Genomic DNA, 144,179 nt, shown 5'->3' on the forward strand with positions numbered 1-144,179 from the left:
CCCGTATGGCAATGTAAGTGTGTACAACTTTTAGGTCGTTTAAGGTCCGTATGGCAATGTGTGTACGTCTTTTGTGTCGTTTAACGCCCGTACGATAATGTAAGTTTGTACAACTTTTGGGTTGTTTAATGCCCTTATGGCAAAGTAAGTTTGTACGACTTTTGTGTCGTTTAAGGCCCATATGACAATGTTAGTTTGTACAGCCTTTGGGTCGTTTGAGGCCCTTATGGCAATGTAAGTTTGTACGACTTTTGGGTCGTTTAAGGCCCGTATGACAATGTATGTGTGTAGAGCTTTTGGGTCGTTTAAGACCCTGATGGCAATGTAAGTTTGTACGACTTTTGGGTCGTTTAAGGCTTGCATAAGAATGTGTGCTCAACTTTTTGGGGCTTTAAGACCTGCATGACACTGTTAGTGTGTACAAATTGCGATGTTTAAAACCGGCGTGGTAATGTAACTGAATACAACTCACCGTAATGTAAATTTGTGTTGTCTTAACAATAAAAATCAAGAGCTGAGTTAATGTTAGATAATATTATATAAAACTGGAATTCATCTATTTATAATGTCATGAACAAATATTTCGTTGAGATCTTAATCTGCCTTTTAAATCAATGAAAATGAGTTCCAATATAAATAAAATATTGTCAAATATCAAATTCTAGTGTATTTACTTGACCCTGTTTGCATAGTGTCTGCATTGTAATCATTTTACAAAATCTTTAAAGTTGACTTTTTAAATAAGGTTGAACTATACACAGGAAACATTTTACACAATCATTTAAGCAATCTGGTTCTCAAGAATAATTAACAAAATTATGTAGAGACGAGGAATTTTAATGACTCTTGCGAAACAAATTGTGGTTCCTGCTTGTGAATCTCTTGTTATTTGTTTTTCTTCCTTTAATAGCTATTGTTTATTTTGCCTCCCTGTCAACCATTATGATCATGTACATGCAAGGGAGCAGCCCAGCTGCAGATTAATTTTTCTTAGTAAGGCGAACATATATGCAATTTTATGCAAACATAAAATTATTTATGGCCGTTGTTCAATTTATTTCTGTACGTCCGTGGCACGGGATTTAGGCAATATCTCGGGAATTAGCCATACGGGCACTTTATCCCAGGAATGCATCTTTACTACACAGCAATCATGCGAAAACCGCTAAATAACAGCCTAAATGAAACGAACTTATCACTTAATGAAACTTGTTCTGTTGTTTACGTTCGATCATTCAAGATCTGTTCAGTGATCCCATTTGCGAATATATAACAGTAAACACTTAACTTCATTTCCGTCAACTTAAATGTATCTCATGTATTTCCAAGATTCACCGCAGTGCTGCTCACATGAACATGTTACCTTGGTGATAATGTTCATAAACTTGCCGACCACAATCATGAACCGCGTTCAACCGCTGAGTATTTCTCTCCAAACCTCTACAAGAAATCGCTATTCTACTTAAGTGGTTAGTATGATGTCGCCCTAGTCCAAATAATTGTACGTTGACGGATTTTTTTAGATTTTTGATAAGGCAATTGGAAGAATCCCGTATAACACAACTATTATTTTAGACTAGATGTCGCCCAAAACACAAAGGTCACTTTGGATTGGGATGGGCCACAAGTCGTTGGCAAAACAATGACCTTAAACATCAGGGTAGGTTTTCAGTGATCAGTAACGACTGGATTTGTATATTTAAGATAACATTTATGTAAGTGTTAGATATAATGTTATGAAATGAAATATGCCCTCAGCATAGGTAGTATTTAGATTCAATTCATGGAACCGTGAAAGCCCATGGTCACATAAATGGAACCGTGAAAGCCCATGGTCACATTAATGGAACCGTGAAAGCCCATGGTCACATTAATGGAACCATGAAAGCCCATGGTCAGTCATTGAACCATGCAAGCCCATGGTCACATTAATGGAACCTTGAAAGCCTATGGTCACATTAATGGAACCGTGAAAACCCATGGTCACATTAATGGAACCGTGAAAGCCCATGGTCACATGAATGGAACCGTGAAAACCCCTGGTCACATTAATGGAACCGTGAAAGCCCATGGAAACATTAATGGAACCGTGAAAGCCCATGGTCACATTAATGGAACCGTGAAAACCTATGGTCACATTAATGGAACCTTGAAAGCCATGGTCACATTAATAGAACCGTGAAAACCCCTGGTCACATTAATGGAACCGTGAAAGACCATGGCCACATTAATGGAACCGTGAAAGACCATTGTCACATTAATGGAACCGTGCAAGCCCATGGCCACATTAATAGAACCGTGAAAACCCATGGTCACATTAATGGAACCGTGAAAGCCCATGGTCACATTAATGGAACCATGAAAGCCCATGGTCACATTAATGGAACCGTGAAAACCCCTGGTCACATTAATGGAACCATGAAAGCCCATGGTCACATTAATAGAACCGTGAAAGACCATGGTCACATTAATGGAACCGTGCAAGCCCATGGTCACATTAATGGAACCGTGAAAGACCATGGTCACATTAATGGAACCGTGAAAGCCCATGGTCACATTAATGGAACCATGAAAGCCAATGGTCACATTAATGGAACTGTGAAAACCCATGGTCACATTAATGGAACCATGAAAGCCCATGGTCACATTAATAGAACTGTGAAAACCCATGGTCACATTAATGGAACCGTGCAAGCCCATGGTCACATTAATGGAACCGTGAAAGACCATGGTCACATTAATGGAACTGTGCAAGCCCATGACCACAGTCATTGAACCGTACAAGCCCATTGTCACAGTCATTGAACCGTACAAGCCCATTGTCACAGTCATTGAACCATACAAGCCCATTGTCACAGTCATTGAACTGTATAAGCCCATTGTCACAGTCATTGAACCGTACAAGCCCATGATCAGTCATTGAACCGTACAAGCCCATTGTCACAGTCATTGAACTGTATAAGCCCATTGTCACAGTCACTGAACTGTGTTAGCCCATGATCAGTCATTGAACTGTATAAGCCCATTGTCACAGTCATTGAACTGTATTAGCCCATGATCAGTCATTGAACTGTATAAGCCCATTGTCAAAGTCATTGAACTGTATAAGCCCATTGTCACAGTCATTGAACTGTATAAGCCCATTGTCACAGTCATTGAACTGTATAAGCCCATTGTCACAGTCATTGAACTGTACAAGCCCATGATCAGTCATTGAACCGTACAAGCCCACTGTCACAGTCATTGAACCGTACAAGCCCATTGTCAGTCATTGAACCGTACAAGCCCATGATCAGTCATTGAACCGTACAAGCCCATTGTCACAGTCATTGAACCGTACAAGCCCATTGTCACAGTCATTGAACCGTACAACCCCATTGTCACAGTCATTGAACTGTATAAGTACATGGTGGCACTCATTGCACCATGCAAGCTCATATTCACAGTAATTAAACCGTGCACACCCACAGTCAGTGTCAACCAAATAGGTTTCATAACTCTTGCTTTATTTAATTGAGGATTAATTAATGTCCTTTGCCAAGTGCAACAGCATTTGAGAGTTTTCCCTTTGGAGTAAATTTCAACAAGTCTTATTGTATTGATTAATTCATGCATACTCAAGGAACAGAATGTAACTGAAGTCTATCAATAATAACATATTACATTATTGACATCATTCACTATATTTGTCCAATATTTTTATCACCCATCCGATTAGCTACATCGTTCCTAGATCCATTTAAGACCAATCGTGCCCCTAGTGCAAAAGTTAAATATCTGCATATAGGAATAGAAGCAGATATTGAGTTATTGTATTTTAGTGATACAATATTGAACACAATCACTGACCCCAATTTCTCAAACAGGCTGAAATCAATTAAAACAGGATCAAGCTTAGCTCACTATTTGTTTTGGTATAATTTGTGTAATATTCCCATTTTAAAAAGGTTGAGACTTTTAAAGGAAACAGGTTTTGACGACAATCATTATAGACTACTTTTTGTTCTGTAAAATCAAGTTATGTTGCTTAATGAAATAGGATGCCGTAATCAGTTATGCTTAAAGATACATTCTTACTATACCAAAAAGGATGAATAAATGTTGAAAGTAGTGGTTCTTATGAAGGACAGAGTTAAATTTGAAAAAAGTGCAGAAAACACGGTATTTCTACCTTAGTAGACACAGTAAATATTTTAGCATTCACCAGTCATTTAATATATTTGCGTTTTCAGCTATTAAATACACGGTTACAAACTTTTTATCAGTGGTTAATATTTTCAATAAATGCATTATTTAGTAGGTAATTAAAGGTTCATTGCTCAAAATCCATGTTTGTTATACATGTCTGTGTATTGATTTTGAATAAAAGTGTCACTTTATTGAAATAGGATGCTAAAATGTGTTATGCTCAAGATTTTTCGACAAATTTGGTACTGATCCTTTATCAGTGCAATTTCATTTTTACTCTAAAGAGAATATAAACATCTTCTTAAATGGATACACATGTACCTCGTTAAGTTTATTTTCATGTTCGTATGCATATGGTTCTGAATACTTTTGTACTGCAAATTGTCCAAAAAATCGTATTATAAACTAAGTGTAAGTGTATGTTGCTTTGTAAATATTACTTTGTGTACAAATTTCTTCGCAATACCAAGCGGAAATGGATCTTTGAAGTATATGTGACGAAAGCAAAAATTAGAAGTCATACTTCATAATCAGTTCCTGTTAAAAGTTGCAAGTTAGGGTTAGGAATTTACAGGTCTTTTTTCGTGTAAACCATGCCAGTTTTATTATTGGTTTGCAAGAGCTCTGCATTGCTAGTCCGTCAATTAAAGGGCATAACTCCATACACATAGAAGCCAAAGTTATGCAACTCTCTTCACATGGTTTAAGTCATGGTCGTCAACTATCGCTAGGAAGTATGTAGTTGTTTACACAATTGTTTCCGTGAGAGCATTTGTTTCTACTAAATTAACCATTAATTAAGGAATGAATTGCAGGATTGATGTCAGTATCAGTTTATGAACGCAATTTGGCTTGTTAAAGTTTGTCGAGTCCCAACTCCTTGGGTACTTTAACCAGCCCTATTGCATTCATATTCCTGATAATCACATCAATAACGCAATTCATTACTTATATTTACACCAATAGTTCATTATTTCATTTAACAAGAGGCCCAAAAGGGCCTATGCTCTACTGGCATGGCTTTTGTGGTCATATCAATCCAGAGCATGTATGTATGGGTAAAAGGCAACAGACATATAGTTTATGTTTTGTGTTTGGGTTACCTGAAAACGTAGCACGTTCAACTCTGGCTATAATAATTATTGAGTTAAACCTCTTGTTTGACATAAAATAACAAGAGGCCCAAAAGGGCCTATGCTCTACTTTCACGGCTTTTGTGGTCATATCAATCTACAGCATGTATGTATGGGTAAAAGGCAACAGACATATAGTTTATGTTTTGTGTTTGGGTTACCTGAAAACGTAGCACGTTCAACATCTGAGCCCAGAAAGTATTGTAAGCAGATTAGTTGCATGAACTATTTTAATATGTGCCAAGTAAAAGTCATCTGACAAAAAAATGCTTTCAAAACTGTACTCATAGTAAAAATTTCTGTAGTTTTAAAAGTTAAAAAAGTTGGTCAAAAGGTCAAAGTCAAGGGCATCCTAGGACAACATTGATCAATTTGAACAAACATTCACAATCAATTGTGCTGAGATGGATGCACGAACACACAAAAGATTTTCAAACCTTTCCAGATTTATGTTTACCAAACCTGTGAACCCTGGGTGTGGCCAGTAATGACACCAGGTGCATAACTTAAACATTCACAACCAATTTTGTTAAGATGAATGCGCAAACTACAGAATTTAAAGCTAAAAAATGGCCTTTGGGCTTTCAACAAGAACAAGGCAGAGTAATTCACAAAATCAACTGCAGAAGCAAAAAGCAAATTGTCTTTCAAAATCCTAGACTTGCAAATTGTCTCCCTTAACTCTAGACTTGAATTTACATGTACATGTAAACTTGGCTAAAAATAGGATTCGCTCATGCAGACCTGGCTAAAAATAGAAAGGAACCGAGCTCTAATGGATATCTAGATACTGTACAAGTTTCATCAAGATACAATCAAAACTGAAGACTGTATCGTGTTCACAAGCAATTGTTTACAGACGCACGACCGCCCAATAGCATTTTTTTTTATACTATCAAGGGCCATAATCTAGGCATGCATGGGCGGATCTGGCTGGTTTTCGAAAGGAACCGAGCTCTAATGGATATCTAGATACTGTACAAGTTTCATCGAGATATAATCAAAACTGAAGACTGTATCGTGTTAACAATTGTATACACAATAGCATTTTTTTATACTATCAAGGGCCATAATCTAGGCATTTATGGGCGGATCTGGCTGGTTTTCAAAAGGAACCGAGCTCTAATGGATATCCAGATACTGTATCGTGTTCACAAGCAATTGTTTACAGACGCACGACCGCACGGACGCACGGATGCACATACTACGTACATATTACCATCGCATAAGCTCTTCTGGCCTTTGGCCAGTCGAGCTAAAAATTGTTAAAAAATAGTTCATTTCATTAAAAAACATACATATTGTTATGCGATGACTCATGATCCGAACATACCGAAGATGTTGCGTTCATCGGATGATAATCGCTTTTGACTTTTGACGGAAGGTAGTTCATTAAAGAAATGGAAGTTGAGGTGTAAATATTCAGCGATGAATTTATTGGTATCTCATCTATCATTTATCAGAAACACAATCTGCATCCTCCAAAGCATTTATCGAGAGCTGATGGAATCACTGCTTGGATACGTTTTTTGGCCATTTATTATTGAATTTTACTTAAAATAGCATCGACCTTTCATGACAAGTAGATAATTCAAGATATTAAAAAATTCACACAAGAAATTATCAACTGAAAACAAGTATCGTAAAATATGATGTTTTTATTTTACAATTATCATTCTTCATGTTAAAAACATTAGTGTATTTCTCACGAAATTGAATGAATGATGATGAAAAACTTGTTCAGCACATGCAGTAATGGTATGAATTGATGTTGTATATAGAAATTCCAATAGAAACTGCATTATAAAATAGCACAACAGTACATTACAGCATTAGACAATATCAATGTACAATGGCACTGTCATAATAATAAGAACAAGACTATTCATACCACATTCCAAGTCTACAGGCATTAATAAAAATAAACTGAAAATGTTTTAACCTATTTTTGGAACTATTATCATTTAATGATTTGATTTTATTACGGCCTTGTCATAAATGTCCTGTCTTGACTCTTTTTAAATGAAATGTCGTTCAATTTTAAAGAAATAGCCAAAAACACACTCCACAATTTATAATTATTATTCTCTTTTTTTGTAAATCTCATTATAACAGGTACATTCAAGATTAACTACCCAATAACAATAGATACACAAATCATTATTAAACAGACTATGATTCCACAAACATACAACAAGGAACAACAGTATTATTTGTTCTCAAGATTAACTGCTTAGATGCTGTCGGTTAAGGTTACTTTCTATACATAATATGGAATAACTTTTCTTAGTTTTTATTGTATGAATTAACTTAAATACAGCAAGAAACCCTTCCTTTTTAAATCAAACCTTTTTACACACTCATTCAAGTTAATAAAGAAGTACAGATCTGCTTGCTCTGATTTACAGAGACATTTTTGTTTTATAAACAAAGCCTTTGAATACCAAGTAAGTTCCTGACCACACAGATTTAATAAAGAAAAAGAGTCTGAGCGCCTGTAGAAAAACTCTTGATGACTTGAATCCAAATGTACACCCAGGAGCGTTACACTCAATCACCCCCCTCAGCTTCGGCAGACTTTGTGCGGGAGCTTTTCTTGGGTGGCGTGCTTGATCGGCTGCTCCTGGAGCTTCGGCTGTCAGACCTGGAGCGGTTCCTGGAGCGGGACCTGGAACGGGACCTGGATCGGCTGCGGGACCGAGTTCTGCTACGGAATAAGAATTGCTCAATTGTTGTATTTATTGCATTACAAATTTTGATAAAAATTACACTGCATTTTAAGTTTAAGTCTATGCATACAATATTTTGAAAACGATTCCTGGTATGTTCTTTTAGGAGAACTGTGTCTCATTACATTTGCAGTACTTTTGTTGTAACACAAAGAATGGCGTCAACCTTAAATGTGATGCAGTGTTCAAACTATATATATGTAATATCTTTTGGTCAAAATTAGCACAAGCCACAAACCCTGCACTGGTACAATGCTTTCTGGGCTAACTCAAGTTCTAGATTTTATATAGCAGGGCTTGTTAAGAATGTTAATGCCAAGCACTGGTGTCAGAATTCAGGCTTGTTCACCTAAGTTCTAATTTCAATGACTGTAGATCACCAGTAAAAGGAAATTCTCCACAAAAATCACTGCACTCTCCAACATCTATTCAATCAAGCTTTCATATTATAATGAACTTTTAATTCTATAAGAAAAATATCGATTATATATCACAATCACTACTTAAACCATGCCATACCTTCGTCTGCTTCCACCGCCACTGCCACCTCCACGCCCTCCTCGTCCTTCCTCTACCAGTTTGATCTTCTTTCCGTTGATGTCTGTATTGTCCATCTTGTCGATCGCACGCATCATGTCCGACTCGGATGAAAACTCAACCACTCTGAAACAGAGACAAATTGATGATACGTTGCAATATTATGAAGATTTGAAGGTCCTCCTCTAAAATAAACATAATCTGAATCTTGAACGACAGCTATTGAACCACCATTTGTTTAAACGAGCAAACACCCATATTTGTCTATTTTTCATAGTCAAACATAACTCAAAACAAGAGCTGTCACAGTATGTGGCGAATACCCCCGAATGTGACATTGACCTACGAACAAGGTCAGTACATGAAAAGTTGATCTTGCCTTTATGTGCCAAATACATATGGCAAGTTATTTTAAATTTCCTCTGAACATAAAAAATACCACCCATACTTGACAACCTACACTGTTATGTCCTTATATGCAGCACTCCATTGTGAATAAACACTAAGTGTGACCTTGACCTTTGAGGTAGGGACACGGGTCTTGCACGCGACACGTCGTCTTGGTATGTGGAACACATGTGGCAAGTTATTTTAAAATCTGTCCATACAAGGGAAAGTTACAGCACGGACACGACAACCTATACTCTATGTCCTTATATGCAGCACTCCATTGTGAATAAACACTATGTGTGACCTTGACCTTTGAGGTAGGGACACGGGTCTTGCACGCGACACGTCGTCTTGGTATGTGGAACACATGTGGCAAGTTATTTTAAAATCTGTCCATACAAGAGAAAGTTACAGCCCGGACACGACAACCTATACTCTATGTCCTTATATGCAGCACTCCATTGTGAATAAACACTAAGTGTGACCTTGACCTTTGAGGTAGGGACATTGATTGTTATTAGAAGTAACGCACCAGTCAATTGTAACCACGCCCACCACCCAGGTCCGGGGGATAGCGGGGACTTTGACTTTCGGTCAAGTCAACCCCGGGTAAAATCCCCGCCCTGCGGAGACGAACTGATGGTAAAATTCCGGACAAATGCCCCCGCACCTCAGGGACCGTAGGTAAGGAACTTTCCGCGCTATTTTAGGCGCAAAGACAAAACCACCGCATTCACCCGGCACTGCGGGGCCACCTGGAAGATAAAAGCACGGGGCCCATTTCCTCGGTATACCCCCGGACCTGGGGGGGGGGGGCGGGGCCTGGTTACAATTGACTGCTGGTTTCACAGCCATTGTGAATGCAAATTTGGTAAGCCCTATTATTAACTTTTCAAATAATGTTCTAAATGAGGCAATCATATCATTGTATACAAAATATTTTGTCTGACTTTACTTGACCCTGTTTGCATAGTGTCTGCATTGTAATCATTTTACAAAATCTTTAAAGTTGACTTTTTAAATAAGGTTGAACTATACACAGGAAACATTTTACACAATCATTTAAGCAGTCTGGTTCTCAAGAATAATTAACAAAATTATGTAGAGACGAGGAATTTTAATTACTCTTGCGAAACAAATTGTGGTTCCTGCTTGTGAATCTCTTGTTATTTGTTTTTCTTCCTTTAATAGCTATTGTTTATTTTGCCTCCCTGTCAACCATTATGATCATGTACATGCAAGGGAGCAGCCCAGCTGCAGATTAATTTTTCTTAGTAAGGCGAACATATATGCAATTTTATGCAAACATAAAATTATTTATGGCCGTTGTTCAATTTATTTCTGTACGTCCGTGGCACGGGATTTAGGCAATATCTCGGGAATTAGCCATACGGGCACTTTATCCCAGGAATGCATCTTTACTACACAGCAACCATGCGAAAACCGCTAAATAACAGCCTAAATGAAACGAACTTATCACTTAATGAAACTTGTTCTGTTGTTTACGTTCGATCATTCAAGATCTGTTCAGTGATCCCATTTGCGAATATATAAGAATAAACACTTAACTTTATTTCCGTCAACTTAAATGTATCTCATGTATTTCCAAGATTCACCGCAGTGCTGCTCACATGAACATGTTACCTTGGTGATAATGTTCATAAACCTGCCGACCACAATCATGAACCGCGTTCAACCGCTGAGTATTTCTCTCCAAACCTCTCCAAGAAATCGCTATTCTACTTAAGTGGTTAGTATGATGTCGCCCTAGTCCAAATAATTGTACGTTGACAGATTTTTTTTAGATTTTTGATAAGGCAATTGGAAGAATCCCGTATAACACGACTATTATTTTAGACTAGATGTCGCCCAAAACACAAAGGTCACTTTGGATTGGGACGAGCCACAAGTCGTTGGTAAAACAATGACCTTAAACATCAGGGTAGGTTTTCAGTGATCAGTAACGACTGGATTTGTATATTTAAGATAACATTTATGTAAGTGTTAGATATAATGTTATGAAATGAAATATGCCCTCAGCATAGGTAGTATTTAGATTCAAGTCATGGAACCGTGAAAGCCCATGGTCACATTAATGGAACCGTGAAACCCCATGGTCACATTAATGGAACCGTGAAACCCCATGGTCACATTAATGGAACCATGAAAGCCCATGGTCAGTCATTGAACCATGCAAGCCCATGGTCACATTAATGGAACCGTGAAAGCCTATGGTCACATTAATGGAACCGTGAAAACCCATGGTCACATTAATGGAACCGTGAAAGCCCATGGTCACATTAATGGAACCGTGAAAGCCCATGGTCACATTAATAGAACCGTGAAAACCCATGGTCACATTAATGGAACCGTGAAAGCCCATGGTCACATTAATGGAACCGTGAAAGCCCATGGTCACATTAATGGAACCGTGAAAACCTATGGTCACATTAATGGAACCTTGAAAGCCCATGGTCACATTAATAGAACCGTGAAAACCCCTGGTCACATTAATGGAACCGTGAAAGACCATGGTCACAGTCATTGAACTGTATAAGCCCATTGTCACAGTCATTGAACTGTATAAGCCCATTGTCACAGTCAGTGAACCGTACAAGCTCACTGTCACAGTCATTGAACCGTACAAGCCCATTGTCACAGTCATTGAACCGTACAAGCCCATTGTCACAGTCATTGAAATGTATAAGCCCATTGTCACAGTCATTGAACCGTACAAGCCCATGATAAGTCATTGAACCGTACAAGCCCATTGTCACAGTCATTGAACTGTATAAGCCCATTGTCACAGTCACTGAACTGTATTAGCCCATGATCAGTCATTGAACTGTATAAGCCCATTGTCAAAGTCATTGAACTGTATAAGCCCATTGTCACAGTCATTGAACTGTATAAGCCCATTGTCACAGTCATTGAACTGTATAAGCCCATTGTCACAGTCATTGAACTGTACAAGCCCATGATCAGTCATTGAACCGTACAAGCCCACTGTCACAGTCATTGAACCGTACAAGCCCATGATCAGTCATTGAACCGTACAAGCCCATTGTCACAGTCATTGAACCGTACAAGCCCATTGTCACAGTCATTGAACCGTACAACCCCATTGTCACAGTCATTGAACTGTATAAGCCCATTGTCACAGTCATTGAACTGTATAAGTACATGGTGGCACTCATTGCACCATGCAAGCTCATATTCACAGTAATTAAACCGTGCACACCCACAGTCAGTGTCAACCAAATAGGTTTCATAACTCTTGCTTTATTTAATTGAGGATTAATTAATGTCCTTTGCCAAGTGCAACAGCATTTGAGAGTTTTCCCTTTGGAGTAAATTTTAACAAGTCTTATTGTATTGATTAATTCATGCATACTCAAGGAACAGAATGTAACTGAAGTCTATCAATAATAACATATTACATTATTGACATCATTCACTATATTTGTCCAATATTTTTATCACCCATCCGATTAGCTACATCGTTCCTAGATCCATTTAAGACCAATTGTGCCCCTAGTGCAAAAGTTAAATATCTGCATATAGGAATAGAAGCAGATATTGAGTTATTGTATTTTAGTGATACAATATTGAACACAATCACTGACCCCAATTTCTCAAACAGGCTGAAATCAATTAAAACAGGATCAAGCTTAGCTCACTATTTGTTTTGGTATAATTTGTGTAATATTCCCATTTTAACAAGAGCACCGCGAAACGGAGCATTATACGCCCGAAGAAGATTCGGCTTGAGGTCCTTTTAATGTAGTGATGATTTGTATAAAGTTATTTGAAAATCGCTTTATTAGTTACCAAGTTATGGCCCGGACACGGAATTGCTAACGGACGAGTAACAAAGATGTGGCCCGGACACAGAATTGCTAACGCCCCCCATTGGTGATTCTAGTCTTTGAGTTATGGCCTGGACATGGAATTGCTAACGTCCCCCCCCCATGGTGATTCTAGACTTTGAGGTATGGACCTGGAAATTCCATGTGACACATCCTTTTAATGTAGTGATGATTTGTATAAAGTTATTTGAAAATCACTTTATTAGTAACAAAGATGTGGCCCGGAAACAGAATTGCTAACGCCCCCCATGGTGATTCTAGTGTTTGAGGTATGGACCTGGAAATTGCGCGCGACACATCCTTTTAATGTTATGATGCTTTGTATAAAGTTATTTGAAAATGACTTTATTAGTGACCCGGACACGGATTTGCTAACACAACCCCATGGTGATTCTAGTCTTTGAGGTATGGACCTGGAAATTGCGCGCGACACATCCTTTTAATGTAGTGATGATTTGTATAAAGTTATTTGAAAATCGCTTTATTAGTTACCAAGTTATGGCCCGGAAACAGAATTGCTAACGCCCCCCATGGTGATTCTAGTCTTTGAGGTATGGACCTGGAAATTGCGCGCGACACATCCTTTTAATGTAATGATGATTTGTATAAAGATATTTGAAAATGACTTTATTAGTGACAAAGTTGTAACGCCCCCCCCATGGTGATTCTAGTCTTTGAGGTATGGACCTGGAAATTGCGCGCGACACATCCTTTTAATGTAATGATGCTTTGTATAAAGTTATTTGAAAATGACTTTATTACTGACAAAGTTGTGGCCCGGACACGGAATTGCTAACGCACCCCCATGGTGATTCTAGTCTTTGAGGTATGGACCTGGAAATTGCGCGCGACACATCCTTTTAATGTAGTGATGATTTGTATAAAGTTATTTGAAAATCGCTTTATTAGTTACCAAGTTATGGCCCGGACACGGAATTGCTAACGGACGGACAGACGATGGAGGCCATAACATAATATGACCCTTAGGGCGTATAAAAAGGTTGAGACTTTTAAAGGAAACAGGTTTTGACGACAATCATTATAGACTACTTTTTGTTCTGTAAAATCAAGTTATGTTGCTTAATGAAATAGGATGCCTTAATCAGTTATGCTTAAAGATACAGTCTTACTATACCAAAAAGGATGAATAAATGTTGAAAGTAGTGATTCTTATGAAGGACAGAGTTAAATTTGAAAAAAAAAAGTGCAAAAAACACGGTATTTCTACCTTAGTAGACACAGTAAATATTTTAGCATTCACCAGTCATTTAATATGTTTGCGTTTTCAGCTATTAAATACACGGTTACAAACTTTTTATCAGTGATTAATATTTTCAATAAATGCATTATTTAGTAGGTAATTAAAGGTTCATTGCTCAAAATCCATGTTTGTTATACATGTCTGTGTATTGATTTTGAATAAAAGTGTCACTTTATTAAAATAGGATGCTAAAATGTGTTATGCTCAAGATTTTTCGACAAATTTGGTACTGATCCTTTATCAGTGCAATTTCATTTTTACTCTAAAGAGAATATAAACATCTTCTTAAATGGATACACATGTACGTCGTTAAGTTTATTTTCATGTTCGTATGCATATGGTTCTGAATACTTTTGTACAGCAAATTGTCCAAAAAATCGTATTATAAACTAAGTGTAAGTGTATGTTGCTTTGTAAATATTACTTTAATTGTGTACAAATTTCTTCGCAATACCAAGCGGAAATGGATCTTGAAGTATATGTGACGAGGGCAAAAATTAGACGTCATACTTCATAATCAGTTCCTGTTAAAAGTTGCAAGTTAGGGTTAGGAATTTACAGGTCTTTTTTCGTGTTAACCATGCCAGTTTTATTATTGGTTTGCAAGAGCTCTGCATTACTAGTCCGTCAATTAAAGGGCAGAACTCCATACACATAGAAGCCAAAGTTATGCAACTCTCTTCACATGGTTTGCGATGGTTTAAGTCATGGTCGTCAACTATCGCTAGGAAGTATGTAGTTGTTTACACAATTGTTTCTGTGAGAGCATTTGTTTCTACTAAATTTACCATTAATTAAGGAATGAATTGCGGGATTGATGTCAGTATCAGGTTATGAACGCAATTGGGCTTGTTAAAGTGTGTCGAGTCCCAACTCCTTGCGTACTTTAACCAGCCCTATTGCGTTCATATTCCTGAAAATCATATCAATAACGCAATTCATTACTTATGTTTACACCAATAGTTCATTATTTCAATTAAAAATTGTTAAAAAATAGTTCATTTCATTAAAAAACATACATATTGTTATGCGATGACTCATGATCCGAACATACCGAAGATGTTGCGTTCATCGGATGATAATCGCTTTTGACGGAAGGTAGTTCTTTAAAGAAATGGAAGTTGAGGTGTAAATATTCAGCGATGAATTTATTGGTATCTCATCTATCATTTATCAGAAACACAATCTGCACCCTCCAAAGCATTTATCGAGAGCTGATGGAATCCCTGCTTGAATACGTTTTATTGCCATTTATTATTGAATTTTACTTAAAATAGCATCGACCTATCATGACAAGTAGATATTTCAAGATATTAAAAAATTCACACAAGAAATTATCAACTGAAAACAAGTATTGTAAAATATGATGTTTTTATTTTACAATTATCATTCTTCATGTTAAAAACATTTGTGTATTTCTCACGAAATTGAATGAATGATGATGATGAAAAACTTGTTCAGCACATGCAGTAATGGTATGAATTGATGTTGTATATAGAAATTCCAATAGAAACTGCATTATAAAATAGCACAACAGTACATTACAGCATTAGACAATATCAATGTACAATGGCACAGTCATAATAATAAGAACAAGACTATTCATACCACATTCCAAGTCTACAGGCATTAATAAAAATAAACTGAAAATGTTTAAACCTATTTTTGGAACTTTTATCATTTAATGATTTGATTTTATTACGGCCTTGTCATAAATGTCCTGTCTTGACTCTTTTTAAATGAAATGTCGTTCAATTTTAAAGAAATAGCCAAAAATACACTCCACAATTTATAATTATTATTCTTTTTTTGTAAGTCTCATTATAACAGGTACATTCAAGATTAACTACCCAATAACAATAGATACACAAATCATTATTAAACAGACTATGATTCCACAAACATACAACAAGGAACAACAGTATTATTTGTTCTCAAGATTAACTGCTTAGATGCTGTCGGTTAAGGTTACTTTATATACATAATATGGAATAACTTCTCTAAGTTTTTATTGTATGAATTAACTTAAATACAGCAAGAAACCCTTCCTTTTTAAATCAAACCTTTTTACACACTCATTCAAGTTAATAAAGAAGAACAGATCTGCTTGCTCTGATTTACAGAGACATTTTTGTTTTATAAACACAAAAATAAGGATAAATATTAATGAAATCAGCAACGCAAAACAAAGCCTTTGAATACCAAGTAAGTTCCTGATCACACAGATTTAATAAAGAAAAAGAGTCTGAGCGCCTGTAGAAAAACTCTGATGACATGAATCCAACTGTACACCCAGGAGCCCAAAGCATTACGCTCAATCACCCCCCTCAGCTTCGGCAGACTTTGTGCGGGAGCGTTTCTTGGGTGGCGTGCTTGATCGGCTGCTCCTGGAGCTTCGGCTGTCAGACCTGGAGCGGTTCCTGGAGCGGGACCTGGAACGGGACCTGGATCGGCTGCGGGATCGGGTTCTGCTACGGAATAAGAATTGCTCAATTGTTGTATTTATTGCATTACAAATTTTGATAAAAATTACACTGCATTTCAAGTTTAAGTCTATGCATACAATATTTTGAAAACCATTCCTGGTATGTTCTTTTAGGAGAACTGTGTCTCATTTCATTTGTAGTACTTTTGTTGTGACACAAAGAATGGCGTCAACCTTAAATGTGATGCAGTGTTCAAACTATATATATGTAATATCTTTTGGTCAAAATTAGCACAAGCCACAAACCCTGCACTGGTACAATGCTTTCTGGGCTAACTCAAGTTCTAGATTTTATATAGCAGGGCTTGTTAAGAATGTTAATGCCAAGCACTGGTGTCAGAATTCAGGCTTGTTCACCTAAGTTCTAATTTCAATGACTGTAGATCACCAGTAAAAGGAAATTCTCCACAAAAATCACTGCACTCTCCAACATCTATTCAATCAAGCTTTCATATTGTAATGAACTTTTAATTCTATAAGAAAAATATCGATTATATATCACAATCACTACTTAAACAATGCCATACCTTCGTCTGCTTCCACCGCCACTGCCACCTCCACGCCCTCCTCGTCCTTCCTCTACTAGTTTGATCTTCTTTCCGTTGATGTCTGTATTGTCCATCTTGTCGATCGCACGCATCATGTCCGACTCGGATGAAAACTCGACCACTCTGAAACAGAGATAAATTGATGATACATTGCAATATTATGAAGATTTGAAGGTCCTCCTCTAAAATAAACATAATCTGAATCTTGAACAACAGCTATTGAACCATCATTTGTTTAAACGAGCAAACACCCATATTTGTCTATTTTTCATAGTCAAACATAACTCGAACCAGAAATGTGTCCATAGGACACGGATGCCCCCACTTCGATTTTTTGTCACATTTTTCAAGTCTTTTATTGCAAATAAAGGGCCGTAACTCCTAAATGACAAAAGCGATTTCCATGGCTATCGAACTTGATCAAGATATTATGGTCACAATCATGTATGTAAAGTTTGGTGAGGATTGGACACATACTTTTCAAGAATTAGATTGGAAACATATATTTTTGAAGTATTTTTGGCAAAAAAGGGCCGTAACTCCTAAATGACTAAAGCGATTTCCATGACTATCGAACTTGATCAAGATATTATGGTCACAAACATGTGTTTAAAGTTTGGTGAGGATTGGACAAACGGTTTTCAAGAATTAGATCGGAAACAATCTTCGGGACGTACGTACGTACAGACAGACAGACGTACGTACGGACAAGGGCAACCCTATATGCCGCCACTTTGTGGGGGCATAAAAACATTTATGGACTTTGCTGTACATGTGCCTATTGTCTCTAGCAACATATGTACCAAGTTTCATTAGAGTGTCTTGAACGTTTTTCTGGTTATGACCAAGGCTAAATATTTTGCACCTGTACACAACAATTAAGGCTATGACAACATCTCATCTTTTTACACACAAGCAGACAAGCTTTAAATGACTTTGAAATCTTGTTGATCACATGCAAATTTATGCCTGTTTGAGTTTTTTAAGGTCTGCACGTGCTTATTGGCTACATTATGGCTTGATCCTGCGTTGACGCCAACACAACTTTTGTGTTTAAATGCCATTAAGTAAACTGAAATAGTGACTGCAATTTGGCAGTCGTATAAAGACATGAGATGGTTTGCAGATTCAGAGTAAGATAAAAGATATCTGGGAGCGACATTCTTTGTGAATAGACCTCTTGTCTTTTTAACGTGATCTGGTGTAAAGCACCGATACATGAGACAACTTTCCTGGGTTGAACCAGTTCTGAGAACACTAACAGGTAATGCTTACCCTTCACCAGTCCTCTGTTTGTGGGCATCAGCAAAGGTAACCTCGACACCAGCCGTCCTCATGTGGTCCTTCAGATCCTGAAAGTCAGGGAATTCACGAGTTTATATCAACCAAACACCAAGACTATTTCTTAAACAACCTTCCTTACCCTAACTCCTCATCTGCTTCCTGTGACATCGCAATGCTTGATAATGCTGTATATAAGCAGGTAATAAATGGAAGCAAGAAAGGAAAAATAAACCAGTCTCAACAAGAGCGTGGTGGAGTGAACGCTCATCTGTGTTTTTATTTTATGTCAAACAAGAGGTTTTAACTCAATAATTCTTATAGCCAGAGTTATGTGCCTTGCTATACATAAACCTATTGTCTCTGGCAGCGTGTGTACCAAGTTTCATTAAAATATCTTCATCTACTATTCTCTTACAGATATAGTATAAAGTTATCGCACAACTGTCAACACCAAGACTATAGCAATAGCCAGACTTTTTTCTTCCATAAAAAAGACTAAGCTTAAAAAGCAAATAACAATTTAAGATTTTGAGGCCAAATTAACAGATCTATATATGTAAAGGTAATAGATGGTAAGATGACAATGATGATATACCGTTAATGTCAACTTTGAGGGCTTTTTCAATGCGTTTGGGTATGGAAGGTAACAGAAGACTTAATCACTTGAGAATTAGAACAACATTTACAGAAAAATACATTTATATACCGATTTCCAATGGACAAACATATGAATTTGGACAGCTACACACACAAAGAAAAAGCCCTGAACATGGATTTTAGAACTGTTGAGGTGGTAAAAACTGTAACTGTAACCATCAAGGTATTTATAACCTACAAATGAACATTACCTCACTTGCACATTTCGATCTAGACCAGCCTTAATTGTACACCATTCGATCTCTCCTACATTCCGGCCAGGCAAATGATTGCCGCATGGACCTGAGAAGACCTATCAAACCCAATAACGTGCAAGCCGAGAGACTCGATCGCCGAGACACCGCAGGACGAGCCTTTCAGCTTTAGCCGCCATATGCACAAGGGTGCATGTTCTTGCAAGAGGGCAGGGGGGTCGTATGCGACCCAAGGGTAGCCAACGGAACCGATGCCCTCCATTTTGACCCTAACTTGAGCTCGACACCGTAGCAACGGTTTGACGTATTTTACAGCCCAGCCGTCCATTTGAAACAAGGGGACCATATTTTAACTAGGTTTCGCATTTTACCAAACTTAAGCTCTGAAAAGTAAAAGAACATAAAGTCAGTTTGTGGTTAAAAAAAAATCCTGTTTTACATATGAAATGTAAATTCTGCTTTCATGAGAATTTGCCTCCTTAAAACTCCAAAGGTGTCATACAAGGAAAGCAAGTGCGCCAATGTGAACGCCAACACTCGTCCCTTGATGTTTTCAGTCAAAGATTCAATATAAGTCATCATTTATTTGAGCCAGACTTATGTGCCTATTGTCTTTCTTGTGTACCAAATTTCAGTTGATTATCTTTTTTTTATAATTATGGCCAAGGTTGATGTTTTTATGCACACAGACATGACACCAAGGCTATCAAAATTTGTGAGATTAATTGGTCATAAAAAATCAAGCTACCAAGATACCTTTCTAAGGCATCATGTATAATTTCAAGGCATCATGTGTAATTTCAATAATGTGTCATTTCTTACCAACATCAATATGGAACTAAGTGTAAATTTAACCTAAAAAATAAAATAATATTGCTTTGGTGCCACAATCACCTATACAAATGTGCATTCAAGTTATATTAATTCCCACCAAGTTTTGTTCTTTTTAAAAATTTACAAAGGGAAATGGCCGTTTGACATGCATGCAAAGGTAATCCTCATCCGAAGACACGCATAACAACATAAAAGTCCACCTTGTGACATACACAAAGTCTTTGAGGAGAACATGCATAATTCTTGACATTCTGTAATGTTGTATTTTTCATTTCAGAATCTTGATCTACACCACCTTCAGTTACTGCCAGTTCAATGCAAAGAGAAATCATTTACAATGTTAAGTTATAGCTTCTGGTTACCAACCATGGTAGGGATTAGTAGTTCGTTGACATTCAAATTATTCACCTTGGAATCCTATATATGCTAATTATTTTATTGTGTTAAAAAGTAAGGCGAACACATTTACAGATTTTTGTGAACAGAACAGTGCCGTTTACTTAAAGTCGTGGAAAATAAATACTGTATGTAAACACGTATTTAATAGATATCTTCAGGTTCATTTAATCAATTCACTGTTTCATTGCATGGATGAATAAACATTCATTATTATTCTAGTCTGCACCTTTCAATAGGCATTATACAATTTGACCTTTTTTTACCTGTATATATCCTAAATTTTTGCATAAATTAATTTCAATATTTTTTTTATTTAACTGATTGTTTAATTAATGGGAGCCTTAGTCGACAGAGATGCAAATTCATAGAAGTAGTTCAGTTAGACGATACAGATCATGAACTGGGTTTGTATTCAAAGCAGTCAAAACTGTTCTGATTGAAAGCAATACTGTGAATTTAAAGTGTTCACAAATGCTCACAATTGAGGACTAAACGACATTTCTGCTTTCCACATTACCTTGATCATTTTCATACTTACCATTCACAGATATATTTAACAAAAAGGACTCTAACTTCTTGTAGATCTCTTCAGAAAGAATACATCACATGTAGGAGAATGTTTGTGTAATAAAGCAATAATATTTCATCTAGTGAGCACCAGAGTTATATTTCAGTAGTGGCTTTGCCACAAGAGGAAATATTTTGCTATCTTACACTAAAACAAATATTTCTTCTATTTCATGGTTCTCATTCATTATAAATAATTTTATTAATTAAAATTTAATAAGAAAATTGTGACAAATTATTTCAGACGTATGATTTGTCTTCCAAGCACTGTAATTTAGATTTGTTGTTCTTTTAAGAGGCTGAAATTAAAATTATATTTTGATAACCTCACTGATCCACTAAGTGAGTTGATCCGGATATGATTAACCATAAATCATAGACAACAATAGCACCATAAGTTAGCTAGTACCCACCTGCCAGCTTGCTCTAGATGAAAGGTTTTCAACTCTCAGTCTGTAGTCAGTTCTCTGGGGTGGCCCATATCTACAGGTAAATAAATGTATCAGTATTTTATGGTATGCATGCTCATATGCCTTTGTGGCTGTGATGAATGAAATTATCTTTAACGAATAGAAAAGAATAGTGGACTGGATTATGCTAAACAAATAAGAAACAAATAACAACTACTTAATGATAAAAGCAAAATTAACACATGAAGAAGAAAACTTAAAAGGAAGAAATGACACAACCCTTGAAAACAAAAATGATTAAAATTATTGAGATGCATGCAAATAAAGGCAATAAAAAATGGTGACAAAAATTTACACAGAATAAATAAAAGAAATTGGGAAAAGTCTGAGAAAAAGATGCTTGATGATACCGCAGCCATTTTGACCGCGGGATGGGGGTCAGACAATACTCAGTCATTCAAATACAGGGCTTTCCTCATGGATCTACAAATACACCTTATAAAGTTATCACTAATATAACAATGAGAATGTAATTGTATGCTCAGAAAAAAAGCAAAAAAGCATGATTTTTTTTTAGAAATGAAGAGGATAATTGTTGGACCTAGACATGAAAAAATATAGAACTAAAGTCAAAATAGCAAGAAAATAGTTTTTAAAGCCAGAGAGAATCTTATTTTCTATACTAAAATATCTTCTACTTACTTCATGTCTTTGTAAACCTTTCACTTTAAAACATTTACAGTAATTTGTTAATCAGACAAGAAAACAGTATAAAATGATTCCATATAAAGTTTGTCATTGAAAAATATTGCCATTTAGAAGTTAACTTTCTTAACTGTCTAAATAACCACTTGAGAAAAAAGATCCAGAGTTAGAAAGCCCGGTGTGTTGCCTGCAGTTTTCTTTACCTGCCCCCACCACTTGGTTGTCGGTTGTTGAATCCTGAGTCCCCGTACCTGTCTCTGCCACCTCCGAACCGGCCTCCACCTCCTCCTCCTCCTCCGTATCCTCCACCTCCACCAAATCGACCTCCGCCACCACCACCGTATCTATCTCCACCTCCGCCGTATCTATCTCCACCTCCACCGTATCTGTCTCCACCGCCACCAAATCTGTCTCCACCACCCCTAGAGCCTCCTCCTCCCTGTCTTGATGCCCTGGCATGTTCTATGATCAGCCTGAAAATTATTTATGAAATTTGTCAAAGAAATATCTAAATTTGTTCTTCAGACTTATTTTATGGCACCAAGGCATGAAATAAATAAAGTGCCATTTATTCATTAACTGTTTAATAACAAATACAGGCTTAAATTCAACACTTTGAAGTTGCGAAGTAAGAATATGGAGTTGTAATAATCTTATTTCAAATTTCCAACAATTACCTTTCACCGAGCATTTCTTTTCCATTCAATTCATACACAGCATCATCAGCATCCTTTGGATCATCAAACTCCTGTTTGAAGGGAATATATGGAAAATGAAATCCATAACAAAATATTATGACAATTAAGAGTCTAGTATACCAGAAAAATGTATTAGTTGTGTAAAATATAACTTGTATGGTTTAATATATAACTTTCCACAAATGTAATGCACCAGTCATTTGTAACCACGGCCCCCCCCCCCCCCAGGTCCAGGGAATAGCGGGGACTTTGACTTTTGGTCCAGCCAAGCCCGGGCAAAGTCTCCGCCCTGTGGGGACAGTCTGCTGGTAAACCCCCCGTCAAATGCCCCTGCATCCAAGGGACCCTAGATAAGGCCAATTTCCCGCTAAATTTGGTGTAAAGACAAAACCACCAGGGCTTTTTTGCCTTCTTTAACAGACGCCGATATTCGGCGTCTTCCCAATTGAAAAAAAATCAACCTTTTTCCCAATTTCACAGAGCAAATTTCCCAAAAATATCCATTTTCCCGATGCAAAATCGTCATGTTTTCTTTATTATTTTGTTTTTGTTTTTTCGGCAAGAACTTCCGCTGCGCATGCGCGCGCAACTTGTACTTTCGTTTTCACTACGTTCAATTACAAGGGGAATCACTCTGACTTAATTCCTTGCAAGAATTTATAAATAAAACGATGTCGCACAACAGCAAGTATTATAAAAAATCGCTAAAACGATTGAAGCCCGATCGATCGCTGTTTGACTGTGGCGTCACAGTGAAGGGAAAGGTTAGTATATGAACCAAAATTTATAATTATTGTTGATTTTGTAGATGTTTAAATAAATGCTAACAGTTTTCTGTTTTGTTTATTTTTATGCTGATGACTTGCAACAAACGGGTATTAGCAGGCAAATACTTTGAATGATTGATTAACAATTTAATGATGGGTGCCAAACTATTTGAACTTTAACCTGTCAGTAAGTGAAATTTAAGCGAAAACAAATCTGTTTGCCTTCTAAAGCTTGTTTATTTAATGATATATGTCTAAAGAATACATATTTCCCAATTTCAAAAAAAATGTGCGTTTTCTTCCCAATTTCAGCATTTTACGCGCTAATTTTCCCAAAATGGAAAGGCTAGGGTGTCTTCCCAATTTGGGCTAAAAAAGCCCTGACCACCGCAGTCAACCGGCACTGCGGGGCCACCTGAAAAGTAAAAACACGGCCCATTTCCCCAGTATACCCCGGAGTAAAATATAACTTATATCGTTAAATATAACTTACCACAAATGTGTAGCCATTCTTCATCAAAATTTCCCTCAATTTGCCGTACCCCTTGAAAAACTTTTCAATATCTTTATCTCTTGCATCGTTAGGCAATCTCCCGACATACACTCTTGTTCCTGAAGCAGACATTTTTCTGAAAAAAAAGAACACAGGGCCATCACTAGGCTGAAAATTTTGGGAGAATTGACTTCTCCCTTCAGTCAATTTAGGGAGAAGTGGGGAGACTTTAGGGAGAAGTGATACTTTTCGTAACACCTGATACAAAAACTATGCCATACCACACACCTGGTTTTATTCACATTCAAATTGATTGCTATAACAATATAAAATGTTCATAAAATAATGTATCATTTTTGGCTCAGCAAAAGTGTAATTATTAATGTCAAATAGTTAATCACCAAAAAGCATCTAAAATGAAACAAAATCCAAGACAGCTAAGGATTTGAAACAATCAAACTGACTAATAAATTAACTGTCAATATAGTAGGGGGACGAATCTTATTTTGTTACGTTCGGGATAGGGTACGAATGTCACATTCAGCTATGCTGTTTTTTACTTGTCTCTGGCTAAATAATTTTAAATATGCTGACATGTAAGAACCAAATGACATTTAAATCACAGTCCTAAGTGATGAAAACTTTACTAATACATAATGGGAGGTTGAGAAATTAACTCGGGGAAAATTGTTCTGACAAAATGGCGGATCTCGCCGATTTTTTTGACATCGTAAACAGGAGAAAAATACTGTAAGTATTAAAACCCTACATAAAGCTTAAAAAAATGCGTTTACAAATCAAGTTTTTATCGTTAACATTTCACTAAAACCAATCAAATGTTTGGTGATACGTCATGTTATTGATTTTCTTAGCGTCACCTTGCCGATGGCCCGAGATGGCTATGACCGTCTGCTTCAAAAGCAACAATGTTAAAAATGTCTTGCATTGTTTGTTCAATACATATATTAATTACTTTTTAACTTCATTAATGCTTTACACGATTGTTCATAATAATGTCGCCTTTTCTATCTCATTTTTAACGAACGTATATCATTTGATCAGGGTCTTCTCAATGTACATTCCGATTGGTTAACTTTCAATAGCTCCGTCTACCGGCGATGTTTTGGTAATTGGATGACACGGCCCAATTATCCGAATAGGAGATAACCAAATTTTATGATTGGCTAATTGCGATGTTTTGACTAATGGGACAGTGGCCAAATAATCGCTGATTGACAGATTTACAATGTGCTAAAACTTTTGGCGAAGTCAATGTCGCTTTGATGATACAAAAGGGCGAAGTCTGGGAATTTTAGGCAGCCACTTCGCCCAAGTCGCCCCCTCTGGCTAGCGCTTGTGATAATTCGCATTTTGTAGCATTTTCGTCATATACTGTTTCTCTCGACAAGAATACCGGTTTTAATGTGTATATAACGGGCCACCGCATCTATGAGCCAGGTATTTTGCTTGTAGCATACAAAAAAGTTATAATTTTCAACGAGAATTGGTCTTTGTTTACATTTTCGTCGGGGGAACATTCTTCACTTGTTTCACATTACAGTATAGGGTATTTTTGAATTTTGTCAAATCTCATTTTATCTTTATGGCAGTGTATTATATTGATGATATACATGTTCAAGTATGCATAAAATATAATTTTGGCTAGTTGAAATTATTTATTGCGACTTTAATGAGCCTTTGTCATCAAGCCACTTAGTCTAAAATAATAGACATGTTATACGGGATTCTTCCAATCCCTAACGTCTAAACGGGAATGTGCAAAAAACGGGGGTGTTTTAAAAATATTGAAATTGTTTTAAGTGAAGTATTTTATGGTTGAAATTGATCATAAAGAGTTAAATTCATATTTTACCATGTAAGTGAAATGTTATTTTGCACTAAACAAGCATTTAATGCATTAAAACAAGTTGTTTACCTTTCCAATAAAACGAAAGTTGACTGACACAGATAACAATTATGCGAAGGAGAACAACTCGATACAATCGTAATAACTCCGCCTCCTCCGACAAAGCTTCGAGATAGACCTCGTTATACAATCGTAACAACTCGGCCATGGCCGAAACGTTCCGAGCGATTTAACACTGTGCCCTGAAGCCTTGCAGGTGCCCTTCATATATATATCGTAATATTTTGACAGAATGAAATGAAGAAAAGCTGTCAAACTCATAATTGTAAGTTGGATATTTTTTTTTGTGTGTACGGAACTAATATAAAATAACATTATCTGGTAATATTTCTTGTTTTTATGATATTTTATAGACGCTATATGCTTTAACCCGGAATCCTGATCGGGACAACTACCCAATTTTGATACTAAACAATTTGTACGTGAAGGATTTGCCATAGCAAAAATCTAAAAAAAATCCGTCAACGTACAATTATTTGGACTACTAGCTACAATAATGAGCGATCAGGGATACTTTTTTATTATTTTGACATTTCATGTGTATCCCTGTAACGCTACAACTCTCTACCATTTAACACTGGGCGAAAGAATATATAGTAATATTATGCATCGATGTTGAAAAATAATGATATAATTGTTCGAAATGTACCTGAAAGTGATTTTAACTGGGTTGGATTTGTCGTTAGAGTCGTTATTTTCACATAAATATACTCTGGGTCACGAAATGAGCGTAGCAGTCCACCATTTTTTATACATGTTGATTTTTATCGAATAAATTTGTACCCATCCGTCAATGATTGTTAACCCTGTGCGCAGTCACAGTTATCCTCGCTTTTCTATGTATTGTGCAGAGCAACGCAACAGTGTTCAAAAATGGTGATACCTAATCATCATCATCATCATCATCATCATCACGAACATCATCATCATCAACTTCTCCCAACTTGACCCATCAAACACGTAAGCGTTCAGCGCATTGAAATGGTTGCATTTTTAATAGTGTTATTTAACCGAGCCTATTAACGACCAAAATATTCGAAATCCTCTACCCCGTTTCATACATGTACACAACCTGTCAGATTTGTCCTAGATTTACAGATTAATGGATACAATCGATGCATGTAAGTGCATTATGGTATCTGAACATGTTTTTTCGGCATAATGACATAAATAAATGTGTGTTTGATAGTAGGCAATGATATTTTCGTAGAAATTTGAATTTATAACAAAGATAATTTAAAAATTGTGGCCGCGAGGATCCTCTGCGCAAGGCCCGTTTGCTACTTTTTGCTGGGATGGTGGACGTCACCAGTCTGCCATAGTCTAAAAATCGTCAAAAGACTGGTTGACGGCCATTTAGGTGGACTATTTGGACTACAAGCCACTTAGTCCAAATAATTGTACGTTGACGGATTTTTTTTTAGATTTTTGATATGGCAAATCCTTCACGTACAAATTGTTTAGTATCAAAAGTGGGTAGTTGTTCCGATCAGGATTCCGGGTTAAAGCATATAGCGTCTATAAAATATCATAAAAACAAGAAATATTACCAGATAATGTTATTTTATATTAGTTCCGTACACAAAAAAATAAATATCCAACTTATAATTATGAGTTTGACGGCTTTTTTCATTTCATTCTGTCAAAACATAACGATATATACATGAAGGGCACCTGCAAGGCTTTAGGGCACAGTTTTAAATCGCTCGGAACATTTCGGCCATGGCCGAGTTGTTACGATTGTAAAACAAGGTCTATCTCGAAGCTTTGTCGGAGGAGGCCGAGCTATTACGATTGTAACGAGTTGTTCCCCTTCGCATAATTGTTGTCTGTGTCAGTCAACTTTCGTTTTATTGGAAAGGTAAACAACTTGTTTTAATGCACTAAATGCTTGTTTAGTGCAAAATAACATTTCGCTTACATGGTAAAATATTAATATAACTCTTTATGAACAATTTCAACCATAAAATACTTCACTTAAAACAATTTCAATAATTTTAAAACACCCCCGTTTTTTGCACATTCCCGTTTAGACGTTAGGGATTGGAAGAATCCCGTATAACACGTCTATTATTTTAGACTAACAAGCCACTGTGCTCGCGAGAGCCCTGGAACATGTTATAATCTTCCTCATAAAATTGAATGTTTCAACTATTACATCAGACCAACATTGGAAACTAGTAAATAAACAGTTTGAGGTAACAGTTGCTTGTCAAAAAGTACAGTATTGAACAATAGACTGAATAGTCTTCTTGTTTGTGTTTATTCGTTGGAGGTTATTTTCGAAAAAATGGGCATTTCTCATATCCTGGACGTTTCTGCTCAAAGACGTAGCGGACAGAGCCATGGCTATCCCAATGTGTATTTTTTTCGAAAAAAAAAATGATGAGCTAAAAACGCACATGTCCCCGGTGCGATTTCACAATATATTTGACTGGTAATGAGTACGGAACACATACTAAATATGTTTGCATTTTGTCCACCTAATAGTTCAACTATGTAAGCGTAGTTGTGACAATATGATAGGATGTAACACTTTTAAGATAAAGGCGAAGATACAATGTGACACAAACCTTTTAAAATCAGTAAAATGAACGCAAAATATTGTGAATTTGTTGACGTAGTTTTCCCTTGTGCGCTGAATCACGTGACTTACGGAAATTAACGACTACATTCGAAGTGAAATGCCGAAAAGGTTAAACACAACCCTATGTACAGGGCCGCTAGTCTGGAGTACATTCCCCTAACACTATCGTTATGGTATTGAATACATATCGGTAATACATATTGGAAATTAGTTGTATAACTTTAATGGGTTATCCTGTGTGATATTTTTGTCTCACTGAATTAAGTATTTCGTAACGTACGTACTGTATGTATGTATCCAAAGCATTTTTATGATGTTGTGATTTAGTAGCCTACTGTATAGATATCATTCTATAATTCTTTGTTAAACAGTCTGTGATATATCTTTATGTGATATTTGTACTTTATTATGAATTTCCAGAAATAAATTCTGCCTTAAAATTTGTTTCCACAAATAATAAACAATTTGCCTGTTGATTTAAAACACGCAAGATTTATAAATAGCTAGAGGATAATTGTTTGTTTGAATTGTTCAGTATAATGCACCCGAGTCAATTGTAACCACGGCCCCCAGGTCCGGTGTTATACCGGGGATAGCCGGAGAAATGGGAAATGGGCCGTGTTTTTACTTTTCAGATGGCCCTGCAGTGCCGGGTGAATGCGGTGGTTTTGTTTTCGCGCCAAATATAGCGGGGAATGGGCCTTACCTAGAGTCCCTGGTGGGCAGAGGCATTTGGCAGGGGTTTCACGTGCAGTTCGTCCCGGCAGGGCTTGACCGAAAGTCAAAGACCCCGCTTTTCCCCGAACTTGCTGGGGGGGGGGGGGTTACAATAGACTGGAGCATGAAATCGTAATACATTTCACCGAGAGTGTACCAAAAAGTACATGTCACGAGTGCTTAACCAGGAGTGAAATATTTTATTTGGTGTTAATGAGGTGAAATATATTGCGATCTAACTCTTAAATAACCAACAATTTTTATTTTTTTTATTATATGCCTTATGCACCAGTCACTGATTGTAACCACGCCCCCCACCCCCCAGGTCCGGGGGTACGCCGGGGAAAAGGGCCGTGTTTTCAGGTGTCCCCGCAGTGCGGTGGTTTTGTCTTTGCACAAAATATAGCGGGGAATGGGCCTTACCTAGGGTCCCTGGGGTGCGGGGACATTAGACGGGGATTTTACCATCAGTTCGTCCCCGCAGGGCCGGGATTTTACCTGTGGTTGGCTGGACCAAAAGTCAAAGTCCCCGCTATTCCTAGGACCTGGGGTGTGTGTGTGGGGGGGGGGGGGGATCGTGGTTACAATTGACTGGTGCATTCAATTGGTATGTGACCGTGTATTGTATTTTTAGCACGCCAAATTGAATGCGAACGTAACGTCATTTCGTAACATCAATTTTAACTACCGGAAAACATATAAACACTGTTTTAAGCAGTGAATTTTCTTCTGGATTCGAGGAAGTGGGAGTTTTCTGCCTCGTAAAGGAGAGAGCAGTGTGTGTATGCGTGTGTGTGTTTGGAGGGGGGGGGGGGGGGCATAGGGGTATCAGACCAAAAAGTTCAGGTATTAGTCGATTTCATTTAAATTATTGACCGTTTAAGACTATGAAAATGATTTGCCTGAATGTCTTATGCAATAATATGACCTGGGTCCAAGTATGAAGTGCCTGGATCCAAGCGTTCTATAGTTATTGAGCGGAAACAAAGTGTGATGACGTACTAGTGACCAACAGATCGTTTTCACCTGAAGATCACTGGTGACCTTGACCTACTGACCTCAAAATCAAGGGGTCAGCTTCATGACCCAATTAGCATACCAAGAATAGAAGTACCTGGGCACAAGCGTTTTTTAGTTGTTGCGGAAACTATTTTTCACCTTAAAATCACCATGACCTTAAGCTTGACCTTCTGATTTCAAAATCAATAGAGGGACTAGTCATGACCAGCTAGCATATGCAAGTATGAAGATCCTGGTTGCAAGCATTCTTTAGTTATTGAGCGTTAATCTCAAAGTAACCGTAACATTGACTGTTAACCTACTGATCTCAAAATCAAGGCGTCATATTCTAATCAGGACTAACAAGCATACCAAGTATAAAGTTCCTGGATACAAGCGTTCTGTTGTTGGGCTGAAACAAGCTTCGAGGTCATCGCCAACTAGCGATGGGAAATCACTTCGATTTTCATTATCGATTGATGGGACAGACATACCGACTTATTATTCGGAATAATCGATAATTATCATAACATATAAAAGAATACAATTTCTGTTATTTCGCGTCTATTTAGTTGGTACTTGTAAATAAAATCATACTTCTTGCATGGCTTAATAATCAATGTGTATTCTTTACGTAGTTTTAACTTTGTATCCTAACTGGCAAGCACATTTTTTGCCAAGCTGTAAACAAAACAGTCATTGTATTAAATTTGTGTGAATTAAATGTAGTCTCAAATCTGAATAGTCACTGCATCATGATGACTCACTGTAGACTCATAAAATAATAAGTGCGTTTAGCCGTTTTTCGTCAATCGAGGTCATCTACTGGTCATGACCAACCTGTATCCCAAGAATAAATTTCCTGGGTCCAAGCATTCTGGAGTTATTTAGCGGAAACAAAGTGTGAAGAACAGGGCAAAAAATAAACTGTCTCCCCACTTTGTTGGAGGAGACAATAATAATGCATCTAAGCCTTTTTATTACGAGGGTAAATCTTATAAACCATTTATCAGCTACTGGAGCATGATTTACGTACTTTATTGTTCAAGCCATTTATAAGGAGATGACTTTAATCAACATCAATGTACCATGATAAAGTTAGTCAGTTTTAAGCCCTAAAACATGAGATAATGTCATCTAAAAACAAAGTTTTGTAAAATATGACATTTTTATTTCACAATAAATTTTTTACATGTTAAAAACATATGTGTATTTCTCACGAAATTGAATAAATGATGATGAAAAACTTGTTCAGTACATGCAGTAATGATATGAAGCGATGGTGTATAGAAATTTCAATAGAAACTGCAGTATAACACAAGATTACTGTACATCCCTTCATAAGACACTATCAATGTACAATGGTATAGTGTTAAAAAGATGTATAATGAAATACAGTGTTTTTCATGTTTTATGTACAGCAAAATGATTCCAATGGTTGATTTTTATATCTGTGAAAAGCTTGAAGGTCAAAGGTCTACTTGCATTACTTTTGTAACTGACACCAATAACGGGCAAATTACACTTTAATAAATCCTCCGATAACTACCACATACAAAATTTTAATATTTTTTAGGAACTGAGCAACCATGTGCTTCAAATTAGATTTCGAAATTCGTCAACTGCCATTTTTTTTTTACTATCAATACTGAAACTAATTCCAGCATGATTCTGAGGATAATTTTTTAATCACCGTTTTTTGAGTCTTTTTTGTTTTGACAGGCCTCTAAGCATTATAAATGTTTAGATCTCTTTCCTATGGTTCTTAAATGAAATAACAGTTAAACAACTAAAAGAAAAAAACATCACATTCTATTAGTAGTGATAACAATACACTCCACAAATATTATCTCTTCTTTTTCAAATCTCATTTCAGGCACATTATAGATAAACTACAATATAAAGTATATGAAAACTGAAATATTAAAGATATATTTTTTGTCACAAATCATAATCGTACAGAAAAAAACAGTGCACCAGCACTTTAACAGAAATATCATAGTTATATAAAACAGTATTCTTTTTTCTTAAGACAAACCAAATTATTCTACAAGTAAGTACTATAATATGGACGCAATTTATCGAGTTCCATTCATTAAGATGGCATTATTTAGGAATACCTTTTCCCTAATTTCATAACTGATTCAATTTGGTACCCCGAGAAAACATTCTGTTGTAAATTAAAATTTCAACATTTGACACACTCTGTCAAAAAAGTGCAGTTCAACCATGTTCAACAGACACATTTGTTTTTGTATAAACACATAAAAAATGATCATAAAATATGTATCAATTTAGTAAGGCCAACAAAGCCGTAGAATAGAAAGTAAGTTCCTGACCACATTACAAGAGATTTAACAAGAGTCTTAGAGTCTGTGGCAAAACTCTATCAAAATGCCTGCTTTGAACCCCCAGAGCTTGAAGCATAACACTCAGTCACCCCCCTCGCCATCACCAGACTTTGTGCGGGAGCGTTTCTTGGGTGGGGTGCTTGATCGGCTGCTCCTGGAGCTTCGGCTGTCAGACCTGGATCGAGACCTGGAGCGGTTCCTGGAGCGGGACCTGGATCGGCTGCGGGACCTGGATCGGCTGCAAGGAAGAATTATTCAAACGCTGTATAAAAATATTGAGTGAAATTACACCAGTTTTCAAGTTCAAGTTTTAATATATATATTAATTAATTAACATAATGAAAAGATAAAATTTCGTTCAAGACATTATAAGTGGGGGTCAATATTCATCTTGTACTTCTGTTCAGCAGAAGAAATGTTGTTACCTCAGCATACAAAGCAATGTTCTAATTACACAAATGAAAAAAACACTTTAACAGAATCATTCCCAACCACGCGCATACCTGCGTCTGCTGCTGCTTCGACCTCCTCGTCCTTCCTCTACCAGTTTGATCTTCTTGCCGTTGATGTCTGTATTGTCCATCTTGTCAATAGCACGCAGCATGTCTGACTCGGATGAGAACTCAACCACTCTGAAACACCAAGAGATCAATCGATGTTGCAATGCAATATAATGAAGTATTGAAGATCCTTAAAAAAAAACATCTACAGGTAAGGACAATCTATTTACACACTTAATTGAAAGATGAACAACAGCTGTTGTACCTTTAATAAGTAAACAAGACAACCATCAAGCGAAAGCCAACACAAGTTAAACATGACTTTAGTCTTACATATGAGATGCACTTCCAGATATATTAAAATAACAGCAATACAAAATTTTGAATGAACAAACCTGAAACGCTACTTTTTCTTAAAAATAACATTGAGCACTGCTTTTTAAAATTCGGTTTTGAAAAAGTCTGGCAACCATTTTAAGATTTTACCAGAGCAGGGCTGCTAACTTTTGCCATTTTTGACCACTGATTTAAATTATACACGGAATACACTAACCCTTCACCAGTCCTCTGTTTGTGGGCATCAGCAAAAGTTACCTCCACACCAGCCGTCCTCATGTGGTCCTTCAGGTCCTGAAATTCACAGAAATCACAAGTTTATATCAACCAAACACTAAGACAAATACCTTAATACCTACATAACATACCTTAAAACAAGTCTTCTTCAGTTTTCAGCGACATCGCAATGCTTGATAATGCAGTTCTATAAGCAGCCAATAAATGGAAGCAAGAAAGGAAAATAACCCAAACATTTACAAGAGTGCTGCGAGGCAAATGCCAACACTCGTCTGTACTTGTTTTTCAGTCAAACAAGGAGCATAACCAGGGATGTGATTGACCTGGCAGCTGGAGGGCTGAAACATTTTCGGCCTTGGGTTTATGGGGCGCTCTTAGGGTCAAAAGCCCACTGCTATAGAAGAAAAAATGGCTTTTTAGAAGCTCTTTTGAGGGCTCTCCTGACTTTGAAATTTAAAGCAAACTTGAATATTAACTTAAACAACTTTAAAGCAACAACAAAAACAAAAAAATCAGGGTTTTTTTGTTTTTGTTTTTTTATTGGGGGGGGGGGGGGGGGGTCTCTAGAGCCATTGGATCTGCGGAATTCCTCGATTCCGCGGACAAATCACATCCCTGATAACCCAATAATTATAAAAGCCAGAGTTTTGGGCCATGCTTAACAATGTGTATTGTTTCCCAAGTTTCATTTAAATATCATGTACATTTTTTGAGTCATTTGCCAAGGTTAATTTTTTACCCTACACCCAAGACACAGAGACTATCACAATAGCCTGACTTTTCTTTTGAAAAACAGACAAGATTTAAACTGTAAAACAACAATTTGAAATGTTGAAGACTGCCACTGCGTAAATTACCCACGTAAAAAAAGGTGAATTCAAGTTATAACAAGGAATGACAGGATGAAAAAGATGAAGATGGTATAAATGTCAACTTTGAGGGCTTTTTCGATGTTTAACTTTGGTAAAACTGAATGCTTCAATAACTTGAGGATTAAAACAGATTTAAGTTATTAATTTTCCTTACTTTTACGTACAAACACAACTTTGAATAACTATAGAAACACAAGGAAAAAGCCCTGAACATGGATTTTAAAAATGTGGAGGTGGTAATAACTGTTAACTGTAACCATCAAGGTATTAATAACCTAGGAATGAACATTACCTCACTTGCACATTTGATCTAGACCTCTCTTAATTGTACACCGTACGATCTCTCCTAGAATCCGGCCAGGCAAACGCTTGCCGCATGGACCTGAGGATACCTATCTAACCCACTAACGTGCAAGCCGAGAGACTCGATCGCCTAGACACCGCCTAACGACCTATTTGAACGGACTGTATTCGTGCCGGCACCTCTCCCGTAAACATTGGAGGCTTTTCAGCAAGAGCCGCCATAGGCACAAGGGCGCCTAGATGTTCTCTCAAGAGGGCGGGGGTGTCGTATGCGACCCAAGGGTAGCCAACGTAACCGATGCCCTAACTTGAGCTCGACAACGTAGGAACGGCCTGACGTATTTTACAGCCCAACCGTCCATTTGAAAGAAGGGGACCATATCTTAACTAGGTTTCGCAATTAACTTAAGCTCTGAAAAGTAAAAGAACATAAAGTCAAAATGTGGTAAAAAATGTTTTTTAAGACATAAATCATGTTGTTTTCACAAGATTTTTGTCAACTTTATGAATCAGCTGAGCATCTCCATATGTGCTACAAATGTTGCAGAGGAAACGTCAACTCTTGTCTTATACTATTGCTGATTTTTCAATCACAATAAATAGTGTAATATTCTCTATTTAAAGGGATTTGAGGCTTTATAATAAATAAGATTAGCTCTTTTTTTTATAAGTTATATTCAAGTAAATCATCTGGCTTAATAAAATATATTACTTCAGTGTGTTAGGCTTCAGAACTTTTGAGAAATTTGGGCCTGGTGTAACAAGTTCCATTGAATCAGGGATGTAAACCGAAACACAAAATACCAATCCTAAAGATTTAGTTACAGTATACTGGATTAAGGCCAAAAGAAAGGTAAAGGGGCTTTGACCCCTGTGAACTTGTTTTCATATTAATTTATATCCATTTCTCAGTACTTTTTACTATTTGAATGCAAATGTGCTGCAAAAAACAACAACACGCATACATCTTTATGATTGTCAAAATTGAGAGCTCTTAATTCTGAACATGGTCAACATCTCGGTCTGAATATTATGAATGTTTTTCTTTAGTTTCAGCCCAGGTTCAAATTTTCTGCACACATCACAGACACCAAGGCCATAAAAAACCTACAGATTTGTCTATGAGAAACAGGGGAGCTAATAAGAGATCTTTTGATGGCATCATGAGTCATATCCATAATGTGCCATTTCTAACTGTCATCAAAATGAACTTAAGTGAGCACTTTGCCCATACAAAATTAAGAAGGAAGTCTTCTGTGCCACAATCACCTATATGTATTTGTGCAATAATCTTTAGTTCAAGTATTTTTCCAAAAACATCAGAAAAGGAAATAGCCAATTGTCATGCATGCAATAATGAGTCGAACTTCACATACATGTATATATATAACAACATGAAATGAAGTATGTTGACATACTACAATTCTTTAGAAAAAGTGTGAAACTTAACATTCAATAACCATTTGTTTGGATTTTTTTTCTCTTCAAGAATCTTCTTATACTACCTTATGTTACAGTAACTTACTGCTGTTCCCTCGCAAAGAGTAATCATTTACAAATCCAATGCAAAATATACCTTCTGGAAACCATGCAATGTAAAACATAGCTTCTGGCTACGATACATTGCAAAATATAGCTTCTGGCTACCATATATAGGAGATTAGTAGTTAATTTGACATGTGTTACTAGAAATGCAAAAACATACAACTTTAGTAAGATGAAAATACAGATCAGGAACTGGTTTATCATTCCCAACAGTGACAATCTGTTTTAAGTTTAAACGATACAATGCACTGAAAGTTATCAATTCAAAAGAAAATATTCACATATCAGGGGTAAGAGAACACATTGTTTTCGGCTTTCAAATGTCACCCACTGGAAAAACCTCTTCACTCTTACCCTTCTCGTTTTATTTTACAAATAAGAATAAACTTCTTGTATGATGAGAAAAAATAAATCACATGTAATGAATTCCATTGAGGATAATTGTTTGTATCAGTGAAAGATAGCAATATAATTCATATAGTGAGCACAAAAAGTTAAACTCATGAGGGGCACAAAGAATAAGTTTAATTTTGGCGTTCATAAGTTGAACTACCTTGCAATCTTACACCAAAACAAGATATCTTTTTAACTGATAATAGTTCATTAAAAATAACAATAAATTCATATTGAATTCATTTCACTTCCGCACACATCACTGTGTGCGATTGTAATTGTTTTTCACAGAGATATGAGCTCATATCAGAGACACAGTGAAAATACAGTTTGATAAACTCAATGTTTCAAACACTAACTACCAGGATATCATGCTCCACTGTTATTTTTTAAAAATCCACAGAAAAAATAAAATAAAATTATGTGTTTAAGTGTATTCTAGTATATCTATGGATCAAATCATTATGTGCTTTTTCAGACTTGATACCACACAAAACAATGTGACCATTATGTAGTGAGTACCCACCTGCCAGCTTGCTCTAGATGAAAGGTTTTCAACTCTCAGTCTGTAGTCAGTTCTCTGGGGTGGCCCATATCTACAAGTAAAAGTATTATAATTTAATGGTATGTTTAACCGTCTCCGTGGCCTAGTGGATAAGCCTCCGCCTACGGAGCGGGAGGTCGTGGGTTCGATCCCTGGCCGCGTCATACCAAAAGACGTTAAAAGTTGGTACAAGTAGCTCCCTTGCCTGGCGCTTGGCATTTAAAGGGTAGTGCTTGGAAAAGTGGTGTACTCAGTACTGGTTTAACCCAGGAAAGTTGTACCCCGTGTATCGGTGCTTTACACCGAGCACGTAAAAGAACCAAGGGGTCTCTTCGAAAAAGAGCTAGGGTCTCGAACCCGGACTTCCTTGTATCCCACCACTGTCTCTTCAGCGTGCTGTCCCTTCAGCAAAAAACAAAGGACCCCGTTGGAAATAAGTGCTTGCACTTTCACGGGTTATCCTTGATCGCAAGGTCTAAAGAAATACATACATACATTCTCATATGCCTTTGTGGCCTAAATATTGAGTGAATCTATTATGGGTAGAAGTGAATAGTGCACTGAATATTGCATAGAAAACAATACGATGAACTAGTAAACAATAAAAGCAAGACTCGAAGAAACAGAAGAAAATCATTTAGAATGCAGAGCTCCAGATAAGGTTTGAGTCAAAGGAAATTCAACGGGCTGAATTTTTAAAGAGTAATCATTCAAATGCAAGGAGTATTAGCCAAATAAAGACATTTTGACAAGTACATGTATTTGTAGCAACGAAGCCTTTTTAAATTATTTTTTAAGTATGTGCCAAACAGACAGCAAAAAAATATGACAAGCTCATGAATGCATAACCTGCCTGTACGTGAAATGGCGCTGCATAGGAAGGTAAAAACTGCCTTAAATTGGCTACAGTCAAATCATCAACATTGAAATGATTAAAAATTTACTCGCTAATATTCATATCTAGTAGAATGATATGCAAAGGTTCACACTCTGTCCCATTTGTAATAATGTTTTATGTGTTTTCAATCAATTATTAACCTTATCGGGAGCCCTTGACATGATATATATAAATATATATATTAAAAAAGAAATGATAAAGGAATAAGTAAAAAAAATACATCTGAACACTAAAGGAAGAAATGACTGAACTAAAGAAATACTTAGAAATAATACGAAATTGTGATAAAAGGTTGTCAGCAAAATGATCACAAAACTAACAAAGAACATATAAAAGCAAGTGAAAAGGTCCAAAATCTGGTTGCTAGATCAGACAGCAGCCATTTTGACCATGGGATGGGGGTCAGATGTTCTAAAGCAAGGCACAATGCTCGAAGTCACACAGTCACTCGAATACAGGGCTTTCTACAAGATCTAAAAGCATAGCTACCTCTAGAACTATAAAGTGAAACTAAATGTATGCTCACAAAGAAAGCAAAAACAACAACATGACAATTGTTCACAAATCAAAAGAATTATGCCAGACCAAAAGGTGAAACTATGTATAGAACTAAAGTCAAAATTAACACAATAAAAACTATTGTTTTGTAGAACGAGACATCATTTTTGTACATAGATATATTTTATTTCGTTTCATATTGTGAAATTTAAATGCTATGATGACAGTAATATATATATATATATATATATATATATATTATACTTAGGTAAGAAGACAAATCTAAATACTTCAACTTAAATAAGTTTTTCATGGAAATGTTTGTCATTTAGAAGTTTAACAACCAAGTTCAATCTTTTAACTTACTTAATAAACTATTTATAATTCCACTTTACTCAATATCAGACAATTTTTTTGTCCAGAAAGCCCTGTGTGTTGCCTGCAATTCTGTTTACCTGCCCCCACCACTGGGTCGCCTGCTGTTGTATCCGGAGTCCCCGTACCTGTCTCTGCCCCCGCCCCCACCAAACCGGCCACCACCTCCGCCATATCCTCCTCCATATCCACCACCACCACCAAACCGACCCCCTCCACCACCGTATCTGTCTCCAAATCCACCGCCTCCACCCCTGGGGCCTCCCCTTGAGGCCCTGGCATGTTCTATGATAAGTCTGAAAATATAATAATAAAATATGTCTAAGAAATATATAGAACAGGTATTTTAAGGCTGCATGGCATGAACTAAAAAAAATATAAATGATGAGTCAATTTATTTTGTATGATTTTTTTAAACATTCCTGTAGAGTCTGAAGTGTGAAACAATCGGAGTTTAAAGTCTACTTTTTTATCTTAAGGTCGACAGAACCCATGAACTTTTTAATTATGTGTAAGTATTAACTCCACTTTATATTTCAGGTCCATAGTGCTAAGACATAATCTCACATTTATAAAATGTTTACCTTTCACCAAGCATTTCTTTTCCATTTAATTCATACACAGCATCATCAGCGTCTTTTGGATCATCAAATTCCTAATTAAAAGGAAAAATTTGGAAAATGAAATATACATAAAATATGGAGACAATCTTAAGTTCACACGATATGTATTCTACCAGACATTTTCAACAATAATACCAGCAAATTGGACTGTTGTTACTTACCACAAATGTGTAGCCATTTTTCATCAAAATTTCCCGCAATCTGCCGTAACCTTTGAAAAACCTTTCAATATCTTTATCCCTTGCATCATTTGGCAATCTTCCAACATACACTCTCGTTCCGGAAGATGACATTGTCCTGGAATTAAGAAAAACATACATGTGTTTTAATACAACATAACCTTTTTTTTCAATGTTTCAAATATACGGACTTAGAATTAAAACACCACAATCCCGTTAAAATGGATTAACGTACAGGAAAGGTTTTTTAATAAGTTGTTCGTCAAATATAATGAAAGAACGCGCATGTCCACGGTGCGAATTCACTGAAAATTGGACTGATAACGAGGACGAAACTCTCTCTAAATATTTGTGCAATATTCCCATCTATTACATAAGTAATCAGAACAATACAGTGACAATATGATAGAATGTTAAACATTTGAGGTAAAGTCGTGGATAAAACGAGACACAAACCTTTTAAATTAAGTTAATTTACACAATTATTTTTGTCAATTTTCCTTGCTCGACTGCGTGTTTTGGGGTTGAATCACGTGACTTACGGAAATAAACGACTACATTCTAAGCGAAATGCCCAATCGATACTACTCGGCTATCTCCGTCAAGTTCGGTTAAGCATGCTAAAAATGCCGGAGCTTAACGGAAATGACCGAAAAGTCATAATTGCGTGTAGTCGTGAATTTCCGTAAGTCACGTGATTCAAGCCCAAACACGTAGGGAAATTCTTATAATAACATTTTCTGTTCTGTTTAACCTTATATGTAAAGGTTTGTGTCGCATTTTGTATACTCAATTATCTAATATATGATACAAACTATCATATTGGCACAATGATATTCTATTTAGCAATGTATTTGATGCAAAAATTGTACAAATATTTGGTCAGTGTTTCGTACTCGTTATCATTCAAATCCAATTGTGAATTCGCACAAGGCGCCATGAACATTTTTTTTTGTTTTTCGACCAACAACTGTTTGCGTTTCCAATTACCCAAATCTTAATTTATTTATTATTTATACCGTTTGCGATTTTTTTTCTCAGACTGAAGACTGGGCAAATGAGACATTCTGAGAATTTTCAAAGACAAAATTTTGTGACCCCCCTTTCCAACCATACTGTTGACAAACAAAACATGTATTGGATATGCAAAAAAATATTGCAGGGTGTGATTTCAGTCAATTCGATATTGAATCAGAAAATTACTGATCGATTAATTCAGTCTGGACGAAAGTTTGCCGGACCTTGTCTCCCGACGATAATAAATGGCGAGGTCTGATAATCACAGCTATATTGTAGGCCCGCGTGTCCGGCAATAATTATGGGGCAAAATGATTTAATAAATATGTGTCAAACGTTTAACTTGTTAATTTTATTAACTAACCTATGTTTACTTGATCAAACCAACTTAATCAGGGCATTTATCAACCCGAGCTCCTCGGGTTTTGACGAATAGAAATCGTAAATGACCCGAAAATGATGCCTAATAAATTTGTAATATTATTGTAAATTTGTATTATTATCATTTGAAAGGAGCCGCAAGGCATGCTCTAAATGCCTTTTTGATCAATTAAAGTCAAGAGCAATTAACACCCGAAGTGACAACTTATTATCGATCTGGAATCTATACGGTTTCCATGTCAATTAGCAGCACTCGAACTCAATGATGTGATAACTCCGCCCATTATGCAAAATAACGGATACCTTCGGCTTTTTCGCATTGTACGATGGTTTAAAAAACAACAATGCTTAAATATATTTTGTTAAAGTTTTTTATATCATGTCTATATCAATTTAAAAATATATTTGTATTAGATTTTAATGTGTAACAGATAAAAATAAACATTTTTCGTAGCACATGGTCTAAAAAGCGCGGGAAGCAGGTGCACGCTTACCTTCTGTCAATTTTAATAAAAGTGAAAGGAGAACTGCGTAAAACATTGCCAGTGTAGAGTAAAGTTATATAATATAATAATTTAATTGTTATGCCATTTATCAAAAAATAAAAACAGTGTTGCAATATTGACAATAGGAACGTTGAATGTTTTAGTTTACTTCCGGACAAAATGAAAAACATGAAAGTGAAACTGAAAGTAGAAATGAGAGATGTCGGTGCAACTCAACAATCGCTGTTGCATGTAGGATTCTGACAAGGATGCATAGGGTTACATAAAGAATAGTAAATGCATAATTCCTGTTTCACTGAACATGTAGTAAATAAATAATACGTTCATACGAGTCAAAACATAAATGTCCCAAGTTTGACCCTGGGATTTTTTTAACCACCTAAGAGCAGGAAATAAGACAACAAGGTATACTCCAGTGCTCAGGCTACATGTGACCTTAATAGCAGACTTTTGTACAGACTGTTGATCTGTAAAATTGCTGACCATCAGTAAAATCCTGATAATCACTAAATCAGTTACACTATCACTTACTTGGACCTGTTGAAGTATGTTGCAGGTCCGTGGGTGCTTTTTGGGCTACTTGAGTGGACGTAGGACCTTTAAGTGTTTTTAGTATTGTATTGAATTGTTTTGGAACCATTAAAATATTGTTACTTTTTGGGGAGCAAGATAAAAAACATGCTTTTTGTCTTTCCAGGAAAATGTCTGCTGCAGGAACAAGAGTGTACGTTGGGAGAGTGCCTAATGATGCAAGGGATAAAGATATTGAAAGGTTTTTCAAAGGGTATGGCAGACTACGGGAAATCTTGATGAAGAATGGCTACACATTTGTGGTAAGTAGGGTCTAAATAATCTTAAGCTTTGACTGTCTCGAAGAATATAATACTATATAACAGTCAGTAAAATATTATGACTTTTGGATGAACAAGCCTCAACTTTTACGCAATGGCTTGGTAAAAGCTTTTTCGGAATCACCCTTCTAACCTTGTCAAGACCAACATGTGCTTTCTTCTGCCTTCAGAGAATTAAATGCTTAACAAATTATTATTATGCCCCCTTTTGAAAAAAGTGGGGTATATTGTTTTGCACATGTCGGTCGGTCTGTCTGTCTGTCTGTCTGTCTGTCGGTCGGTCGGAATACCAAATGGTTTCCGATCAATAACTTGAGAACGCTTTGACCGAGGGACCTCATACTTGGTATGTGTATTGGTCATCACCAGCAGATGAACCCTATTGATTTTGAGGTCAGTGGGTCAAAGGTCAAGGTCAGTGTGACCTTTACATGAAAAACGGTTTCCGATCAATAACTTGAGAACGCTTTGACCCAGGAACCTCATACTTGGTAGGTGTATTGGTCATGACCAGCAGATGAACCCTATTGATTTTGAGGTCAGTGGGTCAAAGGTCAAGGTCAGTGTGACCTTAACATGAAAAACGGTTTCCGATCAATAACTTGAGAACGCTTTGACCCAGGGACCTCATACTAGGTAGGCTTATTGGTCATGACCAGCAGATGAACCCTATTGATTTTGAGGTCAGTGGGTCAAAGGTCAAGGTCAGTGTGAACTTTACATGAAAAACGGTTTCCGATCAATAACTTGAGAACGCTTTGACCCAGGAACCTCATACTTGGTAGGTGTATTGGTCATGACCAGCAGATGAACCCTATTGATTTTGAGGTCAGTGGGTCAAAGGTCAAGGTCAGTGTGACCTTAACATGAAAAACGGTTTCCGATCAATAACTTGAGAACGCTTTGACCCAGGGACCTCATACTAGGTAGGCTTATTGGTCATGACCAGCAGATGAACCCTATTGATTTTGAGGTCAGTGGGTCAAAGGTCAAGGTCAGTGTGACCTTTACATGAAAAACGGTTTCCGATCAATAACTTGAGAACGCTTTGACCCAGGAACCTCATACTTGGTAGGTGTATTGGTCATGACCAGCAGATGAACCCTATTGATTTTGAGGTCAGTGGGTCAAAGGTCAAGGTCAGTGTGACCTTAACATGAAAAACGGTTTCCGATCAATAACTTGAGAACGCTTTGACCCAGGGACCTCATACTAGGTAGGCTTATTGGTCATGACCAGCAGATGAACCCTATTGATTTTGAGGTCAGTGGGTCAAAGGTCAAGGTCAGTGTGACTGTAAGCTGAAAAAATTGTCCATATTTTATTTAAGTGTCCAAATCCTACTAACAATTTGGCTCCCAAGGGGGCATAAATGTTTCACTAACATCTCTTGTTTTTCCTTGTTTTTGTTTAAAAACTTAAATGAATATATAAATATATACAAATTTAATATAAATGACAGTTGAAACCTAAAACTGATTCAATTTATAATATCACATTTTTATAACTTTTTGAGGTCAAAGTTATAATATTTCAGTTCTTCACAGCTGATTACAATATGCCCTTATCACATTCAGTACCCTGTACGTTTTCAGCAGCACCCTGCTGTTTTTTAACCTGGCAAAACCCCTAGGCTTTGCATACAAGAAATGTCAACAAAAACTGCAATTTAATCAAGTCAGGAGTGCATTTTACAAGTGGAGTAGGTGTGCTATTTGACCACTGCTGTAAATTGCGTGTTTTGGTATGTGTTTCACTTTCTACATCTTCCTTCATACAGGAGTTTGATGACCCAAGAGATGCGGATGATGCTGTGTATGAATTGAATGGAAAAGAAATGCTCGGTGAAAGGTAATTGCAGAAAATGTGAAATTTAATAAAAAAGTCTGGATTCTTCCCTTATTTAATAAAATGTTCCGGATATTGTGAAACTTCAGGCTATTGACTTGTTGAATTCCAAAAGCAAGACATACGATATCCTATATTTTAGGTAAGTAGATTTAAAACTCGTGAATGTTTCAGAAGTCTTCAGAAATATATTTGTGACTTTATTAAACAATTAAACCAACTTATATCATTCCTTTTGATTTTCAAAAGTTTGAGCTTATATATTGCCCACCAAAAAGCAACTCTAATTTATTCTTGTACAGAATGATATCATTTCTATATTTCCAGGTTAATCATAGAACATGCCAGGGCTTCAAGGCGAGGGGGCCCAAGGGAAAGGGCCGGTGGGTTTGGAGACAGATACGGTGGTGGAGGAGGTCGGTTTGGTGGTGGATATGGAGGAGGATACGGCGGAGGTGGTGGCCGGTTTGGTGGGGGTGGGGGCAGAGACAGGTACGGGGACTCGGGATACAACAGCCGGCGACCCAGTGGTGGGGGCAGGTAAACAAAACTGCAGGCAACACACGGGGCTTTCTGAACAGTAGGAGAAGTAGAATTGTTTGATATTTAGCTGTTATTTAATCATTTTTGCGACTAACAATGAATATTTTAAAACCATAAAAATAATTCAGACAAGTATTTAGCAGAGTTTTGTTTTTAGAATAGTAGTAATTTCGCCTTTTACTGTTAATATATCTTCAGTTTTGATTTTGCCAACATTCATAATACAATTGGAGAAAAAAACAGAAAAAAATAATTCAGAAAGTAGTCTTCCAAATTTTTGCATTAACAAATTAATTGTTTTTTTGTTTATTGCTGTAACTTCTGCTTTAAAATTTTTGATTTTTAACCTCTGTCCGAAATGTGGAGCTTTTTTGATTTGTGGAAAATGGTAATTCTTTCTTTCTGTACGTACATATACATGTACATACATATGGTAGTACTAAAAGTATCTTTATAAGGTGTACTTGAATATTCATGTAGAAAGCCCTGTATTCGAGTGACTTTCAATATTGTGCCTTGCTCTAGAACATCTGACCCCCATCCCATGGTCAAAATGGCTGCTGTGTCGTCTAGAAACCAGTCTTATGGACGTTTTGATATGCTTTTATCTGTTCTGTATTCTGTATTCATTTTATGAAATTTTTTCTGACTGCTTTTATAAACATGCATCAAAGTCTGTTGAATTTTATATATTTTTGAAATACTTAAGTTTTAATGGAACTGGAATGATTTCTGCCTTTTAAGTGAGGAGACATTCTTTTTATTTCATTTATTCCTCTATCATTTCTTCTTCAATATTTCTTGTTAAACAATTCTCTTTTTCTTATTTAAATCTTGCTTTTATTGTTACTTAGTTTGTAATTTGTGCAAAATCCAGTCCACTATTCTTTTCTATTCATTAAAGATTCTTTCTTTCATCACAGCCACAAAGGCATATAAGCATGCATTCCATTATATACTGATACATTTACCTGTAGATATGGGCCACCCCAGAGAACTGACTACAGACTGAGAGTTGAAAATCTTTCATCTAGAGCAAGCTGGCAGGTGGGTACTAGCTAACTAGTTGTCGTACATATGTATGTGCTACTTTTTCTTAATGTTACACATAAAGTCTGAAATAGCACAGATTTTATATACCATCAATGTAACTTGAGTTTATCATTATAAGTTAATGAATGTGTTGAATTCTTTCTGATTTTTACGGGTTAAAGAGTCTTATTTTTAAAAGAAAATGAGACGGATAAAGACGAAAAGGATAAAGATGAAAAGGATTTAGGGGACATAAAAACACAGAGGCACTTAAAGCATTTTCCTTTTACCTATCGATTGCGAACAATAAGTTTTATTCTTAAACGCTTTAAAATTCAAGTCAGGTGGTCACGGTTTGGAATACAAATCCTGTTTATGAATCATGATCTGTATTTTCACATATAACTGATGTATGAAATAAAATGTATCTCTATTAACACAATATTGTAAATATGCAGTTGGTAAACTTTTAATGTAAAAAAACGACCTACTAATCCCATGTATGATAGCCAGAATCTACTTATTACATTAAATGGTAGCCTGAAGCTGTATCATATGTTGTATTATTTTCTCCTGCGAGTAAATGCAGTGATCGAAATTAACACAAGCCCAGAAGCCTTGCACTGGTAAAATGTCTTGCGGGCTTGCTCAAATTTTGAATTCTATATAGCAGGGCTTGTTCAAAAATTGATGCCAAGCAATCATATAAAAATTCGGGCTTGTTCATCCAAAAGTCTAATTTTGATGACTGTTTTATTTATTTACTCCTGCGAGTAAATGGCACTTACTAGTGGAAACTTGTATGAATGAAAATCAACCTTCTTAAATGTAAAAATATTGCAAAATTTCCAGTTTCATGATATTTTTTCCCGAAGATTTCAAGTATGTCAAAAGGTTATAAAAAATGTTGTTGTATTTGTGAATTTCATCATTTAAGTGCATGCATATCTAGTAAACATTTTCATTGTGATTTTTTGTAAAAATGACTTGGCTGGAATTAATGTAAGGTTTTTTGCACACATATAGGTGATAGTAGCACCAAGGCAATGCCCTTTAATCATTTTGTAGGTTAAGTATACATACTAGTTCGTTTTAAAGCCTCCCTCAAAGATTGATGGTTTTGGCATTTTTAAATTATTTACGTCAGAATCGGCTGATTATTGTATCAATGCCTTCAATTCAGTCATATAAGATAACTTAAATAGAACAGATCTCAATTGTTGGGGAAACTGCCCAAAGTTTCACATTTCTTAAAGCGTGTTGCTGTGTTTTAGCCGTAACATACCAATTTTTTAACATAAATATGAAAAAACTGCAATCTGATCTTTTGTCAGCAGTCTTATATCTATGGTTTTCAGACATTTACACAAAAATTGATACATTCCAAGACAAAAATTTAAAAAAAATGTTAATTGGTCAATCTTGTGAGAGTGCAGCTTTAAATGGTTGTAAGAAATTACACATTCTGCTGTCCAAGAATTTTTTGTTTTTCTTTTATAAATGGCATTTAAAGAGACCAAAACCTTCATAAGTCACATATGTAAAATAAGATATATTTTTTACAAAATTATGACTTTCTGTTCTTTTACTTTTCAGAGCTTAAGTTTGGTAAAATGCGAAACCTAGTTAAGATATGGTCCCTTCTTTCAAATGGACGGTTGGGCTGTAAAATACGTCAGGCCGTTCCTACGTTGTCGAGCTCAAGTTAGGGCATCGGTTACGTTGGCTACCCTTGGGTCGCATACGACACCCCCGCCCTCTTGCAAGAACATCTAGGCGCTATTGTGCGTATGGCGGCTCTTGCTGAAAAGCCTCCAACCGTTTATGGGAAAGGGCCAGCACCCAACCGTTTATGGGAAAGGGCCAGCACGATTACCCACAGTCCGTTCAAATAGGTCGTTAGGCGGTGTCTAGGCGATCGATACTCGTGGCTTGCACGTTTTTCGATTAGATAGGTCTCCTCAGGTCCATGCGGCTATCGTTTGCCCTAGCCGGAATGTAGGAGAGATCGATTGATGTACAATTAAGACTGGTCTTGATCGAATTGTTCAAGTGAGGTAATGTTCATTTGTAGGTTATAAAAACCTTGATGGTTACAGTTAACAGTTACTACCACCTCAACATTTTTAAAATCCATGTTCAGGGCTTTTTCCATATGTTGTTAGCTGTCGGAACGATATTTTTTGTTTGTAAGTCTCTGGTCATTTTCACTAACTATCTTAGATCTACCTTAATTTTAACAGTAGTATCTTAGTGTTTTGATTGGACTGTAAAATTTTCTGGCGAACAGAATGAATGGAATTACTAAGGCATATCTAAGGATAAAAATAGTGAATACTGCTCAGAATGTAAAAGAATAAACGTAAATGGTTTGATTCTGTTGATATTATATACCATAGTGGAATGAACACATTGAAAAAGCCCTCGAAGTTGACATTTTTATATCATCATTTTCACTCTTTTCCATCCTTTCATACCTTGTTATTTCTTAATTCCTTGTTAATTCACCTGTTTATATATGGGTAATTTATGGTTAATCAGTATCCACTCTTCAACATTTTAAATTGTTGTTTGCTGTTTTTCATGACCAGGTTATTTTTTTCCTGCCTCGCTTCAAAATTTGGCTGCACATAGACATACAAAATATGACAGGCATAAGGAAGTATTGTGCTGTTGCAGAAAACAGAAGAAGAGTAAGGGTAAGGTATGTTATTAAGGTGTTTTGATGTTAGTCTTGGTGTTTGGTAGATTCAAACTTGTGATTTCTGTGGTTTTCAGGACCTGAAGGACCACATGAGGACTGCTGGTGTGGAGGTTACCTTTGCTGATGCCCACAAACAGAGGACTGGTGAAGGGTAAGCGTTACATGTGTGTTTTTTTTTATGATCCAACAAATTGTGCATGCAAAGTTGTTAATTGATGCCAACATCATGACAGGCTGTAATTTAAATGAAAGTAAAATAGTTCCCTATTGACATTGTCATTCTGAAGGTTTTATTAACCAGGTTTCACTTTGTGAAAACCTGGTTAATAAAACCTTCAGAATGACGAATGTCCGACGGTCGGGCATTGTCAAACTCACCAATGAAACTAAATAATTTCAGTAAGGGTTGACATATTTTTACCAAACTTGGTCTTTAGGAAGTGTTTATGGATACCTTTCATGGTAAGGTAGAGTCATGGTAAAGGTCACTTAAAATAAAATAAATGGTTACGACAATAAACATAAATATTTTTTATAGGAATTTTACTTTTAATAGCTTGGCCACACATATGCTTATATTTCACTGTTTCAGAGTGGTCGAATTTTCAACAGAGTCGGACATGCTGCGTGCCATCGACAAGCTTGACAGCTCCGACATCAACGGCAAGAAGATCAAACTGGTCGAGGAAGGACGAGGAGGTCGTGGAGGTGGCAGACGAAGGTACCACATGTTTCGATGCTCTGACTGCACTTTAGGAATGTTAATGTGGAATTGGATCTAAGATTTTATTGCATTCAAATATAATAAGGCATCCTAAAAGACTCCAGTGTGTTTCTATTTTTCAAGGTTGTTCTTTAATTCTGTGGGGAGGGCAGCATCAAAGTAACCTTATGTATCGAATAATTTTAGTAAGGTTTGACATAAAGAGACCAAACTTGGTATTATTACATCGTTATTGTATTCTAAGTCAAAGCGGCGTAGTCCAGCGCGCTGTCTAACGACGGCTCTTGTTTGTTAGCCTCCTACTTTTTTCTGGTTTCTAAGCAAAGATAACAACATAAATATTCACTATTAATGAATAGTTATAGTAGTCATTGATTTGCATTCAAAAAGGTAGGTAAAGAGCCCTACTATCCCTTCTTTTTTCTCCCTATCCCTATTTTTTTTTAAAACATCCTCCAACTTGAATCCCTACTTTTTTGTTATTGGTCACTTGAAAGCCTGCTTGTGTTTGAGGGTCAAAGATTGGATTTAGCACCAGGCCCAAATAATGAATATTACAAATATACATAAGTCAAATCTCAATATCATTCCATGATACACATTTACCATGATACACATTTACCATGATACACCAAAAGTTCAATATTTAAATATACACAGGGATGCGATTTATCCGATTACCTGAAAAAAATTACCTGAAAAAAAAATATTTGGTTGCTTTCAGTTGTTTAAGCTAATATTCCAGTTGGCTTCAAATTTGAAGTCAGGAGAGCCCTCAAAAGAGCTTCTAAAAAGCCATTTTTTCTTCTACAATGGTGTGCTTTTGATCCCAAGAGCGCCCCATAAACCCATGGCCGAAAATGTTGCAGCCCTCCAGCTGCCAGGTCAATCACATCCCTGTATACAGTATTTAACTTTTTCAGCTATTCACGCAGTCGATCCAGGTCTCGCTCAAGGTCTGACAGCCGAAGCTCAAGGAGCAGTCGATCAAGTACGCCACCCAAGAAACGCTCCCGCACAAAATCAGGAGATGATGAGGAGGATGATTGAACGTTTGAGGATGATTGAACGTAAAGCGTTGTACTACAGATTTGACAGTCCGGCATCTATAACTTTGCATGTATGTGTACAGACTACTGTCAGTCACTGGCTCCTGGCTACTATGAAGAGTTTGCCACATGCCCTAAGACTTGTTCTTTTATTAAAAAACAAATGTGTCTTTCGAACATAGTAGACCTATACTTTATATTATCGAGTGTGTCAAAGACTAAGGTGTTTTTTGGCATCAGAATTTTTTGTCGCTGTATCAAAGTTAAATAATTTCAGACATTGATACAGTATGGGGGGGAATAATCTTACTGAAAAGAACTTTGTTATCATATAAACCTACAGCATTACTGAATATTTTGATTACTAAATAATCTTGAGAAAATCTGTTTATATATCTAATAGTATTTGATAATCCTTGTTAAAATGCTTGTGCAGTTGCTGCTGTCCTTGACTGCTTGATAATGATTGACGACAGGAAGTATATGTTTTAATGTTTCCGTTTTCATTGACCGGATGTTTCCATTAAGTAGAAATTCATCTTTAATGTGCCTGAAATTAGATTTTGAAAAATAAGAGATAATATTTGTGGAATGTATTGTTAACATTACTTACAGAATGTTTTTTTTTCTTTTAGATGTTTAATTGTTATTTTATTTATGAACTGTATGGAAGAGATATAAAGGTTTATAAAGTTGAAAGGTCTGTCAAAAATGTTTTTTTATTCTCAGATATATGTTAAAATAAGTTTGAGTATTGATCATTAAATTAGTTCTGAATTGAAAAATCTATTAAGAAGTACTGTTTATATTAAACTTGGCTCAATATGCTGGTATTTTTATACTGAATGTAACAATTCCTGCTTGCCTCGAATTTCCTGAGGCGCCATGTTTTTTTTGCCAGTCCCTGCATGGATGTTTGAGCAAACAGGGTTTCACTGTGAATGGTTTTACATTTTCAAATTCTCATTTTGTAAACATTCTTTAAGTTTTATTTATGCAAGTTAATGCAAGGTTTAAAGTGTAAATTGATGTGTCAATTCTTGTATAAGAATTGTAAAAATCAATTGAACTATAGACTGATATACTTTTATTGTGGCGTGGACATTCTTGTCCTTATGATTAAAATAATCAACCATCAGAACCATTTTGCTGTACATAAAACATGAAAAACACTGTATTTCATTATATATCTTTTAAACACTATACCATTGTACATTGATATTGTATAATGCTGTACTGTACTGTAATGTTGTTTATCAATACAGAGTTTCTTTTCTATTCAACACATACATGTACTTCAATACCATTACAACATGTCTTGAACAAGTTTTTATCATCATTCTATCATAATTGTGAGAAATACACAAGTTTGTTTTTTTACCATGTAAAATGATTATTGTGAAATAAAAATGTAAACTATCTTAAAATTGTGTTTTCAGTTGATAATTTCTCATGTGAACAAAGTGTGTATACCACGTGATAAATTACGTCATATATGCTACGTCAGAAGGCAATATTTTGCTTTAAATGAATATTTATGCAAAAAGCTACAGAAACAAGCCCAGTAGCAAAAAGTTTAAACATAAACCCGGTTTAGTGGCACTGGGCAAATGCCAAAAGACATAGAACACAAAATCACAAACAAGAAACATAGAAGACTTAAAGATAACTTTTCTTTAAATACACCATTTTGAATGAAACGAAGGGCATTCTAAGCCGCTTAAAGAGCCACGCCTTCGTTTTATTACAGGAGTTTAAGGTGATTAGTTTCATCAAACACTCCGACAACCCTGTTTCCCAAATAATATTTGAACAGTGCTCCGTCAGACTGCCGTATTGCGAAATGGTTTGTCGAAGTGTTTTAAGAAACTACTCTCTCAATCAAACTCGGATAAAAGACCGAAGGCGGGGTTCTTTAAGCGGCGTAGACTGCGCTATGTTTCTTTTAAAATGGTGAAGAATAGGAAAGTTATCTTTGTTTAAATTCTTCATTCGTGGCAAAATATTGCCTTCCGACGTAGCATTTATGACGCAATTTATCACATGGTATACTCGCACTGTGAAATTGCTGCAAAATTTAATAATACCATGGTACATTGATGTTGATTTATGTGTATGTCACATGATAAATTACGTCATAAATGCTACGTCAGAAGGCAACATTTTGCTTCTTATGAAGACTTGAAACAATGATAACTTTAGTACTATTTCTTCACCATTTTAAATGAAACATAGCACAGTCTACGCCGCTTACATTTGTACATAGCCCTGCCTACGGTCTTTCACTAGAGTTTTATTGAGAGTTCAGTTTCTTAAAACACTTCAACGAACCTTTTCACAAAACCGCCGTCTGATGTTTCACTGTCAAAAATTATTTGGAAAGGTTTGTCGAAGTGTTTGAGGAAACTAATCGCCAAATCAAGCTTCGGAAATGATACAGGGGCGGGGCTCTTTAAGCGGCATAGACTTCACTTTGTTTCATTTAAAATGGTCACTGACCTGTAAACCTGTGGTTTATAGGTCCGTGAAATGGTGAAGACAAATAAAAGTTACCTTTTTTTAAACTCTTCACTTGAAGCAAAGTGTTGCCTTCCGACGTAGCATTTATGACGTAATTTACACACTTATACCTATCCCCTTCAAATTACAAGCCCGACACACAGGCTACAATGCTGGGTCCATCAGTTATCCAATAAATTTTACCATATTAATCCACTGGCACCGGATTTTCAAACTCTAAATAAAAAATAAAAAATAAAAAATCGAGTTATTTCAAACTCGAAATAAAAATGCCAAAAATGCGGAAAAAAACATTAAAAATACTTATTTTCATAAATATGCAATTGGGCAAAGTACGGGGAATGCGGCAATAACAATTATACCTACATGACGAGGAAAATGGTTCAAATACATGAAATTTTGATAAACCATTAATTCTTGTCATATATTTATTACTGGGAAACACAAGAAAGCGATGCATTTTTATAAATGTTTAATACCAGACTGGTTCATGATATTCTCAGAACAACAAGTCATTCGGAACTCCTCGGCCATTTTTTTTTCAAAAATAACCTCGGGATGTATTTGGACGGTTTAAATACTCAAAAAGAGGTACGTTTAAGTCCGCTGCAAGTAGATCGCGTAGTAATTTTATTTAGCAGTTAAACTTTGTGACTTAACTCTCTTGGGATTCTTGATTATGTTTGCAATAATACAATTCAATGACAATCAATTTAAACTTAGATTAATAAATACAACTGTAAATCACTAAATTCATTTAATGATATAATTCAAAATTTTACGAACTTCTTCCACAGATGTACCGGCATACATCCGAGATTGTTTTTGAAAAATTTGGCCGAGGAGTTCCGAATGAACAAGTGTACAAGAGGTCAAGAAGCATGGACCGTAGAGGTCATTATTATTTCATCACGACAATTCTGATTAAACATGAACACTTACTGGCCCTCATCGAATGTGCAGAACTTGTTCAAAGCAATTGTGACCTAATTGGCAGCCGTTGTTTAAAAGAAATCATATGTGTTACAGAGGCGGGTCCAGAAATTCATAACTGGTGTGTGGGGGTCACAACCGCCAAACCTTCAAAACTTTTATTTCACTGAGGTATTGAAATGAAACGTAGACGCCGTCATTCAAGAATACCTTTATAAATCTGATAAAGTGGACATACGCACACTCTATATATTATAAATTAATATTGTGCAGGCGTCAATTTAAGTTTAAAATTTGGTGTTTTAGGGTTCATTTAATTGCAAACTAAGGGGCAAAGAACATTGTGCTCCCGCTAGATCCGCCACGGTGTTAATGGTCGCACATGACTTCCGCCGCTACATCCGCGTTCCAAATATAAGTACTGAAGTATCTAAACCATACGTTTATCTGGTTTGCCTCTCATTTGACATGTACAATGGAAAACATTTAGAGGGTTTTTTCTTGTAAACTAAACTATGCTAAATGTGTAAATGACCAGTAGCGCATTGAATATCTTTTTAGTGATATATGTTTTGTGGTATTACCCCAATTAAATAATAATAATAATAAATATTTAACCATGTATATTTGTTGAATATTAGTCTAAAGACTTACGGTTCTGCTTAAATATAGATAACTTACAAGCTATTCTGTTTTTAGAAATCAATGCATCTTTCAAAACTTGATTGTCGGACATTTATTGTCTTTTAAAGTACTATATGCATTGCAAATATGAACAAATTAATTTATACTGTCTTATAAAGTACGGATTTTTAGCACAACAAAAGACAGCCTGAAATTCAATAGTGATTAGATATATTCCTTTCTTACTGAATGGATCTACAAAAGCACAACAACCGGATCAATTCAAAACTCCACCAGGTCGTATTACAAGCCAGTGAATCGAATATATAGTAATAAATGATACTATGAGTCACCCAATTTCTGTTCTGCATCCATGCCTGTACACGCTACAGTGAGGATGTTTCTTTTATTTAAGTACAGGTTGAATGTTCACTGTGTTCACGTTACAACGTATGTTGCGAACTCAGGTTGTTTATAGGGGAGTTTGAAAAAGAGGAAATAAACAGTGGAGTTTGAAAAAGTAATAAACATATAGGGGGTTTGAAAAAGAGGGAATTAACATATAGTGGATTTTGACGAGGGAATAAACATATAGGGTTTGAAAAATAGAAACATATATATAGTCATTATAGGGGAGTTTAAAAAAGAGGAAATAACATAGGGGAGTTTGATAAATAGGAAAACACATCGGGGAGTATGAAAAAGAGGAAATAAACACATAGGGGAGTTTAAAAAAAGAGGAAACAAACATATAGGGGAGTTTGAAAAAGAGGAACATGTATGCAACGTTTGTAAATTCAGACAGAAATGTTACAGACGAGGGAGCAGATAGTGAACGTGATAGTGAACGTGATGATAGTGAAAGTGAAAGGAGTGAAGATGGAGAAGAGAGACGAGCAGAAGAGAGCCATGAAAGAAGTGGACGATTTGTGGAGACTAGACACAATCCAGAGGTGTTCAAAATAAAACAATTCAATCAAGGCAACCAAGAAATGGCACCATTTTACAACGGTGTCACGCTTGAAGAGCGTATGGCAGAAGTAAGATCATCTATTTACTACATAAGGCAGAACTGGGGCAAGAGACATCAGTTTATGGAAGAACTTAAACACCTACTGCAAGATGGAGACGGACTAGAATTTGAAGAAGAAACAACTCGTGCGCATTGCGTTCAGCTGTTTTCATCAGACCGTGATTGGTTAACACAAGAAAAAGCGCAATCTGCAGAATTAAATTATGAAGCTGTAAAACTGTATACATCCAAAGATGGACATAAAAAGATTTATCGCATTGCTAATTACATATTTAGACAGAAAGGCGATGTATCGCCGGAAATCATTCGTTGCATTGTGTTTCTTGTTGAGCTCATAAACATAGATTTGTTCAACTATTGTCTGAAATTCCCAGGAAAAAGCGACTTTCAAGGAACGGTGTACAGAGGAATGGGGGTTACTGATGAAGATTTGGACGCATTTAAAGCTATGAGGGAAGAACCAATCAATAAAAGAAATGTTGCCGTGCCTCTTGGTATGTTCATTTCGATCTACCTGTATTTTCTGTATTAGCATTCCAGTTCATAAACGTTTTACTGCTTTACATTAATGGTATTTCAATAAATCAATAGTTTGTAATCAATAGTTATATCAATATTATAAATAATACGATGAAAATTACAGGGGCAAGCTCAGTAGTCGAAAATCCAAAAATGAACTTGGTTTAGAGGCTCCAGGCAAAAGCCCAAACGACAATGAACTAGAGACACAAACATATAAACACCACAGAAACAAATACAAACACCACATACAGACCACACACTAATCAAAATAGATTAACCAATAAATGAGGGGATTGCCCCCTTCATTCGGAACTCCTCGGCCATTTTTATCGAAAACAACCTCGGATGTATGCCGGTACATCAGTTGAAGTAGTTCGTAATTTGTTTAATTATATCATTAATTAAATGTAGTGTTTTAGAGTTGTATTTATTGATCTAAGTTTAAATTGATTGCCATTGAAGTGCATTAATTATTGCAAACATAATAAAGATTCCCAAGTGTTAAGTCATTAAGTTTAACTGCTTAATAAAATTACTACGCGATCTACTTGCACTCGATATGAGCAGCGATCTACTCAAAAACGTACCACTTTTTGAGTATGTAAACCGTCCAAATACATCCGAGGTTGTTTCCGATAAAAATGGCCGAGGAGCTCCGAATGTGCCGCCTTGGAACGGTCAGTGACACACGAGTTCACTGGAACCCGGCACTGTTTAACAATTGTGTACATTTGCTAGCATATATACGATATACGTATATATTATAATTATCCGTATTCATCCGTTTGTATCTGTTTCAGGACTATTTGCATCTAGTTCAAGCATAAAAGTCGCAAAGAAATTTATACGACAGACGCTCAAGGGTAGCAGTCTGCATCCACTGATGTTAAAGATTCATGTGATCAGCCTTAAACAAGAATACGTGAACATATATCGGGACCGTTTCCCGGGCGCTGAACTCACCACCATATGTGCAGTTGATATCCATGAGATTTCCCGCTTTCCAAAAGAAAAGGAAGTCCTTCTTCGCGGTCCTTTTATGGTCATATTAAACTTCTATGAAGACGAAAACACGCGTTTGCTGGGACAGCCATGTAATGTTGTTGAAGCGGTTATGTTGAATGCAAATCGAGATCACATTTCGACATCACACCTTGGGGATTTGGACGCGCGAGCACGAGACATCTTTGGTGCCATGGTTTCAGTGACGAGGAATGAGTATGCACGTGAATATTGCAAGAAGAATGGTCTGGTTGACGATGCACACGAATACACGAAGGCATTTGAAGATAGCATAACAAAGCTAAATGCAGTGCTTGAAAAGTGATATATAAACAAAAATACTTCAATTACTTGTTCTTTTTATCGGTTAAAACACGTCATAATTGTTGAAACGTCTGTTATTTTTACTGTACGTATAAAAGGTTATTATACAAATATAACTATTCGTATATTGTTTTATTACTTTTATTCAGTTGTTGAGTTGAGTTGAGTTGTTGGCTTTTTCCAATACCACGCACACGATTACACTACCACACTATTAAAATCATCTAATTTTTATTGTTTTTATATTTATTTTGTGATTTCAATTGAATTTCAACGAATAAATCGCTTAATGCATTGTGGTTATAATGAATTAGGTATACTGGATTTGTATAGTCGCTGGCACTTGGATATGAACAATTAACTTAGTCTGTAATGCGTGTACGTTAACTTAGTCTGTAATGCGTGTACACAATGTATAGAGACACTTGATGAAACAAACACACGCCAGTAGCATAATACAATGTGGTTACAATGAAGATAATGTTTAATTTGTTCGGTAAACCGAGTAAGAAGGAACATCATATGACAACCTGGCTTAGTTTCTGTTTGGCAACGACGGATTGTACTTGCAGTGATGCTCTTAGTTGTCGTTGTTTCCTTGGTTTAGTTTTTATAATAATATCCATGACCATTTCATAGTTTTCTTCGCTCCCACATACCCATCTAGCAATATTTTTTTTATCCGCCTTACTTGTTGCCTCCAAAGTCTTTACCTGTCGAGTGATTTGGACGTCATTTTATAAAGAATCTTCGGAGATATTTTGAACTTCCCTACATCTTGGACAAACTTCGTTATCTTTAGTAGGAAAAGGATGATTAATTCATTCACTACTGTTTAACATTTCTCCTAGGTACGCATTATTTGATAAAATTTAAGTTGAAACTTAGAAATGAATGAATTCTTTTCAAACCCCATACCTCACTACCTTACTAGGAATAACCAAGGTGTATTTATATTAAAATTCTACGCGTATAGGATTGTTTCTGATTTTTTTTGCATTACTTAAAGCTGCACTCTCACAGATTGAACGTTTTGACAACTTTTTTTATCTTTTGTCTTCAAACGAGACATTTTATGCGAAGGTGCATGGACACCAGTGATATACGATTGCTGACTAAAAATTAGATCGCAGATTTTCATATTTAAGTTAAAAAAAATGTGTTTTATGCATTTTTCTTAAACCGTTAGTAACGCTTTTAGCCATAAATTATTAATTGTCGAGAGGAAATATGAAAACCTGCGATCTGATCTTTTGTCAGCAGTCTTATATCACTGGTTTGCAGATATTTACGCAAAAATTGGTTCATTCCAAGACAAAAAAGGTTGTCAAAACAATCAATCTATGAGAGTGCAGCTTAAGGTGTATATAGTTTTTCTTGCGTAATCACAATGTAATGATTTTCAGTTACATTTAATTGTTTGCAATTATAAATAAATGGAACTTCCAGAACATTGTATCAATTACGTTAGCATTTTCGTATCGCTTTCTGCAAAAATAACACATAAACTGAAGGATAATACAACAAAATATCCAAATCACTGTCAAAATTGCGCCCCCTTTAAATAACGCTTAATCCTAGATCAACACATGCAATGTAAGCATGAAATTATAATCTGTAGGATTTAAAGAGATAGCGTGTATTTTGGGGCTTGTGACCATTTTTTAAAAATATAAAATTAGATTAACTGAGGTGCCATATTAGTTAGTATGATTTAACCCAATTTGTGACCACTGTCTGAGTTACTTCCCTTGTCGCATGTAACAAACTTCCGGTTTTCACAAGACAAAAACGTGCAAAAATGAGTTTCGCCAATTACAAGAAAAATGTGGAGGCCGGAGACACTGTCATGTTATATCTCGGCTTTGATAATATGCACACTTTTGTTGTGAACAAAGGAATCGTTTTTCAAACAAGATATGGCGCTCTGGAACACGCAGATTTGATCGGGGTTCAGTACGGTAGCAAGATTCAGTTGAAAAATGGATATTTATATATTCTCCACCCTACACCGGAGTTTTGGACCAGTAATCTACCACACAGAACTCAGATTTTATATTCGACAGACATCAGCCTCATTACAATGCAACTGGATCTCAAACCGGGCTCTGTTGTTGTCGAGTCAGGTAATGTCAAAGTCCAGGCTTCTGTTTTTTAAAACTAACAAAATTATATTTCCTCATTAAAAACACTACCGCTTGAGTTGTATTGTATTAATTGATGTCCTAATCCTTGAAATTAGTCCTTTCCAAATGTTTTTATACTTTTTAATCCCCCCCCCCCCCTCCCCTGCGGGGAGGAACTGCTCGTCAACCCCCTGCCAAATGCCCCACACCCAAGGGACTCTAGGTAAGGCCCATTCTCCACTATATTTGGCAGGAAGACAAAACCACTGCACCTCGAGGCTACCTGGAAGGTAAAAACATGGCCCATTTCCCCGGCTATCCCCGGTATACCCCCAGACCTGGGAGGGGGGGGGGGGGCATGGTTACAATTGACTGGTGCATATTTCCTAAAGTACCAGGTCAAGGAAATTGCAAAATATGCACATGGGACCATCTTATCAAGAAATCAATATTTTGGTGTAATAAGAAAATGTAAAGGCCTTAATGGCTTGTTGGACCCAAAGTGCCTAGCCTAGGCTTATTACTGACATGCATTTATTGTACCAACATGCTTTCATTCCCACCGCAAAGATCCTGATCAAAACTCTCAGAATCCACAGTGACAATTAAAAGCTTTGCTGCTTCAGATTGTTATGGTTGACTGACAACTTTTACTTTATTTCCAAACTCCTAATTTAATGACGCCCTCAGACAATAATCTTTTCTCTCACTCCAATAATTGGTCCCCTTTTGTTTACAATCATCTGCAGACACAACTACCGTAAATGACTGGGTATTTTTTCCTCCTTTAAAAAAAAAATCCTCCTTCTTTAATCCCTACTTTTTTGTTATTGGTCACTTGAAAGCCTGTAATTTGGACGACTCAATAAGATGTGCTTTTAACGTGAAGTTTTCCCAGGTTTAGTCACAACCTATATTGTCCAATGGTTTCTGATACATGTAGTAAAGCTAAACATATATTTAACAACTGGTAAGGATTTAATTAGGCCATAGCTTTTTGTAATTTAAGACAAAGAAAATTCATTTATTCATCCATTCATCTCTTATATCTAAGCTGCTTATATCCTCTTGCAATGGAATAGCTTCTTGTTCATCAGTATGATTTATCTCATACATGTATTTGCAGGTACGGGTAGTGGATCCCTCTCTCATGCCATCATCCGGACAATTGCCCCTACTGGCCACCTCCACACCTTTGAGTTTCATGACCAAAGAGCAAAGATAGCAGAAGAGGAATTCAAAACCCATGGTTTGTAAAGTGAAAGATATGGCAGATTTCACGTTTTGGTGACCAAAAAGTTCCCGGCGAATATTGATTTTTAAAATTTATTGCAGATTTGTGATTTCAACATAATCTTTTACAGCAATTTCTTATCTATCATATTTTAGAACATTTGCAATGATTTATTCATGCATTTTTATAAAAAAAAGAATTTTGTATCACCATACCATTTGTGCTAGTGTTACAATATTGCCGGTAAAAACTTGTTTTTTTTTAATATTTTGATCCAAAGAAGTATTTTGTCTTGCACTAAATGGTTCATTTATCTATAAAACAGATTGTACAGACAAAAAATAAAGATTGTTTCGTTTTTCTCAAATAAATTTATTGAAACAAACCCTAATTGGACAACAAGACAGAAAATGCTTTCTGCAAACATAGGTTTTCTTTTTATATCAGATCAGATAAGCTATAAACATAAATGTTTTGTTGTGGTAATATAAATGTCTCTAGTATGGTGCAATTATCATTACCTTTGATAATAAACATATATATTATAAATTGCTAATTGCAGTATGTGCTAGTGTTACCACAAAACAGAATGAGTAACATTAGCAGTATGTCACATTAGCAGTTGGACAGAATGTTTCACAACAAATTAAATACAGACCTACCACAGACTATTTGAGCTTGATACAGTATAAAACAAACTATATAAATGATTGATAAACACGGTCAATTGATAATCACAAAAATTCTTAATTCTGTCCAATAAATAACGATATCAAACACAAAAGCGGTATGAATTCAATATAAACTACGTACCTAATGAATGAATACTTACAAACGATAGTTTACAGACGACATTGTTATGTTCGAATAATTGACTCTGGGAAAGTCATCAAATTTCAACGATTTTCTTGCTTTATTAAGCGCTTGTCTTAATGCTAGCGTGACATAATGTTAACGTTACATCGAAGGACAGAATGAGCCAAACTTGGATTAAGTTTTTATCAACGGTATTCACCACTATTTTTATCATTTCAATGTCAACTGTGAACCAGTCCAATATAAAAGTAATCGCTACCCGGATGTTAACCCTCAGTCGGTGTAAATTATTCACGAATAGAAAAGGTGCTATCGTCATGCTAAAATGGGACAGAATCGATTTTGAGTAACATTAACACATTTTTAGACCTACAAAACTTTATGATCGGGAATGACCAATTTCTTGTTACATGCAATACTGTTTTTATCCGACACGTAGTCTTTGTTTTCAGTGATTTAATAAAGGTGTGTTTAGGCTTAAAACAGTTAGCAGTGGATCATGTCTGCTAATGTTACACAACAATTCGAGGACAGATTACCGTAACGTTATCACCATGCGCAATTACCGAAAATTTAAGTATATTACGAACGAAATGCAATCATTTTAGATATATTATTGTTTTAATTAACATTTCTTGCAAACATTATTCAACAGACAAGAATAAAATACTTACCAGATGTTACTGAAAAGCATCCTCAAAAAAGTGGTATATTTGTCCTAAATATCGGCATATTTTTACATTTTTTTTACCTTATTTAACACAATATTTTCATTATTTTAATACAAATCACTTCTATTAGGTGTTCTTATTGGGTTGGGAAAGGCAATTGCTGTATATATGACGTTGACATGCAATAACAATAAATGAAAGCAAATGGGCCAAATAATTGCCTTTTTTGTGAAATCTGCCATATAGAAAATTTATGTATGCTCAGTTAGGCCATAAAAAATTGATCAGTTGTTCGTCGGATCTACAGCACCTATTTTTCAGATTGAAAAAAAAGTTTTTTTTGTTTGTCCGCTCAATTTTTTTGCACAATAATCCGTAAAACAAAAGATTAATTCTATTGTGGCCTTAACACTGGGATTGTCATCTAATGAAATATTATTTTAATATAAATAATATATCTGGTACAAAAGATTACTCATTTGAGTCTTGCTTAGAAATTTTAAAAATAAATGATTGGCATATTATCATTCAACTGTGTTCACAAAATATGTCTAACTTCAAAGGCCCAGTCTGTTAATCTTGCTAAACTGTTTACTTTATGGTAATGCCTGCCAGTACTAGCAAACAATTAGTTTTCAAACTGACAAACATTTGATACATATATAATCAAAGAAGTGACCACTTTAGTTCAATCACAGGTACACAATACATTTGATATTATTGTTTCTTTGTTTTTTACCTTTACCATACATTTCAGGAGTGTCCGAGTATGTAACAGTGACCCACAGAGATGTTTGTGAAGCAGGGTTTCAGTTGGACCACGTGGCAGATGCAGTGTTTCTGGACCTTCCAAAACCCTGGCTGGCAATCCCAAGTGCAAAAAAAGCTCTGAAGTTATCAGGTATGCATATTGTATAGCCAGTGTGTATTCAAGTTGCTGTTGTTTTGATGGAAATAGTTTAATGCATACTCTCAATACAAGGGTATTAGTACAAAAAAGGTGTTTTAAGTTTACTTATGCCTTCTTTTGTATAATACAGTGTTTGAATTTCCTGTTTCGCTTTTATTCCTCGTGAAATAGACTGATAAATTCTAAGAAGAGTACTTTTTTTGGTAGGAAAGGCTTTTGTGCTCCAACATACATTGTAACACGTAGCACATTTGAAGTATATTTTGTCAAATTATAAAGCTGTGGAGGCCATTTCATCTTGAATTCTAGAAACATTTTGGACTGCCCCGGAGATAGAATCATCTTGAATCCTGGAAGCAATTTGTTATGCTGGAGATTGTTTCATCTTGCATCCTAGGAGCAATTTGTACTGCTCCGGAGATAGTTTCATCTTGAATCCTGGGAGCAATTTGTACTGCTCCAGGGATAGTTTCATCTTGAATCCTGGGAGCAATTTATACTGCTCCGGAGATAGTTTCATCTTGAACCCTGGGAGCAATTTGTACTGCTCCGGAGATAGTTTCATCTTGAACCCTTGGGGCAATTTGTACTGCTCCGGAGATAGTTTCATCTTGAATCATAGGAGCAATTTATACTGCTCCGGAGATAGTTTCATCTTGAACCCTGGGAGCAATTTTTACTGCTCCGGAGATAGTTTCATCTTGAACCCTGGAAGCAATTTATACTGCTCCGGAGATAGTTTCATCTTGAACACCGGGAGCAATTTATACTGCTCCGGAGATAGTTTCATCTTGAATCATAGGAGCAGTTTGTACTGCTGCGGAGATTGTTTCATCTTAAATTTTAGGAGATAGTTGCATCTTGAATCCTAGAAGAAATTTCCTTCAAATGAGAATTTCTATATTGAATTTCAATGCTAGAACTGCACTGTTGAAAAATCACTCTTTGTAATTGCTTCTAGTATTCTTGATAAACGTGCCCCTATTGCCCCCACTACTAATGCCTCATCGGCTAGGATTCTTATAATAAAAAAAAAATTCTCGTGCTGAAATAATCTGTTATACAGAGCTTATTTGTATTGTAGATTGTCTTTGTGGACTTTAAATAAATATTATCTTATTTTCCATGCATTTCAGGGGGAAGGGTGTGCTCATTCTCGCCATGCATTGAACAAGTGCAGAGAACTTGTGAAACATTGACTCAGCTAGGATTTCATGATCTTAAGACCATGGAGTGTTTGTTGAGAAATTTTGATGTACGGACTATCAACTTACCGTCTGCTGACCTTGGGCCAGAAAATCAAGTAACAGATGAATCGACTAAAGGTGAAAATAGTGAAGAAACTGAATTACAAGATATTGAAGAAGCTAAAAAGGAAAATGAAGTTATTAAAAGTGTTGATAAAGACAGCAATGCAAAGAAAGACTTACTTGAAGGCGCAGGTAGTGAGGAAAAAGGTGACACAAAGACCAAACGAGAGGCTGATGACAACAGAACTGATAGGTCAAAAAAGAAGTTTAAATCTGATAAGGAAAAGGGCAAAAATACGAGGCATGACTTTGATCTGATCGGCTACAAAGATGAGAAGAGTTTTTTCTTTAAGACCGCTGCTCCTGTAAACCAGATGCCGGGGCATACTGGGTTTCTGACATTTGCGTCCTTGTACCCTTGTTAAGACTATACATTTTAGTGAACTTTCCCCATCAAAATCATTGGATGAATTTCAACATTTATATTATGTAATATCTATAATTCATTATTAATAAAAGGGCTCAGAAAATGGTGTTATTACTCAGCTCTTAATCATTATGATACTTAATGTAAAATGTAGAGGTGCAACGATTTGCTCCATGCATTGAAAAACGGGTTTTAAACTTGCCAATTCATTTCGATACAGAAACCCTCAAAATATGATTTGCACCGCATATTACACATGCATGCTACAAAATGACCCGTTGTATCCGCATTCTAAACATGTCAATGTTTGTTACGCGGCAAACTTATAACAGAAACTATCTGTTGATACAATTTAAATAAATAACAAAACACGAGCTGCTATAAATGTGTGGTGTGTTTATGTACATGTCGAATTTGACGATTTGACGGACTTAAATAATTGGTCAATTGTTAATCTGGCATCCAATCAATAATAGAGTTTCATTCTTACTAGCCTAGTAACATGGCGTCTCGCTCATTGAAAGACGCTCTTAAAAAACTAAAATCAAGAGTGTGGGCACAGATATCAGGCTCTGCAAGGGATTAATACAAAAAGCAACATGTAAAACTTGTTTCAAAGACATTAGTTATTTAAAGTCCAGCAGCTTGACTTCTCTCTTACAGCATTTGAAAAAGGAAACACTCCATCGATGTGTCGAAATTTAAGTCCGTCAAATCGTCAAATTTGACATGTACATTAAAACACACCACACATTTATAGCAGCTCATGTTTTGTTATTCTTTAAATTGTATCAACAGATAGTTTCTGTTGTAAGTGTGTATTTTTTTTGTTGTTATTTGACTTTGTAAACAGAAAGTTTATAAATTGGAATTTGTTCTTGATGAAACACTGTCGTAGTTTTTGATTTAACGATTAAACAACTTTTAAATGTACAACTTAGTAATAAATAGCAGCAATAAGTAAAACATGAATCAAATCGAAATTAATCGAATCAACATGTTTGATATCGGAATTGAATCGACATGTTTGATATCGGAATTGAATTAACATGTTTGATATCTGAATCGAATCAACATGTTTGATATCGAAATGGAATCAACATGTTTGATATCAGAATCAAATCAACATGTTTGATATCGGAAGTGAATCAACATGTTTGATATCGAAATGGAATCAACATGTTTGATATCGGAATTGAATAGACATCTTTGATATCGGAATTGAATCAACATGTTTGATATCGGAAGTGAATCAACATGTTTGATATCGAAATGGAATCAACATGTTTGATATCGGAATTGAATAGTCACGTTTGATATCGGAATTGAATAGACATGTTTGATATCGGAATTGAATAGACATGTTTGATATCAGAATTGAATCGAATCAAGCTTTAAGTGAATTGTTGCAGCTCTAGTGAAATGGCATTGCTGTGATAAAAGGGCTGCTATTTCCTGTTGGATATGACAAGGGGATGTTACGCAAAATGACATTGGTAATTAGCTTTTTTTTCTCAGAACAAAAGAAAAATGAATTATGATGGCATATTTAATCAAATTATACACCTAGATTCTTCAAAATAATTTAACGAGTTAATTTAGCACTGAAATATTTGACATCATATAGCTTTGACCTGTTTACACACGTCATATATACATGTGTGTTGTCATGGATACCTGAAATTTAATTGGCAGCGTTTGATAAAATACACCAATTTTCTACTATTGATTTAGTTTGCATTGAACTTAAATTGTACAATTTACATTTGCAACATTTATTTTTATGTAAAAGTTTTGACAACCTTCACAGTAACGTGCATGGCAAACGCATGCTTACGCTCATTAATTTTTCAGAGAACTCGTGAAGTAATGTGCAGGGCAAATGTATGCTTATTCTCATCATTTTTTACTTAATAGTCATGCAATCAGTTTAACTGGAGATACATTTTAGTCATAGTTATGGGACTTGCCAGTCATATGACAGTCCTTATTATGTCCATAGGTAGGTTTACTAGTGCCTATGTGTCCGTCACATTGCTCGGTTTCTGAAATTTGTTTTGTCCCATGCACCTCCAAAAGTATTGCATTAATACTATACTTGGACAGGGAAAGATCATAGGCATGTTGGTCAGCATTGGAAACTGTGTATCTGCAATTTGAGTGGTATTTCAGTTAATCTAACAAGAGTTATGGCCCTTGACTTAATAAAAATAGTCTGAAAATTACCGTTCCTGCATCCAGACAGGATCTTGGGCATTCTTCTTCAGTTGGTTATCAGTTATGGCACAAAACTAAATGCCTCCTGCTGATATCACTAAACCTTCAATTTGCGAAAAACGGACAAGTTAAAAAATGAAAAATAAAAGACCAACACAGCATTGATATATTTTCTTTCTATTCCATACATATTTGTGTACGAGCTCAACAAAGGCAAAAGCACATTTGACAAAAGTAAAAATAATGACATAAAACACAGTACAGTGTTTTGAAATAACGAAGAAGCAATTTTACAAAATTCACTGCAGCTACATTTTGTTTTGCATACATGTACATGTACAACTTAAATGAGATTACAATAAATAATTAAATATGAAATACCAATATAAAACATTTATGGATATTAAAGGCACCAATATATGACTAGAATTCTGGATCACATAGTCATAAAAACAGTTAAACAGTTAAATACATGTTCTTAACTTCTATGATGTAATATTACGGCAAATGAAAATACCAAATTAACACTCTGTGGACTAAACTATGTTTGATCTACTAGAGAGATGTTATATTGATTTATACAGTTGGAACTAACTTCTATATAGTTGACATTAAGTATAACTTATATTAAATACATTAGGTGTTTCTTCTACAGATGACATTAAGTTTATCTTCTATAGTTGACATTTAGTGTGCTAGAGTAGAATGTTGCGAAGAAATCTACAATGATCACACCAAATACAATGTAAGTACATGTTATGATGTGGTCATAAAGATTTCATTGAAATGATAACCATACAAAATATTTTTCACACAAATTCTCTACGGAAACACATTTCAATACATTCCCTTTTTGAAATTTGTACCAAATTGGAAAACTCCTATCATTTTTTCGCGTTCATTAATTACTTCTTATATCAGCAGCAATTGGTAGCATGTGAATAGATTACAACAAAATTCACTTATACGAACCCTATATATTGAACGCTGCCCTTGACAATGTGGTACAAAACACATACAACACCTACTACCCTCGTGTTTAAAATGATACAACTGTCGCTCCATGCTCGTATATTATTTCACTAACTCGGGTAGTAGGTGCAGTTACTATTATATTTACTTCTTAAATTACAACTGATAAATTGATTGCAAGATTTTCATCCATTCTTTTTTATATGGGGGCGAGGTTACATTTTTTCCTAGATGACTGCCTCGCCAAATTTAATATGTGTTCATGCTCTTTCTTATGGCATAAGGGACCATATACATGTGTTTCTAGACTAACACCATCGTAACAAACGCCGTTCCCGGACAGAACAGATCCTAGTTCAACATTTTTATTTGAGTCAATAAATTTTAAGGGGAGGAAGAAAGAGGCAGGGATGAAAATCTAGCAATTAATTAATAGTCTCCAAACAAAAAATAATGTCATGTTTGTTAACACACGTTCATAAATAAAAATATAAATCCAACATACATAAAATCTTCGTGATAAATCCATAAAAGTGACACTTCATAACACATACAGGTAGATAAGGCATGGTTTAATGCAAGAGAAAACAATGCAGTTTAACAAAAAATCTGGTCCCTTTTCTATCCTGAATTTAAAATGGAAACTGTATGTAAAATGATAATGAACTAGGAATATTTGTAAGTTGTGATAAAAATAATGCATTCTCATTTTAAAAGGCTACAATTAAAAGGTAACTTCAGAAGACGGTTACTTTTCTATAAATAAAATGCAAAAATAATAAAAACAAAACAAAAAGTTCTTTCTCAGACATCAAACAGTTACGGTATAAATATGTGCACCCAAGTAATATATATTTTTACAGTAGTGCAAGCATGTTTTACATAATCAGCTCAGTCTTGATAATATCTGTCATGTGTTACTGGTCAGACTGAAAAAACTGAGCCAATGGCACGTGCATATTATAGCCTCTTTCAAGGATTGCCACTTATATTCGTAAAACGTACAGTAAAGGAAATAAGAAGAGGCACGATGCTGTGGATGACTAAACTGGTATGGGGTATGGCTTAACAGGGAATAACAGATCCAGACAAAAATCTTGAGCACAGGTAAAATCACTGGAAATGCCGCTCTCCTGTGCAAGAATGATAAATAATTCATGAATGTGATTGTGCTGGTAGATAGGAAACATGATGTAAAACACAAGATTTTGATTTTTCTTCTTAAGACCTGCTCCCACCTGTTGGGCTAAAAAGTTAAAATGAAAAATTAAGCACCAAAGAATGGTTGTGTGGCAATGATGATTGACATCTAAAATGTAACACACGCAGAGAAAAAAAGTAGGAGTGGATCTTGATTAAATGTAGGCTGACCACACTTGTGTGTGCATCCACTTTGTCATGGTAACAAGATGCAGTAAATCAACCCCACGGCATGTCAGAGCATCCACTAAAAAATAATCCTGTCCAACTATAATCGGGGCCGATTTTGATATAAATTTGATTTGAAGAGAATAGCTTCTGAAATAATTCTTTCACATGCAAGTAAGAAGAATGACAAAAAAATAAATACTAGTTCAGCATATATGCCAAATAATTAAGATAATCATAGTGGTTAAAGGCAGATGGTTCCAAAATATTCTATATTTTAATGTCATACTTTTTTGAATTATTTCAATGATATGGCCTTTTTACATTAGCATCACCACATAAGGGAGAGAGTGGTCTAATAGTATAGGTGTCCATCTCTCACCCAAGAGGTTGTAGATTCGATCCCCACCAGGGGTACTTTCTCAAGGCCTTTCAAAATGGACACAGTACTGGTTTTTACCCAGGAAACGGACTCGAGAGTGATTCTTTAAAAAATCAGCTGTAGTCACAATCGAGCTAAAAGAAATAAGAACAAACAAACACCACATGAACAAAATGCTCTAAAATTCCAAAACGCCTAACAACTGTGGACTATGTGGCCTAAACAACATGTTGAGAGCAGACTTGTTTCAGGAGCGGGACGGTGAAGCTGTAGGGGTTAAAGGTGACAGGAACAATCTCTGCCTCGTGAACTTCAAACACGGGACTCTGACATACGCTACAGCAGCCAGCATTCTGCAACATGTCTGAAACAGAAAGAAGAATGAAAAATTATAAAAGTAATAATTTCAAAGCATTTATTTGGGAATTGAAAAAACAGCCAGCCATATGTTCTTCCAGTAATCTTTTCTGAAAAATGGTAAAACAACAATTTCAAAGCTTACATACTTCAAGGTTTTTTTGTTGTCTTTTTCCAATATTAAAGCTGATATTTGCTAATTTAAAAAAAGAAGAAGTTATTATTTAATCTTTATAAAACAAACCTTATATTAAACAACACAATAAAAACTTTTAAAACATCTATAAAGGTAAATGTTATTTGTATTACAGTCAAACCTGTATTAAAAGGCCACCTTTGGAAAAAGGTCAAAGTGGCTGCTCTAAACAGGTGGCCACTTAATCCAGGTGGGAAATTTCTGCCACTTAAGCTTTGTTTAAACAGAGGTCAATCATATATATATCTTACAACCACCACACACCGAGATCATTATCATCATCATTATAGAAGTATGGTATAAATGTTTATACCGTACATGTAATATTTGTTTTAGGTATTGATTTTTAGGAAAAGAGGAAAATTGATAAGATCAAAAATAGGGTAGAAAGGGGGTATTTATGCATTCATGTAGTTATTCAGCAGATATTTGCTTATGTTAGCAATGCAAAGAAGTATGTTTTTCCCAAATGTGTAAAAAAAATGCTCTGGAAAGCTCTTTTCAATTAAATAAGTTCTGTTTGAAAACTCTAGTTTATTGTTGTTATAGTAAAACAGCCCACATATAAATGATTAAAAAGAGTATTTGAGTATTTTCAACTTTTGTAATTATTTAAGAAAAATTCCCAATTTCACGAAAAATGATAAAAATAATTTCCAATTCCAAGGGTACAGGTTGTTTTCACAAAATACTGCGAACACCCCTCCCCATCTTCTGTATGATTGTGAAGTACTTATCAGGCCATCACCTAATAACTTTCAGTGAGCTAAATCTTTAAAGTCACATATACAACCACAATGCACCAGTCAATTGTAACCGTGGCCCCCCAGGTCCAGGGGTATATCGAGGATAGCCGGGGAAATGGGCCGTGTTTTTACCTTCCAGGTGGTCCTGCAGTGCCGGGTGAATGCGGTGGTTTTGTCTTCACGTCAAACAAAGAGGGAAATTGGCCTTATCTAGGGTCCCTAGGGTACGGGGGCATTTAGCGAGGGTTTTACCAGCAGTTTGTCCCCGCTGGGCGGATATTTTGCCCGGGCTTGGCTGGACCGAAAGTCAAAGTCCCCGCTATTCCCTGGACCTGGGGGGGCCGTGGTTACAATTGACTGGTGCATAACAACCTTGCAAACCACCTTAAATACCTCATAAAATCCAGAGAGCTGCTAATGCTCCTGTTTTTTTTATTAAAACAAGGGACTCAATAATTATTAAAGCTAGAGTCATGGACCTTGCTGTACATGTGCAAATTTTCACTTGCAACATGTGTACCAAGTTTCATCTGAATGTCTTGAACGGTTTATAAGTTATGGCCAAGGTTACTGTTTTAGGGCGATATGTCACTGGAAACAAAAGCAAGGCTACTACAATACACTGGTTTTGTTCTTCGAAAACAAACAAGCTAAAAACAAAAAATACCTTTCAGGTGAAGAGGCAATGCTGTGTCTAGTGGAATGTGTCGTTTGATTATCTCCCTTCCAACCAGATCTAGGAGCCTGGGAAAACAGTTATCTCCCTTGGAAATGGTCCGGCTCATGGCACGGTAGCTTGTCTCAATTAAAAGTGGATTTCCTTGAGCTGAAAGAATAAAAATAATTAAAATACTTTGTATTTTAGTTGAATCATCAATTTACTTAACAAAGATTATGAAACAAGGTATTGCAACATTATCCTAATCAAGCAACAGTAGTTTGGTTGGAATGAACTCCTGCTTTGGTGTCATATGACCTGTAAAAATTAAGTGACATTTAACCTAAAATATTTATTTTTTCAATCAGATTTATCAAACAGGTCACTTCTTCTAGCGATACTACATAACAACTATGAATCTCTGCAGGTTAACAATGCCAGAAAATCTAGGACTGCGTAAATATTGGATATTCAGGCATTTCGAGATTTTCTGACATTGTTAAACTGCAGCATATCATAGTTATTACATGCTAGATCATTGGTAGAAGTGACCTATTTGATAAATCTAAAGAAAACTAATAATATTATTATAATTGTATTTATATTGATCACCATTGTATGTGTACAATTGTACAATGTAAAAGTTCATGTCACTAAATAGGTCTTGTGCATAAGATCTTTATACAGTGGAAACTCACTAAACCGGATCTCCACAAAACCGGAATCCCCGGAATACCGGACTTTTTTCAGAGTCCCGGTTTTCCCCTTCTATTTTCAATGTAAAAAAAATCCCTACAAAACTGGACCCCCGGAATTCCGGATACCGGACAAAAAAATCGAGAATATTTGTTCGTTGTCAATGTAATTTTACCTCACAAAACTGGACATATATTTGTTCAAACATGTCAAAATGATTTTGTGTATTAGGAATTTGCGAATCGCGTGTCACTTTGTTTTGACAGCCGGTGCGTTGTTAAATATTGCACCTGTGATGTTGTGTTAACTTGATAATCGATAATGATGATTGCGCTGTGGATTGACTGCCGCGCGATAATCAAACGATAATCAAACTTGAGAAAAGAAAAATAATTGAACCATTAATTTGTTTGTTGCAGAAAATAGAAACGGTTATTAAGTGATCATTTTGGAGGGTTGTTTTATCTAAAGACTTCTATGATTGAATCAGATTAGAGCGGTGCATTAATTAAACTATCAAACATACTTAACAAGCATTAAATTATGTGTTAATTACGTTAAATTATGCGTTTTCATTTAATTACAGTTTTCAACTTCCCTTTAAAGGTTTACTCAGTTTAAATTTTGAGTAAAAATACTCCGTACATCAAATCTTCACTAAACCGGAATCCTCACTAAACCGGAAATTTTGCCCAGTCCGGACCATGTCCGGTTTAGTGAGTTTCCCCTGTATAAATTTTATAAATAAGGTCACGTTTAAGTTGATGATGAAATAACAATGAGAAAAACATTGCTTTTTATGAGTCAGAATGTTTCGCAATGACTTACACTTGACTTCATCTTGTATGGGCATTTGTAGCTACACACACAAGTATATGTTCAAGTGGTGTTTCTGACACCTAAAGGGCCCCTATCCTATAGTATCAATGTGACTTACCTTTGAGCAGTATAGAACCCTGTAGGTTGGAGAGCGTATAAGGGAGATAACTCAGTTGGTTGTCAATCACTTCCAGCCGAGAAATGGAGGACACCAGCCCCAGTCTACACGGCAAAGAGCTTAGTCTGAAATACACATTGATGGTTGTGAAAGACAATAACTACTATAAATACAACTTGTTAATAAAAAAATCTAGGATTTAGAACCCAGATATAGAGGAAAAGGTGTTAGTATCATGTTTTTGTCTACACAACGTTAAACAGTTCATTGCAAGTACTAACTGTTCACTACAGCACAGGAGAAAGAGGTACTCATTTGTTACTATTGACAAGAAGGAAGACGTATTGGATCAGTCTACTTTGAACAAGGTAGGCAGGTACTTACATATTACTGTTGACTAAAATGGAACACACATTTGAGCAATCCACTTTGAACAAGGGTAGGCAGGTACTCACTTGTTACTACTGGCTTAAAGGGAACACAAATTGGATCAGTCCACTTTGGACAAGAGTAGGCAGGTATTGTACTGTAATTAAATTGTTACTACTGACTAGAAGAAAACACAAATTGGATCAGTCTACTTTGGACAAGGGTAGACGGGTACTTACTTGTTACTGTTGACTAGAAGGGAACACAGCTTGGAGCAGTTCACTAGGGCACCGGGTAGACAGGTCAAAGAACAACTACTGACGTCCAGCGTCTCCAAGTTGACCAAATGACCTGAAGAATTTTAAAAATCAAAATTACTGTACTTTTTCAATTCTGTATGAGAAAAGTTTATACAAATTCGATAGATAATGCCAAACTATCAAAGTATTTTTTTTTCAATATTATATGTGGAATTTTCCATATTAATATAAAATCTACAAAAAAAGAACTATTCTTTTAAACAATGGGGTTGCAGTTATAAACTTTGTATATTTTTCAACGATTGTGAAGACAGTTATGATAACTTATACTAAGTCACTCTTGTTGGCAAGATGTTGTGCATGAGTGTGGTCGTGTGTTGTAGGGGGGAAACCAGAGTACCCGGAAAGAAAATCCACTTGTCTGTCTTAGTGACCTATAACCAAACTCACGTGTGCCCAGGCTGGGAATTGAACCCGGACGGCCTTGGTGAGAAGCAGGTGTGTTAATCACTGCGCTTACCGGACAAACAATGGAATTGTTAGCTTACCTATCTTTTCTGGTAACATTTCCAACTTGTTAGCACTGGCATTTAACCACTGTAAAAAGAAATACAACTGATATAGAGTTGGTTAAAATTTCATCATAACACATACCTAAATGAAAATATTTTTAATATTTTTTTAAAACTTGTTAAAACACTTTTGACACAATAGAAGAAGTAATTTGATTTAAATTATTTGAAACGTCAAATATTGAAACGTCTAAAAAAATAAAATCCTTTCTAAATGAGGCTACAAAAGCTTATAATTTTCTTAAGCTTTGTATAAGAACTTTAATATATTGGTATGTACATGAACAAGGTAATTTCAGAAATCTACCAAACACGTACCTTTAATTGGAACAGTGAGAACACTTCATCACAGATGAAAGGCAAGTTGTTATGACTAAAATAGAAAAACAATATAGTGTAAAGGCCAAACAGCTATTCAATCAAACAAAGTTTAAGAGCCAATCTTGCAATCTAACACGGAGAGAATGCTAGCTTGTCTATTGTTTTTCAGACAAAAAGGGAAATAACTCAATAAGCATTAAAGCCAGAGTTATGGGCATTATTATACATGTGCATATTGACGATGGGAACATTTGTACCAAGTTTCAATTGAATATCTTGAACAGTTTTTGAGTTTCAGTTATTTCAAGTGTTGCACTACAGCGACGACTTTAAGGCCATCAAAATACCACAATAGTAAATAACCTAAGGCATACACTACAGGCCCCAATTTCTCGAAACTTCTTAAGTCTCTGATAACAGGATTAAGCTAAGCTCACTGCTTTTCTTTTTCAATGATATGCATTATATTTGTTTCGCTAAGAATTTTCATACTTAAGATAGGACTTATGATCACAATAAATCATTTTTCATGTATCAAAATTCAATTGTTGTTTGTATTTTGGCTAATTGAAATACGCTACTTAAACCAGTTAAGCTTCAGAAGTTTCGAAAAATTGGGGCCAGATGAGTTAGTTTAATACAAGTAAGTGTCTTATACCTGATATCCAGTATCAGAAGCAGTTTTAGTCTGGAGATCTCTGGTGGTATGAGTTGTATCACGTTATGGGATAAATGAAGTTCTTCTAGTCTCACTAGTTTACTTATAAAGCCTGAAAAAGAAAATGGATTTATTGTTTATACTTAAATCATCTATACTTAAAGACTATTTGTTTTTCATCTTACTTAAATTTTAGATTGATTGTTGATATCCACTGAACACGGTGGAAAAACTGCTTTATATGATCCATCCACCCTGTTGAGAATATGTTCATGAACTGATGAACTGTTTATGAACTGTCCATAAATTTCTTCGAAAATTCATCAACATAGTTCACCAACAGATCATGAACCAAAGTTGATTAATTTTTCATGAACTGTTCATGAACAGTTCATCATAAGAAGTTCATGAACCGTATGCCATAATTTGAGTGATTTTGTGTTTCAACTAACTTGTTGGTGTTTTATTTTCATTATATTAAATCATATTTCTGTTTTGAACAAAAAGATATGATTTGGAAATGATCTATGGCAGACAAGGCTGTTATACAATCTTTGACTGGACCATTATTTATTTCTATAAGCTTCCTCTTTTAGAACTTTACGATCTTGTTCATAAAATAATAAATACTTTTTCTCGAAACATAATGAGCCATAATTCTTGAAATACAATATTTCAATTCTCATTGCAATTCTTAAAAGGACACAATAGGTTCATAGATAGATGCATTTTGTCATATTCAATTTCAAAGCATTATAATCTTTAACTCATTTAACTTAAATAATCTAACAAAAAAACAAACATTAGATTTGTGTACTACAAAAAATATGGTTTAGTGATATTTGGCACTTTAACACTGGGGTATTTTATAACGGCTAATATAATGAGCGCCATTTAATTACAAAACAGCGGCAGTTCTTCTAATCATGAAATGTTTATAACCATAAATTCTTGTTCTGAAATTACATATAAGGGATAAAACATCATAGAAGTTGTTTTGCTAAGGGAAACAGTGTCGTAACTCATAATCAGTTTTCTTGGAAACGTAATGAATAACTTCCCTACAATGACATGAAGATAATGATCTTTGTAAATAAATAATGGTTTTCTCACCTCTTATAGCAAACATGGGGAATAGCAGAAAGCCTTCGTTGTTTTTGCAATCAATATAATAGGATATATGGCCCACACATGCCATTAATCAATTAACTGATGTTACAATAAGTGCATGTCAAAATGAATGGAGCCATTAGGACCCAAGAAGTTATCACCATACAGAAATCAATTCTGTGATAAGGAAATGACTGTCATCTTTAGACCATGGAAAATGATAATGTCAGACGATAAGACTGGTGTTGTAGCTTCATTTGAAATTATTTTATGTGTTAAAGTGGATAACAAATGGATGAACTTACTGTTTGGAACAGTAATTTTAACGAAATACAATTATGTCAGCCTATTTCTCTGTAAAAAAGCCTCCAGACTCATTGTGTTATACGAACCAAACATCTTTCCATACTCACTGGGTTATACTAACCAAACATATTTTCATACTTACTGGGTAATACCAACAAAACATATTTCTATACACACTGGGTTATACCAACCAAACATATGCCCATACTTACTGGGTTATACTAACGAAACATACTTCCATTTTCACTGGGTTATACCAACCAAACATATTTCCATACTCACTGGGTTATACCAACCAAACATATTTCCATACTCACTGGGTTATACCAACCAAACATATTTCCATACTCACTGGGTTATACTAACCAAACATATGTCCATACTCACTGGGTTTTACCAACCAAACATACTTCCATACTCACTGGGTTATACCAACCAAACATATTTCCATACTCACTGGGTTATACTAACCAAACATATGTCCATACTCACTGGGTTATACCAACCAAACATATTTCCAAACTCACTGGGTTATACTAACCAAACATATGTCCATACTCACTGGGTTATACCAACCAAACATACTTCCATACTCACTGGGTTATACCAACCAAACATATTTCCATACTCACTGGGTTATACTAACCAAACATATGTCCATACTCACTGGGTTTTACCCACCAAACATATTTTCATACTCACTGGGTTATACCAACCAAACATATTTCCATATTTACTGTGATTTACTAATGAAACACATTTCAATACTTACTGGATTATACCAACCAATAATATATCTGTACTTTATGGGTTCAAGCAACCAAACATTCTTCCATTTTTACTGGGTTAAACTGACCAAAATTTCCATACTTGTTCATACCAATGAAATAGTTTTCCATACTTTAGTCCTACTGCGTAACAGCAACCAAACATATTTCCATACTTACTGGGTACGTGTTTAAATGTGTTGTGGCTGATATCCAGGCAATGAAGCTCCGTTAAAGACCCCAGTGTTTCCTGAAAGTATCACCAATGTTCAGTTAAAGGAGGGTAAAATGAGGCTGTCAGCATAAAGTACTTCAAGATACACCCGAATTAGGACTTCTGATAATTCCCATTATTCATAATCTTAAAATTCGAGAGTCTCATTATACTGGAGCCAGGAATAATGGTGTAATCAATTCTTCATATTCCCATATAGGGCAATTACTTTTGAAACATTTGAGCAAGCTTAATGGCACTGTGAATTGCCCATGTGGGGCAATTAATCCAGTCACACTTGAGCAAGCTCACAGGCAGCGCGAATTGCCCATATAAGGCCATTAATATAGTCACACTTGAGCAAGCTCACAGGCAGCACTGTGAATTGCCCATATAAGGCCATTAATCTAGTCACACTTGAGCAAGCTTAAAGGCAGCACTGTGAATTGCACATATAAGGCCATTAATCTAGTCACACATGAGCAAGCTCACAGGCAGCACTGTGAATTGCCCATATAAGGCCATTTATCTAGTCACACTTGAACAAGCTTACAGGCAGCGCTGTGAATTGCCCATATAAGGCCATTAATCTAGTCACACTTGAGCAAGCTCACAGACAGCACTGTGAATTGCCCATATAAGGCCATTAATCTAGTCACACTTGAACAAGCTTACAGGCAGCACTGTGAATTGCCCATATAAGGCCATTAATCTAGTCAGACTTGAGCAAGCTCACAGGCAGCGCTGTGAATTGCCATTTTGGGGCCATTAATCTAGTCACACTTGAACAAGTGCACAGGCAGTGCTGTGAACTGCCCCCATATAAGGCCATTTATCTAGTCACACTTGAGCAAGCTCACAGGCAGCGCTGTGAATTGCCCATATAAGGCCATTAATCTAGTCACACTTGAGCAAGCTCACAGGCAGCGCTGTGAATTGCCCATATAAGGCCATTAATCTAGTCATGTTTGACTTAACTTACAGGAAGCTCTGTGAGTTGATTTTTCTCAAGACTGAGGACCTGTAGCCCCCGGAGACATCCAATCTCTGCAGGTATGGACTGGAGATGGTTCCCATTCAGGTTAAGGCAGGTAAGCTGGGAACCAACAAACCCCAGTCTGCTGGGACATGAGTGAAGACCACCACAGCTGAAATATATACACATCTGGTCATTAAAGTGTCAACAAGCTAGGAACAAACAAACAGCAGAATGAAGATCCATACAACTGAAATATATACACATCTGGTCATTAAAGTGTGAACAAGCTGGGACCAACACACTCCAATCAGCTCGGACATGAGTGAAGACCACCACAGCTGAAACATAAACACATCTGGTAATTAAAGTGTGAACAAGCTGGGACCAACACACTCCAATCAGCTGGGACACAAGTGAAGACCACCACAGCTGAAACATAAACACATCTGGTAATTAAAGTACGAACAAGCTGGGAACCAACAAACGAAAGAATGAAGAACCCCACAGCTGAGATATATACATATCTGGTAATTAAAGTGTGAACAGGCTGGGAACCAAAGAGTCTGTGCTTTAAATGCTACCATGTTACAGACCAGGAAAGGAGGCAAAGCTTTGATTATATGGTTACAACTGCAGGAACGGAAACAAAAGCTCTGGGGCTTAGTATATTTCATCAAATATCCTTTAAACAGCAATTCCATATCATACCTAGGTGAGATTTTCAACAGACAGGCCATGTGTTTTGAAACCTTCCTTGGTACAAAATTGTTCCTAGAATTCTTCTTGAAACAGCCTCCATTTATTAAATCACCAATTACTATATCAAAATTAAAAAATTACACTTTTACTATAAATCATATCTTCAATCTAAACCTTTATTTAATGAATAAGTTTTGCATTCATTATATTCAATAACAAAGAATATACAGTCATGTATGATTTTCCGGAACTATTCAAAGCAGCTTACAACTATTATGAGCCTTCTTTAATGGTGCCATTACACCAAATGATGTTACTTTAAGGAGACATCCCTTATAGAAAGAAAACAAGATATCGGATAAAATGACAGTTTTGATCTAATCAGAATTCTGGCTTTGCCCTTGGGTTTGTCAAACAAACAAGGCTAATTCATTTCCTGTTTTTATCAGAGATGATTCTGGATGTAACATCTAATCTGCAAAAACGTCAAGGGCAGGCCAGACACAATTTGCGGCTTTATTAGCCCTTCATGTTTGGGAAGATTAAACAAAGCTTAAACATTTCTCGAAAAAGATTTGTTTGGCAATAATTGAAGACATTTCTGTTTAACATTATGGCTAGAGTTTATTTATTTATATGTATATTTATAGTAAAGATAATGTTCATTTCCTCCACAGTCTTTTTAATTTGACACTCTTATTCAAAATTAATACACATGTATAACAAATATATATTTTGAGTTATCAACTTTTATCTACTTACTTAATATTGCATTTATGGAAAATAATAATAACTGATCACACGATGGTTACTGTGTATTTACTAGCTGAACACCTATATATTCTTTGATTGGTGAGTGCTAAAAGATTTACTGTGATCTACTTTCGTCTCATAATGTAGAAATACTGTGTTTTCTGCAACTTTGTTTCAAATTAAACTCAGTTTCCTTCATAAGAACCAGTGTTCTCGACATTTATTCATTTTTTTTGGTAAATTAAAATATTTGTGTTAATTGGTGTAAATTTTATTTGGGAGTAAGAGTTCATCTTTAATAGTTAGATTAAAGGTGGAAATCAAGGGAAAATATTATCAGTCAACATTAGGAAATGGGCAACTTGCCTTGCCTCAATTAAGTTCATAAAGATCTATTTAAGCTTGACTGTAAAGACAGCTATCAACTGATATAAATCACACTCAAGACCATTCTGAGAGACCCAGAGAAAGTACCATGAAGTTGGTGAATTGCAGCCATTTTTTTGCCTAGATCACTTTATCTACCTCTTTGTTGATTTATTTGAGACATAAAAACAGTTTAAGTAACCACAAAAAAACAATGGTCGTATAAAAGACCTATCCCCTATAAAAATAAGACATAAAAACACTGGTGGGTTCAGAGAGGGGGACACACAGCTCCTCCCAAGGAAACTTTTGATGCGCATTGAATGAGCCTTAACTTGCAAAGGTTGATCTCCAATTCATATTGTGTATGTGTTGTAATTACTTTCAATACTAATAGTTTGTTATGAAACAACTTAGCTGTTATCTCTACTTAGTGACAAAATTAGGCAATTTCATTTTTTTTATACATATATCTGAAAATTGACTTGACAATATGTCCAATAAAATTTAATGTCACATTTTATTAATAATCATCAAAGAGAGCTCTGTCAAACACAAGGGCACAGCGTGGCATAGTAATAGGCAGCTGGGTGGCAGAAAAGAAAAGCAGGGTGCTCCCCCTGCTCTTTAGGCCTAGCTGGAGCACTGGAGGACCTACAAACCCCTTTTTGGGGGATGCATGAAGCCCAGGTGCTCCCCTTAAGAGCGCCCCCTCTAACGTCAAATCCTTGATCTGCTCCTAAAAGACACCTATATATATATTCATAACTTAGCTTTAATCCTATTTACATTATATTGATTGTGAAACAAGTAATAACAACATTATCCTAAATAACGCTTGTCAGCACAATGTTAAGCAATGAGAATGATCTAAGATCAGGTCTAAGATTGATATTACCTCAGGTCAATCTGTGTGTGTCTATTATCACATGGTGTGCTGCACGTGGTCGACTTCTGGTGCACGTGACATGCTAATGTGGAGAAACAGCACGTGCGACATGTGACGAATCGGCAGCCCTCATCAGCGTAGTAGTTACCACATCTAGGGGAGAACACAGTGCATTTACCTATCACATAATTTGCTATAGCAGAGTTCTATGTCAACATGTGAACCATGAGTGATTGCCATGTTTTTTGCACATTGTCGCCATCTTTAACAGCAAGGCTATGACCTTTTTTCTTCGGAAAAAAACACAGAAAAAGCTAAAAAGGATTTCCAGGCGCGGTAATGAATAAGTTACCAAAAGTGTTCAGCTAATATACCTGTAGCAGATTGACATAAGTTTATATGACCACAACATATCTGATTATTAGTTGTATAGAGATAAATGGCAATGCAAATAAGAAACTTCACAGCATTATTCACAGTATTATATTATCTCTTTGGCCGTTGGTGAGAAGTGTAATTTATTGCAAATTATTCTTTAGTAAAACTAATGCAAAAACCAAATATAGAATTGATGATTTTTTTTTTAAATTAAACTCTGTTGATCAAATAAATAGATGTTAAGATGTGAGAACTTTGAAATACCTGACACAGGGAACATGAACTCTTTCACCGGAAAACCACTCCTGGGAATAGTATCTCTGAAAAAAAGAGAAATTCTTTGTTGCTTTGGAAATGAAAACATAATATTTCTGAGAGTGTAACCTGAAAGATCATTTTAATACAGCTTCGTTTAATAAAATGGTAATTTGTGACTTAGAAATGGTCTCTTTACTAATATACATTGATGTCATATAGAATATGGAAAGCTGCTTAGTAACCATGATTTTCAATGTGATAGTGAAGAATTGAAACAGTCAATTATCTCTATAGGTTTACATAAAGCTACAAGTACACATACAGACAACAGAGTCATCATCATCAACAGAAAAAATAACCTTTTGATTTATCTGTAACTATGGTTTTAGCCAGGTTATATAAAGGACAAGGTGCACTATTAGGGAGAAAAGAACACATTGTATCGGGCTGTGAATAATTAGATGTAATAAATTTGATAGTAAATACTAGGGAATGTGTATCATTCAAGTTAATATTAGGTTTCAACTGCCAAATATGTCAAGTTTGTATGAATTCATAATCACCTTTAACATTTTAATCAAATAAAAGAAATATTAAAGAGGGGAGGTAAGAATGAAATATGAACTTAAACCCTTCTGTAGCAAGACTAAATATTAAGCCAGAGAAAAATTATTTTGTTCCTTCCCACATTCATCTGAAACCCCACCTCCTATCCTCCTTTATTAAATCAGATGCGCTAATAAAACTGACGGGACACACATTAATGGAGAAAACTTAAACAATAATAAAGAGCTAGGGTTGTATTCATGCAGCATCTTAAGTTATTACAAACTTTTAAAGTCAATTCCTTAAAATTTTCATTGTCAATTTAAAAAAAAAGTATAAGAGTTTTTAACATTTAAATATGTTTTGTCAATAAGGTCCATGAAAATATGTATTTCAGTCATCTTTAAAGGGACTGTAAACCAGAATTATTTTTTTTTCTGTAACAAATCTCAGGACAATTATCTAATAGAATGTGTTACGCTTTGATATCATAATTGTAAAAAAAAGTACCAAAATGTAAAAAAAAATTGTGTCGGAGACCGGGTTCGAACCCGTGTCGCCAAAATTGCAGTTTGGCTATTTTATGATACGTGAAACAGCCCCTTTAAGTTTGTAAATCATTTGACCAATGAGATACTTAAGTTAGAATATGGAGAGCGAGAGTGGTGTCCCCTTGACAAAACGCACCTTTTTGTAAACAAACCTGTTTTGGTGATTTAATAATGGAAAATGAAATGGAATACTTTCTTTTTTAAAATAAAAAGGACACTTAGTTACAAGGTAACAATAGATACAAAATATTGCTTTGAAAACAGTAAAAAGATGACTTTGTAAAGCATTTCTTTAGACCATTAGATCGAAGTCACAGATGCGAACCGATGTTGTAAAACAGCTTACGTAGCAATTGGTTATCAATATTATACTAAACGTCCTCGTGAAATATTTCAAATCTATACAAAACCTCAAAAATGACGGACAAAACAGAAAAGTCAACAAAAACACAAGAAATAGAAACTGTTTTAGAAAACGACGATGATGGAAACCTTACGGATTCAAAACCTCTCTCTATCAATAAAATTCAAGAAGAGCTGAAACATATGAATGAAAAATTGAATGAAGTTGTATTAAAAAACAACCAGTTGTTAAAGGAAATTATTAAAGAGATAGTGACTGAGGTGAAAACAGAACTCACCAAAGCGTTTGACGATAAGATCGATAGATTAGAATCCAGATTATTTGATATTGAAAAAGAAAACGACAATCTTCAAAAACAACTTCAGTCTGACAAGAAAAATGAAGAAAAACTGTCTGATAAGAAACATCAAAAAGTAGTTGACTTAGAACAGACGATTTTTACACAAGAAGGTAGAATAAACGAACTTGAACAATACTCTCGAAGAAACAATGTTGTCATTACTGGCATTAAAGAAAGCAATGAACCGGAAACTCCAGAAACAACAACAAAATCAATAGTAAAATTTTTAAATGAGAAACTTGAAGGTTTAAATTTACATGAAAATGATATCGATATGTGTCACCGACTTGGTAGACCTGGACCAAAACCAAGACCTGTTATCGTGAAGTATGTCTCAAGAATAAAACGCAATGCCCTTATCAAGCGCAGAAAAGAGTTCAAAGGGACACTTATCTTTATAAATGAGGACTTCACAAGCCTGAATAGACACGTCTTGGGTACTATTAGGAAAACACTACAAAACCCTGAACATGCGACAGAAAGAGCATGGGCATGGGAAGGGAAGATCTTTCATAAAGGGCAAGACGGGAATATTCGCCAGATACAACACCATGATTACAATCATTGGATGGGTATCAAATAGCCTACACGCGTGAGGAAAAGTATTGGGAGACGCTATCTGTGACGCGCAGTGTACTTATACAATAACTGGAAACTTTCGATTGACTTCCAAGAGCAGCACGCTTATAAATACATGTGATTTAATCCGCTTATTATATTGACCACCTTTTGACTTTATATCATACATTACAATGAATGAAAATGTACACGTATGCAACTTAAATAGAGTATTTAGAAATGCACGTTAACAGGAAAATGTAACAAGAATAGAAGTTAAAAAATACATTACTTTACATTTAGTATAAATTTTTCGATACTTTTGTTTCCACACATTATTGTTTAAACATATGCATTGTGCAATGTGATTAGTACAGCTTTAACTTTCCCTTTTGAAAGGTCATGCTTAACTTAAATGAATATCAAATATACTTATTCACTGACTACATTGACAGATTACAAATGCATGTGCAGGACCTATATATGTGTACAACCTAAGTTAGGTTTTTAGTACATTTTGTTTGACCTATATATGTGTACAACCTAAGTTACGTTTTTAGTACATTTTGTTTGACCTATATATGTGTACAACCTAAGTTAGGTTTTTAGTACATTTTGTTTGACCTATATATGTGTACAACCTAAGTTAGGTTTTTAGTACATTTTGTTTGACCTATATATGTGTACAACCTAAGTTAGGTTTTTAGTACATTTTGTTTGACCTATATATGTGTACAACCTAAGTTAGGTTTTTAGTACATTTTGTTTGACCTATATATGTGTACAACCTAAGTTAGGTTTTTAGTACATTTTGTTTGACCTATATATGTGTACAACCTAAGTTAGGTTTTTAGTACATTTTGTTTGACCTATATATGTGTACAACCTAAGTTAGGTTTTAAGTACATTTTGTTTGACCTATATATGTGTACAACCTAAGTTAGGTTTTTAGTACATTTTGTTTATTTACACACCCCAAATGGAAAGGTTATTTTACAAAATGGTTGAAATGTGCATTAAGAAGAACATCAGAAATGTGAGTAGAGCATTAGAAGCCATACTATTGTAAATGTATAATGGATTTGTCTTTATGATTGAAATTACTTAAGAATATTATACAATGTATTTTTGCGTGCGGCAAATTAACAGTCCACATCTTTTTTCTCTCTTTTATCATATTTGAATTCAATACATGAACAGACTAAATGAAAATTAAAATATAACATTTTAACCAGAAATAAGGTGTTACTACAAACCAATGCATCTAATTCTAAAATCAATTTGCGCAATGCAGTAAGCATTGATCAGTCGTACTTAATGATTTCTAATACAATTGTGATATAATTAACATGCAAAGAAATACATACAAAAGTATATAAACTATAAAAAGTAACACATTACTAAGTTTGATATTAATTTAACACTATTGTCCACACACTTATTTTAAACAACACTACATCACGCTTTGTAGTTTACCTTTTTTGAGAGCTCATATCATACTGCCTTTTAAAATATTATAAACATACTTTAACATATACCTAAATTTTTTTCACCTTATCTCTTATATAAATAGCTAATATTGGTTACACATCGTTTCTTAAGTAATTTAGAATATATCAAATGATCTAATGGTCTTGAGAAAAAACACTGATACATACAATCTACATGTTTTATAATGCGTTATGGTTTCTTATTACAATGATTTTGAAATGGATATTTTTTAGCATATGCAGACGAAAATAGCAACACTTAATGTTCGTGGTTTAGACAATTATCAGAAAAGGAAACACATGTTTGAATGGCTTAAATTAAATCATTATGATATATGTATGCTTCAAGAGGTACACTGTAAAAAGGAATTGATTCAAAAATGGAAAACAGAATGGGGGGCTGCTTGCATATTTAGCGGAAACAAATCAAATAGTGAGGGTGTTGCATTTCTTTTTAATCCAAAACACAAAATTGAAATAAAACAAGAAACAGAATTGATAGAAGGTAGACTTTTAACTGTTGACATAACAATACATGACACAGAAATTTCATGGATAAACATATATGGGCCAAATAAAGATGATCCACTGCTTTTCTTACAGCTTGAAAATTATATTCTCAACAACAACGACAGAACATTTAATAATAGGGGGAGACTTTAACACAGTTTTAAACGAGAATTTAGACAAAACAAGAGCTGTCACAGTATGTGACAAATGCCCCCGAATGTGACATTGACCTACGAACAAGGTCAGTACATGAAAAATTGATCTTGCCTTTACGTGTCAAATACATATGGCAAGTTATTTTAAATTGCCTCTGAACATAAAAAAATACCACCCATACTTGACAACCTACACTGTTATGTCCTTACATTCAGAATTCCCTTGTGAATAAACACTTAGTGTATCTTTCACCTTAGAGGTAGGGACACGGGTCTTGCACACGACACGTCGTCTTCGTATGTGGAACACATGTAGCAAGTTATTTTAAAATCTGTCCATACAAGAGAAAGTTACAGCCCGGACACGACAACCTATACCCTATGTCCTTGTATGCAGCACTCCATTGTGAATAAACACTAAGTGTGACCTTGACCTTTGAGGTAGGGACACGGGTCTTGCACGCGACACGTCGTCTTGGTATGTGGAACACATGTGGCAAGTTATTTTAAAATCTGTCCATACAAGGGAAAGTTACAGCCCGGACACGACAACCTATACTCTATGTCCTAATATGCAGCACTCCATTGTGAATAAACACTATGTGTGACCTTGACCTTTGAGGCAGGGACACGGGTCTTGCATGCGACACGTCGTCTTCGTATGTGGAACACATGTGGCAAGTTATTTTAAAATCTGTCCATACAAGGGAAAGTTACAGCCCGGACACGACAACCTATACTCTATGTCCTTATATGCAGCACTCCATTGTGAATAAACACTAAGTGTGACCTTGACCTTTGAGGTAGGGACACAGGTCTTGCACGCGACACGTTGTCTTGGTATGTGGAACACATGTGGCAAGTTATTTTAAAATCTGTCCATACAAGAGAAAGTTACAGCCCGGACACGACAACCTATACTCTATGTCCTTATATGCAGCACTCCATTGTGAATAAACACTTAGTGTGACCTTGACCTTTGAGGTAGGGACACGGGTTTTGCACGCGACACGTCGTCTTGGTATGTGGAACACATTTGGCAAGTTATTTTAAAATCTGTCCATACAAGGGAAAGTTACAGCCCGGACACGACAACCTATACTCTATGTCCTTATATGCAGCACTCCATTGTGAATAAACACTTAGTGTGACCTTGACCTTTGAGGTAGGGACACGGGTCTTGCACGCGACACGTCATCTTGGTATGTGGAACACATGTGGCAAGTTATTTTAAAATCTGTCCATACAAGGGAAAGTTACAGCCCGGACACGACAACCTATACTCAATGTCCTTATATGCAGCACTCCATTGTGAATAAAGACTAAGTGTGACCTTGACCTTTGAGGTAGGGACACGGGTCTTGCACGCGACACGTCGTCTTGGTATGTGGTACACATGTGGCAAGTTATTTTAAAATCTGTCCATACAAGGGAAAGTTACAGCCCGGACACGACAACCTATACTCAATGTCCTTATATGCAGCACTCCATTGTGAATAAAGACTAAGTGTGACCTTGACCTTTGAGGTAGGGACACGAGTCTTGCACGCCACACGTTGTCTTGGTATGTGGAACACATGTGGCAAGTTATTTTAAAATCTGTCCATACAAGGAAAAATTTACAGAGCCCGACGGACGGACGGACGGATAGACGGACGGACGGACGGTGCGATTTTAATATGCCCACCTTCGGGGGCATAAAAAATGGCAAAACTGGAACTCATAAAAAATGCAGAACAAAATTATTGGAAATGTTAAGCTCCTCAATCTTAAGCGATGCATGGAGACTAAAACATCCCGAAAAATTACAATATACTTGGCACTCGAACACAAAACCTCACATCCACTGTAGACTGGACTACTTCTTAGTCTCTTATGATTTAATAAACATTTTAGAAGAAACCACTATAAAGCCCGGCTATAAAACAGACCACTCACTGGTATCAATTAGTTTAAACACGTCGTAGATAAAACGAGGCCCGGGGTATTTCAAAATAAATAACTCTGTGTTATTAGACCCAATTTATCAAAACAGCATAAAAACCTACATTAAAAAGAGACGGTTAGTAATAACACCGAATGCAGTGCAAATACGCTTTGGGAACTGATAAAAGGTTCAATAAGGAATGAAAAAATAAAGATTAAAAATAATGAAAAAACAAAACTACAAAATGAAATACAAACATTAGAATCAAAACTCAGTACGAATAACAAAAATGAAATAGATCAAATATCTGAAATTATCTTAACTAAAAAACAAAAACTAGATGAAATAACACAAACACAACTAAACGGTATCATATTAAGAGCTTAATCAATTCACGTTGAACACAACGAAAAGAACACGAAATATTTTGCCAACCTTGAGAAGAAACGCGCTGAAGGAAAATCAATAAATACTCTAAAGGTTAAAAACGAGAGAATAACGGGTATAGAAAAAATCTTAAACGAGGAAGTGCGATATTACACAAAATTATACTCTAAAGATAAACAAATTAAAAAAGAAGACATGGAACCCTTTCTAGAAAACCCTTACAGACCACTTAACGAAGATGAAAAACATGCATGTGAAGGCCTTTTGACCAGCTACGAATGTGAACTAGCCCTTAAAGATATGCAATACAATAAAAGTCCGGGCTATGATGGATTTACTGCAGAATTCTATAAAACCTTTGGGAAAGACATACAACAACACCTTATTAAATCACTAAACTACTCATTTACTACAGGACATTTAACACAACTTCAGAAACAGGGATTAATAACACTTTTACCGAAACTAAATAAGGACCTTGATGAAATAACTAACTGGAGACCCATTACATTACTTAACGTAGATTATAAAATAGCAACTAAAGCCATTAACAGTCGAATAAATCTGGGTTTGTTAAGGGTAGATATATAGGAAAAAAAGTGAGGGTCATTTTTGAAATCATAGAATATTTACAAGAAAACAAAAAACCAGGACTCTTATTTTTTGCCGACTTTGCTAAAGCTTTTGACAGTTTAAACCACAGTTTTATCCTTGAATGCATAAAATCATTAAAGTTTGGACCAGATATTTTAAAATGGGTAACTCTATTCTACAACAACATTCAGAGTTTGATAATCAATAATGGACATTTATCGCAGTCATTTGGACTCGAAAAAGGCGTTCGACAGGGCTGCCCATTGTCGGCTACATTGTTTATAATTTGCTTACAAACACTATCTAACTATATTTCACTAAACGAAGACATAAAAGGAATTAAAATTAATGACAAAATTATAAAGCAAACCTTTTTTGCCGATGATTCAACATTTTTTAATAATGGTGACAAAAAATCCTTTGAAACACTTGTACATATTTGACACTAGTTAATTGTATCCCAATTCATTTGAAAACGAAGATTAAATCCGAGAATATCAATCAAAACAGACCCCAAATAATTACAGATAAAATAAAGGCATCGAAACAAACAAATAAGTTTCTATATTCGACACAACAAAAAAACAAAATCAAGCCATCATCAGAAACTAAATGGCAACTAACATTCCCGAATATAGAAAATATTGGATGGAAAAAATATATAATACAATCTAAATAAGTTCGAATGATACATCATTACGAAGTTTTCTATATAAATTCTTACTAAGAATAATACCCACAAATACATATTTGCATAAATGTAGAATAATTTTTTTTAACTTATGTGATTTTTGTAGAGTACAAATCGAGACAATAGATCATCTATTTTGGGACTGTCAGAAAGTTAAACCACTATGGAGTGCCTTAAATGACTTTATCAAACAGCGATCGATAAATATCGTTATAACGAAAGAAATAGCATTTTTCGGTATCCATATCAAATTTAAACACACACCAATATGTAATTTCCTTATTTTATTAATGAAATTTTATATATTCTCAATGAAATACCGAAACACTATCCCATCATTCAATGCCTTAATTTACAATACTTAACTCTCAGACAAAAAATTGAAGGAGATATCGCAATACAAAACGATAGATAGGATTACCACACTCTCAAATGGAATGCATTAAAATTGTAATAATTTTAAGATAATCAAGATACCGATTGTATACAGAACCAGAATGCATATAAATAGTATAGATTCTTTTTTTTCCCTTTTTTACACAACCACATATAGTAAAATCATCAATAAGTGAAGGGGAAGTGTGGGAGTGCGTATGTGTGTGCGTGTGCGCGTGCGTGTGTGTGTGTTTTGTTTTTTGCGCGTGCATGATTAGTTTTTGATATTCTGAAAATATGAAACAATATAGATATGTTTTTGATTTATAATGTGTTTGAGATTATCATTCGGTTATTATATTATCTATGTTCAAAATAAATGAGAAAAAAAAAAAGTTAGAATAGTCAGGTAAGTTAAGAAATGACTTAATACAACTTTTGACAACTTTTTTTTTTTTGTCTTTTTTGTCTCGAGCCAATTTATGCGAAAATGCATGAAAACCATTGATATTAGACTACTGAAAAATATCAGATCGCAGATTTTCATATTTAAGCTCCAAAATTGATGTTTTTATGCATTTTAACGCTTTTAGGCATAAAACAATAAATTTCTAACTGAATTATAAAAATCTGCAATCTGAACTATTGTCAGCAGTGTTATATCACTGGTTCGCAGATATTTGTGCAAAAAATGGCTCATTCTAAGTAAAAAAATATTAAAGTTGTCAAAAGCATAAATCAGTGAGACTGCAGTTTTGAGATGCTTTATGGATACCAATCCTGTTTGGTACAAACCATCAGAGAGTAGCAAAATCGGTCATTCATTGGACATTGTGCAATATGTGAATTGAAATACCTTCGAAATAATTGAAGACTTAGATTCTTGTCGCTGAAACTTGTGTTTCATTCTCGCCCTGGCATCCTCTTGTGGTCTGATCAGTGTGATGAAGTGGACAACAGCAACAACGATTGAACAGCATAGTGAGCTTGTGATCGCTACGGCAATTGTCGTCGTCTGGACGTCCCCGCTGAAGAAGATCACATCCCGCACGGCCCAGGTGAAAAACTGGGTCAGCGTGTCCGCCATGATTAAAGAGTTTGTGTCTACATTGTTAAGACCGCTTTGTTACCTGCATGAAAAAATAATAACTTGCAAATAACAATAAAGTAAATTAATGGTTAAAAAGTTAGATACATAAATAAACACAATAATAAATACACAAATATCCGATAGTTTTTTTAGTAAGTTTTCAGACATGAAGTGCATCCTCAAAAAGTATTTCCGGAAATAATTTGTTCTGGTTATCTTAAAATCTGCATTTAATTTGTCTAGACACATATATCAACTATATTCAATTGAAATATTTAGAAATTCCTTTTTAAGATATGAAACACATTTAAACTCTTCTCTTTCATAATTATGTACTTAAAATTCACTTATTTTGCCTGCACATACCAGAACCCAGAATAACAGCATACAAAATTCATGACAACTCATTTACAATACAAATTGATGAACACTGATAATTATGACATCCTATCACTTTTAAGACTGAGATATACTAAGCTCAAAGTATAATCTGTGATACCAACAAATAACTATTTACATACATGTTACAATTCAATTAACAAAGCTTTGCCTTCAAGTAATGTGTCTGTAATACATAATCATAATCCAGCTATAATGAATGCACTGTTCCCAGTAATTGATGGTTCCCAATTACATAGTAATCAATTAGCTCAACACAATTTTTCATTGATTACTTGTAGTGTAAGTGGACTGTGTACATGTAAGTGTAATAATTTCACCGAGAGAGCACCAAAACTTATATTTCACGAGTGGCTTTTGGTGTTCATGAGGTGAAATATATTGTGATCTTACACTGAAAATAAACAAATTTTCTTTTTATTAAACCAGGTATGCCTAAAGTTGAAATTAAAGGTCATTTAATTACACTTTTAAAAAACACACCAATTTGTATGCGCACACAACGTCATTTCGGAAATGGAGTTGTTGAAATTGTGTCCCCGCCTTGTGCACGATGACGTTTGATTTGGAACGGAGAGTTGGGTGAAATTTCAAAACAGTGAAATATCATTTTTATTTCACTAAAAAATCTCTATAAACCACCGAAAAGCATATAATAAAGATTTTTCTTTTAAACTTATTCAGTGAAATATCATGTCATTTTGACTGCTTATATAGATTTTGATTACCATGTTTCTCTTAGGCTGCCGGTTGAATACCAAATAAATAGACATATTTTTTGTTCTTTTAGCATATTAAGGAAAAGTAAAAAATGTTGAATTTTGGTGTTTCTAGGTCCAATTTCTCTTGACCAAAGAATGTTCTATGAATCACTTGTGGATGCGCCTCTTGTCAAAAATCTGCTTCCTATGACCTCCGTACCAGTAACCCAGTGATATAAATTTGGATCTTGTACCAAAATTTATATCCTCTATTTCCTTATAAGCTGTATCACACTGGTCAATAACATTAATGCTTATAATGCTACTGACTATTTTTAATTAAAGGCAAAATCAATTGTTTTTTTAACAAGAGCCCATAATTTTTATGCATGAAAATGTCAACATCTTTTGTTTTGATTAGAACTTGTAATATGATTACGAATTCAAATAAACTTTACACATTTGGTGGTTGAAACCTACCATAAGTTCAATTTCTAACATTCTCTAGGAAATTCATACTGCTTTTTTCATAATTATTCACTACCCAATACAAGGTGCCCCGTTGTCCATCAGCACCCTATCTCTAAAATTCTGATGCACCCTGTCCTTTTTTAAATCCTAGCTGAAACCCTAATGAACTCAGTGTACCAAGTTTTATGTGTGTCTTAAATATTTATTCCCAAGTCATTTCATACAAATATTTAAAAAAAAACAGGCATGCTTATGAAATTTTATTTTTTTAGTGTTTTAAAAAAAATGTGATTTTCTTCATATTTAGGTATCTTTTATAATTTAAATATGATAAAAACTACCTCATAAAATATAAAAAAAAATATAAAAACATTTTTCAGACATGAAATATAGAGAAACAACTTTAATTGATACAATTTCTGATATTTAAGTTTAAACTAATTAAACTAATATTACCAATAAAAAGTGTATGAAAAACAAACTTCTTCAGAACACTTAACTCCAAAGACCGTTTTAATCACAATCAGTCTGATCCAGAAACTTCCTTCCTCGTATTATTCCAAGTAAAGCCCTAAAATCCGAACACAGCAAACAAATCAGTCAATATTCTGTGATACCGAGAGACTCAACAGGAATGCAGAAGCCAAGCACATAAATAAAACACGAAAATCACTTCCAATTTTATTTGTTCATGTCAAACTTCAGGAGAAGTCATAAATATTTATTACTGCTACAGCCATGGTGTCACTCTCTCACACTCCCGCTGAATATATGTTTCTTGTTTCGCTCTTCTTGTAAGATCTTCGTTCAGATGTCAATATAGATCTCATCATAAAAAAAACAACATAATCTTAGCTTGTATCTGGTGCTGTAATTGTTTTATTAAAACAAGGATTCTGTTTGCTATTTAAGATCTTAAACATTGTTTTACAATAGTGATTTACAAGTGATAACAGACAGGCAACATAAATCTGCGGGTGATGTTTTTAATGACTGAAATTTGAAGAAGCGCTGAAAGTTAAAATCCATAATACTGGTGATGCGGTTCTTAATTCTGCCAAGCAAGAACAGAATAACCTTTGATTTTTAAATAACTCAATGAATCATCACTCACTTACTTGACTGTTTCAGTTTAACGGCCATTCTGAATTTGTGATTCTTTTCTTCAACAAACAGCCTAGCTTAAAGACCTAAGTTTTAGGAATGTCTGGCTAATGTTAAATCTTCAGCTGACCAGCCCCTGTTATTCAGCCTTGATGCTAGGGGCGGATCTAGGATTCAACGTTAGAGGGGGATGTAACTTTGGGGCTAGCCTTTTGACTTGCGACCCTCACTCAGAACTGAAATTTATTTGGTTTAAAGTGTTGGCAGGGGGTTTGGGTACTCCCCCATTAATTGTTTAACTGTTCCTTGTCCAAAATGGTGCATTTTGGTTGTATTTTATTACTTTTTTTCTCCTATATTGAAATCCCCCCCCCCTAAATACCTTTACCCTTAGGCTGCTGATGGCGATTTTAAAGGCTTTGCAAACAGCTTGGAACCAGACCAGACACCGAGTAACACGGCGCCTGGTCAGGTTCCAAGCTGTTTGCCACTCAGTCAATATATCCCCAAAGTTTTAAGTAAATTGAAAGAAATTTAAAATAAACCAGACAACATTTTTGAGCAGACGACAATTTACCCAGCATGCAAAGGGTTAAAGGGCTGCTGTGAGCAAAGAAGAGACTGTGCTGCACCAGTTATAATAAGGATTGATTCATATTTTTCTCCTTCAAACAATTCCTACCCATGAAGCTCACTAGCCCTTCCATTCATGCGAAATGTATTTATCATAAAACAAATCAAGTGAAAATGTAAATATTATGCTTTGACCGATCAATATTCATTGATCTGAGATCTGATCAAAAACAACATGCACCAGAGGGCTATAAACAACTGTGTGTAATTTCCAGATTTCAAGGGGAGGGGCAGAGAGTGGGGGGTCACCTTGAAAATGCACACTTATACTCCCTAATAAGATGTACCACAATTAATACAATTGTTTTCATTTACCTTAAAGGTTGAAAAGATGCCGAAAACAATGGTTCTTTATAATATGAAGAATATTGTCTTTAGTTTGAAAGAAAGGAGCAGAAAACACGGTATTTCTACTTAAAAGTTCCAAAACAACTCTAGGAAAAGCACTTCACAGTTCAAAAAGCATTTTACGAAAAGCACTTCTGTAATGCTAAATTTTATCAATTTAAAATAACTAAATACCAGAAAGATTCTCAGTTGAAGGTCATGTCTCCACCAAAGGAATTATTTGGGGCTAAGTTTCTGACAAAAACAATTGCCAAAGTTCCAATTATTCCTTAACTAGTTTTATTAAGTGGGTTATTCAGGGGTTTGGGCATGCTTGTTGGCAAGTATAGAGACATTGATACCAACACTAAGCAAGTTATTGTAATTCAGACGTGTGTTGCTAATTAAGCTGTATTTTTTATTAACTCGGTAATAAGAACTTAATCGGTTTGCAAATCTAATCTCAGCAGCGGTCAGTGAGCTTAATTACTGATAAGGCCGAAAAAAACACACATTTGGTTCGGGTTACGGTTCGGGTTACCTGAACCTACCTACTGAATAGATGCCGACCCTACCGTTTTTATAATCAGTTAGAAAAAAAAAAAGAAGAACTAAAAAAAAAGAATATTTTTTTTAATTTATTTTTTTATTGCTTTTCAATTTGTAGTTTAAAACCTTAAATGCTTTTACAGAAGATTATTCTAAACTTTAACATCATTCCGCTTTGATGAAAATGACATTCTTATATAACATAATAAAAAAAAAAAAGCCAACCTACCCTACCTATTTTTGAAAAGGATGTTACTCTAACCAAACATTTTTTTTTCTAGGCCTTACATGTAATCATGGCTTATTGGCTAATCCATTTCCCTGACAGGTTACCATAACCCTGAAATGATTTTTTTTATTAATTAAGCACTTTTCAGAATATCATTTATGTTTTCAAATTATTTTGCCATACCCATACATTGAAGAATTTTTTTTAATAAACCTTTTCATTCATTTTAGGCAGAAAACCAATGATTTGCTTTTAAAATTTATCTTCTCATGCTTCAATAATCATAACTTGGCTAGAACTGGTTCATAATATTTTTTACCTGAAACTAAAAAAACAAAATTATTTTTACTACCCGGTACTTAATTGAACCAAACATTTTTTTATTAGGCCTAAAATATCAATGCGGATGATTTTTTATGTCACCAAGGCAACAACATGATATACAGTACATAATCTATCATATCTACCTAATATAAACTGCTATTATTGAAAGTTTTTACTAAAAACTAGATTGTATCACATTCTAAACACAGGGAGAAATGCGCACATCTGTGAAAGAAATCTTAATACTTTCTGTTTTTCTGCAATTAAATTGATGTGTTGCCTCTTTGCGAGGTATTTATAAATTTAATATGTTTTGCAAGACCAGGGGTTCCAACAGCTGCTAATTTTTAATCCTGAAATATATATATATATGACTTTGGCCTGTTTTAACATGTTGGATCCATGCCCAAAGCACTGGGTAAAGGGGCTGAAACCTGTTTTGAATTTTTTTCAAAGTTATTTATATTCATTTCAAGATAAATCAGGCCCCAGTTTCTCGAAACCTCTCAAGCCACTTATAAGGCCCAAAAGAGAATGGTTTGGTTAGGGTTATATTAAAAATACATGTAGGTAGGGTGGATAGGCTTTTTCTTTATTTATTTTTATTAGGCTTTATAAGAGAACGTTATTTTCATCATTGGAGATTGGTTTTAAAGTAATCTTCTGTATAAAGCATTCAAGTATTTAAACTACATATTGAAAAGCACTTAAAAAAACTGACTATAAAAATGAAAGGGTTGGCGCCTGTATTTTATAGGTAGGGCACCGTAGGGTCGGGTAACCTGAACCAAATTTTTTTTTAGGCCTAACCGAATTTGGCTTTCCTCACTATTATTCTAAGTCTTTAACTCGTGTAACATTAATTTCATTAAGAGTTATTAGACTTTAAATAGGAATTACTTTTGGGGCCTGAAGTTAAAAGCTCTCAATTCTGGTTTCAGGATTTGTCATGTTCTTCCAAAATGAAAACAACTCTTAACAGTATTTTAAATGCCGCATGTATTCTTTCCAAGTCACTGTTGTTTATTAATTGAGAATGTCATTTACTTGTTGTCTGATGTTGAAATTGAGCAGGGAAGCTAAACAAACAAATGTATCACTGTTTTAGACAATATAATGTTGCAGGCACATTACACTAGGCAAAAGTGATGCAGCCTAGGGCAGACATGCTATTGAAGAGAAATATTATATTTTAAGTGCAACTCTGCCAGTAATCAGAATTATGAATTTGACTCCACAGTGCCAAAGTGTTAAAAGGTTTGGGAAAAGCCATGGATATATAATAGATATTCCGACAGATAATCATGACATAATGGCTAAAATTTTCATTTATGTAAAGGATACTGCACCTAGTATGAACTAAGAATAACATCCAAATATTCACTACTGTACAGAAAGGGTACTGCACCCTTTCATTTTGGTAGCACCCTTCAGCCACCATGGAAACCAGCAATCATCTGAATTGACTTTTTATCTCCATTTAGGTGAAAAAAAGTATTAACTTCACCCAAAATACTTTTATTTGAGAAACCCCAAACTTCACTGCCATAATTGTAAACCAAATAATTATCCTTTCTTAGGGAGTGAAGTAATTAAAAAAGGTTTCGTCCCTAAGTAACGCCCCCTCTAACGTCAATTCCTGGAAGAGTTCCTGGTTGAAACTTAATTATAAAACAATGTAAATTCAAATCAAGTTCTTCACAGCTCGCTACAATGTGCTCTATTAACCCTTATATAGCACCCTGTTCCTTTTCTGTATCACCTTGTCCTTTGAAATCTGCCTAAAATTGTACAGTACAGTGCAACCACTGATTTTATTCAATTTCAACATTACATTTTCAGCACTGACACATCTGAGCCCAAAACGAAAGCTATGGTAATTAGAATTGAACAAATTCATTTGATGAACAATCGTAAGGTAATCTATCTAATTTACAACTTCAAGAGAACCATATCAGTGATTAATCAAAACAGACAGTTACTCAATAACATTACACACCAACTGTCATTATCTGTTGTTTTGAGTAAAATAAGTTGGCCTTACTTAACAATAATTAAAACAAGAGGTGAAGGCTTTGCATTCTGGAAGTGTGTGCAGTGGTCGAAAATAGCACAAGCCAGGTCAAGCTCTGCATTGCTAAAGTGCTTTCCAGGCTTGCTCAAATTCTGGGTTTTATATAGCAGGGCTTGTTCAAAAATATAATGCAAAGCAGTAGTATATATATTTGGTGTTGTCCATCCAAAAGACTAATTATGATAAATGTGTGCGTATTGCCTATGGCAACAAGTCTACCAAGTTTCATTTAAATATATCTTTTTTCCATTTACGGCCCACGTTTAAGTTTTTCACCCAGACAACGATGTCAACAACAGTGACATTAAGGCTATAACAATACCTAAAACGTTTTTATGGTAAAAAATCTGACGACCTAAAGTAGAGCAACTAGTCTATTGACAAAAACAACAGCGGCAGGAATGATGTATTCCGAACAGTAAGATATTACTGCCTCTCCAATTATACCATAATATCTTTGCTCCCAAAAGAAATAAATTGTGTGTCTGTCAATCTGAAAACTAATCAAGCTGATCCTGCACAATAATTGAGTTTGAAATCCATAGCGGGGAGATTTTCCAATCAGGAAGTAACGAGTCTGAAGATACAGAGGAGACTCACAACTTCATAGTTGTTTTAGTGGTTGGCACTACATTGTAGTTTAAACATTCTGATAAAACATTAATATTTGTTGTCCACAGACATTGAAAGACTTCAAGCTTTAACCAGCGTAAAAACGTATGTATTAAAGTGAGTTTGTCTATAGTAAATTTAGCAATTTACTCAGTTTTTACCAGCCTTGCTCCTGGGGCGGAAAGGCTTTGCAAACTCTGTGTTGATCCGTTTTAACATTTATTTGGGAGATTATTTAATAAAACAAGTTAAACAAAGACAATTTTTAAACTATGAATTGATCTTAAACAAGCCCAAATCTTGTGTGTGTTTTTTCTTGGGAACAAGGGGCATAACTCAACAATGATTAAAAACAGAGTTATAAGTCTTGTTATACATTAATGATTATCTTGGGCAACATATGTACCAAGTTCAAGCAAGGTATTTAAGAAATGTGCCACAGAGCGTGGGTGTTGGGTTTTTTCCCATTGGAACAAGGGGCATAATTAAAAAATAATTAAAGCCAGAGTTGATGGCCTTGCTATGGATGTATACATGCCAATAAGACAACATAATTATTTGCAAAGTTTTGACATGCTATTTAAAAAAGAGATGCGCTAATGAGATTTGTTGCATCACTGCTTCATGTACATGTAAAAAACATTCATTTTGATAAAGATATCAATCAAAGTTATAAATTCCATTTGCAAACATGGCATGATCAAACAGAATAAATGCCAAGGCTGTAAAAACAAGAGCCACGAAAAAAGTCCTATGCTCTACTTACATGAATTTTCCCAGTAATATACTGAACACATTCAAAGGTAAAGAACTACTACAATAGTAGACAACTCTCTGTATAAAGTTGGTTCCCTTAGAAAATACTGCAGCATTACAAGAACCATAACCAAGTCATGCATAGTCAGATCAGACGGATCTGGCTGGTTTAAGAAATGAACCGAGCTCTCATGAATATCGTTATAATAATGAAAAAGTTTAATAAAGATACAAACAAACTGAAAACTGAAAATTTTGTGTTCACTAGCAATTGTTCGCAGAAGCACGGACGGTTAACTCGCCCCAAGGCATTAACTCTTCTGGCTGATTTCTGACAAAGATTTGAACAACATTACCATCAAGAATGTTAATGTATATCAGCAATAATTAACAAAACAGTTTCATTGGTTCCGCAAATAGTGTAATCATGAAAGTTCACATTAAACTTGGTCTGCCTGATCAATACACATTTAAACCAGCCACCTAGACCACTCGCCTGCAGAGACAACTGACAGTACATTGTACATGGTTATTTATGAGTATTTAATTGTTACATATTTTATTCGCAGATCAGAGCTCAATCCAGGATCTGAAAAGGGCAGGATGGAGGAATTGTTTTTGCTGATACTGCACCAATATACAACATTGATTGCATATATTGAATATCGATCGTACAGTGTGCCAAATCAACCTTTTACCCTGGTAGCCAATAGGGCTATAAACATTGGTCTTTAAATAGCCCCATTCAATTTTTTTGAACATCTTTGTGACTGGTTTGTAAAAAGGAGTAGGCATAAAATTGACAGATGGACATTTTCTACTTTTTTTCTGTAATACGTTTTTAACATTTTTTTTGGCAGTCTTGAAATTTAAGGTTAAGATTAGAACAAAAGCAGGAAATAAGATCTAAAAAACAGTACACCACCTTACCATAATGAAAACTCAACCTGAAAAATGACCCCAGACATCACACGTGTGATCAATACAATGTAGAATAAACTATTTATTATTGGTGGTTAATATAGCTATGATGTATTAGCAAATTTTCCACAGAAAATGAGACAAGAAGACCTTCAACCATGCGCTGTAAACTTTGAACGCGTGTTTGAACTCAGGTGAAATGTGTTGATCAATGTATTCAATCATTAGCAAAAAACATGTTTATAAGATGCATGTGCAATTGGTAAAGTACGACTGCATTCTTGTGGTAAGCTAATTTCATGCAAAATGGGCAGAGGAAAAAAAATAATAGTAATTTACTGGAGCCGTCATAATCGGTTGAAATTTTTAATAAAAAAAATACTAGCATAGATTCTTATCAAGTGTCTGCAGAGTTTCATGGAGTAAATACCTCCAAGGAACGCCACGCTAGTAATTCTTCGGTCAACTGACCACCCTCCGAGGGCCTTAAATTCAAACTCTGAGGAACGCGGACAGTCAAGGGAAATAGAAAGTGGGTCTAACTCGTTGAGTGTGCTATAACGCTTTTAGCCACAAAACATAAATTTTTCGAACAGAAATATGAAAATCTGGGATCTGATCTTTTGTCTGATATCAACATTTCATCCGAGAAAGGCTAGGTTACACATTTTCGGAAACTCAGGAGGTCAAACACGCATTCAAAGTTCACAGCGCAAGGTTTTGAAAGCCTTCTTGTCTCGTTTTCTGTGGAAAATTCCATTAAACGTCATAGCTATTTTTAACCACCAATAATAAATAGTATATTCTACATTGTATTGATCACACGCTTGACATCAGAGGTCATGGTTCAGAATCATGTAAATAGTCGGCTTCTTTATGATGCAGTAAAATGAGTGGCAATACTTTAATGATTCAATGTTTATTATTCAAGACAATATTCAATTGGCATTTACGGACACAAATACAAATTAAACTTTGGTTCATGTAAAAATCTTTTATGCTTAACAATGTGCATAAGCATAAAATAAATAACTTCTAGAAACAAGAATGATTTCTTGCTTATCTGATTAAACTCGGAGTTCAGCTGCGGGATCTTAAAATCGGATGATTCTCAATGCTATTGTTCATATTAAACTCGGCGGTAAGCCAGCCACTTGGAGGAACCCGGGGGGATTTTAGCGAGGGCAACAGTTTTACCCTCTGAGGAAATCCACGATCATCGCCTTTATCCCTCGAAGTGAGCGAGGAAAGTGGGTCCAACTCGTTGTGTACTGTATTTGAACCTAGAACTTGGTTTTGAATTGCTAGATATATTGGTCCATGATTTATATTATAGAATTTATTTTTGACCGCTGCTTGCTTGACTCAAGTAGAGAATATCAAGTCCGTAATCGATATCCGTAAGTGGTAACAGTCACTGAGTAAGACCAAATATCCCGAAAATCGTACGCAGGAACAGTAGTGCCATTAAACAATATGACAACTGAAATAATAGTCGTATTTAAACGATATGCAATACGTGAATTAAATGTATGTTCTAAAATAATAAAGAAATAATAAGAAAATACCCAGATATTTGTTGTTTGTTGTCGTTTTCACAATCATTCATTTAACGAATTATTTTATTGTTATCGTACTTAAATTGTTAGTCAAACCGTCTTTACTGAAATCGGCCTGCATGCACAATTTATCCATTTTATTAAATCTAAGCAGCAGATCGGTTTTGCCTCAATGATATTTAATTACATTTACTTTTTGGAGAGAAGGAAAGGGGATACCTGAGAACGGATGGGGCGGGGTTGTCACCAAAGAAAAGGGTGTTTCCTCCTTCTTCGATACCAATATAGATTTTGGGAGGGGGGATTTTCAGGAGAAAATGAACTCAGTGGATGCAAACTGCACGCACGTAATAACCATCGGCCCTTTTAGAAACAGTCACAATCTGATACCCAAAATGTTACGCACATGTATACAAAGTTAATTATGAATCGCCTTATTCTCATGTTCGCCTTATTTACTGACATTGAAACATAAATTATTTTCGGATGATTATTTAAGCAATACTTTTAATTGCCTAGAAAAAATAAGCGGTTATAATACTTGTTTTTGTTTTTACTTATTTGTGCTTTATGCGAAGTGTAATTCTATATCAATGGAGTGCAACAGCTTCTAAACATGATGCAGCTCTAAACGACTGCAAAAAAATCAAGTTTCAATGAAATCTGATAACGGACACTAGGTAATAAGAACACATTTCTGCATTTAACTAATTGTTATATTTAAGGTAAACATATCTTTCTCTAAACTTCAGTTAAGGTGTGTGCCCCTGTGCATGTACTTATTTCTGGCCCATTAGTATGAGAAAAGTGTAATTCTGTCAGTTATTCGTTTGATATTGACGGCTGTAGTAATGTTAAATAGACTATAGGGTGATCTTATACTAATTGTTCGCACTGTCTAAATGTTCGGTTGTACTGTGATGCTCGTCGATAATACATGCGTATAAGCTTATAAACTCTTCAGTTATTACATTCGACAATGAGGAGAGTAGAAATTCGCTGTGAAATGAAGAATAAAAATGGTCTGCTATGTTGAAAAAAAACAAAACTGAACGATTAGAATATTATTTTATTGCAAAAAATGAGAACATTATATTTGTTTATCTTTTTAACGGCACTAACATTCTTGTTCTTTTCACTATGTACATATACTAGGTCTGCATATGTAGTTGTTGCATTTTAGGTTATTTAGGTTGTGCTATATTTTTTAGAACATGTCAAGCCCGCCTGGGTGGATTGAGTAGCTTGAGTGACTTGACATTCTTACGCTATTAACACCCCACGCATGGCCATAATAGTCATATTTGACGGTTAGCTATTAACGAAGAAAACGAAGAACAAAGGAAGGGGACAAGAACGTTGTATTGCCGACCATTGTGGTAAACAATGATGGACCAAATCTCTTTGATAGGTACTGGCTTGGGAAATAGAGCTTAACTGGGGAGAAATATTTTCCGTGTTAGTCAGTTGATCAATAGATGACAATGACTTGAATGCGATTTTGAACACTTACGGTAGCATATTCACTGAAGTTATTATAGGTTCCAAGGCGGTACCTAACAATCCTTGATATACAAACATAGTTTTAAATAGAGAGAGATGGTTTATTTTGAATACATGTTCAATAAGCCACATGGCCCGTGAGAAAAACAAAATACACGATTTAACATTTACAAATGACATAGCAAGTGGAGCACGTAAGGCTTGTTTAAATTTTACGATAGATTTTACAGCTAACGAAGGACATGGTAAGAGACAACGTAATACTTAGTACGTAGTGCAAGTCGACATCATATACGGAGAAGGTGTTCATATACCTATACTACTACATACAGTGTCAACAAAGTGCAACATAGAAATCTGAGAAAAGTGAACTTTTTACACATTGTACATTTACACATTTCAAAAACAAAATTATCGATCTTCAATACATACAAATCAAAGGACAAATTTACCAATACATAAAATGAAATATAAGGCAACATATTACAACAGTTAAAACAACAAGAAGAGAAAAATGGAAAAAAGAAGGTTGTTTATATTTGTAAACTTTTTTTTAAATTTAAAAGCCTTATCTACGTATGTGCATAACTTTCTGAGCTTAGTAATATTAGTACTTTCGAAGAGTTGTTTAAGTTTATACATACTTGGATTGGACCAATAATATGTTGCAATGTATCTTTCACGGAGTTCAGTATATAAATTACATTCTATCACAAAGTGATATTCGTCTTCCAATTTATTGCATGTAATACACTTTCTGTCTTGACGTGGAATACAGTTTGGACGATGCCATCGACCTGTTTCAATAGACAGATTATGAGATGAAAGAAGTAACCTATACATTGCTATGGTTAAACTATTACATACGTTACATTTTTAATAATACTGAAAGCCAAAGGAAACAATGGATTTAAAGAAAGTGCTGCGTGGTGAATTTTCAATTCTCGCGTTCCAGTTTTGTACATTTGTATCACACAAACGTTGTTTAAAAATTCTTACAAAAACATTTGCATCACCAACACCCTGAGCTACCCAAACTTCATAAAATCCTAATGATGACAATAAATGTTGAAGTAATGTTACCCACGACACCTTATTTGGAAGCAAATCAGCATCAGTTTTTAAAACTTCGTAGACAATTTTACAATACTTCAGGTCGTCACTAGTTAGAATCTTTAGCCAGTACTTTACAATTCTAATATATCTATTGTATGCTAAATCAAATCGACCGAGTACACCGTAAACAAAATCATTCTGTGAACAGCGTTTTACCTGAAGAATGCGTTTGCAATACTGTGTATGGATACGTTCGATAGTATTTGCCTTATGAAAACCCCAAACCTCGAGTAATTCAAAAAAGGTACAATCAGCTTGTCAAAAAGGTCGAGTCGGTGTTTCACGCCCACGTTAGGAAAATTGTATAAATATTTATTAAGTTTAAAAATAGCTTTTTGTGCTTTGCCAGCTAGAGTTACTTCTGTTTTACTAAAAGAACCACCCGAGGAAAAGACAACACCTAAATAAGAAAGAGACCTGACTATTTCAAGAATTTCCCCATTGAATGAAAACTGTAGATTCCTTGGCAAAATGCCACCCTTTCTGAAAACAATTATTTTGGTTTTCTGGACATTTATTTTGAGTTTCCATCTACGACAATACTCATATAAATGATCTAAACCGTTTTGCAAGCCTTCGGGCGAATCAGAAAAAAAAACAATGTCGTCAGCGTATAATAAAATAAACATTTTTGTCATGTACATCTCGATACCATTAAAACCATTCAGTACTAGATGCTCTTCAATATCATTGAGTAACATTGAAAACAAGAAAGGAGACAACGATTCACCTTGACGAACGCCTAAAAAGCAATAAAACTCTTCGCTTAACTTGTTGTTGAACCTAACACGAGATTTAACACTTGAGTACATACTTTTAAGAATTATCATCATTTTACCGCGAATACCAAGTTTTATCAGTTTAGACCAAAGACTATTTCGTTCAACATAATCAAAAGCTTTGCTAAAATCTATGAAACTACAATACAATTTTTTACCCTGATTGATCATATGTGTAATTATGCCATGTAGGGCGAAATATTATCAGTAGTGCCCATTCCACTGCGAAAACCGCCCTGAGCCTCGATGTAAACATTGTAATTTTCAGCCCATGATGTCAATCTGTTATTAAGAATGCGGGTAAAAAGTTTCCCCAAAACACTCAATAAAGTAATACCCCTGTAGTTTTCCGGGTTATGAATAGATCCTTTCTTATGTAGTGGCACTATATTACCGTCAGACCATGTTTCTGGAAAATGTCCAGTTTTAAAAATAACATTAAATAGTGAGTGTAAAAAAGGGTTTAACACGGTGTTTCCATGTATAAAATATTCATTTATATAAAGTATATATCCATGTTTCTTGTTTGTTACTTTTTGTTTTTGTGTTCTATGTCTATGGCGTATACCCAATGACATCAAAGGGGTTTATGTGTTTAAACATTTTGCTACTGAGCTTGTTTCTGTAGTTTTTCACATAAGTATCAGGGAAACTAATTAGAAGGCAAATATCTTTAGTGACGTGCATGCCAAACTAAAGTACTTCGAAGCACGACGAGTACCGTATGCTATGAAAGAAGGCATCGAGGAAGAGCTTGAACGCCTACAAAACGAAGGGACGATAACTCCTGTAGAGATTTCGGAATGGGCAGCACCTATTGTACCTACTGTCAAAGATGATAATTCAGGATATTAGTTGACTATGAAGTAATATTAAATCACGAAAATTACAGCTTTGTATGTTACGCTTAGCTGGCGGAAAACAGTTTTCAAAATTGGACTTGTCACAAGGGTACTTGCAACAGGAACTTGAAGAAAAATGAAAGCAATATGTCACCATCAATACGCACAAAGGATTATTTGTGTACAATCAACAATCGAATGCCTTATGATGTCATGTTTTGGCCAGGAGTTTTAACGTACCATGGAAACTATTCAACAGGGAATGCCACAGTTATTTTGGGAGTTGGCGGCATTGTAGTCACTGGACGTACACACAAATAACATTTTCAAAATCTGGAATGTGTTTTAGAACGGTTACAAAAGCATGGTGTAAGGCTGAACCGAGACAAATGTGTCTTTTTAGCAAACCAGCTGATCTATCTGGAACACAAGCTCAAAGAAAAAGGAGTTGAATCACTTCCAGAACGGGTAAAGGCTAAGGTCATACAGGGAATGCCAGCACCAAGCAACAAGAAACAGCTACAGAGTTATCAGGGAATTATTAACTTTATAAAACGCCGTGACATGCGTGACTTTGGACAGCATGGCATTTGGGCGAGAACGAAAACGAGACATTTATGCAATCACATTTTCGGCATCTTCAGAGTTTGTTAGTTCATTTGACCCTGAAAAACAGCTACTTTTGGCCTGTGACGCACCCGCTGAATTGAGACTTCGGAGTAATTTTAAAATCTTTTTTTTTGGTCACAATCGAGCTACAAAAAATGGTATCAACACAATTTGAACTGTTGGTGTTCACAAAATGAAATAATATTGAAATATGTCATTGAAATAAACATGTTTTCATCTTACTTAATGCTTAGTGCATTGAATGTTCGTAGATTTTGCTTAATTTAAGTATACAAGTGAATTCTGAATCAAGCGCAACATTTACAGTCTGTCAACATTACTTACCTCCACCGTTAGCAATCGATCGTATACAACGTGGAAATTACCATTAAGGGACAGGCTCATACACCCGCAAATGATCCATACAGTTTGCATTTTTTTAACATAAATGTCTATTTTAACCGTATATGCTTAAATCACACTCTTTCAAAGACGAAAACTTACTATTCCAAGTCATGTTTGGATAAAAAACATTATGCTTGTCCTTTTATTAACGGACTGACGAGTACCTATTGCTAAGTTTATTTGCAAACAGTAATATGTTTAAGGCCAATAACATGAGCAGGGAGTAAGTAAACAGCCGTGTCAAAACGTATGCAACGGATACATTGTAAACTTCCAAGTAATTATGTGTTCAAATGAAGTCGTGTCTTACTGACCGTTCAAAGAAAATTATCTCATCATTTGTTGATACAGCTTTTAATGTGTTTGTGGTCTGTTTGTGGTGGTTGTGCGTTTGCCTTTCCTGTTTTGTGTCGCTTGGGCCCTCAACTTGTGCATTGAAGACGTACCTAACAATCTTTGGTAAACATACCTAGTTTTTATACAGTATACATGCACTGTGTTGATTGGGAAGTTTTGTGCTGTTGTTCCATGTTTCTTGTTTGTGATTTTTGTTTTTGTGTTCTATGTCTTTGGCGTTTACCCTGTGAAATTTAACGGGGTTTATGTTTCCGCTACTGAGCTTGTTTCTGTATTTTTCACATAAATATTGAAACAGAGTTTATATTTGAACTGTTGACTACTTGGATGGTCCCTGTAGTTTTCAATGTATGACATAAACATTGTTGCACATATTTTTTTTAAAGTAAATATTGTCTATATGTAACCTTGCCTAAAGTTTCCGCAATACCATTATTTCGCATAATGATCATGTGTTGACCGTTTGATCGTGTTCAGAGTTGTTCATGGGACTCTCGATGTGAGCGATTGTCATAATGCCGAAACACCCTGACATAAACATCTGTCAAACTAATTGAAATATTTAATACGCCTGGATAAACAAATGCAAATAGACTTTAATCAATGTATTATTTTGATAACCGTGTTCGTTACACTGTAAAACAACCCACACACTTCCATAAACTAAATTGGAAAGCAAATATAAACCACAAACGTTTATTTCAAACTCCATATCAGAATATCATACAACATATCATAACACTAGGATTTTTTAAGAATATAATAGTATCGTTATGAAAAGAAAATTGGTATACATGTTTTAAACGATAAGTGAAATGAACAACTGTATGATAATTATTGTCTTTATAAACAAGCAAAACAACAATATACAGGAACCAACATTTAAAAAAGCTTTTATTTTGCTGGCAAACTATGTATCCTATATTCTCAAAACACTAAATTGGTTTAACTAGTATATTGGTTTGCAAATAATAACAAAATTGAGCATTGAATAAGCCGAAGAAAATAGAATGTATTCAAATCTGTGTATATAAAGTTCATGGAATTGAATTGTAACCAGAATTGGTTGTTCTTTGTCTCTTCTATTCTCATAGAACAGTTGAGCTTTTTTAATCATGTACACATATTGCAAAATTACAAACTACAAATAATGATTTAATATACACAATGCATAAAAATAAATAAGTTCATATTATAATTATTGCGCTCGCAAGTAATCATCATGCTTTTTCTTGTTTCTATCTTTTATCTAAGTCCTGTTTGTGGATCCCTAAACCCATTCAACACATGGCTACGGAAAATTAGAAATACTATGCTCCGATAAGACATCCGTCAAGATTGTTTTTAACTTGCAATTTGAAAGTAACCCGACATATCATATATGATGATAATTGAAAATAAAAAATACACTATTTTAATTCACGTACAAGGTAAATGAATGGTTTAAACAGTTCCTTGTAGCTTTCAGATATTAGTTTTTCACAGACCTTGACTGAGTTCTAGGAGATTACCTGGATATTCATATACTTACGTATTAAAAAACATTATTCACATATGAAGACGTCTGTATTAACCGATAATAACGCAATAAAGCGGTGGCTTCAAATGCTCTTAAATTGGACATGCTTTAGCAGCAATTTTATTGTCGTAAGTGTTGACTTAATAAATTAGGCCATCCATAAATACAATTAACATGGTTAAGCTATTTGATGTAAATCACGCATAAATAGGGTAAGTCAAACATACATAATTGAACGTTAAGTTTTATAGTTCTGTATGTCAATTTTGTAATTCAGTGAGTCCCGACCACAGACATGACAAAATAAACTGCGATGGAAAAGCTGAAACAAACGACATTCGACCAAAACGCGAATTTGTCGATTGTCTTACTGACCATAACCCAAGTTACAGAGGGCTCCTGACTTGTGTTTTTCATCGATTAATAAATAATTGATATCGACAGTTTTTTTCAAGTACGTTTTCTCTACAACGGAAAGAGGAGGGGAACTCTTTATGTCCGAAACATTTGATTAAGTAGGAACTTGCTTTGGTGATTGCGTTGAAAAACAGTTGACAGCTTTTTCCAATGGTCTTGGAACCTCTGGAGTTTTGTAGAATGCATTGATGATGATTGCGGGTTCAATCATAATAAAAGCATCCTGCGCAATATCAAGCAGGAAATAATAGCTAATGAGTGCGAGTTAGAGATTTTGGAATCCTTTGGGAGATTGGTCCCTAAAATGGTAATTAACTATCTATCGCCAGCAGAACGGTGACTGTAAATGACATTCGACGGAAGGCAATATACCCGCAGATATAACAGGAATTGATGAGGGGGAACTCTGATTGACGCAGAAGTCAAATGTGCGCTGCTATCATAGCAAATTGTAAATGTTTAAAGTTCCATTTTAATTTCAGAATTCAAAAAAATTTCGATGCTCGTTTTTCGGGAAGTAGTCAGTTTGAACGACTGAACCTCGTTTGGACTTATTCCCGGGGTGTGAACTTATATTTGCAAACCTGTGTATCAAAAGTAAAACCTTTATATTCATTGGACAGTTGGAGCTGATACTTTCTCCTGATGACCATGGTGCTAACCCATTTACGGGCATCCAGTGGGCATCATTCCTAATCGGCACGATTTCTCCGAAGGCACTCGTGAAAATTATCATAGGTTTCCAAATCATGTCTGACCTAGTTATGCCATTCAAGCCTTTGTAATCAGCGGGATTCCACGTCATCCTTTCATCTGTCCACACAAAGGCATTAGTACGGACAGTTACTTTTTGTTTCTTCAAAGTCGTCAATGGATGCCAACTGGCAAGACGGTTTAACTGCAACTGGCTGAGTTTGGTTCACAGCGGGATGGTCAGCTGTAGCCTTGTAAAATTCGATAGAAGGGTTTTGGTGTCAATGGTTGTTTGACCAGGACATACGTTGACGTGTAGAGCCTATAACCAATAAAAACGCATACAGCAGTCCGTTAAAGCACCATATTTATCCGTAATGAAATTATAAGAAGCATTTACAAACTTATTTTTGCATCTTATACAAACAGTCATTTAGTGGAAGTGTACTTTAGTGGATCACTGAGTGTTGAGTATGTCACTTTTCAAATTTCCCTTGTTATAATTTGATAGCAAGTTTGATCACTTACTTCGTTTAAACAAGGTTTGGGTCCTTTTGTATATTATAAGATACGAGTTAACAGCTTATGTCGTATTTTTATTTTATTCTTTATTGTTTTTTTAAGTTGATACTGGTTCTGATAAGACTTTTATATATTGTTGTCATCATTTCTAAATGTTAGTGCAAGTGCGAGGTTATGGGCATACACACTAGTTTAAACCCAAGTACACTTTCAAGTTTAAAAGTTTATTCATACACTCAATGCAAACAGAGTTTACAAACATGAGGATATTATAAGTGCTAAGTATAACGAGGCTTTATGCAGGCACATAGTAAATACAAATATGAAAACAAAGCGTACAATGAGGTCAATGGTGTCTGAAAGGAATGATACATTGAGTTTCAAATTACAAATATAATTACAATTATCAATAATCAGAATCAGAATTATGTCAAGTTTAATCATTTTAAAACAAAAAATCAACAGTATGACAATTGTCAAAACTTTGTAGTATGTACTTTTAAGGTATATAGCATGGGAGAATTCTCCAATTTAATTTAATACGCCGAATAAACGAGTGATATACGTTTACATAATGAACAGGTTTTAACACTAAGTGGTAAACGATTTTAATATGTGTTTAACAAATATTGATAGTTTCCTAAAATCATTTTCATTCGTACTTGTAAAGAGGTTTAGGAATTTAACATAACTTAGTGTAACATAAAATACAGGTTTTATAAATGTTATTCTCAGATTTAAAAAATTCAGGGCATTCTATTATATAGTGGCATTCGTCACCTATCCTTCTATTGCAACGCGTGCATTTTCTATTCTCGTATGGGACATTACTCCATCGACCAGTTTCACATGGTAATTTGTGATTTCTCATTCGTAATTTTGCATAACTTTTTGTATTTATGTCATAGGTGTTATAAAGATATGTTTCCATTTCAAACTTTTCTTTAAATGTTTTATAAAATCGGTTACAGTTAGTAAATGTATGTGATAACCAAATTTCATACATTCCTGTTTTTATTAACAAAGTTTTAATATTATTTATCCAGATTAATTTATTTTGACTCCCGTTATTTTGAAGATCATCATAAAGACAATACATCGCAAAGTAGTTTGGTAGACAGTTTTATTTTCGAAGGTTGTACTAGGTGTGCCCAAAATTTAACCATCCGTGTTTCTATGTCAATTGTATAGGAAATACACCAGTCTCACCATACACCATACACATGCGTTTGGGGTTGAGGATCGAAGTAATAAAATGTGCTTCAAGAATTTAAGTTGTACTTTTTCCAATAACTCTAAATTTCCAAAACCCCATATTTCACATCCATAAAGAAGTATTGGTTTAACTAGCTTATCAAACAAGTCAATTTGCATATTTATTGGGAGGTATAATGATTTAGCTTTTTATCAGACAATACATTGCTTTTGTAGCTTGGTTTGCAATATGTTTTATGGCAGAAAGAAAAGATCCAGAACGACTTAAATATATTCCTAGATACTTGTAACCTTTCACAGTTTCTATGTCCATATGATCAAATTGGAAAGTGTGATTTGTCATTCTACCAGATGAGAATATTACAATCTTTGTTTTTATCAATATTTACTTTTAAATGCCATGTAAGACAGTAGTCATAATATGCATTTAAACAATCTTGTAAATCATTTGCAGTTTCACAGACAATTGCTGTGTCATCAGCATACAAAAGAATAAATATTTTCATATATGACAATAACTGATTTTCACCGATTTCGATGCCATTAAGCTCTTTAGTGTTAAAGAATTCGTGCTTTCTGACCGTACCCAGGCGGTATAAAGGCTATAGAATTTGAGTTATGGCACTCTCGTTGTTTCTGCCAATACATGTTTGCAATTACGATTTCACATTAACAAACAATGACCTGTATAGGATCATTGTTATACCCAAATTGGACATTACATCACATTAGACCGAAACAATATTTACGGTAATGTGTTGTGTACAGAATCATTAATTTATTAGATCGGACCTTTTGACAGGTACACGCGTTGTAACGCGGTTTTTTAATTCCGTGTTGTTATTAAGCCTCCAATTATAGAATAATGACCTCATAGATTAAAACACGAGCATGGACCGTCAGACTAGGCTTCATATATCATGCCAAACAAGACATATGAATTTTATACACAACAACACAGTTGTAGGTAAAATGTTTAAATTATTTTATTAATTTACCATGATACATCGATTATTCGAATACCGATTTGGCATTCGAATACCAAACGTTTGATTGAATATTCGAATATTCGTTTGCATACATGCCGTAAAGTATATTTACATTCTCCTAGTCCTTTGTTTAGATCTATAAAACTTCACGTTCATGTTGAATAACACGCACGGAGTTATGACGTCATTGTTTACTTCATTATTGTGCTCCGATTGGATAAGCGTGACGTCATTTAACCAATGATATACAACGTTACAAAAATCAGCTATTATTTTATACAAACGTATGTTGTTGGTTACACATCTTTAAGAACAATTACTCATTTGCATAAGTTACTGCTTATTTTGAATAGCAAGGAATATTTTTTGTTAACGTTAATATAAGTATTGATCGCATTGTTTTTCATGTGTTTATGCTGTATGAACGCAGTAGTAATAGCGAAATGACCATGAAGCGCGCTAGCGTGCCCTACTGCGTTCATATAGCATAAACGCAAGAAAAAAATGCGATCAATCCTTAAATGCAACATTAACACTCTAGTTCCTAAAGAAAATCATATTATCGTTATGAAAAGCAATTAGATCGTATAAAAGTTTAGAATGATAAGTGAAATGAGTACCTGTTTAGTGTTTAGAATTTACTGTTGTTATAGAAAAAAACCCACACGAACTGACGATTTACAGGATCGAAGTTTTAAAAAAGCTTATTTTTTATCCAAAGTATTGGACATACAAAAATAGTTCAACCAGTATTTATTGCAAATAACAACACACATGAGCGTGAAATGAGCATAAAGACAGAATGTATTCCAGTCGGACTTCATTAGAACATTTTTTTATATTAATATAGATAATCATATACTCTTAAAACACATATAGGAAGATGCAAACATTACATACTATGATTAAATAGAAAAATCGAATTATAAAATAATAATGTATAAATGTTATTATTATCGCACACATACACACACATCTATCATGTGTTATTCTTTTTCTTTGATTATGTCGACAACGCCAAACCCATATCACATATGTTAACGGGGGAATAAACGCACCCATTGCCTTAAACACACTAACAAAAAGCAGTTATATCACGCCTACAACATAAATGACGCAACGCCATTGTCCAGGACCCCATATTTTTTCCATATTGGGTCACCAAATTTATATCGTACCAAAATGGCGTCAATTTTTCGATTTCGATGACTAAATGAAACATTTAATCATGTAAACAGGTTGTCGACGTGATATATACGTTACGCGGTAAGTAGGTGATCCGATATGGGATATACGGGACGCAGGAGACCATATTCTATGGTTTCCTTTGCCCCGTATATCCCATATCGGGTCATCTACTAACCCCGTAACTTATAATATTTCCCGATAAGACTTCTGTCAGGAAGAAAATCAAATCAATCAAACAACGACCATGTATGTATACTGTGAAATCCTTAATGTTCGTGGGGCATTAATGTTCGTGGTTTTCGTGGGTTGGGTGATCCTCGAATTCAAGATCCCACGAAATATAAACCCTTTATTCACTTTTTCAATTGCCTTGTTACGTACATACTCTAGTATATTATTTACAGAGGTCGCAGTATACAGTGTTTAAACCTGTCTCACTGTAAAACTTACGATCATTATTCTCTTAATATATATTATAACTGCCTTTAACAAATAATGAACCAAATCAATTAAATGTGTTTTATGCAGCAAATGACAGTTATAAGCACGTGTTTAAACGTGTGCTGTTAATGAAAATCTCCAAGTTTACAAGATGTGCGTGATGAGTGTCTGTACTCGATTTTTTTATTTAATGAAATAATTAATCGATTACTAGTACATTGAAGGTTACTAAGCACCGAACGTGACAATATACGCACCTTTTCGGTGTTTTCACAGTTTGCAAAATTCTTAACTGGCATTCAATGGCTTCCCCTATCTGTATTTATGATCAGGGTACATCTTCTTTTATTACCTTTATTCCCAATTAAATCGATAAGTGACATGGGTATATGCACTAATTGGCATGTCGTACCACATTAGCGAGTGTCATAAACCGAGTGACGTAGAAGACGGAAATCACGGGCCAGCGCGTGGGCCAGCGCGTGGATATTATGCAGACGATCAAGGACGATCGCATCTTCGATTTTTTTTTTTCAAAAATGAAAATCCACGAATTCAAGTACCCACGAAATTGTTTTTTTTCGGCAAACCACGAAATTTCATGCACACGAACATTAATGATTTCACAGTATACCACAAAAAAGTAGGTCGGAAAATTCACACCAAGTTTCGTTTGCAAATGCAATCACGGCCTTCTACTTTCTGAGATACTTTCTGAGGTCCATATACATCCGAGGTTGTTTTCGATAAAACTGGCCGAGGAGCTCCGAATGTGAGTAAGAAAGTCTCCTTTCCATACGCCATTTGGGGTTTAATTTAGAAGTTGATTTACTAATTCAACACCTTTTGAAGCATATACATTAGTATCCACAGCTAGAGATTAAATATATTCACTTTATAGGATTTTCACAGCTGCAATTTAAACGATTTCTTGTTCTACTGTCCCATCTTTCATGACAACATAGTTACCCAACGTATGGTTTGATGATAACTAAGAATTAAATATAAGTTTAATTCACGTATCAATAAGGTGAATTGATGGTTATAGCCGTAACAACGGTTCCTATGTTGCTTTTGGATTTTTATCAGGATTTGTTCTTACTTCAAGTGGATCACAAGGTAGTTCATAATTAGATACTGCTTTGATAGATCCGATATTAACATATATAGACATTTTTATTAACTGTTTAATACGGATTGAATACAATAAAAACATATTTGATCGTTATAAGTTATCTTTCAGAAAGTCAAGTTTGTTATGCACTAATTAGCCCCGACAACAGACATGGCAAAATAAGCTGTTATAGAAAAGCTAAAACAAACCACATTCGACCAAAATGCAAATTTGTCAATTGTCTTACTGACCATAAACCAAGTTACAGTCGGCTCTTGACCATGGTTTATGCTGTTCACTGCTTTGTCGTCATCGATTAATTGATAATTGAATGCAACGCTGTTTTCCAGGTTCGTTTTCTCTACAACGGAAAGAGAAAGGGAACTCTTGTCGTCTGGAACATTTGGTTCAGGAGAAACATTGTTTTGTGATCGCCTTGAAAGAAAATTGACAACCTTTACCAATGGTCTGGGAACTTCTCCAGTTTTGTAGAATGCAATAATGCTGATTGCGGTTTCGATCACAATAAGTGCATCTTGCGCCATATTTAGTAGGAAAAAATAGCCAATGAGTGCAGAGTCTTTGGAATTTTTTGGGAGATTGGCTGCTACAATGGTCATAAACACGGCCACTGCTAGCAGAACTGTGACTGTAAACGTCATTCTCTCTCCGCTTTCGACGGGAAGGCAAAACACCAGCAGATTTAACAGCGTAATAAAAACAACAGGGAACACAAAATTGACGAGAAAAAACGCTGATCTGCGCTGAAGTCGAATATGCGCTGTTATGGACGAATAACCAGGTTGAGTGTCCGTTATTATCTCCGACTCTAAGAATTCCCACTGCCCGTTTTCCGAGAATAAGTCATTTTGCACGACGTCATTTTGCTTCCGCATTACTACCTCGTTCGGTTTAAAGCCCCAGGGTATGAACATAAATTCACAAACCTGTGTATCAAAAGGAAAATACTTCACGTTCATTGGGCAGTTCGAGCTGATACTTTCTCCTGGTGACCATGCTGCAACCCCGCTGAAATGAAACCTGACGGGCAACCAACTGGCATCTATCCCTATCGGCACAATTTCTCCGACGGCGCTCGTTAGAATTATCATTGGTTTCCAAACCATGTCTGACGGTATAGTGATGTCATTCAAACCTCCGTAATCAGCGGGATTCCACGTCATCCTCTTATCTGTCCACACAAAGGTTATGACCATTAGTATGGACAGTTTTTCTTTTGTTTCTTCAAAGTCTTCAATGGAGACCAAAAAGAAGGTCGCTTTTACCTCGACTGGTTGGCTTTGGTTCGCAGCGGGACGGACAGACAAGCTGTAACCTTGTAACAAATCTGATAAAAGTGTGGTGGTGTCGTTTATCGTTTGACCAGAACATAAGTTGATGTGTAGAGCCGACAGAAGAACGCATATAGCCAGCCAGCGGACCACCATATTTACCTGTCAGGAAACAATAAGAAGCATGTTCACACATTTCTTTTTACATTTTATACAATCAGTCATTTAGTGTTTGTACACTTCTTAACTACCAATGGGTCATTTGTTCACCATTATTCATTTTTCACCTATTAATATTCCATATAACGTTTGATCACAAACTATCTTTGTAGTACGCGGTTTCGGTCCTTCTGTATTTTATATTACGTGAGTTATTCGGTTTTTAAGTTCTTTATTAATGCATATCTTATTTCTACTTTATTCTTCATTATTTTAAGGCGATGCTGGTTCTAATGAGTCAAATATACATAACTTTGTAATCATTTATTAATGTTAGGAAAAGTGCTAGGTTATGGACATATAAACGAGTTTAAACCCACAGTAGACTCGTGTTCAAATTAAATAGACTTTCACCGTTTTTTGGCGGTAATCCCATCCGTTTATCAGGAAAGATTTATCGTTGCGTGAGCGGTCTGTTTGTGGTGTTTGTGAGTGTATGTATCTTCTTTAGTATCATTTTGGCCCTAACCTTCTGTCTGAAACAGGGTTCACATTTAAATGTTTGATAACATCCCCTGTCTCTCTTGTTTACATTGTATTATTGTAGGATGTGGCTTGAAATGATAGTGTAACGCAATTTTGATGTGGTTGTCTGTTTATGGTTGTTTGTATTTATTTATGTAGTATATATTCGCTTTTAGTGTTTGTTATGTGTATGTGGTGTTAAATGTTTGTGTCTCTAGGTCATTGTTGTTGTGGACCTTGCCTTAAGCCCCTACACAGGGCTGGATTTTGAATGTTCGACAACTGGACTTGTCATGATATTATTGAATGCTCTCCCTACGTTTATTCGCTATTTTATCTGACCTTACACGATCTCAACTGGATTTCCTTTTGGTAATTTCTTATTAGTATTATATTTATTGAAACATGGACATGCAGAATGGCGGCAGGCGACAAAATGAAAACAAGACACGTAAACACCGAAAAGACGCAAAATCTAGGTCGAAAACTTTTTACATTGCTAGTGCATGTGTTCGCTCTTGGTTTGTTCGCTTTTCACCATCAGCTGCAATGGTTCAAAAAATGATCCCTTGTCGTGTTTTAGTGCGTCAGTTTAATTGTTGTATTTTTTTTTCTTTTCCTACGCTTACGAATCCTATTTACAACATGAACATAATCCGCAAATACATTTATTAAATAACCAAACAACAATTAATTAAATACTCTTGCTTCCTATTCAATATTTATATGAACTCAATACAGAAACTAGCTCAGTAGACAAAAGTTTAAACATAAATCCCGTTTCATGGCATACGGTAAACGCCAAAGACATATATCACAAAAAATCACAAACAAGAAACATTGAACAACAGAACATAACTCAACAAACAACACAGTGCGTATATATACTTTATAAAAAGCTAGGTCTGATTACCAAGGATTGTTAGGTAAGCCTTGGAACGGTCAGTAAAATGTAAGTTAACTGGGGTTTTAAACCAGTTTGTGTGAATAAGCTCACTCTTATCCCAACAATCCTGAATAAAGTAAAAACGCAAAAGGTAAATCTTATTAAAGTATGCATCAACTGGAGAAAGCTTAATAATAAAACAAATGAAAGTAAACTAATAGGCAAACCACAAGTACTTCAATAATTAGGGATCCTAAATGTATCTGCAGACGGAGCAATACAATTAAGATTACCTAAAGCATTTTTATACGATACAGTTACTGTTTGAAACTATGAGCATCACACACAGTCTGTTGTAACAAATAAAAGGTTTAACATTGTGTGATCATAGAGTTTCATAATAAAAACATCATTTTACTAGAACTGGGGAAAAAATCATTAAAAATAAAACGAAACGTATTAGCTAAACCTTTCCTTCAAAGATTACGTTAGTACAACTTTAAAAGAAAGTGACACCAGGCCTTAGATATCTACCTGTCTCATTTATTGTCTTTTAATGTTGATCAGACAAGCTGAAATTCAGTTTTAAAATGTTTCAATGAATATTTTCATACCACCGACTTCATGGCTTTAATACAAAATATTATTCAAGAAAATTTACATTTTACTGACAGTTCAAAGGCGGTAGAGTTCTTGATAAACATCCTATTTTTATAAATTATATATTATGCAGGTTGTTGTAAGTGGAGTTTTGTTTAGTTATTCCGTGTTTCTGTTTTTTTATGTTTTTTTCTCTGTTTAATGGCATTGACTTTGACGTTTCAAATAATGCAGAACAAGTTAATACTGTTTCCTCTAAGCTTGGAACATAATGTTTAATGGCATTGACTTTGACGTTTCAAATAATGCAGAACAAGTTTATACTCTTTCCTCTAAGCATGGAACATTTTTTTATTGATATTGAACATTTTAAATCCCTTAACTAGTTACCAGATAATAAGAGAGTTAAACAAATCACCTTTAAAAAAATAAAATGATTAAGCCACTGATTGCATGGATGTGAATGTTGTTCACACCAATTCAATGCATTGTCATAGAACTATGTTTAGTGAAAATGGAGCTTTTTCTATCTCAAAGGCTTAAGGTATTGGACTGGAATATTTTTTATTACATACTGTTATTTGTAACGTCTAAAAGAAAATAGACGTCCTTGGTTAGGCTACGTTCCCATTTTTCTTTTTTCCGTAGCATGTTCAAACCCATAGATTGAATTAAAAGAAATGGTTAACAAGCATAAAACTATTTATGAATCATATGCAGATAATAAAATACTCACAATAACTTATACTACTCCAGTGAATACAGTATCTTCATCATGAAAGACATTTTGGCTGACGATTCAAATACTAGCTTTAAAAGGACTAGACACCTTAAAGTCCCCAAAGCGGCAAATGCATTTGTTCTTAAAAAAAGTCTAGAATTGTAAATACGAGCAAGTTTGAGGACGACAATGCACCATTTTACATTATTAAAAGTATATTTTGACGCTGTCTCAGCTGACTTTACCCGTTTACAATAGCGCATAATGGTTTCCCAGTTTATAGTGTGCATATGCAGCGTGTAAACGTGACATGTTTAGAACCGATACATAATTATACAGGTTTTAAGGTATAAGAGAAATCCAGTAAAATTCGAATTGGAAAAAATAGTCAAAAAATGCGAAAAAAACATGTGTATCATCTGGTGTCTAGCCCCTTTTAAGCTTTTAACACTAAAACAAACATGGATATGTACACTATGTATACAAGTATGTTTAGTATGTGTAGTAATATAATCAAGAACATATTTTTACCAGTTTTTCCAAACACATATTCACGCTAATCCGAGTTCACTATTAACTATAACCGTCCTGCAAGAGCTTTATTTTAGGTTTTTGTAATCAATGATTCATTATGATATGGACGCATTTACGAAGGTCTAATTAAAAGGATATAGAATTTCAGTAATGGCACTCTCGTTGTTTCTGTCCAGAAATGTTTGCAAAGTAATAACGATTTCACATTAACGAACAATGAATGTTTACCCCGATTTAGACACGTCCGTAACATTACAATAAAACTGGAACGTTATTTACGTTAATGAGTTGGGAAACTTAGCAAAGTAATGGTTATAGGTCATCCGTATAGCACAACAAAAATACATGGATTGGATTTATCGAAAATGCTATTTGGAGGAGTGTGTGGTCATTCGGAGCTCCTCGGCCATTTTTATCGAAAACAACCTCGGATGTATTTGGACGGTTTACATACTAAAAAAGTGGTACGTTTAAGTCCGCTGCAAGTAGATCGCGTAGTAATTTTATTAAAGGTTTAACGTTATGACTTAACTCTTGGGAAACTTAATTATGTTTGCCATAATACCCTTCACTGGCAATCAATTCAAACTTAGATCAATAAATACAACTCTCAAACACTACATTTAATTATTGATATACATGTAATTCAAAAATTTACGTACTACTTCAACTGATGTACCGGCATACATCCGAGGTTGTTTTCGATAAAAATGGCCGAGGAGTTCCGAATGGTGTGTAGTTTGTTTGTGGTGTTTGTGTATTTGAAGGTTGTACTTTATAAAAACTAAAAAAAAGCAAAATTAGCAAATACGAATACTCACTAAATGTTTGTGTTTTGTCGGCCATCTTGGACGCCATCTTGGATTTTTTTTAGCTTCGCATCGGACTTGAGCCAAACGATTAGCCATTCCATAAACTACATACCCTTGCGAACATTTTGGTGTATGAAACTCCTTGTTGGCAGGCAAGTTTCCCCTCTTAATATGCAAAAAATGTGATCTGATTTGCAGTACTATTATGTCTCTTATAAGTTCATTGTCGTATGGGCGCTTGTCATGTGCCTCTAAACAGGGCTTAGTTTTGAAATTTCGACTACTGGGCTTGTCCTGAAGGTTTTATTGTTTTTTTGGGCGACGCTTGTCATACCTATTTCCGTAACTCGCAACGCAGTTCTGATCGTAACTATTGGTCAAATCAACAATAAAATAGATGTTTACAATACCGTGAGTGTGACTACTCTTAAGAAGCTAGTTGAACCGAATGCCTGTGATATTGAAATGTTGCCGTGCTACAGGAAGTACACGTAACTTTGAAATGCGGGGAACAAATTTACTTGTTTACTAATAATGGCAGGACTCTTTTACCACATCTTGCTGGTTCTGGTTTGAAGCGAAACGGAATGTACTGACGCGCTGTTGCCTTGTAGTTAATTTGACAAAAGTGCATTGGTGTCATGTTGATTGACTGTCCAACACATTCGTTGGAGGGTAGAGCCTACATAAAACATGTAGCCATTCATTTATCCATAACATTTACCTGAACAAAATACCATACTTCGTTTTTAATGTGTAAATAGTTATATTAAAACAACGTAAACACATCATTATTCAATTCTGTTTTACAGCATGTAATAAATTTACTGCGTACCTGAATACACATGTTTTCATTAATACAAAAACATATCGGTTATTTAATATTCTAATCTAAATTATTAGAGAGCTTAATTTGACCCTTTATGATGTTAGTCAGAGTTCATTAATGGCAGCTTCGCTCCGTTCAATATATCATCCTTAATTGTCTGTTAACTTGCGAATGTCACTTTATATCATGTTTCATTTGTTAATTATTGTTTTATTAAGGTTTAACTCATTAGGATGTGTTATATTTACTACTCCTTAGTTAAGCAGCTATATATTGTCAATAGTACGACTGCCCATTGTTTGATTAAATCCGGAATTTACGGACATTATGTTTCATATTTCCGAAAATTACCAATGTCAGTACAGTACTTAACCCAAATGGGCTTTTTAGTTCGATGTCATGAACAGTAAAACACTCCATTTACTGTAATTTGTGAGGTCTGCGTTAGAACAAAACATATGATTTTGCAAACTCCATCGAAAAATAAATGCGTTATTATCTAAAGCGGAATTTTCTAATTTGGCCAGTGTATTTGTTTATATACTCGGATATTGAAAGAAATAGCTGATTGGATAAAGTATCTTAACGCCAATTAACAACCTTCTACCTTAAATCCACAATACTGATAGAATTGTTTGAAGTTATGTTCGCAATACCTTTCGAAAATAAACACAGATATTTACAGGTTGACAACTGTTGTTGCAATTGTGACAATGCCCATTATTTTTTATTGTGTGTATTATGTTATAGAACAACCGTTCCATTGTAATTTGTATGTGGCGCTGAGGTAAGGACATTGCCTAGAAAGTCAGAGGACCAGATATCGATCATGCTGCCGACGGGAACAAGTTGTTTTCTTTCATTGTTGTTTACTTCATTGTAAATATAATTATCTTTATTTCTAACCTTCGTCTTCAATAATCTTCAATAATGTTCTATACTTGATATTTTAGATATAAAAATTGGGTTTATAAGAACACTCAACAACCCCAATTATTGAATACCCTCGGTCATGTTAACCGTATTCATTCAGTGAAAACGATGGGTAAATGTCCTTCAGAGTAGTGTACTAAGTATACTATTTCAGCAATGACAACACGTAGAGTTTAAGAAAGGTTTTAAAAAGGACAGGGTGCTTCAGAAAAATGCCGCAGGAAATGGCCAGGGTGCTTAGGGGAAAAAAATGGCACATTGTATCGGGCTTTAGGGATAAAAACATTATGGATTTGACAGAAAGTGTTTAGAATGAAGTTTAATTAAAACGTTGTTAGGTTTCAAGTGCCAACTATGTAATGTTTGAATGCATTTATAATCTTCTTACAAGTTTTAATCAAAACAAAAGATGTCTTTAACAAGCTTAAGCATTAATATATATGAAGATAGTACGGTGCCTATGCTGGTCTAAATGAGGGCAGAGGGGTGCCACCAGAAAGGAAAGGGTGCAACATCCTTCAATATCTCTTTAGCTAAAAAATGCAGAGCTTTTCAGATGGGTCGTTTTCCCGCGGTGAGGACAAACATGTGGTCAGTTAATGTATGTAGAAACTATTTTTAGAAAATCTGTCAGTTTATGATGTTGAAACTATATTTAGATTATCGGAAATTGTCTGTTTTAAGAATGGGAATATGATTGTGCTTTTTCAAGTTTTATTGATAAATAAATGTTATTTATGTGTTACGTAAATATCTGTGTAGAAATAATTCTAGTGCTGTTATGAAGGCTTCGCACACTTTAGATGTTTTACAGGTTAAATCCAAACTAAACGTATGAATGACTCAATGTCGTATCAGGGCATGTGTGTTAGAATAAATTGAAAGCCTTATGTACAAAACAATGGCAAGAATACACCGGAACGAAGCTACTACGCAGAAAAATGAAAACATCTTATTCACCTACAAATCATAGAATGAATAGTATTTTGTATAGCAGGCAAATCATAGTATTTGAAGCATTAGCAACGCGAAACCCGAGAAACAACCATTTGACTTTCAGACAATCATTTTTCTTTCTTATCTCATAAAAGGGTAATATCAAAAATACACCATTACAAATAAGCGTGCTTCAGAGTCACACCAGGTTATAATAACAAACCATGCAGGCGATGGGACACTTACGGTTGGTAATACATCTTGGGCTAAACTCAGAGTGGATATCAGTATGTTAACTGCCTACCAGAGCCTCCATTTTTTTACCCATTAATCTTGTAAATATAACGATCTAAAAATAGTTATGTCCTGCTAAAAATAAAACGCCAGGATACAGAAATACAGCGCGGAAATAGCCGAACAAGCAAGAACTCATTCTCGGAACGCAATACAACTAATCTATTTTTATGATTTTGACGTCATTCTGCTAAACATAGAGCGCATTGAGACAAAAAAATGGGTTAAAACGACATGAATAGAAGTAGTTCATTGGAGTTTGCGGTCTTAAGACTACATGCGCGCATGCGCAGATAGTCTAAAAATCAAATGCTGTTGCTTCGGTTGACTGATTTGTTTATGTGAAAGTAAATTTCGGAATTATCACAAATAAACAGTATTTATAAATAGTTTGATATGCCATCGCTTTACAATTTCGAAAGCAATCGAAATGTTAAACACAACACTAAATAATGAACACGTTTTTAATTTCATTTCTATCATTTTTTAACAGCACATCTATCAAAACAAAACAACAATGCACAATCTAGCATGAAAACCGGGACTATTAAATGAGTAATACAGACTCAAATGTTTGCTTACGTCATATTTTCAACAACAGCATTTTCTGAATGTTTTTTTTTCACTTTTCTATAAAACATCTTAATATCACCGGTGTTTCCGCTCGGCTTCATAATGCCCATTATTGTGGAAAATAGTCCAAGTGAAAATAACAAAGAAAACCCGATTGAACAAAACAAAAAATATTCCGAAGCGAACGATGAACTGGATTTGAGCAAAGAACATAATACGCTGGCTCCAAGCGTTGTGCAAGCGCCTGAAAAACGGAAATGCCCATGACTTCGAGCATGTCTTGAACACGTGACTTCCGGTCTGCTTTTTGTGACGTGTGGTATCCTTCCGCAAGATGTACGACATAATCAACAGTCAAACCAACAACCATACACATATTCAAGGATTCGAGAATCTGAAAAAATAGAATTTAATAAGGAATGTATAAAGATACGCCATATTCAAACATGGCATCTACCGATTACCGACCATTTATATTTTTGCCGATTCGAAAAAAAAACCGTCAAGCAAAATGGATCAAGCTGTAACATGAAATGTTGTACCTGTTGTGATTTTGCAACAATAGCTAAAACAGTATCGTAAAAATTCTTTATCCAGCAAATCGAGTCAGTAGTGTTCATACGTTTGGTATAAATTACCAGCATTTGAAATAAAGGATATACCCATTCAAACTTACAACTAGTTTCCAGCCTATCAGCGGAATTATGCCAATAACGCATATTGTACTGCAACACATGGAAAACGTGGCACAGACACCGATGACGATATTCTGCGTCGCTTTCGTCAAAATTGGAAGCGCAAGAACGATTCCAAAAACGATTCCAAATATGGCGTTATCCGATATTGTCTGTAAACGAAAAATATACCAGATTAATGCAATCGTTTTATTTTTTTAAATGTATACTTTGTGACTTAAATTCAGATTTAAAAAAAGAAAAGTGTATTGCTCTTAAAATGTATTGCCCTTTGTGTCTGTTATCTTCAATCATATCTCAGATACATGAATCTCTGACCAATATTCCTCTGTCAAAGCATAACCACGTCATCCTTTTTTCATACAGCCCTAATTGGCAAACCAACCCATTGCAAAACATTTCAGAGCATTTGACAGAGTTGACAATATTGGCTTTTTGTCAACCTTGTCAAAATGATGTGGGATGCTTTGTCCACCCTGTCAAAAAGGCATGGGATGTTTTTTCGATGGTATATTTGGTCTAAAATCCCCTTAATCTCCATAGGATCAAGAATAGAACCTACACACAATGATAAATTTGTACGACAGGAGTGTATTAAGTCAAATATATTCAACTTATGTACAAATTGGGAATGTCAGAATAAATACTAGTTTATCAAATATGCATTCTTAAAGGGACTGTACACCAGATTGGCACCAAAAAAAGCATTTTTCTATAACGAATTTCAGGACAAGTATATTTTTTTTAATCTTTCATATCATAATTGTAAAGAAATACCAAAATGAAAAAAAATCGATTTGAAGAACGGGTTCGAACCGGTGTCGGCAAAATTGCAGTCCAGTGTTTTATCCACTATGCTACGAAGGCTTACCCTATTTAGTTGGAATATTTAAGCTATATACGTAACCTGGTAATATCATGTGATAACATCGAATAGCCAATCACGCATAAGGAATGAATTCTTCTAGGTAGAAATACCTAGTAATCTTTTTTGATGGAAAAATACAGAAAAAATGCGAAAAATAAATTAATTGTAATATATGTGGTACTTCAGTTAGTAAGTTTCAATGCATTGTACACATCGATACCAAGTTTATGTCAGTTTTCGCCAATTTCCTTTTTTTTCGCTTTTTCATCATATGGAGTACAGAGGAAGGAATGCCAGTATATTATAAGTATTATATATACAATATACCTTCTGCACAGATAGGGAATGCCAGTAATATTTCGTGAGTTGAAATCCATTTTGTAAACCGGGAGGCATATTCTTCATCTGTTAAAATACAAAATGAAAACGCCAAAGTTAATTTAAAAATCTAACAACTGAACTAAACGTTCAATCAGGTTTATAGCTGCTAGTATCGACGAGTGTGAGGTTATGTCCACCTAACCTTGCTTAAACCCCATTGAACTCCTTTTTCGATGACCATTCCAAGGCGATGACCCGAACATTTATATACACATATGCATATATGTTAATGCATTTGTTAGTCTGTATTGTTTTGTTCGTTCGTTCGTTCGTTGGTTGGATGTCCCTCGGTCACGGTCTGTTTGGTCTTAAACAGAGTCTTTGCTAGATATTTTGCTACTGGGCTTAGTAAGCTAGATAGATGGATTCATTCCAACATAACGTTTACAATTTACATGGACATTTAAAATGAAAACAAAACAGTTGTAAAACAATATACATGAATAAATAAAAGGGATATTATCAATATTATATGTTAAGGATTTCACAAAAAGGCGTTCAAACAAAACTCTTAGTTCCACTATTGTCCTTTAGATATTGTGTTGTGTGACAAAGTAATACTTAAACATTATACTAAATTATCACGGTATGGTTATAAAGGTTTCACATTGAGCCACATAAATATATCTAAATAAATAACTAGCTAAATTAATAACAAATATCTAGCGTAGACAATAATAAAAAACTATAATATAAAAACTATATATCAGAGATATTTGGAAATTAAACAAAATAGTCAGTACAATCTCATATTAAAATTGATTTGATAAAATATATGCATATCGTATGTAGTTGAAACATCTATCTATATGAATGACATGACATGAACTATTTGAAACATCATAAAATGCGATTTAGAAAAAAGCAAATACAATTATAATAAATCGAACGTAAGAGGAGCTGCTTGACCTTGCATTTAAAGGAGGAAATAGTTTTGGCTCCATCCATTAAAGCCAAAACAAACAGATTCATAAACCTTTTACCTTAGGAATAGCATACCTATTACATTCAATCTTAGTTTAAATTGATTGCCAGTGAAGTGTATTATTGCAAGCATATTTAAGATTTCCAAGAGTAAAGTCATTAATTTTAACTGCTAAAATAAATTTCTACGCGATCTACTTGCAACTTAAAAATACCGATTTCTGAGTATGTTTTCGATAAAAATGGTCGAGGAGCTCCGACTGATTAGATAACTTACCTCTTCTTTAATGCTTCCCATCGTTCCATGACTGGCTTTCCCTCAACATAACCGGAGGAGAAACGTCCCAATGTCAAGTTTACTTGTATGCCGAGGTAAACAATACGGTTTCAATAGAAGACACCTACAGGAAACAAACTTAATCTACTAAGAGTGTGGCGGTATGGACATTGCTTATCATCACCCACAAACAATAAGTTATATCTCACGTCATCCTTATTTAATCACCAGGAAATCTTTCTCAAAACACAGCAATTGATTTATTGACAAATTGGGCTTTGCAATAGTAAAACAAAACTTAATGCCGCTCAAATGATTAAACGTCGTTAACGGTATTGCAAGATATCAGCAATTGCAAGATTATAAAAACTGTCTTATTACAGGAAACATTTAATTAGTAAGTATTTACTTCTTTTACTTGGTTTATACTCTTTCAATACTTTAAATACGCAACATATATACATTATTGTTAAAAAACCCAAACATGTTGAGCCCATTTTATTGTGTGTGAAAAATTTTCTCATTCACAAAAAAATGACAACTTTGCTGCTGAATATTGAATATTTTTGGAAGTTTAAGTATTTCCTTTTTTAAGTAGTTCAGTGTTCTTGGTAACTTACTAAAGTCTGTCTTCATGGGCGTTGAATAAGGACTCACGCCTTCCCAAATCAAGCTCTGGTAGCGGTCGAACGTCGTCTTGTTTTTAAAGGTGAAGCGGTCGTTCAGCCAGTACGAGATTATAAGTATCTTCCATGGCCGAGAGTGTAAGATAGGTTCATTCCGACCCGAGCGTAGGGTGTTTTGCGGAAACGAGGTTTACCGAGTTTCCGCAAAACACCCTGCGCGAGGGTCGGGATGAACCTATCTTACACGAGCGGCTATGGTAGATGCTTTTTCTCCCATCTCAGTTAAACAAAATTAAGTAAAAGTGTATTTTTTTGCTAGAACTCTTTTGTACTTAGTGAAAATAATTGCGTACGGATATGCGATAATTCGTGGTTGTCATGGATATTCGCGCAGTGATTCAGAGTATGTAAATGGTCTGATCGGTCTTTAAATAGTTCTAAGAAGAGTGAAGCATTATTTCTTGAAAGGTGCGTGAAAACTGTTTTCTAGTGACATTTGAAGCGAGAAATAATTAACTAGCGTTCTAAATATTGCCACAAGACATGGTTTCCATGATGCGCTACAGACGACAGTCTTCAACAAGGGAGGTAATGACACTGTGGTGACCATTAAAAGAAGTTTCATACGGGCATTTTATCTTCACCCGTGGGCAAGATAAGAATTTCTAGCATGGTTAAATTAATGGATGTACTTATCTGAGGTGGAAGAAAGGGATCTGTCAAAAAGGTATAAATATTTTAAAGCATTATATTTCGCAAAATACGCTTATTAGATAACTCTTGCTATCTAGTTAAAAGTATTGACTAAATGTTTGACAAATTTATTCATCCTGAAAGAGGTATATTTTTAATCATAATGTTAGTTAATCGAACATACTAGTAGTCGGAAAAGTTTACCATGAATGTAAAACATCTTCAAACATTTCATATGTGTGCATGCTATATAGCAACAAAATAAACGGACATTGTCTTAATATATATGTAAACAATACTTATTTAACACATTGCACATGTTTTTACCTCTAGTATATTCGGAAATGATGCATTTAACTTGAGCGTTTTGTAAGTCAGGCTACGGGCTTGCATAAATGCGATGGCTTTTCTGTAAGACCAGGGCACAATCGAGCTACAAGAAATTGGTATCAACACAATTTGAACTATTGGTGTTCACAAGAAGAAATAATATTGAAAAAATGTCACTGAAATAAACATGTTTTATCTTATTTTATGCTTAGTACATTGGATGTTCGTGGCTTTTGCTTAATCGGAGTAAACCAATTGAATTCTGAATCACGCGCAACATTTACAGTCTGTCAACATTACTTACCTCCACCGTTAGCGATCGAGCGATTTCAACGTGGACATTACTACCAAGGGATTGGCTCATACACCCGCAAAGGAGTCATACAGTTTGCATTGTTTTTACATAAACGGCTAATTTAACCGTAGCCTTACACTCTTTCATATCCGAAAACTTACTATTTCAAACTGCGTTTGGATAAAAAACACATTATGATCGTGCTCTTATAAACGGACTGACGCGTACCTATTACTAAGAACCAGGTCACTTCTGTTGTGATTGGTTATGAACTCCTTTCTACGTCCATTCGCACTGTACCACTGTCCCTGGCATGTACAGAAGTTGTCAGTTCCTTGCAGAAGTGAAGGCACCTAGTACTGGTTCACCGCCCAGGATAGGGGTGTGGTGGTTGAACTGTCACTCTGGGACCCTTCAATGTTCTCACGCCGGGACCCGGAGTATAAACTACTAACACCACCACCTATTACTAAGTTCACTTGCTAACAGTACTATGGTTAAGGTCAATAACATGAACAGGGAGTGAGTCAACAACCGTGTCAAAACGTATGCAACGGATAAATTGTAAACTTACAAGGAAACATGTGTTCCAGTGACGTCGTGTTTCAGTGACCGTTCAAAGACAATTATCTAATCATTTGTTGATACAGCTTTTAATGTGTTTGTGGTCTGTTTGTGGTGGTTGTGCGTTTGTGTCGCTTGGGCACTCACCTTATGCATTGAAGACGTGCCTAACAATCCTTGGTAAACATACCTAGTTTTTATATATTATATATGCACTGTGTTGATTGTGGAGTTTTGTGCTGTTGTTCCATGTTTCTTGTTTGTGATTTTTTTGTTTTTGTGTTCTATGTCTATTGCGTTTACCCTGTGCTATTAAACAAGGTTTATGTGTAACCTTTTGGCTACTGAGCTTGTTTCTGTAGTTTTTCACATATATATTGAGTTCATGGAACACTCGATGTGAGCGATTGGCATAATGCCGAACCACCCTGATATAAACATCTGTCAAACTAATTGAGACATTTAATACGCCTGGATAAACACATGCAAATGGACTTTAATCAATATATTATTTTGATAACCGTGTTCGTTACACTGTAAAACAACCCACACACTTCCATAAACTAAATTGAAAAGCAAATATAAACCACAAACGTTAATTTCAAACTCCATATCAGAATAGCATACACCAATCATAACACTATAGTTTTTTTAAGAAAATAATAGTATCGTTATGAAAAGAAAATTGGTATACATGTTTAAAACGATAAGTGAAATGAACAACTGTATGATATGTGTTGTCTTTATAAACAAGCAAAATAACGATATACAGGATCCAACATTTATAAAAGCTTCTATTTTGCTGATAAACTCTGTATCTTGTATTCTAAAATCACTAAATTGGTTTAACTAGTATATTGTTTTGCAAATTATAGCAAAGTTGAGCATTGAATAAACTGAAGAAAAATAGAATGTATTCAAATCGGATTACATGTATATGCGATGCATATCAATTATATAGTTCATAGGATTGAATTGTAACCAGAATTGTTTGTTCTTTATCTCTTCTATTGTCACAAAACAGTTAAGCTTTTTTAATCACGTACTCATCTTGCAAAATTACTATCTACAAACAATGATAAAATAGACACAATGCATTAAAAATGAATAAATTTATATTATAATTATTGCGCTCGCAAGTAATCATCATGCTTTTTCTTGTTTCTATCTTTTATCTAAGTCTTGTTTGTGGATCCCCGAACCCATTCAACACATGGCTACGGAAAATTAGAAATACTTTTATATATATTTAATTCACGTACAAGGTAAATGTATGGTTTAAACAGTTCCTTGTAGCTTTCAGATATTAGTTTTTCTCAGACCTTGACTGACTTCTATGAGATTACCTGGTTATGCATATACTTGCGTATTAAAATACATTATTCACATATAAAGACGTCTGTATTAACCGATAATAACGAAATAAAGCGGTGGCTCCAAATGCTCTTAAATTGGACATGCGTTAGCAGCAATTTTATTGTCGTAAGTGTTGACTTAATAAATTAGGCCATCCATAAATACAATTAACATGGTTAAGCTATTTGATGTAAATCACGCATAAATAGGGTAAGTCAAACATACATAATTGAACATTAAGTTTTATAGTTCTGTATGTCAAGTTTGTAATTCAGTGAGTCCCGACCACAGACACGACAAAATAAACTGCGATGGAAAAGCTGAAACAAACGACATTCGACCAAAACGCGAATTTGTCGATTGTCTTACTGACCATAACCCAAGTTATAGAGGGCTCCTGACCATGGCTTGTGTTGTTCATCGATTAATAATGAATTGATCTCGACATATTTTTCAAGTACGTTTTCTCTACAACGGAAAGAGGAAGGGGAAATCTTTACGTCTGAAACATTTGATTAAGTAGAAACTTGCTTTGGTGATTGCGTTGAAAAACAGTTGACAGCATTTTCCAATGGTCTGGGAACTTCTGGAGTTTTGTAGAATGCAATGATGATGATTGCGGGTTCGACCATAATAAAAGCATCTTGCGCAATATTAAGCAGGAAATAATAGCTAATGAGTGCGAGTTAGAGATTTTGGAATTCTTTGGGAGATTGGCCCCTACAATGGTCATTAAGACGGCTATCGCCAGCAGAACGGTGACAGTAAATGACATTCGACGGAAGGCAATATACCAGCTGATATAACAGTAATTGATGAGAAGGAACGCTGATTGACGCAGAAGTCAAATGTGCGCTGTTATCATAGCAAATTGTAAATGTTTGATTTCCATTTTAATTTCAGAATTCCAAAAAATCTCACTGCCCGTTTTTCGGGAAGTAGTCAGTTTGAACGACTGAACTAATACCTCGTTTGGTCTTACTCCCGGGGTGTGAACTCAAATTTGCAAACCTGTGTATCAAAAGGAAAACCTTTATATTCATTGGACAATTGGAGCTGATACTTTCTCCTGATGACCATGGTGCTAACCCATTTACGGGCAACCAGTGGGCATCTTTCCTAATCGGCACGATTTCTCCGAAGGCACTCGTGAAAATTATCATAGATTTCGAAATCATGTCTGACGATCTAGTTATGCTATTCAACCCTTCGTAATCAGCGGGATTCCACGTCATCCTTTCATCTGTCCACACAAAGGCAATAGTCATAGGCAATAGTACGGACAGTTTCTCTTTTGTTTCTTTAAAGTCGTCAATGGATGCCAAATGGCAAGACGGTTTAACGGCAACTGGCTGGGTTTGGTTCACAGAGGGATGGTCAGCTGTAGCCTTGTAGAATTCGATAGAAGAGTTTTGGTGTTAATGGTTGTTTGATTAGGACATACGTTGACGTGTAGAGCCTATAACCGATTTAAACGCATACAGCAATCCATTAAAGCACCGTATTTATCTGTCAAGAAATTAAAAGAAGCATTCACAAAATTAATTTTACATCTTATACAAACAGTCATTTAGTGGAAGTGTCCTTTAGTGGATCACTGAGTGTTGAGTATGTCATTTTTCAAATTTCCCTTGTTATTATTCGATAGCAAGTTTGATCACTTACTTCGTTTAAACAAGGTTTGGGTCCTTTTGTATATTATAAGACACGAGTTAACAGCTTATATGGTATTTTTATTTTATTCTTTATTGTTTTTTAAGTTGATGCTGGTTCTGATAAGACTTTTATATAGTTTTTATCATCATTTCTAAATGTTAGTGCAAGTGCGAGGTTATGGGCATACACACTAGTTTAAACCCAAGTACACTCGGGTTGGAGTTTATCGACTTTCTGACCGTTCCCAGGCGGTATAAAGGCTATAGAATTTGAGTAATGGCACACTCGTTGTTTCTGTTCATACATGTTTGCATAGTAATAACGATTTCACATTAACAAACAATGACCTGTATAGGATCATTGTTAAACCCAAATTGGACATTAGATTACATTAGACCGAAACAATATTTACGGTAATGTGTTGTGTACAGAATCATTAATTTATTAGATCGGACCTGTTGACAAGTACATGCGTTGTAATGCGTTTTTTTTTTAAATTCCGTGTTGTTATTAAGCCTCCAATTATAGAATAATGACCTCATAGATTAAAACATGAGCATGGACCGTAAGACTAGGCTTCATGTTTCATGCCAAACAAGACAAATTAATTTTATACGCAACAGCACAGTTGTAGGTAAAAAGGTTTATTATTTTATTTATTTACCATAAAACATCGATTATTCGAATACCGAGTTTGACATTATCTAATACCAAACGTTTAATTGAATATTTGAATATTCGTTTGCACCCCTGCTGTAAAGTATAGTTACATTATCCTAGTCCTTTGTTTAGATAAAACTTGACATTCATGTTGAATAACACACAAGGAGTTATGACGTCATTGTTGACTTCAATAGTGTGCTCCGACTAAATAAGCACGACGTCATTTAACCATTGACATAGAACGTTACAAAAATCAGCTATATAGGTGATATTATAATAGGACGCTTTTCTGGTGACCTGTATCACGTCGAGTTCGGTGTGTAAACACGTGTTTACTCACCGAACGAGACGTGATGCAGGTTACCAGAAAAGCGTCCTATCATAATATTCCATTTATTATATACCTGCATATTTAGTTATTCCTTTTTATTTTTCGTTTTCAATTTGATGTATATGTCAAATGTGCATATGAATTCGAATGTGCTACGTAGTTTTGTATAATGAAGTCAAGGGAGGCTACTACAGCGAAACGAAGTCAGAAGTTACAGAATTCACTTTATTTAGCAAAATAAGAACAAAATGTTTTATGTTTTAGCAAAATTAACAGATTGCTAATACGAAAACATTTATTAAATGCCACACCACAAAGAAACAACAACAACCAAACGGTACTGATTCAACGAGTATTCACTAATCGTCTTTTCCTGTAGACGATACGCGGCCATTTTTAAAAAAGTAAACATTCGTGGGATATTTTGACGATCATTTTATGCAGAATTGAGGGATGTTCGTGAGTCAATCGCTATTTCTATCGATGACGCGAATTCGCCTTCTTCTTTGTATTGGCGAGCTGCTTATATTTTATGATAATAAACATGGACAATGCAACAATTTATGAACTTCGAATGGCAAACAACCAGTTCACTAAATAGCTGTCTAGAAAGATTGGGAGTGTTCTCTGCTTCGTGCTTATCCTCACGGTTCTTTGAAGAACATAAGAACCATGTTCCTGAATATTAACATGCTTCTGGAGCGTAAGTAAAGTTAGATAATTTAATGTATTTAAACGTTGACAGGTTTTACCATTTGTTTTGGTCACGCTTTTTTAGCAACGCGAAAGTAGTTCTGAGATTACACACGGTACTCGCATGATACGGAATCAGAAAATGATAGTATCAAGATTCGCATTTTTCAATAAGGCGTGTTGTATTTTCACTGTTGGATATGGATAAGGAATTTGATAGGGATATAATATTTTTTTATACAAACGTATGTGTTCGGTTACACATCTTTAAGAACAAATACTCAATTGCAGTACTGCTAATTTTTAATCGCAAGGAATATTTTTTGTAAACGTTAATATAAGTATTGATCGCCTTATTTTCTTGCGTTTATGCTAGATGAACGCAGTAGTACAAGCGAAATGACCATGAAGCGTGCTAGCGTGCCCTACTGCGTTCATATAGCATAAACGCAAGAAAAAAGTGCGATCAATCCTTATGTGCAATCATAACACTCTAGTTCGTACAGAAAATCATTATGAAAGGCAATTAGGTCGTATAAAAGGTTAGAATGATAAGTGAAACGAGTACCTGTTTGATATTCAGAATTTACTGTAATTATAGAAAAACACGAACTGACGATTGACAGGATTCAAGTTTAAAAAGCTTATCTTTTATCCAAAATACTGGATATACTTAAATAGTTCAACCAGTATTTATTGCAAATTACAACACACATGAGCGTGAAATGAGCAGAAAGACAGAATGTATTCCAATCGGACTTCATTAGAACATATTTGTTTATTTTAAAATTGATAATCATATACTATTAAAACACATTCTGCAAGATGCAAACATTACATACTATGATTAAATAGAAAAAACGAATGTAAAAAATCATAATGTATACATGTTAAAATTATCGCACAAATACACACAAATCTGTCATGTGTTATTGTTTTTCTTTGATTATGTCGATAATGGTTCGCCAACGCCAAACCCATATCACATATGTTAACGGGGGAATTAACGAACCCATTGCCTTAAACATACAAACAATAAGCAGTTATATTACGCCTCCAAGATCAATGACGCAACGCCATTGGTCCAGGACTGGTCGCGTGGTAACCCCATATTTTTCCATATTGGGTCACCAAATTTATATCGTATCAAAATAACGTCAATTTTTCGATTCCGATGACTAAATAAAACACTTAAACATGTAAAAAAGGTTGTCGACGTGATATATACGTTGCAGGGTTAGTAGGTGACACGATATGCGATATACGGGACGCAGGAGACCATATTCTGTGGTTTCCTTTGCCCCGTATATCCCATATCTGGTCACCTACTAACCCCGTAACATATAATATTTCCCGATAAGACTTCTGTAAAGAAGAAAATCAAATCAATCAAACAACGACCATGTATGTATATACCACAAAAAGTAGGTCGGAAAAATCAGGCCATTTTTATCGAAAACAAACTCGGATGTATGCCTTTACATCAGTAGAAGTAGTTTGTAAATATTTGAATTATATCAATTATTAAATGTAGAGTTTTAGCATGTATTTGTTGATCTAAGTTTAAATTGGTTGCCAGTGAAGTGTATTATTGCAAACACAATTAAGATTCCAAAGAGTAAAATCATTAAGTTCAACTGTTTTTAAATTACTAAGCGATCTACATGCAGCGGACTTAAACAGACTCAATTTCTGACATTGTAAACCGTCCATATACATCCGAGTTTGTTTTCGATAAAATTGGCCGAGGAGCTCCGAAGTGAGTAAGAAAGTCTCATTTTCATTCGCCATTTGGGGTTCAATTTAGAAGTTGATTTACTAATTCATCACCTTTTGCAGCATACACATTGGTATCCACAGCTAATGATTGAATATAGGATTTTCACAGCTTCAATTTAAAAAAAAAATCTTGTTCGATTATCCCATCTTTCATGACAACATATTTACCCAGCGTATGGTTTGATGATAGCTAAGAATTAAATATAAGTTTAATTCACGTATCAATAAGGTTAATTGATGGTTATAGCCGTAACAACGGTTCCTTTGTTGCTTTTGGATTATTTTCAGGATTTGTACTTACTTCAAGTGGATCACAAGGTAGTTCATAACTAAATACTGCTTTGATGAATACAATATTAACATATATATAGACGTTTTTATTAGCTGTATAATACGGATTGATTACAATAAAATGTGGCTTCAAATGAATATCAAACTTAAATTATGAACAAGACATACGTCAACAGCAAGCCTACTTTCGGCCATATTGTCTAAATCAATTTGGTCATGTATACAAGAAACATAGTTAAGCCGTTTTTGAAAATAAGTCTAAAATAGGACAAATATATAAAAAACATATTTGATCGTTATAAGCTATCTTTCAGAAAGTCAAGTTTGTTATCCACTAATTAGCCCCGACAGCTGACACGGCAAAATAAGCTGTTATAGAAAAGCTAAAACAAACAACATTCGACCAAAATGCAAATTTGTCAATTGTCTTACTGACCAAAAACCAAGTTACAGTTGGCTCTTGACAATGGTTCGTGTTGTTCACTGCTTTGTCGTCATCGATTAATTGATAATTGAATTCAACGCTGTTTTCCAGGTTCGTTTCCTCTACAACGGAAAGAGAAAGGGAACTCTTGTCGTCTGAAACATTTGGTTTAGGAGAAACCTTCTTTTGTGATCGCATTGAAAGAAAATTGACAACCTTTACCAATGGTCTGGGAACTTCTCCAGTTTTGTAGAATGCAATAATGCTGATTGCGGTTTCGATCACAATAAGTGCATCTTGCGCCATATTTAGCAGGAAAAAATAGCCAATGAGTGCAGAGTCTTTGGAATTCTTTGGGAGATTGGCTGCTACAATGGTCATAAACACGGCCACTGCCAGCAGAACTGTGACTGTAAACGACATTCTCTCTCCGCTTTCGACGGGAAGGCAAAACACCAGCAGATTTAACAGCGTAATAAAAACAACAGGGAACACAAAATTGACGAGAAAAAACGCTGATCGGCGCTGAAGTCGAATATGCGCTGTTATGGACGAATAACCAGGTTGAGTGTCCGTTTTTATCTCCGACTCTAAGAATTCCCACTGCCCGTTTTCCGAGAATAAGTCATTTTGCACGACGTCATTTTGCTTCCGAATTACTACCTCGTTCGGTTTAAAGCCCCAGGGTATGAACATAAATTCACAAACCTGTGTATCAAAAGGAAAATACTTCACGTTCATTGGGCAGTTGGAGCTGATACTTTCTCCTGGTGACCATGCTGCAATCCCGCTGAAATGAAACCTGACGGGCAACCAATTGGCATCTATCCCTATCGGCACAATTTCTCCGACGGCGCTCGTGAGAATTATCATTGGTTTCCAAACCATGTCTGACGGTATAGTGATTTCATTCAAACCACCGTAATCAGCGGGATTCCACGTCATCCTTTTATCTGTCCACACAAAGGTAATGACCATTATTACGGACAGTTTTTCTTTTGTTTCTTCAAAGTCTTCAATGGAGGCCAAAAAGAAGGACGCTTTTACCGCGACTGGTTGGCTTTGGTTCGCAGCGGGACGGACAGACAAGCTGTAACCTTGTAACAAATCTGATAAAAGTGTGTTGGTGTCGTTTATCGTTTGACCAGTACATAATTTGACGTGTAGAGCCGACAGAAGAACGCATATAGCCATCCAGCGGATCACCATATTTACCTGTCAGGAAACAATAAGAAGCATGTTCACACATTTCATTTTACATTTTATACAAACAGTCATTTAGTGTTTGTACACTTCTTAACTACCAATGGGTAATTTGTTCATCATTATTCATTTTCCCCCTGTTAATATTACATGGAACGTTTGATCACAAACTATCTTTTGTAGAACGCGGTTTCGGTCATTCTGTATTTCATAAAACGTGAGTTATTCGGTTTTTAAGTTCTTTATTTATAAATATCTTATTTTTACTTTATTCTTCATTGTTTTTAAGTCTATCCTGGTTATAATGAGTCATATATACATAACTTTGTAATCATTTATAAATATTAGGACAAGTGCTAGGTTATGGACATATATACTAGTTTAGACCCACAATAGATTCGTGTGCCATTAAATGGGATTTATGTTTAAACTTTTGGCTACTGAGCTTGTTTCTGTAGTTTTTCACATAAGTATGGTGTTCAAATTTTATCGATATCACTGACATTAATCCCATCATTTATCAGTAAAGCTTTTTCGGTGCGTTTGCGGTCTGTTTGTGGTGTCTGTACGTTTGTATCTTCTTCAGTATCATTTTGGCCCTAATCTTCGGTCTACATGCACTGTGCTGTTTGTAGAGGTGTGTGCTGTTCAATGTTTCTTGTTTGTGAATTTGTGTTCTATGTCTTTGGCGTTGCCCATTGCCACTAAACCGGGTTTATGTTTATTATTTTTGCTACTGAGCATGTTTCTGTAGCTTTTTGCATATATACTGAAACAGGGTTCACATTTGAATGATTGATATCCTCCTCTGTCTCCCTTGTTTACATTGTATTTTTGAACGATGTGGCTTGAAATGATAAAGTTAAGCAATTTTGATGAGGATGTTGTCTGTTAATGGCTGTTTATGTGGTGTATATTTGGTTTTGATGTTTGTTTTTGTATATGTGGTGTTTATATGTTTGTGTCTCTAGTTCATTGTCGTTGTGAACCTTGCCTTAAGCCCCTACACATGGCTGGTTTTTGAATGTTCGACAACTGGGCTTGTCATGATATTATTGAATGCTGTCTCTACGTATATTCGCCATTTTACATGACCTTACACGATCTCAACTGGATTTCCTTTTGGTAATTTCTTATTAGCATATATTTATTGAAACATGGACATGCAGAATGGCGCTAGGCGACAAAATGAAAACAAGACACACGTGAACACGGAAAGGCGCAAAATCTAGGTCGAAAACATTTTACATTGCTAGTGCGTGTGTTCGCTCTTGGTTTGTTCGCTTTTCGCCATCAGTTGCAATGGTTCTCGCTCCGCGAACGCTTGCAAAAAGTGATCCCTTGTCGTGTTTTAGTGCGTCAGTTTATTTTTAATATATTTTTTTTCTTTTCCAACGCTTACGAATCCTATCTCATTAAAAATGTCATTTTAAATTTGTTGCATTCATACAACATGAAAATAATCCGCAAATACTTTTATTAAATAACCAAAAAACAATTAATTAAATACTCTTGCTTCCTATTCAATATTTATACGAAATCAATACAGAAACAAGCTCAGTAGACAAAAGTTTAAACATAAATCCCGTTTCATGGCATACGGTTATCGCCAAAGACATAGATCACAAAAAATCACAAACAAGAAACATTGAACAACAGAACATAACTCAACAAACAACACAGTGCGTATATATACTTTATAAAAAGCTAGGTCTGATTACCAAGGATTGTTAGGTACCGCCTTGGAACGGTCAGTAAAATGTAAGTTTACTGGGGGTTTAAATCAGTTTGCGTGAACAAGCTCACTCTTATCCCAACAATCCTGAATAAAGTAAAATCGCAAAAGGTTAATCTTATCAAAGTATGCATCAACTTGAGGAAACTTAATAATAAAACAAATGAAAGTAAACTAATAGGCAAACCCCAAGTACTTTAATAATTAGGGATCCTAAATGTATCTGCAGACGGAGGAATACAATTTAGAGTACCTAAGCATTTTTTATACGATATAGTTACTGTTTGAAACTATGAGCATCACACACAGTCTGCTGTAACTAATAAAAGGTATAAGATTGTGTGATCATAGAGTTTCATAATAAAAAAGCAACATTTTACTAAAACTGGGAAAAAAAACATCATTTAAAATAAAAACGAAATGTATTAGCTAAACCTTTCCTCCAAATGATTACCTAAATACAATTTTAAAAGAAAGTGACATCAGACCTTAGATATCTACCTGTCTCATTCATTGCCTTTTAATCTTTATCAGACAAGCTGAAATTCAGTTTTTAAATATTTCAATGAATATTTTCACACCACTGACTTCATGGCTTACCAACCATTACATTTTACTGACTGTTCAAAGGCGGTAGAGTTCTTGATAAACATCCTATTTTTATAAATAATATATTCAGTTTGTTGCTAGTGGAGTTTTTTTTAGTTATTCCGTATTTCTTGTTTTATGTTTTTTTTCTCTCTGTTTAATGGCATTGACTTTGACGTTTCAAATAATGCAGAACAAGTTTATACTCTTTCCTTTAAGCTTGGAACATATTTTTTTTATTGATATTGAATATTTTAAATCCCTTAACTAGTTACCAGTTAATAAGAGAGTTGAACAAATCACTTTTAAAATAAAAACAACAACAAATGGTTAAGCCACTGATTGCATGGATGTGAATGTTGTTCACACCAATTCAATGCATTGTCATAGAACTATGTTTAGTGAAAATGGAGCTTTTTCTATCTCAAAGGCTTAAGGTTTTGGACCGGAATATTTTTATTACATACTGTTATTCGTAACGTCTAAAAGAAATTGACGTCCTCGGTTAGGCTACGTCCCATTCTTCTTTTTTCCGTAGCATGTTCAAACCCATAGATTGAATTAAAAGAAATGGTTAACAAGCATAAAACTATTTATGAATCATATACAGATAAAAATACTCACAACAACTTATACTCTTCCAGAGAATAAAGTATTTTCATCATGAAAGACATTTTGGCTGACAATTCAAATACTAGCTTTAAAAGGGCTAGACACCTTAAAGTCCCCAAAGCGGCAAAAACATTTGTTCTTAAAAAAAGTGTAGAATTGTAAATACGAGCAAGTATGAAGCCGACAATGCACCATTTTACATGATTAAGAGTATATTTTGAAGCTGTCTTAGCCGTTTACAATAGCGCATAATGGTTTCCCAGTTTATAGTATGTATATGCAGCGCGTAAACGTGACGTGTTTAGAACCGATACATATACAGATGCTATTTTAACTTTACTGGTTTTAAAGTATAAGACAAATCCAGTAAAGTTCGAATTGGAAAAAATACGCAAAAAATGCGAAAACACATGTGTCGTTAGCGATGTGATACATCAGTGTATCATCTGGTGTCTAGCCCCTTTAAGCTTTTAACACTAAAACAAACATGGATATGTACACTATGTATACAAGTATGTTTAGTATGTGCAGTAAACTAATCAAGAACATGTTTTTACCAGTTTTTCCAAAGACATATTCACGCAGATCCAAGTTCACTATTAACTTTAACCGTCCTGCAAGAGTTTCATTTTAGGTTTTAGTAATCAATGAATCATTATGATATGGACGCATTTACGACGATATAGAATTTCATTGATGCCACTCTCACTGTTTTTGTTCATAAATTAATTACATTTCACATTAACGAACAATGGCTCGAATATAATCATTGTTTAACCCCGATCATACAAGTCCGTTAGATTACAATAACACTGAAATTGTTGTTTACTTTAATGGGATGGAACACTTTGCTAAGTTATGGTTTTAGGTTATCCGTATACAGTGTGTGTATACCACGTGATAAATTGCGTCATAAATGCGACCCACGTCTTGCTGGTTCTGGTTCGCAGCAGAACAAAATGCCTTGTAGTTTATTTGTCAAAAGTGCGTTGGTTGACTGTCCAACCAATTGTTTGAGTGCAGAGCAAACACAAAACATGTAGCAACTCATAGATACATAATATTTACGTGAACAAATTACCATGCTTCGTATTTTAAATATATACATAGTTATATCAAAACAATGATAAAAATAACAAATTTACTGCGTACCAGAATATACAAAGGTTTACCTTAATAAAGATAATAAAACTAATACTAAAGTGAAACTTTTACATGCATAGTTTAAATAAAATATGCATAATTAAAAAAAATGTCGGTTATCATATATGATATTTTAAATTATTAGATTAGTATTTACCCTTGATGACGTCAGTCCGAGTTCACTAATAGCAGCTTCGCTCCGTTCAATATATCATCCTTAAGCATCCGTAAACTTGCGAACGTCATTTAATATCATGTTTCATTTGTTAATTATTGTTTTATTAAGGTTGAACTCATTAGGATGTGTTATATTGGCTACTCATTAGTTAAGCAGCTATAGATTGTCAAAAGTACGACAGCCCATTGTTTGCTTAAATCCGGAAGTTACGGACATTATGTTTTAAATTTCCGAAAATTACCAATGTCAGTAACCCAAATGGGCTTGTTAGTTCCATGTCAAGAACATTAAAACACTCCATTAACTGTAATTTCTAAGGGCTGTGTT

General features: G+C 35.1%; 8 protein-coding genes and 1 pseudogene across 14 annotated transcripts; 3 read left to right on the forward strand and 6 right to left on the reverse strand.

The window, feature by feature from the left end:
• Positions 1-7,856: 7,856 nt before the first annotated feature.
• On the reverse strand, positions 7,857-28,743 carry LOC128209816 (serine/arginine-rich splicing factor 5-like). Of its 5 annotated transcripts, none has more exons than XM_052914045.1 (8): positions 28,649-28,743; positions 24,149-24,284; positions 22,868-22,938; positions 22,394-22,663; positions 21,489-21,558; positions 18,416-18,492; positions 8,570-8,713; positions 7,857-8,025 (listed from the first exon to the last, which is right to left on the reverse strand). In XM_052914045.1, the coding sequence occupies exons 2-8, from the start codon at positions 24,278-24,280 to the stop codon at positions 7,872-7,874; spliced, it is 918 nt and encodes a 305-aa protein (XP_052770005.1). In that variant the 5' UTR covers positions 24,281-24,284; positions 28,649-28,743; the 3' UTR covers positions 7,857-7,871. The 5 variants fall into 5 exon arrangements, with proteins under 5 accessions (XP_052770005.1, XP_052770002.1, XP_052770006.1 ...); XM_052914042.1 differs by having other exon boundaries at positions 7,857-8,028; XM_052914046.1 differs by lacking the exons at positions 7,857-8,025; positions 8,570-8,713 and adding exons at positions 15,462-16,578; positions 17,120-17,263 and having other exon boundaries at positions 22,442-22,663.
• A 2,784-nt stretch (positions 28,744-31,527) lies between these two features.
• LOC128209817 (serine-arginine protein 55-like) lies at positions 31,528-40,572 on the reverse strand. Its single transcript, XM_052914047.1, has 8 exons — positions 40,489-40,572; positions 40,015-40,150; positions 39,815-39,885; positions 39,311-39,526; positions 37,442-37,511; positions 33,783-33,859; positions 33,233-33,361; positions 31,528-32,967 (listed from the first exon to the last, which is right to left on the reverse strand). Exons 2-8 carry the CDS (start codon positions 40,144-40,146, stop codon positions 32,811-32,813), a joined length of 852 nt encoding a protein of 283 aa, XP_052770007.1. The 5' UTR covers positions 40,147-40,150; positions 40,489-40,572; the 3' UTR covers positions 31,528-32,810.
• A 140-nt stretch (positions 40,573-40,712) lies between these two features.
• LOC128209019 (serine-arginine protein 55-like) lies at positions 40,713-52,108 on the forward strand. Of its 3 annotated transcripts, none has more exons than XM_052912815.1 (8): positions 40,713-40,745; positions 42,634-42,769; positions 44,568-44,638; positions 44,963-45,175; positions 46,156-46,225; positions 48,989-49,065; positions 49,507-49,635; positions 50,562-52,108. In XM_052912815.1, the coding sequence occupies exons 2-8, from the start codon at positions 42,638-42,640 to the stop codon at positions 50,686-50,688; spliced, it is 819 nt and encodes a 272-aa protein (XP_052768775.1). In that variant the 5' UTR covers positions 40,713-40,745; positions 42,634-42,637; the 3' UTR covers positions 50,689-52,108. The 3 variants fall into 3 exon arrangements, with proteins under 3 accessions (XP_052768775.1, XP_052768774.1, XP_052768776.1); XM_052912814.1 differs by having other exon boundaries at positions 40,726-40,799; XM_052912816.1 differs by having other exon boundaries at positions 40,726-40,799; positions 44,963-45,127.
• Positions 52,109-55,062: 2,954 nt separating this feature from the next.
• LOC128209606 (uncharacterized) lies at positions 55,063-57,841 on the forward strand. The gene is made up of 3 exons (XM_052913704.1): positions 55,063-55,284; positions 55,345-56,291; positions 57,120-57,841. Exons 2-3 carry the CDS (start codon positions 55,541-55,543, stop codon positions 57,644-57,646), a joined length of 1,278 nt encoding a protein of 425 aa, XP_052769664.1. The 5' UTR covers positions 55,063-55,284; positions 55,345-55,540; the 3' UTR covers positions 57,647-57,841.
• Positions 57,842-59,415: 1,574 nt separating this feature from the next.
• On the forward strand, positions 59,416-65,182 carry LOC128207583 (tRNA (adenine(58)-N(1))-methyltransferase catalytic subunit TRMT61A-like). Its single transcript, XM_052910615.1, has 4 exons — positions 59,416-59,771; positions 60,898-61,020; positions 63,250-63,393; positions 64,539-65,182. The coding sequence occupies exons 1-4, from the start codon at positions 59,447-59,449 to the stop codon at positions 65,075-65,077; spliced, it is 1,131 nt and encodes a 376-aa protein (XP_052766575.1). The 5' UTR covers positions 59,416-59,446; the 3' UTR covers positions 65,078-65,182.
• Positions 65,183-67,463: 2,281 nt separating this feature from the next.
• Positions 67,464-102,831, reverse strand: LOC128207140 (leucine-rich repeat-containing protein 58-like). The gene is made up of 13 exons (XM_052909912.1): positions 102,754-102,831; positions 91,852-92,125; positions 82,514-82,569; positions 81,881-82,024; positions 79,168-79,333; positions 78,152-78,221; positions 75,789-75,900; positions 75,128-75,182; positions 74,786-74,834; positions 74,217-74,328; positions 73,609-73,733; positions 71,985-72,143; positions 67,464-70,382 (listed from the first exon to the last, which is right to left on the reverse strand). The coding sequence occupies exons 2-13, from the start codon at positions 92,080-92,082 to the stop codon at positions 70,237-70,239; spliced, it is 1,425 nt and encodes a 474-aa protein (XP_052765872.1). The 5' UTR covers positions 92,083-92,125; positions 102,754-102,831; the 3' UTR covers positions 67,464-70,236.
• Positions 102,832-116,602: 13,771 nt separating this feature from the next.
• Positions 116,603-117,901, reverse strand: LOC128208690 (acetylcholine receptor subunit delta-like). The gene has a single exon (XM_052912237.1). It carries the CDS (start codon positions 117,899-117,901, stop codon positions 116,603-116,605), a length of 1,299 nt encoding a protein of 432 aa, XP_052768197.1.
• Positions 117,902-125,453: 7,552 nt separating this feature from the next.
• LOC128208691 (protein dispatched homolog 1-like) lies at positions 125,454-131,356 on the reverse strand (annotated as a pseudogene).
• Positions 131,357-136,705: 5,349 nt separating this feature from the next.
• On the reverse strand, positions 136,706-139,338 carry LOC128208692 (neuronal acetylcholine receptor subunit alpha-6-like). Its single transcript, XM_052912239.1, has 2 exons — positions 138,616-139,338; positions 136,706-136,717 (listed from the first exon to the last, which is right to left on the reverse strand). The coding sequence occupies exons 1-2, from the start codon at positions 139,336-139,338 to the stop codon at positions 136,706-136,708; spliced, it is 735 nt and encodes a 244-aa protein (XP_052768199.1).
• Positions 139,339-144,179: the final 4,841 nt, after the last annotated feature.

This window comes from Mya arenaria, chromosome 11 (assembly GCF_026914265.1).
Source record: "Mya arenaria isolate MELC-2E11 chromosome 11, ASM2691426v1".
Taxonomy (NCBI): Eukaryota; Metazoa; Mollusca; class Bivalvia; order Myida; family Myidae; genus Mya; species Mya arenaria.

What these genes read in the sequence shown, in the direction of transcription:
- LOC128207583 (XM_052910615.1), top strand. Translation starts at nt 59,447, where the DNA reads ATGAGTTTCGCCAATTACAAGAAAAATGTGGAGGCCGGAGACACTGTC. An exon ending in CTCTGTTGTTGTCGAGTCAG is followed by an intron (nt 59,772 to 60,897) that starts GTAATGTCAAAG and finishes ATGTATTTGCAG; the next exon opens with GTACGGGTAGTGGATCCCTC. An exon ending in AAAAGCTCTGAAGTTATCAG is followed by an intron (nt 63,394 to 64,538) that starts GTATGCATATTG and finishes CATGCATTTCAG; the next exon opens with GGGGAAGGGTGTGCTCATTC.
- LOC128209019 (XM_052912815.1), top strand. Translation starts at nt 42,638, where the DNA reads ATGTCTGCTGCAGGAACAAGAGTGTACGTTGGGAGAGTGCCTAATGAT. An exon ending in AGAATGGCTACACATTTGTG is followed by an intron (nt 42,770 to 44,567) that starts GTAAGTAGGGTC and finishes TCCTTCATACAG; the next exon opens with GAGTTTGATGACCCAAGAGA. An exon ending in CGTGGAGGTGGCAGACGAAG is followed by an intron (nt 49,636 to 50,561) that starts GTACCACATGTT and finishes TAACTTTTTCAG; the next exon opens with CTATTCACGCAGTCGATCCA.
- LOC128207140 (XM_052909912.1), bottom strand. Translation starts at nt 92,082, where the DNA reads ATGGCGGACACGCTGACCCAGTTTTTCACCTGGGCCGTGCGGGATGTG. An exon ending in CACACACAGATTGACCTGAG is followed by an intron (nt 79,334 to 81,880) that starts GTAATATCAATC and finishes TATATATTTCAG; the next exon opens with CTGTGGTGGTCTTCACTCAT. An exon ending in AATGTTACCAGAAAAGATAG is followed by an intron (nt 74,329 to 74,785) that starts GTAAGCTAACAA and finishes AAAATTCTTCAG; the next exon opens with GTCATTTGGTCAACTTGGAG.
- LOC128209817 (XM_052914047.1), bottom strand. Translation starts at nt 40,146, where the DNA reads ATGTCATCTTCCGGAACGAGAGTGTATGTTGGAAGATTGCCAAATGAT. An exon ending in CGACCCAGTGGTGGGGGCAG is followed by an intron (nt 37,512 to 39,310) that starts GTAAACAGAATT and finishes TTTTACTTGTAG; the next exon opens with ATATGGGCCACCCCAGAGAA. An exon ending in AAACAGAGGACTGGTGAAGG is followed by an intron (nt 33,362 to 33,782) that starts GTTAGTGTATTC and finishes TTGGTGTTTCAG; the next exon opens with AGTGGTTGAGTTCTCATCCG.
- LOC128208690 (XM_052912237.1), bottom strand. Translation starts at nt 117,901, where the DNA reads ATGGTGGTCCGCTGGCTGGCTATATGCGTTCTTCTGTCGGCTCTACAC.
- LOC128209816 (XM_052914042.1), bottom strand. Translation starts at nt 24,280, where the DNA reads ATGTCTGCTTCAGGAACAAGAGTGTATGTCGGGAGATTGCCTAACGAT. An exon ending in AGAATGGCTACACATTTGTG is followed by an intron (nt 22,939 to 24,148) that starts GTAAGTTATATT and finishes CCCTTCAAACAG; the next exon opens with GAGTTTGATGATCCAAAGGA. An exon ending in CATCTAGAGCAAGCTGGCAG is followed by an intron (nt 18,493 to 21,488) that starts GTGGGTACTAGC and finishes CCTGACTTTCAG; the next exon opens with GATCTGAAGGACCACATGAG.
- LOC128209606 (XM_052913704.1), top strand. Translation starts at nt 55,541, where the DNA reads ATGTATGCAACGTTTGTAAATTCAGACAGAAATGTTACAGACGAGGGA. An exon ending in AAATGTTGCCGTGCCTCTTG is followed by an intron (nt 56,292 to 57,119) that starts GTATGTTCATTT and finishes TATCTGTTTCAG; the next exon opens with GACTATTTGCATCTAGTTCA.
- LOC128208692 (XM_052912239.1), bottom strand. Translation starts at nt 139,338, where the DNA reads ATGACGTGGAATCCCGCTGATTACGGTGGTTTGAATGAAATCACTATA.